This window comes from Euleptes europaea, chromosome 10 (assembly GCF_029931775.1).
Source record: "Euleptes europaea isolate rEulEur1 chromosome 10, rEulEur1.hap1, whole genome shotgun sequence".
Classification (NCBI taxonomy): domain Eukaryota; kingdom Metazoa; phylum Chordata; class Lepidosauria; order Squamata; family Sphaerodactylidae; genus Euleptes; species Euleptes europaea.
This window is the reverse complement of record NC_079321.1, coordinates 14,036,166-14,154,625: the sequence shown is the minus strand read 5'-3', so window position 1 is coordinate 14,154,625 and position 118,460 is coordinate 14,036,166. Positions and strand designations below refer to the sequence as shown.

The 118,460-nt window shown below is 46.2% G+C and overlaps 4 protein-coding genes across 5 annotated transcripts; 2 read left to right on the top strand and 2 right to left on the bottom strand.

Moving 5' to 3' along the window:
• Positions 1–4,094: 4,094 nt before the first annotated feature.
• LSS (lanosterol synthase) lies at positions 4,095–38,702 on the bottom strand. The gene is made up of 22 exons (XM_056856053.1): positions 38,686–38,702; positions 35,679–35,850; positions 33,124–33,262; positions 31,576–31,684; positions 29,518–29,639; positions 28,293–28,389; positions 26,879–27,014; positions 24,981–25,089; positions 24,317–24,435; positions 23,444–23,541; positions 22,190–22,217; positions 20,134–20,190; positions 19,698–19,769; positions 18,338–18,388; positions 17,552–17,701; positions 17,238–17,334; positions 15,658–15,763; positions 8,428–8,493; positions 7,739–7,819; positions 6,542–6,712; positions 5,588–5,666; positions 4,095–4,289 (listed from the first exon to the last, which is right to left on the bottom strand). The coding sequence occupies exons 1-22, from the start codon at positions 38,694–38,696 to the stop codon at positions 4,095–4,097; spliced, it is 2,265 nt and encodes a 754-aa protein (XP_056712031.1). The 5' UTR covers positions 38,697–38,702.
• Positions 38,703–46,043: 7,341 nt separating this feature from the next.
• On the bottom strand, positions 46,044–93,050 carry MCM3AP (minichromosome maintenance complex component 3 associated protein). The gene is made up of 28 exons (XM_056856861.1): positions 91,880–93,050; positions 91,282–91,505; positions 88,957–89,035; positions 87,028–87,175; positions 85,896–86,092; positions 85,443–85,576; positions 84,039–84,236; positions 82,680–82,948; positions 81,502–81,664; positions 80,627–80,787; positions 78,631–78,872; positions 76,874–77,043; positions 76,537–76,637; positions 75,381–75,512; positions 74,360–74,473; positions 72,689–72,841; positions 71,634–71,831; positions 70,727–70,795; positions 69,554–69,688; positions 67,750–67,903; positions 60,922–61,180; positions 59,671–59,768; positions 56,702–57,092; positions 55,320–55,577; positions 53,709–53,838; positions 52,780–52,983; positions 51,833–51,983; positions 46,044–46,187 (listed from the first exon to the last, which is right to left on the bottom strand). The coding sequence occupies exons 1-28, from the start codon at positions 93,048–93,050 to the stop codon at positions 46,044–46,046; spliced, it is 5,847 nt and encodes a 1,948-aa protein (XP_056712839.1).
• A 5,432-nt stretch (positions 93,051–98,482) lies between these two features.
• YBEY (ybeY metalloendoribonuclease) lies at positions 98,483–101,343 on the top strand. Of its 2 annotated transcripts, XM_056856691.1 has the most exons (4): positions 98,483–98,712; positions 99,895–100,026; positions 100,668–100,736; positions 101,212–101,343. In XM_056856691.1, the coding sequence occupies exons 1-4, from the start codon at positions 98,503–98,505 to the stop codon at positions 101,296–101,298; spliced, it is 498 nt and encodes a 165-aa protein (XP_056712669.1). In that variant the 5' UTR covers positions 98,483–98,502; the 3' UTR covers positions 101,299–101,343. The 2 variants fall into 2 exon arrangements, with proteins under 2 accessions (XP_056712669.1, XP_056712668.1); XM_056856690.1 differs by lacking the exon at positions 100,668–100,736.
• Positions 101,344–103,866: 2,523 nt separating this feature from the next.
• EBPL (EBP like) lies at positions 103,867–109,928 on the top strand. The gene is made up of 4 exons (XM_056856763.1): positions 103,867–104,049; positions 106,624–106,693; positions 108,802–108,940; positions 109,672–109,928. The coding sequence occupies exons 1-4, from the start codon at positions 103,867–103,869 to the stop codon at positions 109,907–109,909; spliced, it is 630 nt and encodes a 209-aa protein (XP_056712741.1). The 3' UTR covers positions 109,910–109,928.
• The last annotated feature ends 8,532 nt before the right edge of the window (positions 109,929–118,460 follow it).

Here is a 118,460-nt window from a genome sequence, read left to right as displayed (position 1 = left end):
CCTCTCCCCACAACAGACACCCTGCGACTAGCCCAAGGTCACCCAGCTGGCTTCCTGTGGAAGAGTGGGGAAACCAACCCAGTTCTCCAGATTAGAGTCCATCACTCATAACCATTCCTCCAAGCTGACTCTCAGTTGGTGCTGATCTTTAAAGCCCTGTATGGTTTAGGAGCAACATACCTGAAGGATGGCGTAATCCCTTAATAAACCTGCCCAAACACTACAGATCTTCAGAGGCCCTGATTTGGGTACCCCCACCTTCTGAGATTAGGTGGGTGGCAACTCCAAGAGAGGGCATTCTAGGTCATGGTACCAAAACGCTGGCAATTTCTCCCCAGGGAGATTCATCTCTCCTTCTGTTGCTCTCTTCCATCAGTGGATGAAGACTTGTGTGGTTTTGGTATTCCCACAGTGATCCCTCCTTCCTGGCCAATGCTTTTGGTGGCTTTAATCGTTTTAAAGTTGATTGTACTGTGTTTTAATTTGTTGATAGCCTTTGTGAGGGCAGAAAGGCAGGATATAAATTTCGTAAAATAAATTTAAATTTTTTTCCACGACAGAGATTACCATTTTGACGCTTCACTCCTTTTCCTACTCCAACCTTTAGACATGGGAAGATATGTCAGATTCAGAGTGCCTGAAGTTTTTCCAGTCACAGGGATTCCACCCTGAATGAATTCTCCACATTCATTATTTTGCTTCTAACCAAAGCCTGAGGTTCTCTCTGTCACTATGGGGCCTCCTTTTTGTGTACTATCCCCCTTTTCCAATCAGCGGGGTTTGATGCCTTCAGATGCAACATGATCATTGCTTTTGAGACCACCTTTGTTTTCATATCCATTCTAAGCCCTCTCAAGGGAACTCTCAAGCATCCCCCCTCCGCAAGCTTCATGGGAGGCTGAGGGCTCTAGTAAGGAAATCGATACCCACAGCAAGAGTCAAAGCTCTGGTTTCCTGCCCTGATACCTGTGATAAGAATTTAGGACAGGCATTTCTGTGCCCAAATTTTTCTCCCCCAATGCAGCATTTAACTCAGTCACTGCTCTGCCTTTCGAGTAAATCTATGGCAGACAGAACATACTGAGGCTTAAAGTGAGGATCTTAGAAGTAACAGTACAGGCAGTGATGAAATATGGAAATATAAATAAGACATAAATAAACAACAGGTACAAGTGATGGCAGGAGGGAAGGCAGCGTGGTACAGCCCGATCTCATCAGATCTCGGAAGCTAAGCAGGTCAGCCCTGGTTAGTATTTGGATGGGAAACCACCGAGGAATACCAGGGTTGCTGTGCAGAGGAAGGCACTGGCAAACCCACCCGTTAGTCTGTTGCCATGAAAACCCTAAAAGGGGTCGCCATAAGTCGGCTGCGACTTGACGGCACTTTACACACACACACACACACACGGGATGGCTGTCAAATCAGGGAACTTGACTCCACCCCCTTTACAAAGTCATGCCACACACCCCACGGGATGACTCATTCACAAAGATCAAAAGACTCAGCTGCATGTTCTTTGATCCAACGTATAGAAAGGCAAGCACTCCTCTCTCCGTGATGTCAGAAGAAGGGTTGATTTTTATACCTTGCTTTTCTCTACCTTTAAGGAGTCTCAAACCGACTTACAATCACCTTCCCTTCCCCTCCCCACAACAGACACCTTGTAAGGTAGGTGGGGCTGAGAGAGTTCGGAGGGAACTGTGACTGGCCCAAGGTCACCCAGCTGGCTTCATGTGGAGCAGTGAAGAACCTGGTTCACCAGATCAGAGTCCACCACTCTTAGCCACTACACCACATTGGCAGGCAAGAAGGGAGAACAACTCACCTTGCTCGGCACCAAAGCTATTGAAGGGATGGATCGTTCATTCTCCAGCAATGAACAAAATTCCTCAACTTGACTAGCTCATGCACAGACCCCACAGGTTAGACAGCAGGTGAGGTCACAAAGAAGCACATGTTCCTATAAAATGATGCATGGTATGGAGAAAGTGGACAGGGAGAAGCTTTTCTCCCTCTCCCATAATACTCGAACGCAGGATCATCTGCTGAAGCTGGAGGGTGACGGATTCAAAACTGATAAAAGGAAGTATTTCTTCACACAACAAATAGTAAAATTGTGGAACTCCCTGCCCCAGGATGTGGTGATGGCTGCCAACTTGGAAGGCTTGAAGAGGGGAGTGGACATTTTCATGGAGGAGAGGGCTATTCATGGCTACTAGTCAAAATGGATACTAGTCATGATGCATACCTAATTCTCTCCAGGATCAGAGGAGCACGCCCATTATATCAGGTGCTTTGGAACACAGGCACGACAATGCTGCTGCAGTCGTCTTGTTTGTGGGCTTCCTAGAGGCACCTGGTTGGCCACTGTGTGAACAGACCGCTGGACTTGATGGGCCTTGGTCTGATCCAGCATGGCTTTTCTTATGTTCTTATGTTCCTTCTCTCTTAAAAGCATAAATAATTTCAACCACGCAGCAGGCGTTAAGTGATTCTTCAGTTTTGCTTCTCTTAGAAGTCATCTATCCACAGAATCCAAGTATGGCGTAGTCACAAAATAAATAGAAGGCAGGATGTCAAAAACAGGTAACTGGTCCAGAAGATTGAAGATCACGGGCTACTCTCTTACAACCCTGAATCCTCTTCAGCCTTAGTAGGGAGCGAGTTTAAAAGGTTCATAAATTGGAAAGAAAGTGCATGCAAAGATAGGTTTTCTTCTATCCCATTTATAGGCCATCTAAGATTAGAGCTACACATATAATTCCGCAATGAAGCTACAAACACAAGATGTTGTTTAATTGCAGGATTTCTTTGACAACTGGGATGTGTACAAAAATGAATCTTTGCACCTACATTCGGAATTCCAGGAAGGAGAGAAAGCAGGCAGGGAAAATACACTTTCAGGATGCAGGCAGGGAAAATACACTTCTCCCATTTAAAAAAAAAATATTACCTGCAAGAAAATGACTCTGCTAGAGAGTATGTGCTCTGCAATTTAAAATATATATATTTACAAGGCATTCCTACTCTACGGGGGCATTCAAAATGTGATCCCCACCTGCAGTCTGCAGTGGTAGTCCATTCTTCCACCTCAGACTTCTGCAACTGATTGTTCACCCCCACCCGCCCCTGCCCTTGTGCTGCCACTTGGGGAGAGGGTGTGGTGTGCCGCATGAAGAGATATATGGCAGGATCAGGTGAGGAAAACGTATCTTTCCCCCCCAAAAAAGGAAAAAAGAAAATTCCGGTTGAGAGGTAAAGACCAAAAAAAAGGCCACCACCATGATAAAAATTCTTTGTTTATTCACCTCAATTACTTTAAAAATTAAACGCTGCTGCCGTCACCACATGTAGTAACCCCACACAAGGCAACAGCAGAGCCAAGCTCTCAGCAATGTGTAAGGGGCACAGAACCCAGCCAGACTCAGGGCTAAGGAACAACATGGTTTTGAGCCAGTGCGTTGGACTCAAGAAGCCCCCGCTTACCTCCACGTGCTGGCTTTAACTTATAAGCTGCCTCACAGGTTGCACAGCTGGTAACAGGCACACACTATTTCTGCTCTGTCTTACTGTGTGCGCGCGTATACACAAGTACACAGTAGGAAAAGCCCCAGCAAGAACCATTGGGAGAAGAAGAAGCAGCGTTGGTTTTCATATTCTGACTTTCTCTCCCACTTAAGGGAGACTCAAACCGGCTTACAATCACCTTCCCTTCCCCTCCCCACCACAGACAGACCTGTGAGGTAGGTGGGGCTGAGAGAGCTCTAACAGAGCTGTGACTTGCCCAAGGTCACCCAGCTGGCTTTGTGTGTAGGAGTGGGGAAACCAACCCAGTTCACCAGATTAGCCTCCACCGCTCGTGTGGAGGAGAGGGGAATCAAACCCGGTTCTCCAGATCAGAGTCCACCGCACCAAACCACTACCACTACACCACGCTGGACATGTCATTTGGAAAAGGCTTCCGGGTTCTCCATCAACTTGCTACTCTCGCTGATTCTTTGAGACCCGGGCACATCCTTTTAGTCATCCTCAATAGTCCTGTGGTTTAGAAATCTACAAAGAAAGTCCTGCTTAGGCAGGCAGGCAGCCGGGCTTAGGAAGAGTGGACAGGAAGTCTGTACCCATTTCCTGTTTCTTTGTTTTCCAACAGCTCGGTCAAACCCTTGCCAGAGAGCGGGCTTGCAGGATGCAGGCGAGAAAAGCGCCCGAGGGTCCAGATGGGGAAGACGTTTCGGTAGGAGGTGTAGCTGATAGCACAGGTCTTGTTGAATACTCCGGAAACATTCTCCTGGGGGCGGGGGTGAGACACACAAAATAACAGATAATCAGAAGCTACCCTCTCAGTTAACCGGTGTATGTCAGGCACAAAAGGGCAGGGAACGGTCACCCGTGCAGTGGCCCTGGTTGGGTTGGTACTGCGGCCAACACAAGTCTGGTAGGCCAGACTCTATAATACAAGGGGATCCTGGAAACCTGCAGGGAATTTCACCAGAAAGTGATGACATAGCATGTTTAATGCACAATACCACTTTGTGTCACGTACATAAACTGGTGCAAACTACTGACCAACTTAAATCAACAGACCTTGGGGTATCAGAAAGTATGAACATAAAGCTGGATCGCAGCAACCTCCAAAGTGTCCATGGGTGGAGACTACTTTGGAGTGGATTCTACAAATGTCAGAGGCATTTCTGCTTCCTCTGTTCATGGTCCATGTTTAAGGGCTAAGCCAGGAAGTTCCAAGAGCTCAGAGAGATTTTAAGCCTTTCCAATGTGCATAACTCTGAATCATTTCATGTTATCTCGCTAGCAGTCCTAGAAAGCTAAAAGTACCTAGCCAAGAAAAGTCTTTGAGACTGGCACTGGTGCCTACAAAAATGTATGATAACTCTAATAAGCAGTCACTGCCTATGTTGGAACCAGGAGCAAAACCAACCAAGTCTGACATGGGAAAGAATTTGCAAGTAGTAGAAGAAGAACTGACGCTAGAAGCTAAAATGACTAAACTGAGGCTATCGTATTTTGGTCACATCATGAGACGACAAGAGTCACAGGAAAAGACAATCATGCTAGGAAAAGTTGAGGGCAGCAGGAAAAGAGGAAGACCCAACAAGAGACGGATTGACTCAATAGAGGAAGCCACAGCCCTCAATTTGCAAGATCTGAACAAGGCTGTCAAAGACAGGACATTTTGGAGGACTTTCATTCATAGTCGCCATGAGTCGGAGGCCACTTGACGACTCTTAACACACACACACACACAGAAGAAGAGTTGGTTTTTATATGCCGACTTTCTCTACCACTTAAGGAAGAATCAAACCAGCTTACAATCACCTTCCCTTCCCCGCAACAGAGAGCTGTGACTAGCCTAAGGTCACCCAGCTGGCTTCATGTGTAGGAGTGGGGAAACCAGATTAGTGTCCACCGCTCATGTGGAGGAGTGGGGAAGCAAACCCGGTTCTCCAGATTAGAGTCTGTGGGCTGGGAGGGGAATTCTAAAGACTGAAGCAGATGACAACCGTGGGGCAGTCACCAGATGTGTGAGCAAGATTGACGATGCTGCCATTTTCAAAAGAGGCACTTTACCTGCGGCCAATCCCCACTGGGCAGCTGCTTGTCAATCAAAACTTTGATCCCCCTTTCCAGGATTCTGACATCTGGATACCTGAAAAGACAGACATGTAGTTTTGCACCACTAGATTGCTGAAATATGTTTACCCAGAGGAAAATCGATGGCAGGTCATTTCCAAATTTCGGAAAGTACATCTCTCTACCAAATGCTACAGTTTCCCAGTCAGAAAAACACTCAGTATATCTGAGAACTGTCAGTTGGCTCCTCTCTCCAGAGTAGACAAAATGGCTGAGAGAACTCCTGGATGGCTCTCACAAATGGGGAGCAACCAGGACGAAGATTCAGTGTTTCTGATAAAATGCAGCAAAGATGAAGAAAAAGATTTGGTTTATGTACCCCGTTTTTCTCTACCATAAGCAGTCTCAAAGCAACTTACAACCGCCTTCCCTTCCCCCTCCCCCACAGCAGGCACCTTGTGAGGTAGGTGGGGCTGAGAGAGTTCAGAGAGAACTGTGACTATCCCAAGGTCTCCCAAGAGGCTTCATGTGGAGGAGTGGGGAATCGAACCCGGTTCTCCAGATTAGAGTCTGCCGCTCTTAACCGCAACACCACACTGGCTCATAGGTGCCAGTGTACATGGCTAATGAGGACAGGCATAGCACCAGTACACACTGTTTAGCCCACATGGCGACAATCCAGTGGAGGACAACCTGCTGGAGGATGGCTCTCCAGGTTCCTTCCACAGTCCCATCCCTTTAACTGGAGGTTCAAACCTGATGTGAGTGGGAATGAGGGTCCAGGGGGAAAAGCAATTTCCTTTTCCTAGGAAGACTTCTCACCCTGACCTGGATGGCCCGGGCTAGCCCGATCTCATCAGCTCTCGGAAGCTAAGCAGGGTAGGCCCTGGTTAGTACTTGGATGGGAGGCCACCAAGGAATTCCAGATCACTATGCAGAGGTCGCTCTTACCTAACAGCCATGAGCCCCAGAAGAGCCCAGCAGGTGTTGTGGATCTGAGAGGTGGCACTCTGTACGTATCGACGCTGTTCGCAAGACTCAAAGTCCTCTCCCCAGCCACCATCCTCCATTTGTTTGGAGACCAGGAATTCACAAGCTCGCGACACTTCCTTGCAGGCCACTCTGAAAGAGAAATAGCAGGAGAAGGGAACTTTTAAGGGATGGCCATGAGGCGCTGCGGGAGTATGTTGGGGCTGGCAGGTGGACAAAGGAGGGGACTTTATCACGCTGGGGAGGAAATGCTGTGGGAGAGAAGAGGGAGAAGCACAGCTGAATTATCTCTCTGAAATGTGCCAAAGTTAGCTCACGGTTGGGACCGGTTGCTTCTCTACAAGATGCAGCCTGGAAGCAGAAGACTGGGCTGTGCTCTTCCGTAGGGCAGGCATGCAGAAAGTCCCAGGTTCAATTCCCAGCATCTCCAGTTAAAGGGTCTGGGCAAGTAGGTGATGTGAAACACCTCTGCCTGAGACCCTGGAGAGTCGCTGCCGGTCTGAGTAGACAATACTGACTTTGATGGACCAAGGGTCTAAATCAGTAGAAGGCAGCTTCAGGTGTTCATGTGTTCACACCTGCTTCCATGCCTCAGAACACCCCTCCCCAACAAGCATATGTGTGAATGCTTGTACAGACACACACATGTACTACCTGGGGTGAGCCTTCCCCACATGCTGATCATTCCTAGCTCTTCCTCCAACCCCACAGCAACTCCACTCTGTCGCTTGTATTGGGTCACAAATAGGGTTGCCAGCTCCAGGTTGGGAAATACCTGGAGATTTTGGAAATGGAGCCTGAGGAAAGCGGGGTTTGGGGAAGGGAGGGACTTAAGTGGGGTATAATGCCATAGAGTCCACCTTCCAAGGCTGCCATTTCCTCCAGGTGAACTGATCTCTGTCGCCTGGAGATCAGTTGTAATAGTGGGAGATCTCCAGCTACCACCTGGAAGTTGGCGACTCGAGTCACAAAGGTGATCCAGGAAGTGGGCTACCACCTCTGCTCTCAGGACTAGACTAGCGTCATGCTAGATTCCAGGGCAATCAGCTCCCAGACCCAGAACAGAGACTCCTCAATTGTTCAGAAACAGGATGATAAGAATGCACACTCTTCATTGCAAACAATCCCCCCTTAACTGGGAAAGGCTTCCCAACTCACCCGTCCTGATAGGTGTTCTGCATACAAGCAAAAGCTTCCAAAGCAAACCAGGTGCCGTAGGTGATGCAAACCCCCCAACACCTATTAAGGGAGAGAAAGGGAAGCCCGTGAAATGCACACATGGGTGGAAGAGGAAAGACGACACCAGCAGGCCCTTCGAAAGTTGTAGGCAACTTTCCCAGGCAGCCCTTTTCCTTGGAAAAGCTCAGTCCCCAAAACAACACAGGAGATACCAGAATAAGGTTTCCACTTTCTCTGCCATTCTCTTTCAAAAACTCAGAGGGTTTTCTACACAGCCCCAGTGTGCTCCATCCCACCTCAAACAAGCAGTTTCCCTCTAGACAAATGTGTGCCTCTAGAACAGAGAACTGGCAGAGGATTATTTAGAAGAAGAGTTGGTTTTTATACACAGATTTTTTCTACTTTTTAAGGAGAATTAAACCCAAAGCTTACAATCTCCTTCCCCTCCCACAACAGGCACTTTGTGAAGTAGGTGGGGCTGAGAGAGTTCTGAGAGAGCTGTGACTAGCCCAAGGTCACCCAGCTGTCTTCATGTGGAGGAGTGGGGGAAACCAACCCAGTTCTCCACAGTAGAGTCCGCCGCTCATGGCTAGTTTACCCATTCTCCCATCTCAAGAACCACCCCCACCCCCACCTCAAATGGCACACGACTGTCTGAAGACGCTCACCCTTCCCAGGAGCCGTCGGCCCTCTGCGTCCTCTGGCAGTACTGCAAACCCTTCTGGAGTGTGTCCCTGAGCAAAGAAAGAAGCCGTTGGAAACCCTTTTAGAAACATAGAATTGGAAGGGACCACCAGTCATCTAGTCCAACCCACTGCACAATGCAGGAAATTCACAACTACCTCCCCCACACACATCCAGTGACCCCTACTCCACACCCAGAAGAAGGCCAAGATGCCCTCCCTCTCATGAGCTGCCTAAGTTCATAGAATCAGCACTGCTGACAGATGGCCGTCTAGCCTCTGCTTAAAAACCTCCAGGGAAGGAGAGCGTACCACCTCCCGAGGATGTCTGTTCCACTGAGCAACCGCTCCAACTCTTAAAAAATTCTTCCTAATTTTGAATTTCGAACCTACCATATTGGGAAAGGACTTGTCCGTGTTCTTCCGATTCCATCAATTCACTAGCTCATGTGCTCTTGGAATGTTGTTTCTATGAGGATCTTCGATTGCAATCTCTCTCTCCTCTTTTAATAGATAAATCTAATGCCTCTGTGTCTGATACAATGCCTTTTTTACTAAGTGATAGGGATCCTAAGGCTACGCTGGCAGTGGCAAAATTTATCTCAGTCCTTATATCCCCCAAAGATTTAAAACCACGCTGCTCCAGATCAATGGATCGAAGAGCTTTCTAAGGGATAAAGGAAAGGAAACCCTTTTGACCAGCACGCATTGGCTGCTCCTCCTCCCACACCCCTGGCCTAAGGTAAAGCGTGCCGTTGAGTCACAGTCAACTCATAGGAATCCCACAAAGTTCCACCTCATGGGGTTTTCAAGGCAAGAGAAGAGGAGGTTTGCCATTGCCTTCCTCTGCAGTCTTTCTTGGTGGTCTCCCTTCTAAATACTCACCACTGCTTAGCTTCCATGATCTGACAAGAACAGGCTAGTGTGGAGCCAGTGTGGTGTAGTGGTTAAGAGCGGTGGTTTGGAGTGGTGGACTCTGATCTGGAGAGCCGGGTTTGATTCCTCCACACTAGCGGCGGAGGCTAATCTGGTGAACTGGATTTGTTTCCCCACTCCTACACACGAAGAAGCCAGCTGGGTGACCTTGGGCAAGTCATACTCTCTCAGCCTCACTCACCTCACAGGGTGTCTGTTGTGGGGAAAAGAAGGTGATTGCAAGCCAGTTTGAGTCTCCCTTAAGTGGCAGAGAAAGTCAGCATTCAAAAACTCTTCTTCTTCTAGTCGGGGTTATCAAGACTGCTACCCCTGGTCTACTAGCATACAATTAAAAACCCTGCTTTTCTTCACTGTTCCTGAGATAGTGAAACGTTTGCGTCCCAACCTAGACCCCATGCTGAAGGGATGAAGACACAACCAGAATTCCCCAGTTTACATTTTAGATTTTAGAAGAAGAAGAAGAGTTGGTTTTTATATGCCAACTTTCTCTGCCACTTAAGGGAGAATCCAACTGGCTTACAATCACCTTCCCCTCCCCACAACAGATACCCTGTGAGGTAGGTGAGGCTGAGAGAGCTGTGACTAGCTCAAGGCTTCGAGTGTAGGAGGGGGGGAAACCGGAGCCTTGTTTACTCACTGTGACGGTTCCTTCTGTTCTGGGATGAAGGGCATCTTGTCATTCACGGGTATTACCATCACGTGCCCAGGGAGGCAGGACTAAAAATTTTTCCAACTTCCTGTCCCCTGGGCGGGAAACTCAGTTTTCATACTCACCGAGCTAAAGGAGACAGGTAAATGCAAAAGACAACCATGCACCAAAAAACAAGGTGCTTATAGAAGAAACATGAACTCTCATTATATGAACAAACAAAAAACAACAGGAAAAAACAACATATTCCTTTAGAATCAGGTAAGATGGTGGACATAAGGAGGATCCTGTATTACGCTTCTCAAATTTAGATTCCACTTCATGGTATCCCTCAAACTGACATGCTAAGTCTTGGATGATTACTTCTTGGGCAGGCAAGATGCCCTTCATCCCAGAACAGAAGGAGCCGTCACGGTGAGTAAACAAGGCTCCGCTCTCGTTCTGGGAGAAGGGCATCTTGTCATTCGCGGAATATCCACGAGCTTTTCATCTGGATGGGGTCTAAGATCTATCCAAGACATGCTGCAGTACCCTTCTACCGAAGGCTGCGTCAGCAGAGGCCATGGAATCGATCTTATAATGTTTTATGAAGGTATTGGCTGTAGACCAGGTAGCTGCTCTACAAATTTCATCCAGTGAGGCTTGCCTATTAAAGGCTGCTGATGTTGCCGCACTGCGCACCGAATGTGCAGTAATGCCCAAAGGAGGTGGAATTTTGTTAGCCCTGTATGCTTCAGTAATGCCTTACTGCATAGCTGATGGCAGAGCTAGACATTTTTTGTCCCTTGGATGGACTAGTTAGGGAGATGAATAGTGCGTCTGAGCGCCTATTAGATTCCGTGCGACTGAGATACACCTTTAGAAGTCTCCTAAGATCTAAATGGTGCCACTCCTTCTCCTTTGGGTGCACTGGGTTGGGACAAAAGGAGGGTAGGTGGATCTCCTGAGAACGATGAAAAACAAGAGTTCACCTTTGGGATGAAGGAGGGATCCGGTCTGAGGACTACTTTGTCCCTGTGAAAGGTACAGAAGCCTTCGCGCACTGACAGTGCCCTCAACTTGGATACTCAACGGGCCAAGGTTACCGCCGTGAAGAAGATGGTTTTCATCCTCAAGGTCTGTAAAGGAATATCCCTGATGGGCTCGAAGGGAGGTCGTGTCAAGGCGGTGAGGACTATGTTAAGTCGCCATGTGGGAAAGCGGTGGACTACTGGTGGTTTAGTCTGCGTCACCCCTTTCAGAAATGTCATGATGTGGGGGTGTCTAGAGAGAGGTAGGCCTTCGTTAGAAGATAGAACGGTAGACATGGCTGCTACCTGCCTGCGCAAAGTGGAGGCTTTGAGACCCTGATCAATTCCATCCTGGAGGAACTCCAGGACCTTGGGAATGCCTGGGGAGAGAGGATCAATATGCTTGCGCTTACACCATAGGACAAAGGCTCTCCAGGAGGTGTTATAAATCCTCCTGGTAGAAGGCTTTCTGGCTTCCAACATTGTGTCTACCACCACTGAGCTGTACCCCTTTCTTAAGAGAGATGACCGCTCAATTTCCAGGCGGTTAAGCGAAGCCATTGAGGGTCCGGGTGGAACAAGGCCCCCTGACGAAGTAGGTCTGGAATGGCTGGGAGTTCCCAAGGTGGTTGAACTGACAGTCTCTTTAGGCTGGGAAACCAAGGTCTCCTTGGCCACATCGGAGCAATGAGAATGACATTTGCTCCTTCCTTTCTGATCTTTCTTATCACCCTTGGCAAAATTGGGATGGGAGGAAAGGAAAAGAGCATCTCCTTCAGCCACAGTGACAAGAGGGCATCCATGTCCTCCGCCTCCGGGTGAAAGTATCTCGTTAGAAATCGTGGAAGTAGGTGATTGTCCGCTGAGGCAAACAGATCCACCTTGGGTTGGACAAATCTTTCCACTATCTGGTTGAAAACCGACCTATTTAGAGACCATTCCCCTTTGTCTATGATCTGCCGACTCAACCAGTCGGCCTGTAAGTTGAGAATGCCCCTGACATGCTCTGCTGCCAGAGATAGTAAGTTCACCTCCGCCCATGACATTATGATCTCCGCCTCCTGGTGGAGTCTGGAGGACCTCGACCCCCCCTGCTTGTTGATATAAGCCTTGGCGGAGACGTTGTCCGTGCGAACCAGGATGTGCCTGTGTCGTAGTATGGACTGGAAATTTTGTAGAGCCAGCCGAATGGCCCTTAACTCCAGGACGTTTATATGTAACCTTCTTTCTCTTACTGACCATTGGCCCTGAGCTATGTGAGTCTGACATGTGGCCCCCCAACCTTCTAAACTCGAGTCCATGTAGACCTGGATTTGAATCTCTATGACAAGGTGTAATCCTTTGTTGAGGTTGCTGGATTTGCACCACCAAAGGAGTGATTGATGAAAATCCAGTGAAAGTGGGATGGATTTGTCCCTGCTTTGTGTGATGAGGTTTTGATGAGGCTGAAGGAGTCTCTGGAGAGACTTCGAGTGCCATCTGGCCCATGGTACTGAGCTGAGGCAAGCCACCATCTTTCCCAGCAGTTTGGCTAAGTACATGATCCTGCCGTGGCTGGATCTGATTGCCAAAATCCAAAGCATGGCACAATGCACAATCTTGTCCTGAGGTAGAAAGACAAGATTCTTGTGTGTCCAGAATCACCCCCAGATGTTCCAACCTCTGGGTTGGAACCAGGTGACTCTTCTGAAGGTTCACTAAGAAACCGTGTTTGGTAAGAGTTTGAACTACCCTGTCCGTGTGTGCTAGGGCCTCCTCCCTGGACTTGGAGCATATCAAAATGTCGTCCAGGTAGGGGAATATGGTAATCCCCTCCTGCAGAAGCAACGGCACCAGCGTCACCAGGATTTTGGTGAAGACGCGAGGGGCCGAAGCCAGGGAGAAGGGGAGAGCCCTGAATTGATAGTGTTTTCCTGTGTAACAAAACCTGAGATATCTGCGGTGTGCCTGATGGATCGGGACGTGCAGGTATGCCTCTTTCAAGTCCAAGGATGTAAGGAACTGGTCTACCTGTAGGGCTTCTATGATCGACCGGAGGGTTTCCATCCGGAACTTTCTGTATTTGACCATCTTGTTGAGGTGCTTCAGATCTAAGATAGCCCTCCAGTCCTCATTTTTCTTGGGGACTGTAAAGAAAATCGAATAAACCCGGCTGCCCATCTCGGGCGGAGGTACAGGCTCTATGGCTTGAATCTGGAGTAGGTGGAAAATGGCGTCCAGGTTTCTCTGGTGTTTTTCCCTGCGCAATGATCTTGGGGAATTTACAAATTTGTCTCTGGGGAGGCAGGTGAATTCTATGTGGTAGCCTGAAGATATCACTTGAGATATCCAGGCGTCTGTGTAGGCCCTTGCCCATTGAGTATGGAACTGTAGGAGCCTGCTCCCCACTACCTGTGACTTGGCGTCACTGCTTTGGGGTTTTGGAGAATTTGTCTCCCCTGTTACCTGAGAACTGCTGCTGCTGTTGTTGTCCCTGGGGGGGATAAAAAAAACGGTTGCCTCCCCTTCGAAAGGAACCCCTTGGATTGTTCCAGGTGCCCCTTCGCTGATCTGGTCTGAAAGGTGCCAAGGTATGAGCAGAGCTAAAATTGGGAAAGGACAAAAAGGACCTCCCTTCCTTTTTATAAGACTTTGGAAGGACTTTCTTCTTATCCTTGTTCTCTACAAGGATCTTTTCCAAAGAGGTTTCCTCCTATGAAAGGATAAGACATGGTAAGAGCCTTTGTTTTAAACTCATTCTGCCAGGGGCGGATCCAGAGTGCCCTTCTGATGGCTACAATGGAGGATGTGGGGTGAGCAGCAAAAGACATGGCATCAAGGGAGGCGTCTGCCATGAACGCAGTTGCCTTAAGTAGCCTGTTGAGTCCCTCTGCAACCTTACGGTTCTCTCCAGCATAAATTTGGATAATTTTCCTGAGCCACACAATGGAGGCTCTAGCCATGATGGACGTTGCTGCAGAGGCCTGGATGGCCAAAGTGGAGGCCTCATGAACTTTCTTAGATAGAATCTCCGCTTTTCTATCAAGCAGGTCTCTAATAGTCCCCATTCCATCCTCAGAGGGAAGATCTGGGGAATGTACTGCTGCCACTGGTGCATCAATCAGAGGAAGCTGAAAGAGAGACACGGCTTGGGGGGCCATAGTATAAAGCCTTTTAGTACTGGAGGGAAACTGCCTATTGGCCAGGGGCTTGTCAAACTCTGCTTGCACCTGGTTCTCAAAAAATTCTGGAAAGGGGATTTCCCAGACCTTAGGTTTTGTACTGGGGAAAAAATTCTTTTGTCCCCTTCTTCCTAGATTTTGATGTGGGTTCAGTCACAGAATCCGAATCCTCATTAAGGTCAAGGGCCACCAAGGCCTTGCTTAACAGACCTTGGAAGTCCTCAGTGGAAAACAAGCGGGGATGCTGTTCTTCGAGAAGGATAGGACTCTCTTCGTCAGAATTAAATTCGCCTTCCTCTCTGCTCTCTGAGTCAGAGACTACAGATCCCTCCTCCATAATCTGAAGGCTTTGAGAGGACGGAGGGGCTTTTAAGGCTGCCTCTGTGCGCCAATGGGTGGTAGTTTGGTCCTCCTGTCCCTGTTGGGGATGAGGAGGGGGGACAGTGGATGTACCCTGGCTTGTCCCTTGTACTAGAGGCACAATGGAGTCCCTAAATGCCGTTAACATTTGGGCTTGTTTATCTAAGACACAGTTAAAAAGATCAAACATTTCCCGCCGAGATAGAGGAAACTCCTCCTCGGTGCGCATAACATTACCCCCATGTAGAGTCTCGGGAACAATAGAGGAGCTTTCTTCCTGAGGAGTTAAAATGGCCGCGGCTACTGCGGTCGCCGTTTCGCACCGCTCGGTCCTTTTCGCGCCATTTTGAGGCGGCTCATGAGAGCACGCCTTCTTTGGCGCGGTCGGTCCTTCTGCGCACGTTGCTGCGGCGCCGCAACTGCGGACGTTAGCATTCCCCTTAGATCGTCGCCCTGTCGAGGCGACGAGGGCGGAATCATGATCCTCAGAGAGGAGGTCGGAATCCAAGTCCCTCCTGCCGTCCGCCATCTTGCCCAGCGGGGCGAAGTGGGACGGAGAGGAAAGTGAAAGGGCTAGTGAGGGAAAAGGGAGTTCGCAGCCGAAGCCGGCAAATGGCAAATAAAAAAATAGGAGAGGGAGACACACTAGGGATAAGACACAAACGCAAAGGTTCACAAAAAACACGAATAATTAGATCAACCCGACTGAGTTCAATAACGAAGCTGCCACCCTAACCAAGGCAGGACAGAAACTGGGTTTCCTGCCCAAGGGACAGGAAGTTGGAAAAAAAATTTTAGTCCTGCCTCCCTGGGCATGTGATGGTAATACCCGCGAATGACAAGATGCCCTTCTCCCAGAAAGAGAACAACCCGGTTCACCAGATTAGCCTCTGCTGCTCATGTGAGGAGTGGGGGAATCAAACCTGGTTCTCCAGATCAGAGTCCACTGCTCCAAACCACCGCTCTTAACCACTGCACCACGATGAATGAAATGTTTAGTTTCACATGCCACTTTCACACTCTAAAAATGAAGACCGCTCCCCGCCCACCAACGGCTTCCCCATGCTCTTATTTGGTCTTTCAGTAGTCTCTTTTTTACCTGATCTCATGTGTTCTGTGCTCAGGAAACCTCTTGTGGAAATGCTTCAGGGCCTGCATCACTGCCGAGGTGCATTCAACATATGTGTAGTCTATCATGATGTCACCTGCGAAAGACAAAAAAAACAAAAGAGAAGAGACGATCCATAAGCAGTAGTGCTGGAAAAGAAAGGCAAGCTGGAGAATGGCTGCTCTACATCAGGAGCCCACAACCTTTTTCAGGATGCACGCACCTTTGCAATTCCGATAAAGTGTGGTGGACACAGCCACAAAATGGCTGCTGCGTGAGGCAAGAGCCAGCCACAAAATGGCTGCTGCGTGAGGCAAGAGCCAGACACAAAATGGCTGCCGCGGCTTACCTTCAGTCACTCAGGGAAGATCCCTGTGCTGCCGTGGCAGCTACTGCCAAGCAACATTTTTAAAAAATCTGTACGGCCAATCCCATCTCCAATGGCCAAGCAGAACCTTGCAGAGCAAAAGCCCCACCTGGCCCTGCCCGCTTTCTAAAAACACCTGGTAGGCATCAAAAAAAGTGTCGGTGGGAACATTGGCACCCACCGGCAACACATTGGGGGGCCTGCTCCACATCAATTGCAGCATTCTCAGGGACCACTACATTCTCTGGATGGGGGATCTGCGGGGCCAGAATATGTGGATGCATAAGCTGTGCTGTCAAGAGCTGTCTTGGCCCTCATTGAAGGTGGCAACCTTCCCTCTTTGGTGTCTTGCAGTACACAGCATTCCTTACCAGGATGAAGAAGAGTTGGTTTTTATATGCCGACTTTCTCTACCACTTAAGGAAGAATCAAAGCGGCTTACAATCTCCTTCCCTTCCCCTCCCCACAACAGACACCCTGTGAGGGAGGTGGGACTGAGAAAATTCCGAGAGAGCTGTGACTAGCCCAAGGTCACCAAGTTGGCTTTGTGTGGAGGAGTGGGGAAACCAACCTGGTTCACCAGATTAGCCTCCGCCGCTCATGTGGAGGAGTGGGGAATCAAACCCAGTTCTCCATATGTCTTCCACTCCAAACCATTGCTCTTAACCACTACACCTTGTGAGATAGATGGGGCTAAGAGAGTTCTGAGAGAACTGTGACTAGGCCAAGGGCACCCAGCTGGCTTCATGTGGAGGAGTGGGGAAACCAACCCGGTTCTCCAAATTAGCCTCCGCCGCCCATGTGGAGGAGTGGGGAATCAAACCTGGTTCTCCAGATTAGAGTCCGCCATTCTTAACCACCGCTCTTAACCACTACACCACGCTGGATGCACCTGTATGCATTACAAAGCCCTCAAGTGATGCTGCATCCAAGCATGAAGCATCCCCAGTTCTTGCAATGGGCTGTCACATTTTAAGTGAAACTGTAATCACTCTTTCCGTAACTCTGACAAGGCCAGCAAGAGCCAGAGGGACAGGAAGAGCTGATCTGCCGATGGTTCATCAGCTGGTCATGCACGCTTGACAGAGACATGTGATCAAGCCCCTGGTCTCTGAAGACTCATTCCGGCTGCCCTGCAATCCAAACCCCAGGACAAAGCTTCAAGAGCCAGCGCAGATTCCAGAAACCGAGCCCCTGCTCTCACCGAAGACCTCAGAAGGGTTCAGCAGCTCCAACAGCCAGCCCCCACGCTTCGTTTCGTACGTAGAAAAGCCACCATCCGCGTTTCGCATGTTCAGCAACTGAAAGGGTAAGGAGAGACATAAAAATCTTACGCGGCAGAGGCTATTTCTACCCGCACACAACTCCCACCGACGTCGTTTGGATCGCACCCAGAAGTCTCGCTCCCCTGTTTATGACCACTAAGCAGCCCAAGAGGGACCAAGGAGAATTTGTCGCTGGAGAGCGGAATGTACTCTGCAGGTGAACAAGACACTCTCTCCGCTTCCTCAGGCTTACCACGTTGACAGCGTCAAAGAGGCGATCCGGTGGGATGTGCTCCTTGATGAATGGGCATTTTTCCTGCAGGAGCATTGCACTCTTCAGCCCTTCCGCTGTACAGTCCGCCACGATCCAGCCGCAGTCGCGAGTGCTGAAGGGAAATCCGCCCTGGAGGACAATCAAGATACCAGAGATTTGAGCGATGAAAGCAAAACAAGGCTGGGAATAAAAATTTCCTCCCAGCAAGATTCCAGTTTTTCTCCCTCTCTCATAATACTAGAACGCGGGGTCATCTGTTGAATCTGGAGGGTGAGAGATTCAAAACAGATAAAACGAAGTATTTCTTCACACAACGCATAGTTAAATTGTGGAACTCCCTGCCCCAGGATGTGGTGATGGCTGCCAACTTGGAAAGCTTTAAGAGGGGAGTGGACATTTTAATGGAGGAGAGGGGTATTCATGGCTACTAGTAGAAATGGCTACTAGTCATGATGCAGATGTATTCTCTCCAGGATTAGAGGAGCATGCCTATTCTATTAGGTGCTGTGGAACACAGGCAGGACAATGCTGCTGCAGCCGTCTTGTTTGTGGGCTTCCTAGAGGCACCTAGTTGGCCACTGAGTGAACAGACTGCTGGACTTGATGGACCTTGGTCCGATCCAGCATGGGCTTTCTTATGTTTAGCATTTAGACACAGAAAAGTGGACTGGGGAGGGGGGAAGAACCATTCCCTTTTGATGACCCATCCGTTCAGCCCTTCGAAAGCTTCCATTCATCTAGGGAATGCCTCTTTGCAGAGTATACCTTGTTCATTTGGCGGTAGTACTTCTCATAATCAGGTGGATTTTCTGGAATCTGGAAGAAATACAAAAACCACATTTGGCAAGGGCAGAAAGAAGCAATCCCACACCTCAAGAATAGGGTAGTAGAAACTACTCTTGGGAATGTTATTGTCCCCAAGTTCTTAGATCAGGGGTGTCAAACTGGGAGACCAGGGGCCCGATCCGGCTCCTTGAGAACTCTTATCCAGCCCGCGATCCAGCCGAGGCAGCCACCCCCTGCCTGCTCCAGATATAGACCCACCCCCTACTCCTGAGGTTTCAATGATCAAAGACTGTTAATTAAAAAAAAATACTGTAAGAGCATTATTGTTTTAAGCGTGTTTGTATTTTAAAGTTAAAAATAAAGTAAAAAAATAATATCAACAATTGGCTTTGCCTGTGTCTTCTATAAAGTTTTTACCTCCGGTACCTGGCATTAAATTTTATGGCACACACGGCCCAGACCCCACCAAGCGACATTTATGTCGTATCGGGCTCTTGTAACAAATGAGTTCAACACCCATCTTAGATACTCATGGAGAGAAAGAGCGTGAACAGCCCGCAATACCAGCTGCTCACGCGGGCAGGACTGTTTTTGCTATTTCAAGTTTTAGCCTGAAGATCAATACATTCTGGCGTGAACATGGAGTCTTTGTTCAGACTTGGATTGGATGTTGCAGGCAAGGGAGAAGAGACTGGGGGTACCGCTGCAGACTGGGGGCAGCAAACTCCTCCAATCAATTTACTCAAATGGGATGCACAGTGTCGCACCTGAGGAATTAATTTCTCGGCCTATGGACTCCCCTATGTGACTGACGCCAGGGATACCTCCCCGGGGATATGGAAGGGGAGGTCACGGATGGGTCTGCGTGCTCAGTTCACAGCAGCTACTACAGAGGGACATTCCAAAATGTAATGAGAGCCAGTGTGGTGTAGTGGTTAGGAGTGGTCCTCCTCCACAGGACTCTAATCTGGGGAACTGGGTTTGATTCCCCACTCCTCCACAGGAGCAGCGGACTCTCTTGTGGTGAGCCGGGTTGGTTTCCCCACTCCTACACATGAAGCCAGCTGGGTGACCTTGGGCTAGTCACAGCTCTCTACGAGCTCTCTCAACCTCACCTACCTCACAAGGTGTCTGTTGTGGGGAGGGGAAGGGAAGGTGATTGTAAGCCAGTTTGATTCTCCTTAAAAGGTAGAGAAAGTCGGCATATAAAAACCAACTCTTCTTCTTCTTCTAAATTTACCCACTTTTTTTTGGTAAATAGAAGGGTAAAGTGACATCAGAACCAGATTACAATAAATTAGTTCATGAGTATGTATATAATTGGTACCTTGGTCCTTACCTGAGAGATTCTGAGGAATGTGTGAGCATCTTGCAAACAGGTGGTGAATTCAGGCTTCTTTTGGGCACCAGCCTCGACCACAAAAAAAGATAAATTATTTTTAAACTCTTGACTTAATGAGAGATTTTTTGATAAGTCAACATATCATCACTTAGGATCCAGAACAATCTGTGGAAAACATACTAAGCTTAGTTGAAATTAGATTTCATTGTCCATGGGGGCTGTTCAACCCTTGGTCACCTCTTCTTTGACCTACTAACCTGCAGCATCCTCTTGCGCCTCCTGATCTTCAAACTTGCAAACCTAGAAGAGCTCCCTTAAAATTACCATAAAGCCCTTCAAGTGACTCTCCCATCAATGTAAAAAGAAACCACGCTTTTGCAAGCGTGCGACAAACTTATGGTATGGCACAGGGTGAAGAACTTGTGAAGAGTACCTCCAAGAAAGCCTGGACTGCAAATGCCGTATCCCAAAGCTGCGATCCATTGGTGCCCTAAAAGAGAAGGAAGGCACAGTTCAAACATACCGCTTTTTGGCTGCTGAATTCTGGCCTGCCTTTCTACCTGCAACTGATGTCAACAAGCCTCCCCACCCTCTGAGAGTCATTTAAGGGTCATCTTCTAAAAAATGCATTGTGGGAAGCAAATAGGTAGCCCTCTCCAGTGTTGGTTACAGTTGGGGGTAGGAGACGGCTGCTACACTTGCCCCTGGACCACGCACCTCTCTGCACCAAGGCAGCCACCGTCACGAGGACGATAGATGGCCCTAGCACCCACACCCACCCCCCGGCTTAGTCACCATCAGCCCAGCAGAATTACAAAGCCACATTAAACGTGATAAGCCACGTGACACGGACTGGAAGGGACACAGATTTCCAGGGCCCACTTGTCCTCCCCGACTGCTCCCCTGAGGGGGTGTGTGTGTGTGTGTGTGTGTGTGTGTAGAGAGAGAGAGCCTTTAGCTTTTCCCTGCTCCAGCCCAGAGGCATCCCGCTTTCTCATTTGCTGCCCGGTGAGGGGGAAAACAGCAGTCTGGAACAGAGAAATGAAGGATAGCGGAAAGGATGCAGCCCCTTTCCCCCCTGGGCCACTTCTCTTACTTGGATCGCCCCTACAGGAGGAGGAAGAATCATAGAGCTGGAAGGGACCACCAGGGTCATCTAGTCCAACCCCCTGCACAATGCAGGACATTCACAACTACCTCCCCCCCACACAACCCGAGTGACCCCTACACCATGCCCAGAATATAGCCAAGGTGCCCTCCCTCTCATGATCTGCCTAAGGTCATAGAATCAGCATTGCTGACAGATGGCCGTCTAGCCTCTGCTAAAAAACCTCCAGGAAAGGAGAGCTTGCCACCTCCCGAGGAAGCCTGTTCCACTGAGGCAGGGGTCTGCAAACTGAGGCAGGGGTCTGCAAACTGAGGCAGGGGACTGCAAACTGCGGCTCCCGAGCTGCATGCGGCTCTTTGGCCCGTTGAGTGCGGCTCTCCGAACTTGGTTCGGAGCCCCTGCTCTCGCGCCCGCTCGCGCTAGCAGCCGGGCTGCTGAGCCGGCACACCTGAGCGAGCGAGCGCGAGAGAGCAGGCGAGCGGGCGCGCTGTCTCTCCCCCCCCACCGTGGAGAATGGCCAGGTCCCCCTTTCCCTTGCCCTCAATGGTTGGGAGGCTAAAGCCTCCCCTCCCCTCTAGCCGCGCGATTGCTGGGCAGGCAGCTCGGCGGTTCCTGCCCCCCCCGCCTATCAGCTGTTGGGCGGGGCGGGCTTCCTTTGGTAGACCTGGCCTCCGGCTGAGTCCCATTGGGAGGCCAAGTCTACCCACTGGCTTTCTTGGCGGTAGACCTGGACTCCGAGGAGGGGGGAAAAGTCCCCCTTCAGAGGCCAGGTCTACCAATTGGCTTCTATGGGCCTCCAGAGGCCAGGTCTATTGCCAAGAAAGCCAATGGGTAGACCTGGCCTCCCAATGGGACTCAGCCGGAGGCCAGGTCTACCAATAGGCTTTTATGGCGGTAGACCAGGCCTCCAGACGAGGACTCCGGATGGGGAGGGGGAAATGGCAGGGACTTACAATTTAATTTTTATCAATAAATAAGATCACTATTAAATATGACATCAAGTTTTATTCAGTGTACCTATAGTTTAATTAAGACTTAAAACTTTAATTAAAGTTTATTAAGTTAATAAACAGTGTACCTACCTATATAGTTTAAGTTTAAGAAATTTGGCTCTCAAAAGAAATCTCAATCATTGTACTGTTGATATTTGGCTCTTTTGACTAATGAGTTTGCCGACCCCTGCACTGAGGAACCGCTCTAACTGTCAGAAAATTCTTCCTAATGTCTAGACGGAAACTCTTTCGATTTAATTTCAACCCGTTGGTTCTGGTCTAACCTTCTGGGGCAACAGAAGACGAATAAGAGGAAAAAGAAGAGGAAAAAGAAGAAGAGGTTAAAAAAAGAAGAGGAAGCTCTTTTCCTTTGGCCACCAGTGCTTTACCTGCATCTTCAAGCCATCCACTCCCAGCCTGTAGGGAGATAAAAAAGCGTGCAATGTTGCATCCGGGACAAACGCAGCCTGCCATTCAACTGCAACGAGCTTCGCAGAGATGTTACAGGAAGGAGGACCTGTGCTGCAACCGCGGGAGCCCTGGGTTCAAATGTGGGACGCTCGGGTTGAAATCCCAGCTCAGCTATAAAGCTCACTTCCCTCTCTCCCTGAGCTTGCGTCACTTGGTGGTTGTGATGCTAGACAGCCTCCCTCCTCCGCTTGGAGGAAAGGCAGGGTTTAAAGAGTCGCGAGACGCCACCTTGCAAGCTCTCCAGCTTCCTGGGATAGTCGGGGAGTGAGCTGCCTCCTACGGCGCTTCCAGACAACTGTGCAGCGGCCACAGCCGCCCAGCCCAGCAACTGCCAGTGTGATGTAGTGGTTAAGAGCAGTGGTTTGGAGCAGTGGACTCTGATCTGGAGAACCGGGTTTGATTCCCCGCTCCTCCACATGAGCGGCGGAGGCTAATCTGGGGAACTGGATTCGTTTCCCCACTCCTACACATGAAGCCAGCTGGGTGACTTTGGGCTAGTCACAGCTCTCTCAGCCCCACCTACCTCACAGGGTGTCTGTTGTGGGGAGGGGAAGGGAAGGTGATTGTGAGCCAGTATGATTCATCCTTAAGTGGTAGAGAAAGTCAACATATAAAAACCAACTCCTCTTCTTCTTCTTGAAGTCCTGACCTGGATAGGCCAGCCCAGCCCAATCTCATCAGATTTCAGAAGCTAAGCAGAGTCAGTACTTGGAAGGGAGACCACCAAGGAAGACTCTTCAGAGGAAGGCAATGGCAAACCACCTCTGCTTCTCTCGTGCCTTGGAATCCCCTTGCTGGAATCACTATAAGTCAGCTGCGACTTGATGGCACTCTACAAACACACACATGGTTTTTGAAGCCCTGACCTGGTTAGCCCAGGATAGCCCAATCTCATCAGATTCTGGAAGCTAAGCAGGGTCGGCCCTGGTCAGTATTTGGATGGGAGACCACCAAGGAATACAAGGATCACTACGCAGGGGCAAGCAATGGCAAACCACTTCTGAACATCTCTTGCCTTGGAAACTACAGGGTCACCATAAGTCGGCTGCGACTTGACGGCAAAAGAAATATTATTACTTATGTACAATGGTAGATTGTTGGAATATATACGGTATTTTCATATCCCCTGCCCAGAGTCCTTTTCAGTTTCCAACATTTTTATACAGACTTACCAGAGGTAGTCAGGGATTCTGGAGACGTGCTCCCGAAACGCAGGAGACTGGTCCCCTTCCACATACCAGCGAACTAGCATGTTAATGGTTTTTGATATCTGGAAGGCCAGAGAAAGGATGAAAGTTAGTTCCTTTCCTCTCCGTTGGCTAAAGAACCTCTTGTTTATAGCTCTTACAAACTGAACTCCAGCATCAGGAGAACAAAGCCCAAACACACCTTCTTAGAACTGTGAGATTATAGATTCGTAGATGAGCTCCCAGAAACAGTTTCCACTGGCCAGTTGGTGCTTCCATGGAATTAAGTCTCTCATTGTCCTCTCTGACACGTAAACCCAATTCTGCATATATTTATTACAAGGTAAGGACCATTGAGAGACACCATGGTGCAGTGGTTAAGGTGTTGGACTAGGACCTGGGAAACCCAGGTTCAAATCCCCACTTGCCCCATGGAAACTTGCTGGGTGACATTGGGCCAGTCACACACTTTCAGCCTGGCAAGTATTTGGATGAGAGACCTCCAAGGAATACCAGAGGCGTGACGCGGAGCAGGCAATGGCAAACCACCTCTGAACATCTCTTGCCTTGAAAACCCTATGGGGTCACCATAAGTCAGCTGTGATTTGATGGCCAAAAAAAAAAAAGGAATGTTGAATTCAGTGGGACTAATGTCTGGCATGAAGAGGGAGATGTCTCTGAGTGAGCCCACGTACTGCCTGCCTTCATCTCTGTCACAAAAATCCTAAACGTGTGAGGGAACAGCATCTCCACCAAGAGCAGCAGGAAGGAGAGCCAGGACAGAGCCTCGGGCACCTAGAGAGCAAGCCCAGCCCCGGATCACTTTAGTCCTAAGCCTAAACCGCGGACGAGACCTACCGGGCCGATGCTGATGCACTTGGTGAACCGGTCATCGGCTCTGATGTGGTCGTAGAGTTCTTCTACCGCTCGGTTTCTCAGAGTCTTGCTGTGGTAACTCTCATAGGTATTGCATATTGCTGGAATGGAGAAACAGAGAGAGAGAGGAAGGACTTGTTACTAGTGGAAGAGTCCAAAACCACCAAGGCCAGAATGGAAATGCAGCCACTTCGCTTGTTCTAAGGTTAAGTCTCCCCTCTCCCGTTCAGCCCCAGTGCTCTCCTGTCTGTGGAGGAAATAAGCCAAAACATACAATGTCTGCAAACAGAGGAGGGGAAATCATAGAATCTTAGAATTGGAAGGAGGAGAAGGAAGAGAAGGAGGAAGACAAGGAGGAGGAGAAATAAGAGGAGGAGGAGGAGTTGGTTTTTTTATACCCCGTTTTCTCTACCATAAAGAGTCTCAAAGTGGCTTACAATCGCCTTGCCTTCTCCCTCCCCACAACAGACACCCTGTGAGATAGGTGAGGCTGAAAGAGTTCTGAGAGAACTGTGACTAGCCCAAGGTCACCCAGCTGGCTTCATGTGGGGAAACCAACTCGGTTCTCCAGATCAGAGTCCACCACTCCAAACCACGGCTCTTAACCACTATACCACGCTGGCACTAGAGGCCATGCCCCACTCACCATAGACAATGCTAAGCAGCCAGCTGTGCGGGGTATAAACGTCACATGCGGCAATGTTATTTCTCTGTGCCGGCCAGTCAATACTGGAATAATCTTGTATGTACAGTTCCTACAAAGAAAAGTCACAGGACATTACGTCAGTAAGAGCAGAAATTTTACTAGCAACTGGATTTGGAAACATGTTCCCAACCGAGGCCTCCGTACATCACCAGGATAATGGTATTCTGTACTACAAGGAGAACAGGATTCTTCAAACTCAGTTGCCATTTGGGATTTGAGACCTCTCCTGAGGATTCCCTCCAACAACCTTCATTGAAATGTACAATCTCCCAGGGGAAACCCAGAAGGGAACAATATGGTCCTCTTCTCCATCAGACTCTTCCCCCATCCCTCCCCCCACCCCGCCCCACCGATCATGAGAAAATTATTTTTTTAGGGATGCCAAGGGCATGCACTTCAAAGACCTTGGTATTTAGGGAGCAAAAAAGAAGTACCCCATTAGACTCCCTATTGCTCACCCACAAAACCAACCGGGGGGGGGGGAGGACGGAAGTTAAACCCCTGCTCATAGATCCAGTTGGGATTCTACTTCAAAAGTAATTGGTGCAAAGGGTGGGGTAAACATTCACACTGAGCTAACAGGATTTTGTGATCACCCCTAAACAAAACATTATTCTAAATAAGTGGCATCATCCAGATGAAGTCTTAAATTACCTTTTGGATACAATCTCTCTCTGTACAGTGAGTTATCTGAACACGAAGATAATCTGTAAGTGGCTCTTCCATTGGGATTGCAATAAAACATGCTACAATTCAGTCAAACGAGTAGGACTGCCTTCTCCCATACTGTCTTGCCCTCAAGCCAAGCTCTTCCTCACAGGCCTGCTATCTGAGTCCCCGCCTGCAAAAGTGAGGTGGATGGCAACTAGAGATGGGGCTTTTTCAGTGGTGGCACCTTGCCTGCGGAAAGTCCTTCCCTTGAGGCCTACCCTACTGTCTTTTAAGGGCTCAGCCAAAAAACCCTTTTTTACCCATATTTTTAGCTAAGGGGTTTTACCTTTTTAAACTGTGTTGACAGTCTCTTTCTAATAGACCTGCCAGCCTCCAGGCAGGGCCTGGATTTCTCCCAGAATCACGACTGATCTTCAGAGAGCAGAGATCACTTTCCTGGGGGCTGGACTCTCTGATATCGCATCCCCACTAAGCTCCCTCCCCAAACTCCACCCTCCCCAGATACCCTCCCTAAATCTCCAGGAATTTCCCAAGCTGGAGCTGGCAACCCTAACTTCTAGCCTGAGAACTGTTTTGTGAGATTTATTTTAAGTGGCTCACTATTTTTATACGGGCTTTATGCTGTGTCTGGGCTTTTGTTAATTTTCCATGATTTTCATGCTGGTTTATGTTTTTATCGCGTTTTACCTCAAGCAGGTTCTCTGAGAGGCAGCACAGAAATTCTCTAAATGACGTAAAATTGCTAAAAATGGTAAATAAGAAAGATTCTCTGCAGTAAACAGCTGCACAGGCACTCGTCTAAGCCGCTTGTCAGTGGAGCAGAGAACAGCACACATAGTAACCACTTGTTTTAAATTAACCATATTTTTTAAAAACTTTATTTTGCTTGATATTCAATAAGTATATGGATTTTTGGCTTTGTTCTTTGCAAGAAGCAGAATGGCAACACAGCTGTAGACCAAGGAGTATTATTTGAAGGGAAGCACAGCGACGGTTTAATGGCGTGGACGGCCATGGTTCCATGTCCTGAAGTTTCGTCTGGGTATGCATACAAATAATTTCCTTTTGTGTGAGATTCCTAACTGGCCAGCCTTGAAATTACAGAAGACCAACAGCCTCACTGAGGGAAAGGGGAGAGAGGGAGGATGAGGTGAGGCTTCAAGTACCTGCCGGAGGCTCAGGATAAGTTCGTCCTCTTCTGCGGTAAGGCGTGTGGCGTAGCAGTAGGCCATGGGCAGGTAGACCTGACGGCAGTGGCACCAGAGCGAGGCAGGGTGGCACGGCATCCAGGAAGGAAACAGCCTACCGCAAAACAAAAAAGGTTGCCTCAGATTAATGCCAGGACGTAGCTGTTCTCCCCGGCACAAAGTAGTCACTAACAGGCATCTTGAAGCACCTCAAACACAAAGCAAATGTTATTTTTGCATAAACTTTCAAGAGTTAGACCAGGGGTGTCAAACATATGGCCCGTGGGCCAGATCCGGCCCCTTGAGAGCTCTTTATTATTATTTTTTTTTTAAATTGAGAGCTCTTATCTGGCCCGTGAGCCACCTGAGGCCTGGCCCGGCCCAACCAAGTGACATCTATACCATATCTGGCCCTCGTAACAAATGAGTTCGACATCCCAGAGTTAGACCACAGCAACAGTTTCCGCAATCCTTATTATGAAATTGACTGAGGTAAATACGTCCAGATTCCCCCAAGCCAGTATGAGGGGAAACTGTCCATACTAACCAAACGCTATTTGCTGAATGGGCACGGCCTGTGGCAGGCAATAAGCCATGCATTGAAGCGTTCCTATTTCTTTCAAGATTGCTCCTCCTAAGTCACTACACTTCAGCAAAGTGCCTCAGCGCTTTTAAATCCAGAACTCAAAGTCTGAAATTAGCAAATGCTAAACTTCCTCCTATTTTAGCCAAAACCTTAGCACAACCTTTGTATGTGTGCGTGGCTAGGCTTTTCCTGCATTGCATGTCCTTGAGGCAGAAGTTGCTGTTAGTGCCTGTTCTGATACATGGATTTTAGTGAGCTTCGATGGGACATGCCAGAACTCAAAAGTGAGGATGAACATCCTTCCCCCACACCACCCCATATCAGCCCACCTGCCCCATGGCATCTCTTGCCATTGGGTTCTGAAAGAAGATACCTCCGTACAAGTCATGGAGGAGGAGGAAGAAGGAGGAGAATCAGAAGAAGAACAAGGAGAATCAGAATCAGGAGAATCAGAAGGAGGAGGAGGAGAAGAGTTGGTTTTTATATGCCAACTTTCTCTACCACTTAAGGAAGAATCAAACCGGCTTACAATCACCTTCCCTTCCCCTCCCCACAACAGACACCTTGTGAGGTAGGTGGGGCTGAGAGAGCTCTAAGAGAGCTGTGACTAGCCCACGGTCACCCAGCTGGCTTCATGGGGAGGAGTGGGGAAACCAACAAAGTTCTCCAGATTAGAGTCCCGATGCTAATGTGGAGGAGTGGGGAATCAAACCCGGTTCTCCAGGTCAGAGTCTTCCACTCTAAACCACCACTCTTATCCACTGTACCACGCTGGCTCACAACTGATACAATTAAAATGATACCTACCACATCTCAGGGAGAAGCGTATGCATTCCTTCCCAGCTATAGACATTCAAGACAGCCAGCCAAAATTTACCCCAGGAAGGGATTCCCACAGCACCACCTGAAGAGCCCAACACACAAGAGGCCATGGAAATATAAACTCCGTGTAAGGGGAATGGAGATCAAAGGAGTAAAACAGAGTCTGCAAACATGGCACACACATTTATAACTTTTACGTCTTATGCCTAGAACAACTTCCCAATACTCAGGTAATGCCCAAAACATGCTATTACAACTGATCTTCAGGCAAGTTCCTCTGGAGAAAATGGCCACTTTGGCAATCGAACTCTATGGCATTGAAGTCCCTCCCCTCTCCAAAAACCTGACCTCCTCAAGCTCCATCCCCAAAATCTCCAGGTATTTCCCAAGGGACCTGGCAACCCTACTAGGCAGACACCCTGTGAGGTAGGTGGGGCTGAGGGAATTCAAAGAGAACTGTGACTAGCCCAGGATCACCCAGCTGGCTTCATATGGAGGAGTAGGGAAAAGACGTTCTTGGCCGAAATTCATAAATTGTCAGCAGCCTTGGTGACCCTTGTAAGGGCAGAAAGCCAAGATACAAATTTTGTGACTGAATGACTCACGGACAAATGTCTTTTTCTGGAAGAAGAAGAGTTGGTTTTTATATGCTGATTTTCTCTACCTTTTCAGGAGAATCAAACCGGTTTACAATCTCCTTTCCTTCCCCTCTCCACAACAGACACCCTGTGAGGTAGGTGGGGCTGAGAGAGCTCTACGAGAGCTGTGCCTAGCCCAAGGTCACCCAGCTGGCTGCATGTGGAGGAATGGGGAAACCAACCCGGTTCCCCAGATTAGAGTCCACCGCTCTTAACCAACACGCCGGCTCCAGGAAGGAAGCCTGGATGTTCATAGAGGCTTTCAGCTGGTCTGTTGCCCTCTCTCTGGCTTTTCATTGCAAATGTGGGAAGAAATATCTGCCGGGTTTTGAAATATGTGAAGACTGGTTCTGTTGTTGCTTCAACAGCCAAAAACAGAAAGAAGACCCCCCCCCAAAAAAAAACTATGTGTAGATGCAACCATGAGTGGGAGTCACCACACTCATCGCTTCAGAGAGCCACAAAGGCCTCTGTCCCTTCCCACACCCACAGCGGACGACTCTTTTCCAAACGACACCACAGCTTGATGGGAAGAGAGTCTCTTTCACTTCCGCACCTCACCACAATCTCACCTTTGCTGTGGAGGTTGTTCCGAGCCCGCACCGCATCTGGGTCATCACAACTGACCCCTAGAAGCCGCATGGCCACGTAGTTGAGAGCGGTACAAAACACCTTGGACGTGTCCTCAATATGCCTACCAGGAAGCAAATGAGAAGAGTGTTAGGAAGCCATCTGCTGCCACCATTGGACAAAGTCCATTTTCCCCCCACTGGCCTGGTTCTAATCAAGACCGATGTGTGTATTAAGTGCCATCAAGTTGCTTCTGACTCATGACGACCCTATGAATCAATGTCCTCCAAAATGTCCTCTTGTTAACAGCCTTGCTCATATCTTGCAAATTGAGGGCTGTGCCTTCCTTCATTGAGCCAATCCATCTCTTGTTGGGTCTTCCTCTTTTCCTGCTGCCCTCAACCTTTCCTAGCATGACTGACTTTTCCAGTGACTCTTGTCTTCTCACAATGTGACCAAAGCACGACAGCCTCAGTTGAGTCATTTTAGCTTCTAGGGGTCACTTCAGGGTTCATTTGATCTATAACCCACTGATTTTTTATTTATTTTTTGCCCTTCCATGGTATCCGTAACACCCTCCTCCAACACATTTCAAAGTAATCAAGACCTGTGGAAGATGTCAAAGCCAAACCAAGTCAGATGAAAGACTGTGATTTCTGTCTTGCTCAGCTACCTTTAGAAAGTGAACGGGAACTGAAGTTTGCAATGGAAATGACAGACTATGCTACATGTGTAACGAAGAAGGGTCAGGAATATGTCAGTTCTGAGGAGGCCTAGGTTTATTGCTTGCTTATGCAATCGGTTCTCCTGTGAGGGTAGTCCTTGGACCCAGTTAATTCCACTCATTAGAAAGATGAACGAAAAATCGGCTGAAAGATAGCAGAAAAGCACTAACTACGAGGAAAAGCAGGGTTTGCTTCTTGCTCGTCCCAGCATAACTGGTCAGATAACCACTAGGACAGCTGTTGCACCTAATGGGCAGTGTGTCTTTCCGAAGACAGAAACAGTGAAGGCCTGGAAGGTGGAGAACAAGCTCCATGGCCTTACCCTAGACAGGGCTGGTGGGTGAGGGGAGGTAGTGCCTCAGAGACAGGCAGTCATCTCTGAGCCTCAACTGTGTAAAGTTGTCGTCAATACCAGCCCAGGTAAGTCCCGCACTGCTTTCCCCCAATGCCTCAGCCAAAGGGGCTTCCCATCTCTTCCCCTCCCAGCTCAGTCATGCCCACTCAGGGAGATTTAAATCAAATGGATTCAAATCATGATTTAGAAGAAGAGTTGGTTTTTATATGCCCGTTTTCTCCACCTTTAAAGGAGAACCAAACCGGCTTACTATCTCCTTACCTCCTCCTCTCCTCAATAGACACTCTGTGAGGTAGGAGAGGCTGAGAGAGTTCAGAGAGATCTGTGACCAGCCCAAGGTCACCCAGCTGGCTTCATGTGGGGGAGTGGGGAAACCAACCCGGTTCACCAGATTAGCATCTGCCGCTCCTGTGGAGGAGTAGAGAATCAAACCCAGCTCTCCAGATTATAGTCCACCGCTCTTAACCACTACACCATGTTGGCTCATGATTTAAATCTCTATCAGTAAGACTAGATTTAAATCATGGTTTTCTACATTTAAATCATTCCCCCCCCTCAAAAAGTTAAAAAAAAAAAATGACCACGGGGAGTTCTGTACCCAGACCTGACTCGTTTTTTTAAATCACATCTCATTTCAGCTTTAGAAAGACAGATTCCATTCAATTCTAGCAGAGCTAGAAATTGCCCCTGGAGAAAATAGATCAAGAGCAATGACAGCAAGAACTGAGGTCAAGGAAATGGAAAATCTCCCATATCCCACATTTCATAGCCCAAGAAAACAGGAAATGTCTTCCTTCCCACTGGTTCCCACAAAGGCCTTTGGGAACAATTTTTCTTCAAACAACTCCAGAAGGCTTCAAAAGGATACCACTCGTCCCAGTCTCAATCGTATCCCCAAAATCCACTTCAAAATGTGATATTTACAAAAACCTTCCTTGGCTGCCCTGCTTCAGAAGCAATGGGATCCTCATTTTACTTACAGGCCCCAACCGCCATCCAGGAGCTGCACGGAACGCAAGTAGCGCACCATTTCTCTCCTGCTCTCTTCAGGTAGTGGGATCTTGGCAACATGGCATACAATCAGCAGCCCTATAGGACAAAAAGCATCATTTGCAGCCATCAGAAGAAGAGTTGGTTTTTCTATGCCGACTTTCTCTACCACTTAAGGGAGAATCAAACCGACTTACAATCACCTTCCCTTCCCCTCCCCACAACAGACACCCTGTGAGGTAGGTGAGGCTGAGAGAGCTCCAAGAGAGCTGTGACTTGTCCAAGGTCATCCAGCTGGCTTCATGTGGAGGAATGGGGAAACAAATCCAGTTCACCAGATTAGCCTCCGCTGCTCATGTGGAGGAGTGGGGAATCAAACCCAGTTCTCCAGATCAGAGTCCACTGCTCCAAACCACCACTCTTAACCACTACACCACATGTCTCTTACACAGCGCTATTTGTTCAGTCGGCAAAGAGAACACACCCAGGAACGCGCGGTCAAGGAAAGGCCAGAGAGCTTATGACAAGAACATAAATGCCGCAACCAGAAGTGACTGAAAGCATTGAAAGAGAGACTTGGAAGATCGCATAATCCAACAGCCTGCTTCACACCAGAGCATCTCCATCTGTCATGTATACGTTATTTTATCATATGTATGCATGTTAATCAAGGTATTCTTATGTATTGTCGAAGGCTTTCATGGTCAGAGTTCATTGGTTCTTGTAGGTTATCTGGACTGTGTAACCGTGGTCTTGGTATTTTCTTTCCTAGGAAAGAAAATACCAAGACCACGGTTACACAGCCTGGATAACCTACAAGAACCAATATTCTTATGTAGTTTCACAACCTCTGTAAAGTTCTACTGCTGTTCAGGCAAAAGTATGACAGTTTAGGACAGCGTTTCAACCAGACAGTTCAAAGGCAGACTATAAAATAAATAAAATCATATCCCTCCTAGACACAGCTGACCTGCTCACACTAATCCACGCTTCTGTACATTTGGAGTTAAGACTACCATAACATGTGCTATATGGGGCTGCCCTTGAAGGTTAACTTGGAAACTTCAACTGCTGCTTGCATGTTGGCTGACGCAGGCCGCCATAAGCACATTATTCTCATTTTAAAACAACTACGTTGGTTTCTTATTAGTTTCCAGGCTCAAGTCAAGGTGCTGGTTCTCACTACAAAACCATTCATAACCAAAAAACCCACATATACAAAGGCTCACCTCTCCCTAAACAAACCCACACACCAGCTTAGATCAACTTCTCCTGGGCGTGCCCTCTGCCTAGGAGGTGAGGACTTCCTTCATAAGAACAAGAATCTTTTCTGGCAGCGGTTCTGGCAATTGAAGTCTGCAGGGCTTCTTCCCCACCTGTTTCTAAGAAGCACTTTAAAGAGCATTTGGAGAAAGTAGAGTGTTGCTGGCACCGGCTTTGGGGGTAATTAAATTGTATTTTGTGGTTAGCTGCCTTGAACGTGAAGAGACAGGGCAGATACTTCTCATTCATTTAATTCCTTATTCATAGTTTCGTACCTGGCAGCAAGAAGAGAGGCCCGCCATAGTCTCCAGCCCAGTGGCCGTCCTCAGCTTGGAGACGAGAGTAAAATTTCATCCCGTTCATGGCCGCCTCCTGTGCGGTGCAGGCCTTAGGTAAGACTGGGAAGAGTTGACTCTGCCAAAGAAAAATGGAGGGAAAAGAATATATGGTCCCCACAGTTGCCACAGAATGGAAACAGGAAGAGATACCAGAAATAGAAGAAGAAGAGTTGGTTTTTATATGCTGACTTTCTCTCCCACTTAAGGGAGAGTCAAACCGGCTTACAATCACCTTCCCTTCTCCTCCCCACAACAGACACCCTGTGAGGTAGGTGGGGCTGAGAGAACTGTGACTAGCCCGAAGTCACCCAGCTGGCTTCATGTGGAGGAGTGTGGAAACAAACCCAGTTCACCAGATTAGCATCCACCGCTCCTGTGGAAGAGTGGAGAATCAAACCCAGTTCTCCAGATTATAGTTCACTGCTCCAAACCATCGCTCTTTAGCACTACATCTCGCTAGCAAAAGAAAAAGGCAGAGTGTGCAGTGAAAATGGAAAGAAAATGGAAACCATATTGTGATTATGCAAATATGTAAGGCTTTTGCAGAATTTTGAACTGTAGTTTATTTATTTATTTATTCGACCTACTACCCCACCCTCCCCGGTCAAGTTCGGGCTCAGAGCAGCTTACAAAGAATATCAATAAAGAGGTTATAAAGTTGATAAAGAGGTTAAGATTATGCCTTAGGTAAATCATATGTAGTACACTAAAGAGAGAACAAATAAGTTTAATATGCTTTGTTTTTCTTAAAATATAGGTATAACAAGTAAAGATAAGTTTAATAATTTTAAGGGGAAAGTGAGTAATAGACATATAGGGATGTTTATGAGGTAGTTGTGAGTTTCCTGCATTGTGCAGGGGATTAGACTACATGCCCCTGGTGGTCCCTATGATTCTATGATAGTTAGAAATGACATATTATAAAGTCTCCTAGAAGCTAGACAGAAGAATCATTTGGAAATTAAGATTATAGTGTTTAAGAGAAATATAAACAGAATATGGATCATCTGAATTGTTTAATTAGAATATAATTGCGGGACAGATGGTAGAAATAATAAAGCTCTGTTATACCCAGACAAGAGTAAGGCACATGAATGGTAGTGTAATGCTTAATGTGTTTAGTCGAGTGTAGGTGATTTTGTATGGTGTATGTATTTTTGTGTATTGTATGTATTGTGTACGTTTTGATGTTTGTATTGATGTTGTAAGTTTAAAATAAATAATAATAATATATGGCCGCCAAACAGCATGGCAACACTGTTCACATTCACCACGCAGAACAGCTCACAGGTTATGCTCCTTGACAATTTCCCGCTTCTAAACTTCAGACCTATATCACATGCAGTGACGCAGAACTCCAAGAAAGACAGCGATAGAAATGCAGATCTCGCTCTGCCCAGGGAGATGCCACTAAGGCAAGGAAGAGGCTTATAGAGCCACACAGGTGTGAAGCAGTTGAGAAGGAATATGATCAAAAGAAAAAAAGAGAGAAAGAGTAGGAGCAAGCGGGGCAGGTAGAACAAGGAGTCCAGTTGCCAAGGCGGCCATTTTCTCCAGGGGAGCTGGTCTCTATCAGCTGGAGATGAGTTGTAATAGCAGGAGATCTCCAGCTAATACCTGGAGGTTGGCAACCCTAAGATGTGCAGAGGTTCTGAGGCAGACAGGTTGACACGGCAAGTGTTCCTCTGTGAGAAAGTTTGAAAAACCACTGTGCTATAGCCTTCCATATGTCCCTCCGTGCCAACTATGATCTGTTGGCTATCCCACCCACTTACGGTGTCCCTTCTGGCATCGACCAGAGCCCAGGCCTTTCCTATCGTGGATCCGGTTCTGTGGAAGGGGCTCCCAGAAGAGGGGAAGCGGGATCTTCAGAAGGTGCTGCAAGGCCTGCCTGTTTGCCAGGGCTTTTGAGGGGGGTTGAATGGGGGAAGGGAGGAGAGATTTGGGGTTTGCTATTTTATTTTTGCTTTTAGCCGGGGATGTTTTAACTATTATTGCAGGCTGCCTTGCACCAAAAGGAAAAGTGGGATATAGATGTTTTACTAGATAAATAAAAATAGCCATGAAGGAAGAACAAAGCTACCACGTGCCGAGTTGTTTTCTGTTGCTCCAGAAGGTCGGACCAGAACCAACGGGTTGAAATTAAATCCGAAGTGTTTCCATCTAGACATTAGGAAGAATTTTCTAACAGTTAGAGCGGTTCCTCAGTGGAACAGGCTTCTTCGGGAGGTGGTAAGCACTCCTTTCCCGGAGGTTTTTAAGCAGAGGCTAGATGGCCATCTGTTAGCAATGCTGACTCTATAATGATGAGATGGAGGCTTCTTGTCCATCTTCTGGGCATGGAGTAGGGGTCACTGGGGGTGTGGGGGGGAGGTAGTTGTGAATTTCCTGCATTGTGCAGGGGGCTGGACTAGATGACCCTGGTGGTCCCTTTCAACTCTATGATTCTATGTCCTCTAGGCCTTGCTAAGCTATTGGTACCTGCCACCTACCGTGTCCAGCCCGAGAGAGTGGGCTTCCAGCTCAGTCTGCTCCCGGCTACCAATCTCGCCGTCCGCCAGGTAACGCCATCGCTGCCGACCTTCTTCGCTACTCAAGCGCCAGCAGGTGAGGTCCGTAGCAGGTTCTGTTTTATAGGGGCCGCCTCTTCTCCTCCGCAAAAATCTAGCAGGGAGACACAGAAAAAAACATTTCATTTCAGAGATGACCTCTTTGTGTATTTTGGACTACAAATCACCAAGCAGTGAGAGATTGACGCTTCAAAGATGCCCCAAGAGAAACAGTTTTAAATACAGCTGCACTGTTAATAATACAGAGGAAAATGATGTGCCCCACCCCCGTGCAAAGATGTAAAGTGCAGCTGTAGTAGTTGCATAGAGACCTGGGCCCAAATTCCCACCGCACCCTGAAGCTCACTGGGTGACCTCCCATTCACTATCACCCTAACCTACCTCACAGGGCTGTACTGAGCATAAAGTAAGGATAGAACGTCCAGGTTCACTGCCCTAAGCTCCTTGGAAGGAAAGTGGGGTAATAATGTAATAGATTAAACAGATATTTTCAGAAGTCTTTAAAAGAAGATACAGATAGGTGCTGCAGGTTATTTCACGTTTCTGTTTTTAGAGGGAAAAGGTCTAGAGACAGGAGAGAAAGAGTTATTGTTTATTTGTTGAGGTAGGTCTTTGTTTCCAGAGAGTTTACATCTTTGTTGCTCAGGTCTTGCAAACTGAGGGCCATGGCTTCCTTTATAGGTCAATCCAACTCTTGTTGGTCTTTCTCTTTCCTTGCTGCCTTCAACTTTTCCTAGCATTATTGTCTTTTCCAGTGACTCTTGTCTTCTCATAATGTGTGCAAAGTACAACAGCCTCAATTTAGTCATTTTAGCTTCTAGGGAGAATTCAGGCCTGATTTGATATAGAACCCACTGATGTGTCTTTTTGGCAATCCACAGTATCCATTAAAACTCTCCTCCAACACCACATTTCAAAGGAATTTACTTTCTTTCTGTCAGCTTTTTTCACTGTCCAACTTTCACATTCATACATAGTATGAATCTTGGTTGCCAGTAACACATCCTTACACTTCAGAATCTTTTCTAGCTCCTTCATGGCTGCCCTTCGCAGGCTCAATCTCCTTCTGATTTCTTGGCTGCAGTCTCCCTTTTGGTTGATGATGGAGCCAAGGAACAGAAGATCTTGAACAACTTCAATTTCTGCATCGTCAAACTGAAAGTGTAGTCATTACTTTCATCTTCTTGGTGTTCAGCTGAAAACCTGCTTTGGCACTTTCTGCTTCAACCCTCACCAGTAGTTGTTTCTTCACTATGTTCTGCCAGTGATGTGGTCTCATCTGCATATCTCAAATTGTTAATCCTCCTTCCATCAATTTTCACTCCTCCATCTAAACCTAATCCAGCTTTCCTAATGATCCAGTTCTCCTAAATGTAATCTCATCTTTCCGCATACAGATTGAACAGATAGGGAGATAACATAATCCTTTCTGACGCCTTTGCCATCCAAATCCTATTGCTTTGGTTATTAGATGACTCATGCAGTCCAAGTGTTATACTACATAATCTGCCCCAAGGCTCAGCAAGAAAGGCAGGTTTTAAATAAAGCACTTGACATTTCCAGTTAAGCTCCAACAGAGGTGTCTGAAAAGAATTCAGCTTCGCCGTACATCCTAGCAATACCAAGACTTCCAAAACCGTGGAAAGTAACCTTTAATGCATCATAAAATGACACACTAACTTCGCCTCATCAGACAGTTCTGAATTGTGGACAGGAAGCGTACAGGGAAGAGCGCTGGGTATACCCTGCATCGGACAAAGCCAGTGTTGGAATACAAGGTAAGATGCCACCCTAACCATAGTGACTGGGGCCATCGGAGGAATGTGTGTGTGTTTGGGTGTATGTGCATGTGGGGGTATTTCTTTAGGGATCCAGCCTTCCCTACAAACTCTTGGGGGTTTTGTTACTGGGACTTCACGTGGGAGCATTACATGGTGGGAGGAGTCAACATCCTTGGGGGGTTGTTACTGGGACTTCACGTGGGGGCTTTTTATGGGGGGAGGAGTCAACAGCCTTGGGGGGTTGTTACTGGGACTTTCACGGGGGGGCATTTTATGGGGGGGTCAATAGCCTTGCGGGGTCGTTACTGGGACTTCACCTGGGGGCATTTTATGGGGGGGGTCAACAGCCTTGGGGGGTTGTTACTGGGACTTCACCTGGGAGCATTTTATGGGGGGGTCAACAGCCTTGGGGGTTGTTACTGGGACTTCACCTGGGGGTGTTTTATGGGGGGAGGAGTCAACAGCCTTGCGGGGTCGTTACTGGGACATTCACCTGGGGGCATTTTATGGTGGGAGGAGTCAACATCCTTGGGGGGTTGTTACTGGGACTTCACGTGGGGGCTTTTTATGGGGGGAGGAGTCAACAGCCTTGGGGGGTTGTTACTGGGACTTCACCTGGGGGCATTTTATGGGGGGGGGGGTCAACAGCCTTGCGGGGTTGTTATTGGGACTTCACCTGGGGGCATTTTATGGGGGGGGGTCAACAGCCTTGCGGGGTTGTTACTGGGACATTCACGTGGGGGCATTTTATGGGGGGAGGAGTCAACAGCCTTGGGGGGTTGTTACTGGGACTTCACCTGGGGGCATTTTCAGAGGAGGAATCAACAGCCTTGGGGGTTGTTACTGGGACTTTCACCTGGGGGATTTGTAGGGCGGGGGATCAACAGCCTTTAGGGGTTACTGGGACGTTCATGCTGGGGCATTTATTGGTGGGGGGGGGGTCAACAGCCCGCCCTCTCTTCCAACTCCTGCAGCTCCCACCCTCTGAAGAAAGAAACAGGCTCAGCATGATCAGGGAAGGGATTCTCCCGGGCAAGAGCAGGTGAGAAGCTGGGCAACTTCCAGAAGCTGCGGAGAACTAGAAACGTGACGTCTGAAGAGCCGCCTTCGCCCCCCACCCCTCACCCAGCACCCCCTGCCCTACTCACGACTCGGCCATCCTGCCTCCCGACGGGACCCACAGGCGAAATTGCAACTCTGCATCTGCAGCCAAGAACGCCTCCACGCGCCAGGACGCCCGGACAGGGACAGCCCAGGCGGCGCCCTGGGCATGCCGGGTAGCGTAGTTTTCTAAGGTGGGGGGGGAAGGCGCTGGACCACACGAGGGAACTGCAACTCCCAGGACGCCGCGCGCAACACGCCAGCTGGACTGATTATAAGCCCATGCGGCCGCCGGCCAATCGGAGGAGTCTGTTGGCGGAGCAACCTCCCCATTGGTCCGCCGCTCGGGTGGGTCGGAGTTCCTCGTGTCCTGCAAAGAATCCGTGGCTTATTCCGCCAGGCTGCTAATTGCAAAGGAGTGAGATGCTGGATTAGATTTAGATCAGTGGTTCCCAACCTTTTTTTGACCAGGGACCACTAGGAGTTTTTTGTTCGGTGCAGGGACCCCAAGGTTCAAAATAAAAATTCTGAGAATTTGAAAATAAACTTTAATCATAACTGTTAGTTAAACATTAAACTTAGAATAATATTTGAATATATATTTTATAATAGAGAACTTTTAATTGAAAATATTAATTTATTATGGGTTTATAACTTCGTTTCGCGGACCTTAATTTAGTTCTCGCGGACCCCTGGGGGTCCACGGAGCCCTGGTTGGGAACCAGTGATTTAGATGAAGGTGGAGTGAAAATTGGAGGGAGGAATATTAGTAATTTGAGATATGCCGATGACTACATTGTTGGCAGAAAATAGTGGAGATTTGAAACGACTGCTGCTGAAAGTTAAAAGAGAAAGTGCCAAAGCAGGACTACAGCTGAACATCAAGAAAACAAAAGTAATGACTACAGGAGAATTACACAACTTTAAGGTTGACAAGGGGCAAAAACGCATGGTTGCTTTATCCTCCTTTAATCCCTGTTTCAGCCAGGATCGAATGCATGCGTTTTGCCTAATGTGAGTTTGATCCTTGACTTTCTATTCCTTGGCTCCACCATCAACCAAAAGGGAGACTGCAGCCAAGATATCAGAAGGAGGCTGAGACTGGGAAGGGCAGCCATGAAGGAGCTAGAAAATATTTTCAAGTGTAAGGATGTGTCACTGGCCACCAAGACTAGATTAATTCATGCCATCGTATTCCCTATTACTATGTATGGGTGTGAAAGCTGGACAGTGAAGAAAGCTGATAGGAAGAAAATAGATTCCTTTGAAATGTGGCGTTGGAGGAGAGTCTTACGGATTCCGTGGACTGCCAAAAAAACAAATCGGTGGGTGATAGATCAAATCAAGCCTGAACTGACCCTAGAAGCTAAAATGACTAAACTGAGGCTGTCGTATTTTGGTCACGTCATTAGACGACAAGAGTCACTGGAAAAGACCGTCATGCTAGGAAAAGTTGAGGGCAGCAGGAAAAGAGGAAGACCCAACAAGAGATGGATCGACTCAAAGGAAGCCACAGCCTTCAATTTGCAATATCTGAACAAGGCTGTCAAAGATAGGACATTTTGGAGGACTTTCATTCATAGGGTCGCCATGAGTCGGAAGTGACTTGACGGCACTTAACACACACACAAGATGTGTTACTCTGTCGTAGCAATAGGAAGCAGAGGTCCAGCGTCAGCTTAAAGACTGTGTTAAGTACCATCAAGTTGCTTCCCACTCATGGCGACCCTATGAATCAAAGTCCTCCAAAACGTCCTGTCTTTAACACCCTTGCTCAGGTCTTGCAAACTGAGGGCTGTGGCTTCCTTTATTGAGTCCATCCATCTCTTGTTGGGTCTTCCTCTTTTCCTGCTGCCCTCAACTTTCCCTAGCATGATTGCCTTCTCCCTCTCCCATAATACTAGAACACGGGGTCATCTGCTAAAGCTGGAGGGTGAGAGATTCAAAACAGATAAAAGGAAGTATTTTTTCACACAACGCATAGTTAAATCTCATGGAGGAGAGGGGTATTCATGGCTATTAGTTAGAGTGGATACTAGTCATGCTGCATACCTATTCTCTAGTATCAGAGGAGCATGCCTATTATTTTGGGTGCGGTGGAACACAGGCAGGATGGTGCTGCTGCAGCTGTCTTGTTTGTGGGCTTCCTAGAGGCACCTGGTTGGCCTCTGTGTGAACAGACTGCTGGACTTGATGGGCCTTGGTCTGATTTAGCAGGGCCTTTCTTATGTTCTTATGTTCCAGTGTCTCTTGTCTGCTCATGATGTGACCAAGATACGATAGCTTCAGTTTAGTCATTTTAGCTTCTAGGGTCAGTTCAGGCTTGATTTGATCTATAACCCATTGATTTGTTTTTTTGGCAGTCCACGGTATCAAAACTCTGCATGGGAGCTTATTGTTGAGTTTTGAGAATTCAGATGGGGGAAATGTGCATCTAGAGAGTGGCAAATCCAAGGCAAAACCTCCCATGCATAAGTGGCCACGGTCTCTTTCCTTCTTCCTGCCGCTCAGATGTACCCAGGGAGGGGCAGTTTCCTTAACCACGGGCTAGGAATGCCGCTTTGGGTCTCTTGAATGTTCTTATCCAGCACACTGAACAAAACTGGGTAGGGTTACCAACTCCGCGTTGGGAATTTCCTGGGGCAAGGCTTGGGAAGGGAGTCTGCTCTCCAAAGCTGCCATTTCCTCCAGGGGAACTGATACCTGTAGTCTGGAGGTCAGTTGTAATTCTGGGATAACTCGAGGCCCTACCTGGATTTCAAAACAACGGCAAACAGTTCTGCTGAAATACCCCCCATGACAACCAACTACTTGCAAGTTCCACCCTTCCTAGGTCCTGGATACACAATAGATCCCTGCACGGATATGTTTGTATGTGTTTCAGGACACTATTGCTTTAAAATTTTCTTGGGTAGACATTCCTGTTTTGGGACTAGGGTTGCCAGGTCCCTCCTTGCCACCGGCGGGAGGTCTTAGGGTCTGAGCCTGAGGAGGGTGGGGTTTGGGGAGAGGAGGGACTCCAATGCCATAGAGTCCAATGGCCAAAGCAGCCATTTTCTCCAAGTGAACTGATCTCTATTGGCTGGAGATCAGTTGCAACAGCAGATCTCCAGCTACTACCTGGAGGTTGGCAACCCTATTTGGGACATTCTCCCTGTAGCTGCCATTTTCCAAGACATGGTTATTTCAATATTTAAATTCAGGTAGGATGCTCATCTTGGTGTACATGTATATATATTTGTGGGGTCTGCTGTGGATCCAGGACTAAGAATCCATAGCAGCACCTTGAGGCGGGGTGTGAGCCTCACCAGGTTGAAGCAAAGGAATTCTACAGGACAATGTTTTATGAAATCACCAATAGTGGTTTAAGCAACAGCTTTTCCTCAGATATTTGCCAACACATAGACAACATTAAAATCCATTGCCAGTCACAATTTCAAGCTCTTACCCAACTGACAGCTCTTTCTTAAGGACTGCTCCATCGTGATCTGACAGTATCGCACAATCTTCAGAAGCATTCAAGTTGTGCAAAGTTCTGCAACGTATGTGGCATTACCCTTATCTATAGCACGTGCATATGGGAGGGGCTGTGGCTCAGTGGTAGAGCATCTGCTTGGCATGCAGAAGGTCCCTGGTTCAATCCCTGGCATCTCCAAAGGGACTAGGCAAGTAGGTGATGTGAAAGACCTCTGCCTGAGACCCTGGAGAGCCGCTGCCAGTCTGAGCAGACAATACTGACTTTGATGGACCATGGGTCTGATTCAGTATAAGGCAGCTTCATGTGTTCATGTGGGAACAAAGTCAAACTTTCAGCTCTTAAAGGTATGACAGAAGATTGATCAGGAGAGGCAAAATAGGTCCTACCAGAACTGACAAAGCTGATTAAAATAAGACTTACTGATACCCATTCAAACCTGTACATCAGAAAATTCATTCTTGTTCTTTCATAGAACAGACCCTCAAAGACCTTTTCTAAGATCAAGGAGGAACCAAGTGGCTTTTCCATATGGACTTAAACCAGCACCAGGTGAAGATCTTGTTTGGCATACCTCCAGTAACTGCTATATGTTTTCTTGCATTGTTTTAAATGCTGTTTTAATGTTCCAATGAGTTGATGCTTTGTTGTTTGCCACCCTAGGGACCCTAACTGGGTAGAAAGTGACATAGAAAAGTTTTAAATAAAGAAGTAGGGATTCAGATGTTAATACTAAGATTTAACCGAGAGCCAGCATGGTGTGGTGGTTGAGTGGTGGGTGGTTAAGAGCGGTGGAGAACTGGGTTGGTTTCCCCACTCCTCCACATGAAGCCAGCTGGGTGACCTTGGGCTAGTCCCAGCTCTCTTAAGAGCTCTCTCAGCCCCACCTACCTCACAGGGTGTTGTGGGGAGGGGAAGGGAAGGTGGTTGTAAGTTGGTTTGATTCTTCCTTAAGTGGTAGAGAAAGTCGGCGTATAAAAACCAACTCTTCTTCCTCCTTCCTTCTTCTAATGCAGCGGTCACCAACCTTTTATTTAAAGAGCGCTACCTTCTCAGGGGGAGGGAAAACAGCATAGTATAGCTCAATCTTGTCAGATCTCGAAAGCTAAGCAGGGTCAGCCATGGTTAGTACTTGGATGGGAGACCACCAAGGAATATCAGGGTTGCTATGCAGAGGCAGACAACAGCAAACCACCTCCGTTAGTCTCTTGCTTTGAAAACCCCATAAGGGGTCACCAAAAGTCGGCTGCGACTTGACGGCTCTTTACACGTACACCTTCTGAGTAATGAAAAATATCTCCGACTACTAGAAACACACTAAAAATTTTTCCAAAAAAAGCCTAGAGCAGTATTTCCAGGAAAGCACAGATTAACATGTTACTGAACTTTGCTAAGGAAAAACTAAATAACCCCACACTGAGGTAAAACCGGTGGAAACGCTCAAATAAAGCAGAGGAATAAATCATTTCCTTTCCTTTTATCCCTTAGAAGCTCCTTGATCCATTGATCTTGAGCAGCATAAATCTAATGTTTGAGGGATATAAGGACTGAAATAAATCTTGCCACTGACAATGTAGCCTTGGAATCCCTGTCATGTAATAAAAAAAGGCATTATGTCAGACACAGAGGCATTAGATTAATATGTTAAAAGGGGAGAGATATAACGTGATCAAAGTTCCTCATAAAAGCGTCATTCCAAGAGGGCATGAGCTAATGAATCAATAGAGCCAGAAGAGCAAGGACAGGTCCCTTCTGGATATGGTATATTCAAGATTCTGCCCTGCATAACCATAGAAGGGTTAGCATTCAGTCTAGCTAAACAGAAGGCTCTAGAAAGACGAGGAGTTGCCACAAAGTAAGTATAAGCGGGCAAACCGGGTGGTAGTGGTATTCCGAAAAACTGAGATGAACAAACGCAGCAAGCACGAACATAAATCATTTCCAACAGCAGCGATCTTGCGAAAAAGGTAAAAGCCGCACTCTACTGCACAAAGCCTTGATAACTGCACCGCGAGGGACAATTTTATATAGTCATGTAAAAAAATATTCTCATGTCGTTAGAAATTACTCAAATTGGTTATATTTACATGTTAAACTTGTCCACGTTCATCATTTAAAATACCATTTTATTTATTCTACATCACTGGCTTCATGGCCAATAAAAGCACGCCGTGCATTCAACATAGTGCACTACGGGGGAAAAAACACTGGAAAAAAATATCACGGCTACGGAATAGTTATATCTGGACCAGTATAAATAAGAACATAATTACACATAACTAAAAGCTATCTATGCCAATGATAAAAATGCAAATAGCACACACTGAAAGACAAATTATATTCATAAATTTCACTGCTAAAGAAACTCCCATAAAATGGCAACTGTTTCTGACTAGCTCGCATACTGAGTCAATATCTTCGGAGTATCTCACGGTTGTTGGCGATATAACAATTTAATGAATGTTTCTATTCGTTAATGAAAACGTACGAGACAGGAAATGTCCACCTGTAGGTGAATGACACACATACCCTGAAAACGCACAAGAGATTTTACCTATTTCAGGTTACTGCTGCAGAGATAACCATCTCAGAATTGTTATCATCGGTGCAAGTTATGACAGTGTTCCTGCTAACAAGACAAGTCACCTTGAGACCGGGCCTATTAAAAATTAAAATAGCCGTGCACTGTTCCACCATCTTTGATTAAAGTAATACATGACTAGTATAATCTCTGGGATCCTCCTTCTGCCAGTAGGAAAGCCAAAAATTGCATAACAAGTTTCGTCTTCCCTTCGACAAGCCTCCATTATTTTAAGAGTTAAGCAGATCTGGATGCTTGCTCACCTCCTCTGCCCTTGAGGACTGTTTTTTTTTTTTATGGTAACCCTTTGGAACCTAGAACCCCTTGAGATTTCTGGAGAAAATCTTCCCCGTTCCTGAGACACTTCTGCTGAGAACATTAGATCTGTAATATGGAGCACGAGGGACTTGGTTTCACCTCTCACTTGCCAGAACAAAAGTCACCATAATATCTTTAAGACAAACCCCACTAATCCCAATTTGGGCATGGAAACCGACATGCAGGGCCCTTCTGCATAGGAACCAGTGCCAATCCCTTGGGTAGACCAACAAATTGTGTCAGTTCTGCATACATGCTTGTGACTTGCCTCGCATACACACAGCAAATTCTCTGCTGATCTATAAAGCAGGACTCTCAAAGATTCCCTACATGGAAAAAAAAATTCATCTGTGTAAATAGCAGCCTGAGCCAGATCTTGGTTGCTAGGCAACAAAGCAAACAATCCAGGGGGCAGGTGATTCACTAGATTCACTGTAGAAAGGAGCTACAGAAGGAGATTTTACTTAGAAGTTCCACGGAGTTTGACTGCGCTTCCTTTCAAGTACGTGAGCCGAAGAAAAACGAGAGCAAATAATTCAAAGACCAATCTGGCTTGATCACCAAGAAAATTCCAACAGTGGACTCCACTTACGCAACAGTATTATATAACCTTCTGCGAGTCGACATACAGAGCAGAGAGATGTAGAGGTGTTATGTCTTCTCTGTCTCGAGTTTGCTCAAGGTGTTTCTGTATTAACTCATTAATGCACATTTACATTCTTAATCTGCTCAATTAAATCAACTGGATGCAATTCATACAACAAAGTAAATCCATATTTTTTAAAAAACCAGTATTATACAATCATATACAAGTGAGGACGACACACTCTGGCTGTTGTTCACAGCCCTGTTCCGAGTGCAAGATTTGCTCATGCTAAACCTAAGCTTGCAGGAAAGTGGCAATCTGTTCCAGGCTGGGTTTTCTTGCTGAGCAACGAGACACAACGGCCCCTCTTGGCATCACGCAGAGCTCGTTTGGGTTTGCCATCTACGGTGAGCTGTCATGCCCCACCCGGTTAGGCTGGGCCTGATCAGGTATTTGTCATGTCCAGCACAGTAGACAAGTGAAGCCCACAGGTCACTTCCTCTTCTTTGCTAGCTCTGAGCAGGCGTTTCAAATAATTCAATCTGTGTGCCAGGGAGGGGTCGGTGTCCTTCAGCATCCAGGTGTCGTCCTGAAACAGAGAAGCAGAAGGGATTGGTTAAAATTCAGAGTGAAAAATATAAATTGTGGAACTCTCTGCCCCAGGATGTGGTTATGGCTGCCAACTTGGAAGGCTTTAAGAGGGGAGTGGACATGTTCATGGAGGAGAGGGCTATTCATGGTTACTAGTAAAAAATCGATACTGGTCATGATGCATACCTATTCTCTCCAGGATCAGAGGAGCACACCTAATATATTAGGTGCTGTGGAACACAGGCAGGATGGTTGTGAGGGACCCGTTACTCACCGCACCTCTGCGGTGGTTATGGCCACTGGGGAACATTGGGAACGGCTTTACTTTACCATTGCCCCCATAGTCGCCCCCGTGGTTTTGGGGATGAACTGGCTGCAGGGGCACAACCCTTCCATTGACTGGGTCAAACGGACACTCACCTTCCCCGAAGACCCCTGCGGGTTGCACGATAAGGACCGAGTGCTCTGCACCCCGGCCGCCGCTTTGGTAGGGTCCCCAGTGCCCATCACCACCCCACCCCAACTACCCTCCGAGTATTCCCAGTTTGTGGATGTGTTTGACGTGAGGGAATGCGATGAACTGCCCCCACACCGAGAGACTGACTGTGCTATTGAGATTGTGGGAGACGGCAAGTTGTCCAAGGGGAAAGTTTATCCCATGAGTCCCAATGAGAAAGCCGTGTTGCGGGACTATTTGGACACCAACTTGGCAAGGGGTTTCATACACCCTTCAAAGGCTCCGTACTCCGCCCCAGCCTTTTTTGTCAAAAAGAAAACGGGAGATTTGAGACTATGTATTGACTTTCGTAGACTGAACGCTGTCACTCAGTCTAACGCTTACCCCCTCCCTCTCATTCCAGACCTTCTAGCACAATTGAAGGAAGGCCGGATCTTCACCAAATTGGATTTGGTGGAAGCCTACCACCGCATTCGCATTAAGGAGGGGGACGAGTCCAAGACGGCCTTTTCGAGCTGTTTTGGCATGTTTGAATATTTAGTAATGCCGTTCGGACTTTCAGGGGCTCCGAGTGTATTCATGCAATTAATTAATGAAGTTTTACATGATTTGTTGTTTCGGGGGGTGGTGGTATTTTTGGATGATATCCTCATTTATTCTGAGACCATGGAAGAGCATGTCCGACTGGTGCGCGAGGTCCTCCAGCGGCTGCGGGAACATAAATTGTTTGCCAAAGTGTCCAAATGCGAATTTCATCAGCCCTCTATCACCTTCTTGGGCTATGTAATTTCCCACCAGGGCTTGGAAATGGATCCCGAGAAGGTTAAGGCGGTAAGGGACTGGGAGGCCCCCACCACACGCCGACAACTACAACAGTTTCTGGGGTTTGCCAATTTTTACCGCAACTTCATCCCCAATTTCGTACAAGTGGCCCTCCCCCTCACCTCCCTTTTGCGCACCAAGGGAAAGGGGGCAAACGCCGCTCTGCCCTCGGCCCGTTTACAATGGTCGCCGCTCTGCCAGCAGGCGTTTGAAGAACTCAAACTGCTCTTTTCTTCCGAGCCGATCTTAGCCCACCCGGACTGCAACAAACCGTTCGTGGTCCAGGTGGATGCCTCGGATGTTGCCATGGGGGGGGCCCTCCTGCAGCGGGACGAGGATGGGGTTTTGAGACCGTGCGCCTACTTCTCCAAAACGTTTTCCCAAGCCGAAATCAACTGGGCTATTTGGGAGAAGGAGGCGGCGGCTGTTAAGAATGCCCTCACCATCTGGAGACATTTCTTAGAAGGGGCAGAATTTTCGTTTGAGGTGTGCACCGACCACAAGAATTTGGAGGCCCTCAAGGGAGCTAGAAAGCTCAACGCTAAACAAATCAGGTGGGCTCAGTTTTTCGCTAAGTTCCGTTTCACCCTCAAGCATGTCCCCGGGAAGGACAATGCCCTAGCGGACGCCTTATCCCGACTTTCCCAGTACCGCAATGACTTCGACCGTCCCGTGGACTCCCTGTTCACCCCCGAGCAGCGAGGGGAGGTCCCGGGGCTGGCCGTTACTACCCGGTCCAAAGCCCACCTGCCCGACGCTCCCCTGCTCAAAGGGATCCCGGAAGCCTTTCAACAACGGCTCCAGGACGCTTCTCTGTGGGAAGCCGAGCAGCAGTCTCTCCCCGCCGGCATGGAACAACGGGACTCTTGGTGGGTGCAGGGAGGGAAACTCTACGTCCCGGCGTCTCTCCGCAAAGAGGTCCTGGGACTGGTCCACGGAGCCAAATTAGCGGGTCATTTTGGGTTTGTCAAAACTTTGCATTTGGTGAGGCGTCAATTTTGGTGGCCCGGTATGAGAGCGGATGTGGAACTGTACGTTCGCAGCTGCCCTATCTGCGCCACTGCCAAGAGAAGGGTGGGCAAACCCCCGGGACTCCTAAAACCTTTAGAGACCCCCACCAGACCTTGGGAGGTGATCGCCATGGACTTTATCACCGATTTGCCTCCCAGCCGAGGAAAAACGGTTCTGTGGGTGATCACAGATCTTTTCTCCAAACAGGTTCACTTCGTCCCCTGTGCCGGACTACCCTCGGCCCAGGGATTGGCCAAATTGTTTGTCACTCATGTCCTCAGACTTCACTCGGTCCCCAGAAAGGTCCTCTCCGACAGGGGGGTCCAGTTTGTTGCCAAGTTCTGGCGAGCCTTCCTGAAGCTACTAGGGGTGGAGGAACAGGGTCTCTCCTCCGCTTACCACCCCCAAACCGATGGCCAAACCGAACGAGTGAATGCCGTGGTCGAGTGTTACCTCCGTTGTTATGTTAATTATCACCAGGATGATTGGGTTGACTTGTTGCCTTTCGCTGAGTATGCCTACAACAATGCCCCCCACTCTGGGTTTAGCCCTTTCCAGGTAGTGTACGGGACGGATTTCGGTCCGTTCGGTTCCACCCCCGTCACGCCTGAGCTTGAAGCGATCCAGGAGGTCCAGGAGTGGGTGCAGGTGGTCCGATCTACTTGGCCCTGGTTGCAAAAGAACCTGGAACGGGCCAAGCGCAAAGACAAGGAACAGGCCGATAAACACAGGTCCCCGGGATGGGAGCTCAAAGTGGGGGAACAGGTTTATCTCTCCACCAAGAACCTGCGCTCGCTCCGACCCTGCAAAAAGCTTAATGAGCGTTTCGTAGGACCTTTTCCCATATCCCGAGTAATCAATGAAGTCACAGTGGAGTTGGTGCTGCCCAAAACCCTCAAGGGCATCCACCCCGTATTTCACATCAGTTTACTCAAACCTTACGTAGCCGCTCCCCAGTTCCACTCCCCTCCCGAACCAGAAATTCCTACGGTGGTGGGCGGGGACACACACTTGGAAGTGTCCAAGGTCTTAGATTCCAAGTGGAAAAAGGGTAAATTGTACTATTTCGTTCGATGGAAACATCTGGGTCCTGCACATGATGAATGGGTGGCAGCCCCCCACATGGTGGCCCCCCGACTAGTTCATGAATTCCATTGTGCCTACCCTGATAAGCCTCGTCCTCCCGACCTAGCGGGAGGGGGGCCTTAAGGGGGGCAGAATGTGAGGGCCATGTGTCTTTGACTCCCTTTCTCCTTTCTGTATCCTTCATCCCTCTCCCCTTTGAACTCGTAAAAGCAGTTCACACCTCCCCGGGTCCTGGCGCCTCGTCTGTCTTTCCCAGGTGCCGTCTTCCCCTCCCCTGCTGCGCTTCCTGCATGTACTCCCTCGGGCCAGATTCGGCCTTGGGGATCCGATAGTCCTAACAGTCTCGCTGAAACCGTTTGATGTTTTGTATTGCACCAATCTATCTTGTAGCTTCCCATAACAGAAGTGTGAATCCCGGTGCCCTGTAGGAGATATATTCTGTAACCCTGATTGTTAGCTCACTTGTAACTTTAAACTCGTGTCTGCCTGGTACCATCTGAAGCTTTCAATAAATCCTTTGTTTCTGCATCCAAGTCTGAGCAAGTGATTTTGCGAAGTTAGCACAGTTTGGCTGGGACTCTCACAATGGTGCTGCTACAGTCGTCTTGTTTGTGGGCTTCCTAGAGGCACCTGGTTAGCCACTGTTGTGAACGGACTGCTGGACTTGATGGACCCTGGTCTGATCTAGCATGGCCTTTCTTATGTTTAAAAGTAGCCATGAAGGGGAAAAGTGGTGTGCACACCCTGTAACCCAGAGACACACACCCTTGTGTGTGGGCCAAAGCGATCACAGATTCACGAATATCACCATCCTAATAATGCTCCCAAACTCATCAGATCTTGAAAGCTGAGCAGGGTCGGCCCCAGTTAGTACCTGGACGAGAGCCCACTCAGGTAGCCTAGAGTTGCTACACAGAGGGAGTCAGTGGCAAACCATCTTTGAACGTCTCTTGCCTTGAAAACCCTATGGGGTCACCGAAAGTCAGCTGTGACTTGATGGCACTTTCCACCACTACCATTCGAAGCTACATGAATTCACTCAATCTGAGAGAATATTGATTCTATGACTGTCATCACAGAATAACTGTGCAAAAGCTCAAGCAAGCTAATAAAGTAGTTCATGCCCTGACCTGGATGGCCCAGGCTAGCTCGGCCTGGTCAGATCTCAGAAACTAAGCAGGGTCGGTCCTGGGTTGGACTTGGATGAGAGACCACCAAGGAAGTCTAGGGTTGCTTAGCAGAGGCAGGAAATGGCAAACCACCTCTCAGCGTCTCCTTCCTTGAAATCCCTACAAGGTCTCCATAAGTTGGCTATGACTTGACAGCAAAAAACAACAACAAACTACAGGATGCAATGTATAAAAATCACTCTGTTGATGTAACAATGTAATATGGCCTCATTTATAGGTGCCAGAAGTGCAGTGATAGAGAGGATTTTGGGGCCCCCTCTTGTTCTTGTCAGGCCTTGCTCCCTGCCGCAGGAGTAAAGGCTCTTGACATGAGTTAGGCCAGTTTCTGGCTACATGTCAAGTCCTGGTTCTCATGACTGTAGGCGCCTGTGTAGTTTCGCTCATCCTGTTTTCCACAGCTGTGCTGATGTTTAGTCTCCCTTCCTGGGAACCGCTTATCGAGGGGCTGTTTGGCCATGTTTACTTTCACAGCCTGTATTGCTTTTAAACATGTAACCTGCCTATGTTTCCTCATTACTAGCCTCACCTGCCTCTAGGCAGTCAGTCCTTTAATCTGTCTTTTTGCTCCTAATAAAGTATTACTGCTTCAGGAATACCTGCCTGGATGAGTTTGCTTATGGGATGCTAGGGACAGACGCCTGATCCTGACAGTTCTTGTCCAGAAGGGACATGCTTGCTCTGGACTGGCCAGCCACGGGATGACGTTACTTATGCCTTCCAAGAGGAAGATGATGATGGTGCAACACACTATTCCAAAAGCTCCCTGCTCGATGCACTAAACATGTAACCCATCTAGGTGGGGCTTTCGGGAAAACTGGTGACAGTTTCGACTTTTGTGGCAGTTTTATTTGCACCAATGTTCCCTCTGGATCTTGAACAACGAAGTTAACTATCTCCAGGAAACCTAAAATCATGCCAATTTAAGTTCATTCGCTGCTTACTATATATCGCACATAGTTTCCCACAGAAACGTAAGAATTTCGGTCAGTTAACAATGCCCCATAGAAATTACATTGCCACCATAATAATCTTTTGCATTTTATTTATATGACATAATTTTAGTGGGGTTTTTTTTACCTCTGGGCTTCTTGGCACAGGTGCTTTTGCCACTGCGGGGATGATCTGAGGCATAGACACTAGCGCCTCGGGAAGGTAAACTGGAAGAGACTGGGGGTCCCACAACAGCTCAGAGTCATTCACTAAGAATTGCTGCAGCTGTTCATCAAACCTGCACCCCAAAAAAGTGAAAGGCAAGAAAATGTACACTTATAATAATCATGATGCAACCATATGATGCTTGCTTTCTCTCGTTACAGTTATGGCATTAAAACTTGAAATGTACACTGTAAGATCGGTGGTTTGGAGTGGCGGACTCTGATCTGGAGAACCGGGTTTGATTTCCTACTCCTCCACACGAGCGGCGGAGGCTAATCTGATGAACTGGATTTGTTTCCCTACTCCTATACATGAAGCCAGCTCAGTGACCTTGGACTAATCAGGCTCTCTCAGCCCCATCTACCTCCCAGGGCGTCTGTTGTGGGGAGGGGAAGGGAAGGTGATTGTAAGCCGGTTTGATTCTCCTTTAAGTGGTAGAGAAAGTCAGCATATAAAAACCAACTCTTCTTCTTCATATGATGCTTGCTCTCTCTCGTTACATAGTTATGGCATTAAAACTTGAAATGTACACCTCTAGTGGGGAGGGGAGAGCAGTTTAAAGAGGCCAGCCTAGCCTGATCTCACAAGACTTTGGAAACTAAGCAGGATCAGCCCTGGTTAGTACTTGGATGGGAGACCACGAAGGGTTGCTATGCAGAGGCAGGCAATGGCCAACCATCTCTGCTCATCTCTTGCCTTGAAAACCCTACAGGGTTGCCATAAGTCAGTAGTGTCCTGAAGGCACACTTTACCTTTAGGTGGAAAAGAAGGAAAACTTGTAAAAGCGTGTTCTAAAAGAGTGCATGTGCTCCCAGGTAAACAGCTGCCTTTCCCACTAATACCCCGGTCACTTGACACCAGTCCTTTACCTCCTGCTCTCATTTTTTTCTAGCTGCAGCTTGGCAGACAGGCGCTTGGTGAGATGATCCAGATGGGAATCAGTCAGCATAAGATCTGCTCCAGGGGAAACGCGCAGTTCCTCATCACTTGCGTTTCTCAAGCCGGAGTCATGTTTCGCTGGAGCAAATGACAGAGAATACGGCTGCAGAAGAACCTGAGACTTTGTCGTGGACCTGGAGGGCAAGAAATAAGAAAAAGCCATTGTTGTCCCTTGCGCCAGAAAACTACTGTTTGCTACTGGGCAAATATGGAATTCCCTTTGTACCTAGCACCTGGAATATATATTGAATATATATAGCACTTTGAATGAGGGTGGGGCAGAGCTCTCCGAAGCTAGCAGAGTCCAAGGGAGGGAAGGGGAGTGAACAAGAGCTGTTGGAGCAACATTCAAGTGAATTGTAACAATACGGGATGCTTGTATTTGGATAACAATGGGTAGCAGTGTTAGTCTGTCTGTAGCAGTAGAAAAGAGCAAGAGTCCAGTAGCACCTTAAAGACTAACAAAATTTCTGGTAGGGTGTGAGCATTGGTGAGCCACAGCTCGCAGTATCTGAAGAAGTGAGCTGCGACTCACGAAAGCTAATACCTTACCAGAAATTTTGTTAGTCTTTAAGGTGCTACTGGACTCTTGCTTGTATTTGCATTCCTCTTGCACCTGCCCCACTCAACAGGAGCCATCCACTCAAATTCCACCTGAGATAAAAAAGCTGGAACACTTGGGCCACTAAACAGCCTCTTGTAACAGAGGAAAGCTGTGCCAGTGGTGGAAAAGACCCATAGGAAATAAACCAACATGTTATAGAGTTGGAAGGAGCCACATAGGCCATCTAGTCTAACCCCCTGCTCAATGCAGGATCATCCTAGAGCATCCCTGACAAAACAGCAAACAAAATCTCACCTTCCTTGAATTCGCTGGACCTCCTTCTGGGTTTTTAGCCGAGCTTCTTCCCATAAGGATGGACAGACGAACTTTCTCAAGTGCTCCTTTAAAAAATACACATACACCTGGCCGTCTTTGCTCACTGCTTCTGCAGATGCAAGATACCAAAAAGAAACAAGATCTAATTCAAAAGCAGCACGGGTTTTCACAGCTTCAAATGAAATAGAAAGTATGGGCCAATTTCATGGAATGTAATTACGGAAGGAGCCCCGTGGCGCAGAATGGTAAGCTGCAGTACTGCAGTCCAAAGTCTGCTCACGACCTGAGTTCGATCCCAACGGAAGTTGGTTTCAGATAGCCGGATCGAGGTTGACTCAGCCTTCCATCCTTCCGAGGTCGGTCAAATGAGTACCCAGCTTGCTGGGGGTAAAGGGAAGATGACTGGGGAAGGCACTGGCAAACCACCCCGTAAAACAAAGTCTGTCTAGAAAACGTCGGGATGTGACGTCACCCCATGGGTCAGGAATGACATGGTGCTCGCACAGGGGACCTTTACCTTTTTTAATTATGGACTATTTGGCTGAACTTTCCCTAGAAGCTAAAATGACTAAACTGAGGCTGTCGTATTTTGGTCACGTCATGAGATGACAAGAGTCACTGGAAAAGACAGTCATGCTAGGAAAAGTTGAGGGCAGCAGGAAAAGAGGAAGACCCAACAAGAGATGGATTAACTCAATAAAGGAAGCCACGGCCTTCAATTTACAGGATCTGAGCAGGGCTGTCAAAGATAGGACATTTTGGAGGACATTGATTCATAGGGTCGCCATGAGTCGGAAGCGACTTGATGGCACTTAACACACACACACACACACACACACACACATTTGGCTGAACAAGAAGAATATAAATACGTCTCTCTGGGCGAATGCAGTTTCCCCCCTTTCCCTCCATCCCAAGGTATAAGTTGCATTAGAGCGCTGGAGGAGTTTTTTGGCTCTGAAAAGGGATAGAACTGTTTTCTGTATTATTTTAATTGTGCTGTCTTCCACAAAAGTATCACTGCTAGTGTTAAAACTGTTTTAACACTACTGAACACAAAAGAACATAAGAGCCCTCCTGGATCAGACCAGTGGTCCATCCAGTCCAGCATCCTGTCTCCACACAGTGGCCAAACAGTTATTATGGAGGAGTAACAGGGCAAATCGTTAGAAATCAGGATAGATGAAATTTAGTAATGCAAAGTATCAATTTCTTCAGGAAACTGCAAAAGAATCAAAGGTAATGTGCTAATCATTGCCCTGTATCAAAGTACTGTGCTAATTAGGATGTGTGGATACTTACAGGACAATGTTTAGCACATTACCTTTGATTCTTTTGCAGGACAACGACTCAGCTCAAACCCAACCCCCTTCTGACTGTATATATTACTCTTCCCACACACTTTGACACTGAGAGACACTGTCCAGTGTTACTCCTCTGAAGATGCCTGCCACAACTGCTGGCGAAATGTCAGGAAAGAAAATATCAAGACCACGGTCACAGCCCGGATAACCTACAAGAACTGATGAACTCTGACCGTGAAAGCCTTCGACAATACTTAAGAAAACCGATCGCCACTGTATTTATTACCCGGTGCCACTGGCAAGCGAGGAGGTTTCCAGTCTCTCAATTTGTGGTTAATGCACAATGCCAAAATACTATCCCAAGGGATCTCCGCCACAGAAGGGCCCCCTTCTTCTGAGCTGGTGCGCATCCTGCCCCTCCACATGACGTAGGCTTTGCTTAGCAGGCTCTCCACCTGAGACTGGAGTACTGCTTGGGTGTGAGGAGAACTGGCCGTCTGGGACAAATAGTGGAGAATCATGGTGCAAACCGGATGCCAGGGAGCTGCAGGGAGGAAATACATATATTACACAATGCCCAGCTAGGAGAAGAGAAACCATGGATAGAGCGTTGCAGAGAGAGGGCCCTCTTGTTTTGCCATCAGCTGAGCCAAGAAGCCTCAAAACACCAGGGGACGTCACAAACTCAATTATTTGGGGAGGGGCCGTGGCTCAGTGGTAGAGTAACTGCTCGGCATGCAGAAGGTCCCAGGTTCAATCCCCGGCATCTCCAGTTAAAGGGACTAGGCAGGTAGGTGATGTTAAAGACCTCTCTACCTGCCAGTGTGAGTAGACAATACTGACTTTGATGGACCAAGGGTCTGATTCAGTATAAGGCAGCTTCATGTATTAATCAGGAAAGCACTTGATTAAGATCTTCTACTTTGCTTGCCCTGCCTCCAGGAGTAAGGAGGGTGGTGAACCCCAGAATTGGGGTTCTCACTTCGGTGGCCTCTCATCTCTGGAATTCTCCCCCTGCCCCATCAGTCTGCCTGGTACCAAACTTGTTAGGTTTGGGGTGCCAAGAACTTCCTTTCCTAGGCACTGAATTGCTTGTTGATTTTTTCTTCTCTCTCCTGCTATTTTATACCTTGATGTGTTATATCATGCTTTAATTCTCTGCTCAATTGGTCCAAGATGCTGTTTAAGCATAGACTCATAGAGCTGGAAGGGGCCATACAGGCCATCTAGTCCAACCCCCTGTTCAATGCAGGATCAGCCTAGAGCATCCCTGACAAGTGCTTGTCCAGCCTCTGCTTAAAGACGGCCAGTGAGGGGGAGCTCACCACCTCCCTAGGTAGCTGGTTCCACTGTCGGACAACTCTTACTGTAAAAAAATGTTTTCCTAATATCCAGCTGGTACCTTTCTGCCCGCAATTTAAACCCATTATTGTGAGCCCTGTCCTCTGCTGCCAACAGGAACAGCTCCTTGCCCTCCTCTAAGTGACAGCCCTTCACATACTTAAAGAGCGCAATCATGTCCCCCCTCAACCGCCTCTTCTCCAGACTAAACGTTCCCAACTCCCTCTGTGATTCTATGATTCTAGGAATATATTGCTGGAAACAAATGTGTGAGAAATGTTCCATTTTCTGAAATGGTATAATTGGCTTTTATTCAGAAATTCTTACCACCCAAAGGAGGGAGATCCATCTGTGGGATCTGGAAGGACAGGAGCGCCTTCTTCAGCCAAGCCAAGTGGCTGGGTGTGTTCCACTGCAGATGGGGGAGTGCTTTGCTGCCCCCGGGCTCTGCAAACTCAGTCACAGGCCAGGACAGGTCCCAGAGCTCATCCGAAGATGCAACGTCAGCCAGGAACTGTATCACACTGTTGTACAGCTCTATGATGGCACTGGGGTCTTGGGAGGGCAAGCCAGCCACACGCCTTTCCTTCTTGTCTTGGTAGAAGTGCTGGCTGAATTCTCTGTCAATGCCATCTTCAACATACTGGGTAAGCGTCTGGCAGCAGAACTGGAAGGAACTGGGGCACTGAGCAACCAGCCATTGCATTGCTTCGGCCAACTGGGAACAAACAGAAGCACCCATGGAACAAATTAATCCACTGATGAATACGACTCTCAAAAACATTCAGTCTCACGTTAAGATTCCAATCCTGTTAAAACAGCAACCCTTTCATCCTTGGTCTCAAACAGGGTTGTGCATATCGATAAACCCAAACCAAAACAAAACCCAAAATTAGCCGTTTCACCAATATTTGGGTTTTGGTTTTACTAAATACCAAAACCTGGGAATAAAGCCGAAGCCGGATAGCCAATCGCCGTATAGTATTCTGCTTTTTTGGGCTTCAGCTTTCCCCAGGCTTTTTCCTATGGGATTTTTTTTAATGAGCTCTGGGGGAGGCATTTTTGGAGGCAGAGTTCCCAAATTTTCAGGGTAGCTTCAAGGACGGGCCCCTTCTGGACCCCATAAAATCGAGGCCCCAACCCGATCTTCACCAAACTTCGGGGTTCATGCAAGGAGAGTCCCTTGAAGCTACCCTGAAAATTTGGGAACTCTAATACTGCCCCCAAGGAGCCCCGTGGAGCAGAGTGGTAAGCTGCAGTACTGCAGTCCAAGCTCTGCTCACGACCTGAGTTCGATCCCGACGGAAGTTGGTTTCAGGTAGCTGGCTCAAGGCTGACTCAGCCTTCCATCCTTCTGAGGTCGGTAAAATGAGTACCCAGCTTGCTGGGGGTAAAGGGAAAATGACTGGGGAAGGCAATGGCAAACCACCCCATAAAACAAAGTCTGCCTAGTAAACGTCAGGATGTGACGTCACCCCATGGGTCAGGAATGACCCGGTACTTGCACAGGGGACCTTTACCTTTAATACTGCCCCCACAGGAGCTTCGGGAAAAAATCCCCATATAGACTATAATGGACCCAATTTTTTTTCGGTAAACCCGGAAATAAAGCCAAAATACCCTTTACTAGTATGGGTACTTGGCTTATTCCAGGTTTACTGGGGGGGGGGGAAATCGGGCCCAATAAACCCGACCCGAAATTTACCTACTTTTTTTTTTTTTGCACAACCTTAGTCTCAAACTGAGGAACTTCCCAGCACAACAGTATTTCAAGCTAAAAATACATGTGTGTGTGTGTGTGGTGGTGTAGTGGTTAAGAGTGGTGGTTAAGAGTGGTGGCTTGGAGCGGTGGAGTCTGATCTGGAGAACCGGGTTTGATTCCCCATTCCTCCACATGAGCAGTGGAGGCTAATCTGGTGAACTGGATTTGTTTCCCCACTCCTACACACGAAGCCAGCTGGGTGACCTTGGGCTAGTCCCAGCTCTCTTAGAGCTCTCTCAGCCCCACCTACCTCACAGGGTGTCTGTTGTGGGGAGGGGAAGGGAAGGTGATTGTAAGCCAGTCTCCCTTAAGTGGTAGAGAAAGTCAGCATATAAAAGCCAACTCTTCTTATTCTGTGTGTGTGTGTAGGAAGGTTATCAACCTAGGGCTCCCATGATCTATTGACCTGAGGAGGATCAAAAGTTGTCCAGGATCATTTCTGATATTTGCCTCGAACAAAAAACACACTCTCTCATAACAGACATCAAGTAATTGACTACACTGGGGTCCCCAATGTGGTGTCCGTGGATGACACCTTTCCTGGTGCCTGCCGAATGCTTTTAGAAACTGGGGGAGGCTAGATAAAGGCTGTTGTCCATAGGCAGTTCTTATTAGAGCTATGTATAACCTCACTCCCTCACTTTTTGTGGTTAGCTCAGGCTCCTGCAGCAGCCCTTTTGTGGTTGGCTCCATCTCCTGCAAGATGCCATTTTGTGTCTGCCCCTACCACCCTGTGTCAGAATTACTAATGTGACTGTAGGCTGAAAAAGGATGGAAACCCCAAGACTAAATAATAAGCTCATATTCAGAAGAGATTACGCTTCATCCTCTGTGACCAACATCTACTGTAGGTACGGCCCCAATCCCCAAAAATCTCTGTAGACATATGAAAAGTCCAAGGCTTTTGGGCTGAAGAGGGTTACAATGGGAATTGTGATTATCAGGAAGTCCCCACAGAAGCCACTGTGGTAGTTCAAGGTAGGCCCTGGCTTAGGGCGCACAATTGAAGGCCCCTAAAAGTTGGAAGCAAAAAGCCAAATTTGCCCACAGGCTATTTGCTATAGGAATGGCACACCCACAGACTGCTTTGCCCCCTCACATTTCCCATGTTAGCCCTGCTTTTGCTTATAATCTGCAGGTCAGGCCTAGTTCTAGATGTTTCCATCATGCGTCGAGGGGACAACCTTAGCAGGACCTTCCATGAAACTGTGCCAAAGGTTCACTAATCGCCTCCCTGAAGAGGTTTTTTAATTATTATAAGCTATGTGAAGCTTGAGAGAGGGGGCATATAAACATTCTAAGTATAGGAACACTTTAATCTGCACTGCCTGATGACACACAAATAAAAAATAGATGAAGGGGGGGGAAAATCAAAAGGTCAATGTTAATCAACCCACCCACCCCCAAATTAGTGATTTGTGTTTTGTTCTTGGTTAATCCAGATGTTACATGAAATATACAGGGAACAACCCCCCCCCCCCCAATTCACTGTAACAATTCACTCTGGAGAAGGATTAATTAAAATTGTTCTTACCCTGCTGGTGCCTTGCAAGTCATTGACAGAATCCGGCATTCCGACGACGATGTAGTCTGAAATAAGGTTTGCGGAAATCAAGTCCGGCAACATCAACCCTTAAAAAAAAAAAAAAAAAAAGAGGGGGGGAGGAGAAACTTAATTTTGTTGCAATTAATACTACTGAGTTATTCCTGCTGACCGGCACAGAATGAAAAGTGGCAGCCAAGCCAGCCCACCAGACAATACTGACTTCTTTAAGACAGCAACCCTCTGCAAAAACAAACCTCTATTCCTGCGTTTTTCAACCTTTTTACCCTTGAGGAACCCTTGAAATAGTTTTCATGTCTCAGGGAACCCCTACATATGATTACATATGATTAGCCTATTCATCACTGTTTCTTATGGAACCCCTAGCAGTTTCTCGCAGAACCCCTAGCAGTTACTCGCAGAACACTAGGGTTTCAGGTAACCCTGGCTGAGAAACGCTGCTCTTTTCTGAGAAAATTCAGCCTCAGACTTGTCGCTGTTTGCTTAACCAGCCTTCCTCCCATGGCTTTCCCAAACTCTTATTTATAGAACATGATTTTACTTTGCTGCCACCCCTTCTGCCTCAGCTATGAATCTTAAAATGACAATTCTTCCAAAGTTTCAGAAAGCAGCCGTGCTGGTTTGCAGCAGAACAGAATGTCACTTTATCACTGATTGATGATACTCACATTCACACGGCATTGGAAATACAGGGTAAGACCTCTGTGTGAGCCAATTTAAAGAGTGAAAATTCCATGTTTTACAACAAGTGACAATGGGCCACACAATATTAAAGGTTATTACTTTACTGAATACCTTTATATGTATTTCTGGTTGTGTTTCTGAAATATGTGAATGTATATATGACCACTGAAGAAGGCCACATAGGCCAAAACGCATTTGGGTTGTTTATTGGCCATTTACATCGATTTTTTTATCATCAACTATGTTGGAAAATTAGCAACTATTTTTATATATTTTTTAATTGATCAGCCTGCATATTTAAGGCCTGATGTTTAATTTCATGGACACTGCATAATAAATAATATTAATATTTTGTTATAATTTTCAGCTCAAAATTTCGGTTCTTCTTCAGCTAGATTTGAGTCCAGTAACGCCTTACAGACCAACAAGATTTTCAGGGTTTGAGCTTTTGAGAGTCAAAAGCTCCCTTCGTCAGATACCCAAGGTGCTACTGGACTCGAATCTAACAGTTCTCCCACCGTACAGGCACAAAGGTACCTTCTTCTGCTTCTTTTTCAATGGCTTCATCTCTGTGGCTTGGAGCTAAAACCACCAGCGGCACCAACGGATGGAACGGCTTTGCCTGCAGGAGCCGTTTCAACTGAAGCAAGGCGGAAAGCCAATAGACGTCTTCCGTGGCAACATCCTCGCTCCTCACGTGAAGAGGCAGCAGGAGAATGAGCCCGCTGGTGCCGAGAAGCTCTTTCTGTGTCTCCACGTCATCCACCTCGGGGAGGCTGAGTATTCCGTGGGTCACCTGTGCAGAGAAGTCGAACGATTCACCTCCATATAGAACAACAGAGGTCAGGATAAGATTCCAACCCGGTGAGGCCAAAGGGCCATCAAGGCCAGCTGCCTGTTTTTAACAGTGACCTGCAAATGGGACCCCCACCACCCACACTCAAACAGCATTCAAAAGCATACTGTGCCTCCAAACTGGAAGGTCCTCAACACAGGACTTAGGACACAGCCAAGAGCAACTCCACCCCAAAAATTCTACAGGCTGCTATTGGTTCCAGCAAAAAACTAGTCCAAACTCATATGGATAAAAGCTGCCAGAAGTTATTTAACTCTATAGTTTTATTTGGAAAAATTTCTATGCTGCCTCTCCAGGAAATCTACTTGAGGGAGCCCACAAGTAAAATTTTTTAAAACAAACAAACATCTAAAGACAAAATGAGCTAAAATTAGTTAATGCTATTAAAACAGCATTAAAAACTAGCCAAAGTGTAAGTACAGCATGAAACATTTAATCGTTTTAAAAATAGTGTAATAGAGCTGGCTAGAGAAAACTGTAGAACAATTTGAAAGTTCAGCCATTAAGTTTAAAGCCTGGCTTAAAAGGAATGTTTACGCCTGGGCTCTAAAAGAGAGTACGGTGAGCACCGGGGCTAGCCTCCAGGGTAAGGACATTCCACAGGTGGGGTGCCACCACTGAAAAGAGCCTTGGCTACTTACCGTGAAGGCTTCTTCTGCTCAGAGGGACGAAGGGCATCTTCATTATGGGTGTTTCCTTTTCCTCTTATCTCGGGAGGCAGGAACCAAATATTTAAATTTTTCTGACCTCTGAGGGTAAACGCCCCCTTGTGATCAGTTAAAGACTTTCCGAGCCTTATATATTTAAGATAGACTGAAGAAACATGTTAGTTATAATTCTATACAAGAAATAAGTTCCTAATAAACATTAACGATGAACCTTTAGGATAACTATAAGTCATGAACCAACAAACAGCGTTTAACTTGAATTGAACGTCAACTGGAAGTTAGATGTAACCATGATTACCTGTAATTTTATTTTATTTGTTTTATTTATATTTTACTGACGTCTGGGCGGGCAAGATGCCCTTCGTCCCTCTGAGCAGAAGAAGCCTTCACGGTAAGTAGCCAAGGCTCTTTCTCGCTCAGAGGGAGAAGGGCATCTTCATTATGGGACATACAAGAGCTGTCCCCCGCCCTTGGGAGGGTTAGACGTCCTGAAGTATACTTTGCAGTACTCGTCTGCCTAAGGCGGCATCTGCTGACAAGTATAGATCTAATTTGTAGTGTCTCACAAATGTGGACACCGAGGACCAAGTTGCAGCCTTACATATCTCTTCCATAAAGCACGGCAGTCGAAGGCTGCTGAAGTAGCCGCACTTCTTCCCAAGTGGGCAGTAACGCCCGCAGGAGCAGGTAGGTTACTTATTCTATAAACCTGTGTTATGTATAAGGTGATGGTCCTACTAATGGATGCCTTGGACATATGCTTGCCCTTGTCAGGTGGTGAGATATGAACGAATAAGGAGTCAGAGTTCCTAATAATTTTAGTAAGATAAATGTAAACAGGTAGTGCCCTTGTTAGGTCTAGCTAGTGCCAGGCCTTCTCCTTAGGATTCTTGGGGTTAGTGCAGAAGATGAAAGCACTATGTCCTGCTCCCTGTGAAACTTGCAGCTACATTTTGTCCTATCTCAGTGATTGGTTCGAATGGTAGTTGTGTGAGTGCTGTCAAAGCTGTGTGCAGGCTCTAGTTGTGAACCTGTGTCTAACAGGAGGAGCTAAATAACTGACGCCCCTTAAAAAGGCTTTTATGTGATGGTGTTTGGTTAAGCGGTATCCAGATACCTTGGGTACTATGGTAGCTATAGATGCCAGTTGCCTTTGTAGAGTGCAGGTAGCTAGCCCTAAGCTCTGTCCCTCCTGATGGCTTCCTTGTTGTCAATATGGTAGTGACGGCCACCGGGCTATAACCTAGGGCTATAAGTCATCTCCTTTCAGTGCCCATGCGGTCAGTTTGTACCACCCTGGATTGGGATGGCATATTGGGTCTTGTAGAGGGAGATCTTGTCTGTCTGGAAGTCTCCAATGGTTCTGTATGGACATCTGAATTATAGATGGGAACCACGGTCGTCGCAGCCAATATGGAGCTATGAATCTGACTGATGCTTTTTGAAGTCGTACCTTTCTCAATACCCTTGGAGGGAGGGGGGGAACCCGTACAGTAGGTCGTGTGGCCCTGGTGACATTAAGAGGTCCATTTGTTCCACCCCCTGTTGACGGTACATGGAATAGTACCATGGCAGCTGGTGGATGATGCTGGATGCAAACAGATGAATCTGTGGCGTGCCGAATCTCTGAGTAATAAGTTGAAAGACCTCTGGATGTAGAGACCATTCTGCCTCGCTGATGTCCTGTCTGCTGAGCCAGTCTGCTTGTATGTTGACTGTGCCCTGAATATGTTCTGCTGATTTTGATGAGAGGTTGGACTCGGCCCAAGGAAAAATGTAGTCGCTTCTGAGGATCATCCTGATTTCTAGGGCACTGATGTGAAGATTCTGTTCTTGATGGTCCATGTTGCTTGAGCCATTGTCCCTTGAGCGTGGCTTCCCAACCTGATAGACACGCGTCCGTGAAGATTTGAATTGGTGTTGGACGGAGATACCAACTTCCTTTCGTCAAATTCTGAGACTGAAACCATCATACTAGTCTTGATCTGACTTCCTCGGTCAGGATGAGATTTCTGTCACTTCTTCCTTGGTATGTCTCTTTGGTATGGCCTTAAGAACCATTGAAGAGGTCTTGCTCGTAAGCGTGCCCCTTGAACTGTGGGAATGCATGCAGACATGTGACCCTTCAGTTTGGTCAGGGACATTAGAGAAGGCGACCGGGAATTAATCGCTTTCTTTGCTAGAGATGAAATGTTGTGGATTTTTGTCCACTGGAAGGTATAAGGAGTTTGTCAGTGTGTCTATGTCCATCCCCCATCTCTCTCAATCGTTGGGATGGAACTAAGTGGGTCTTTCTGAAGTTGATTATGACCCGTGTTCTGTTAACCTCTTCAGAACTCTCTCTGAATGATCTATGCTCTGCTAGTTTGAGCTTGCGCAAATCAGAATGTCGTCTGAGAAGGGTGATTCTCACGCCCTCCTTGCGCAGAGATGTGACTGGTGTGTCCAGAACTTTGGTGAATACTCGAGGAGGGGCGATGATAACCCGAATCGTAAGGCCCTGAATTGGAAGAGGTGTCCCTTGTACGGAACCGAAGGAAACAACAATGTGCCGGGTGTATTAGAATGTAAGAAAATGCTTTTCCCTGAGGACCTGTGTGACTGACTTTAGTGTCTCCATCCTGAAGCGCTTTAATGGGATAATCTGTTCAGAAACTTGAGGTCTAGGATGGCTTTCCATCCGCCGCCTTTGTTGGGAACAGTAAAGAATACTGAATAGACTCCCAATGTATGCTCTAATGGTGAGACTGGCTCCATCGCCTTGATGTCTAAGAGGCCTCTGAAGTTCTATGGATTTTTTTTTTTTTGGGGGGGGGGGAATGTTGGAGATATTACTAGTCGATGTGAAGGAGTGTAAGAAAAACTCTATCTGATAGCCTTGTGAGATAATGTTTGTGACCCAGAGGCCTGGTTGGGAGGTGACCACTGACGGTGTAATAGGCTGAGCCTGCCTTCCACTGACTGGTGGCTGGCGTCACTGTTTGGTTGGGCGGTCGGGTTTATCCCCTTTATTGCCCTGGAAGGTGGAGGATTTTGGAGATTTATTGAATCGTCCTCCTTTACTAAAGGAGCTGCGATTCTGGTTCCGGTGGTTTCTAGGTTGATCAGGTCTGTATCTTTGAAGTATATGGTATGCACGAAAGGACATAGGGGGAGTGATCCCTTGGATTCCTTGCGTAGAAACTTGTCTTTGGTCTCCACTGATATGGGGACCAAATTGTCTCCAAGCAAGGTCTTTCCCTGATACAGGAAGCCCATAATAACCAATTTTGATCTATATACTCCGCTTGCCAGGGGCGTACCCAGAGAGCCTTTCTGGCAGCTGAGGCTGTGGCTAGTGTTCTAGCTGCATATGACATGTTATCTAAGGAGGAATCAGCTAGAAAGAATACCACTCTCGAAAACATGGATGACATGGTATCTAAGGTAGAATCAGCTGGAAGGATACCACTCTCAAAAAAAAAAAACATGGATGCCCTTCTGGCATCTGATGCTGCGGCTAGTGTCCTAGCTGCATATGGCATGGTATCGAAGTTCGAATCAGTTAGAAAGAATACCACTCTAAAAAAAAAAAAAAAAAAAAAACATGGGTACTCCTGTAAAGGCGTTTCTTTCTTCCTGTGGAAAAAGTTGATATAACTTCCTAGTCCAAATTATTGCCGCTCTGTATACTAGGGCAGATGTGATAGAAGCGCTTGATAGTGAGTGCCAAGGCCTCTGAGCATTTATGCCTGCTAACTCTGCCTTCCTATCTGTAGGGTCCTTAATCATGGCAAGGCCATGTAACAAGGTTGAAGGAGTGAAGGCAGTGACAGGTGATTCTACTGAAGGCACTTTTAGAATTTTAGAAGCACCGATAAACCAAATATAAAGGCTTCCTAGAGGCTGTGGAGCATTGTATGGGTGCCATTGGTTTCTCCCGCTCTGCTTTCAACAGAGTTAGAAATAATCAAGCGCTGGCACAAACCTATCTGGAGTCTTTTCTCCCACTCTGAGTCCTCTGAGAGATCAAGAGTAGCTAGGTTTTTATGCCAATGCAGAAGGAAATCTTCTGCGTTAAATACTATAGACAGTCTGGGTACCAATTGGCAATTTTGGGACCGTGAATTAGCTTTCAGCGCTGCTTAGGCTGGCCAGCACGTACTCTCTTGGTACTACTTGGACTGGTGATTGGCCCGTCCTTGAATAATAATAGGCGAGCCGCCTGAGGACGGAGCATTGCGAGGCAAAAAGGCGAGCCGCCAGCCTCCTTCATTTTCCCCGTTTGTGCAGTGTGGGAGAAGTGGCTATAGCCGCTGTGTTCTCCTGGCTGCTTCCCGCTGCTTCCCGTCCTTGAATAACAATAGGCGAGCCGCCTAAGGACGGAGCATGGCGGGCGAGGCAAAAAGGCGAGCCGCCAACCTCCTTCATTTCCCCCGTTCATGCTGTGTGGGAGGAGCGGCTACCGCCGCTGTTTTCTCCCGGCCGCTTTCTGTTGCGATCTGGCAGTCGCGTCTTTCAGGCGCGGCAGAGCAGCGTGCGTTTTGCAGCAGGCATTTGGCGCGCTTGTTAGCGGTCGAGCCAAGCCGTTTGTACTTGCCTGCGCCGTTCTTGCCGCTTTTGCCTTTCCCTTTTGAGTTTTGGTCCTCAGGTCACCAGAGTGACTGTCCGAGGGTTCATCTAATTGTAGTGGTAAGGCCACTAGCAGGCTAGGGTCTAAATTGGCAGGTGCTATATAGCTGTCCTGATGCCAATCCGCCATTTTTTTTTTTTTTTTTTTTTTTTTTTTTGGCGGGAAAAGACCCTTCTGAGGAGAATAGGCAGAAAATTAAGACAGTAAATAGAATTGAGTAGTAGATTAGTTAGGTTAAGTTTAGGTTTGTTAAAATAAGAATATTTTTAGGTCTAATAAGTAAGGTTAAGGTTTCTCTATTATTTCTGTAGCAGAGAGCTGCTAGAAGGCTGCTCTCCCGTTCAAGGCAGGAAATAGAACTGATCACAAGGGGGCGTTTACCCTCAGAGGTCAGAAAAATTTAAATATTTGGTTCCTGCCTCCCGAGATAAGAGGAAAAGGAAACACCCATAATGAAGATGCCCTTCTCCCTCTGAGCGAGAAAAGCCCTGTCTCTGCTTGCTACCTGCCTCACCTCTTAAGGCAGAAGCACAGAGAGTAGGGCTTCTGAGGAAGGTCTTAACGGGAGGGCTGGACAGTAAAAGAGGACACAGTCCTTCGAGCCCCCCCCCCCCACAAAGTCTCAAGTCATGTAGGGCCTTACAGATAAAAACCAGCACTTTAATTGTGTAGAGAAAGAATCATAGAATCATGGAGTTGGAAGGGACCACAGGGTCATCTAGTCCAACCCCCTGCTCAATACAGGAAATTCACAACTACCTCCCCCCCACACACCCAGTGACCCCTACTCCATGCCCAGAAGACGGCCAAGATGCCCTCCCTCTCATGATCTGCCATAGAATCAGCATTGCTGACAGATGGTCATCTAGCCTCTGCTTAAAAACCTCCAGGGAAGGAGAGCTCACCACCTCCCGAGAAAGCTTGTTCCACTGAGGAACCACTTTAACTGTTAGAAAATTCTTCCTAACGTCTAGACAGAAACTCTTCCGATTTAATTTCAACACTTTTTAAAAAAAATTTAATTTCAAAGAAATGGGCAGCCAATGCAGATTTTCGCATTCCACCCGACAGTGGCCTGGCTGCCACGTTTTGAACCCGCTGACGCTTTCCAGACTGGCTTCAAAGGCTGCCCCACGCCCAGCGCACTGCAGCACACCTGACTTTGTAATAGCCAAAGTAACCGATTTCGCAACACCAAGGTAAAGCAATAAAAACAAAAGTTGACCAACCTTTACACACACACTAACACAAACAGCCTGATCTCCCTGCGCACAAAGAGAGGTATGGAGCGCAAGCGTCCGGAGTCCGTCGTCCGCCACTGATGCAGTAGCCTGGGCATTTTTATCGGTCGTGAATTTAGCTTTCAACCAACCTGCTAGAATTCTGTGAATGCACAAACACAAAAACACCTTCCAGCATAACATCGCAAATTTAACAGGTAAGCCGCAGCCTCAGTTCAATGTGTCAAACATTTTTAATCTAAGGGATTATCCCTGAAGAATAAAACAAAACAGGAGTCTGATGTTTTGGCTTGAAGGCAGACAAAATTGATTCCAGCACAGGCTTTTCTGGATCAGAGCGCACTCCTTCAGAAACGTCTGTCCCAGCGAGCAGTGACTTGAGAAAGCTTCAGCTGGAATAAATTTTATTTGTCTTTATTTGTCTGCTGGGTTCCTACTTTATTTTACTATCAGAGACTAACATGACTACCTGCCTGGAACCATTTTTTAAATTTTTTTATTTTATTTATGCCCTGCCCTTTCCCAGCCAAGCCAGGCTCAGGGCAGCTTCCAAAAATAATACATTACAATATAAAATATATAACACATACGTTAAAAAAAACATACAATTTAAAATCATAAATCCAAATTTCACTTGATGGATGGCATTCTAATTACATACCTACGATATATAATAAGGTCTCTTGGTGGTGAGTTGATTCATAATGGTGGTAGGCAGGTGACCGACAATTACCCAGGGATTCATAGGTCCTCCAAGGAGAAGACAAGAGGAAAAAGAACCAGGGGGAAAAGAAGAAAAGGAACAAAAAGAGAAGGGAAAAATAGGAAAAGGGAAAAAAGAGACAGAAAAAAGGAAGGAGTAGGGAAGAAAAAAGAGGGAGGGAAAGGGAGAATAAAGGGAGGCCAGCTGATCTACTTAACCGTTGCTATCTCAACTATATATATGCCTGGCGACACATCTCTGTCTTACAGACCTTGCAGAACTAAACTAAATCCCACCTAAATCCCGCATTATCATCCTTTCTGATATCCTGTCCAAGACAATGCTACATGATAAAGCTATGGGAGGATACATTGGGGTAGGCCCTAGCCGTGTTTATTATGTTGGAGAGGGAGGACTGAAACTAAAATGAGATTCGATCAAACGACATCGCTCAGCACAGAGTGTGCTCCGATAACAGCGGCTTGAAACATCTAATGTCTTTCCCAATGAAAGACATCTGCCCGCAAAGATAGCTATAAAGATTATTCGTCCTAGGGCCAAGTCCTCTTGCTGTGGGTTTGCATATGGGTCATGTTGCTACACAAGCGATCTACTATGTGCTGCACCCAGGAAGAGTAATTCTCCATAGAATTCACTTGGCTTTTAGACAGTTTCATACTCCCTTTCTGAGGTTTGCCTTCCTGTCTGCTTTCATCCTTCTTTTCCAGCCCTCTTCTCTCCTCAGTTTATTCAGCTTGTTGCTTTCTTGCGGCATGGGCAGCTCTGTCAGAGCAAAACCCTTCTGTGACCGCAGTTCTTATAAATATTAGTTAACTGGCTCTTAGCACAATATTTAGAAATAGAAGTAAACATTATACCTCTCTATTCAAGAAGCAGATGAAACAGAGCCCAGCAACTCGGGGGGCAAGGGAAAAGGAACAGTGTAGGCAGCGGGTTCAGAGGCAAGGAATTATAGGCAGCTTCAGCAGAGGAGGGAGAGGTAGTAAGCTGAACCCCAAGGAGAGTCTTGCAAGGCTCTAGCAGTGTAAAGCTACCAACAAAATTAAGGCATTTGAATATGATTCATACCTGCTGGGATCTTCCACCGGGAGTTCCTCACAGGCCGGCAGCACCAAAAGTACCTTCCAAAAGACTTTTTCTTGCTGCTCTGGAATATTTTCAGCCACCAAGGATGGCAGATCCAGCGGAGTCCAAACGGCATCACTTGGATTCAATCAAAATACAGTTAAGTGACATTGTTAAAATTAACCCCTCCTAAGTTAAGAAAAGTCACTGATGTAAATCCAAGTTTCCCATTTTGAAATCCCCGTAAACTTCTGCACAAGCACGCACACTGATATTTCTAGTGCAACTGAAGCATGCTGGTTTGCAGTTCAGAGACTTTAAAACAACCCTGGAAGCATATCCTCCTCCCTTCCTGTGCTGAATGGGAAAAGAAGAGTTGGTTTTTATGCCCCACTTTTCACTACCTGAAGGGCTCTGAAAGTGGCTAACAATCGCCTTCCCTTCCTCTCCCCACAACAGACACCTTGCGAGGTAGGTGGGGCTGAGAGAGTTCGGAGAGAGCTGTGACTAGCCCAAGATCACCCAGCTGGCTTTGTGGGGAGAAGTGGGGAATCAAACCTGGTTCTCCAGATTAAGAGTCTATTGCTCTTAACCACTACACCACGCTGGCTCTCTTGGGGCTGCTGGGGGTGGGGGAGGAGAGAAGGAACTGGTCTGTTTTTCTCCCAAACATACAAACATCCCTACTTTCAAAGCACTGTGTTAGGGCTCTGCAGCTTAAAGGATCTCAGGGCAGGGGTGGAAGAGTCCAATTAATTAGGACTCTATTTTCCCTCTGATTCAAATTAAGTCTGCCTACTGGGACTCTTTACATAAAAGCAGTCAGAGCCTTAAGGAGGTTATAGTATCCTGGCTGGGGGGAACCCAATTTTCTTTTCCTTTCCAAGACTGTATAGGTTTCAATCAGGCCACTCTCTCCCTTATCTTCTTCTATTTAGCCAATGCTCAACATTCCATGCCTCTCTTTAAAAAAAAAAAAAGCACAACTGACGCTTTAAAAAAAAATTAAATTAGATTTACAAGGAATGTTTTTCAGCATACCTCAAAAGTCTCCTGCACATGTAGACACACACACACATACCATTTATCCATAGGTGGTCCCTTTTCCTTGCCCCACTAACTGGCAGAGTTCTACCAAGTTTGTTTACTGCAAGGAATGCTGGGAAGCTGCCATACCCTAATAACTGCTGATAAAAATACTGCACTTTCATTTGGTGGATCGTCTTCTGTCGCAGCCGCGCTAGCCTAAAAGTAAACAGAGCAAACAAAGGGCATTTAGGAAACAGCAAGCATTGAGCACACAACACATTGTTAAAATGTGGAACTCCCTGCCCCAGGATGTGGTGATGGCTGCCAACCTGGAAGGCTTTAAGAGGTGAGTGGACATGTTTATGGAGGAGAGGGCTATTCATGGCTGCTAGTCAAAATGGATACTAGTCATGATGCAGACCTATTCTCTCCAGGATCAGAGGAGCATGCCTGTTATATTAAGTGCTATGAAACACAGGCAGGATAATGCTGCTGCAGTTGTCTTGTTTGTGGGCTTCCTAGAGGCACCGGCTTGAACACTGTGTGAACAGACTGCTGGACTTGATGGACCTTGGTCTGATCCAGCATGGCTTTTCTTATGTTCTTATGAGCACCCCACCACGTGCAGTTACCAACTGGTATCCTCTTATTCGTCAAACTTGCAAGGAAGGAAAGATGAGTCCCTAAGCCAAACACAAAGCCGTGGGCTACTTTGGCCTTTTAACCCGATTTCATACTTGCAGGGAAAGCTGTGTACACATGCATATGTACCGACCCCAATGCTAGTAAGCTAGGAAACCGTACACATGGGCTCTCCAAAGGACAACACCTGCTTTTGAAAAGGACTGTAACAGCGAGCCCCGTTACGTATTACAGAAACACGCTTTTGGGAGCAGAATCTTGCCCTCTGGACCCCTGTAACATGCATATGCATAGGAGGAGGAGGGGCAATCTCTCTCCCATGGCAAAGGGGACATGACAGGTTCATGGTGCCTTCAGATGTACATATCTTCAGATTCCCGCCGAGGCTCTACAGCATGAAGCAGGAACTTACCTACAACAGGAGGTGCCAAGCCTTCCCGCGTGCCCCAGGTCTACCATCCCTTTCGCCAGGTTCTCTCTGGAGATAGGGCACTCTGCGCTGGGCAACAGAGCCTTCAGTTGGTTTTTGGGGTCCACACAGCACGGAGCGGCCGGGAACGCTCTCATCTGACGCTTCAGCCTCTTTCGGGCTGCAACGGCTTCCCTCCATCTTTATAAGAAAGGGGTGGGGGAGAAGACAAACATTTCAAGTTATTGCTCAGTTTCATTATTTTCCAAAGTTCTATTACTAAACCATTTCTTTACAACTGCAGCAACAGCTTTGGCATTCTCAGAACATTATTATTTCCATTTAGGGGGTCGGAGCCTACAAAGTGCCGGTAGAAAGCACTGGCGGAAATGAACCTTTCCCCACTGTCCCCTTCCTTCACAAAGCTGGCTCTGGGGGTGGAGTGGGGTCTCAAGGACAAAAGGCCATGGAAGACTGAGGCGAGGAGAAGGAGCTTGCCCTTTCTCCCCCTGTTGTGACCAGATGACTAGGATCTACCTTGCTTTCTCGTTCCAGTGAAAGATGAAGATGGTGGTGATTTCACTTCTTGACTAAAGCTCTGGGCTTCTTTAGCAATTTGCTCAAAAGAAGAAGAGTTGGTTTTTATACCCTGCTTTTTCTTTAAGGAGTCTCAAAGAGGCTTACAATCGCCTTCCCTTATCCTCCCCACAACAGACAGCTTGTGAGGTAGGTGGGGCTGAGAGAGTTCTGAGAGGACTGCGACAGGCACAAGGTCACCCAGCAGGCTTCATGTGGAGGAGTATGAAATCAAACCAAATCCCCCAGATTAGAGTCCGCCACTCATGTGGAAGAGTGGGGAACCAATCCCGGTTCTCCAGATCAGAGTCCCCCGCTCTTAACCACTACACCACGCTGGCTCTCAAAATGAGAGGGCTCCTGGTAAGTTACTCTGAGCTGCTCCGAGGAAGAGAAGGCTATTAATGGGCCGCGCATGCAACACACACTTTTGCAAGGGCAAATCTCAGGCCGTTCTGCTGGAATGGCTTCATTCAACATACCGCTGTAAGTATTTGCAGAAGCACTGGAGTTCCTGCAGGGTTTCCTTGGCACAGTGGAAAATCTCATCTTCCAGAAACACACCCACTATTTCAGAACACACTTCCTTTGAGCAACGAGCAACCCGCTCTCTTTGGTCTTTCTCCACAGCACACCTGGGACAGAATTTAAAAAAAAAATCCTTAGAAAACGGACACAGCTAACTGAAGAGTATTCGAGACAGAGTGAACACTAAAAATATTTACGAAGAAAAATGAGAACGGAACATTTCGAGATTTCTATGACATAGTTAAGTGTTCCTGGTCTTCTTTGCGAGTCCAAGAACTACTTTCTACTTCTTCAAAAGGGGAAAGATGCAAAGTCTGTAAAGGCTAAACATTTCTAGGAACATGAAATCTTTAACCTGATCAACACTACAAGCCCTGATTAAACAGGAACCCTGGCTGTCTTCACAAAGAAAAGCACCAGGGTTTTTTCCCCAACAACGAAAATACTGGTGAGATACCAAAAAAATGGCTAGCAAGAGAGACATCATTATATGACCAGCCAGATTTTCTACAATGGTTCAGTGCCCAGATTGGATATTTTCTCATGTGCATTAGTTATTATGGGTGGTTGGCTAAAAGATCTAATTCAGTTTGCATGGCTTTATTTGAAGAGAAAATGCTGTGTTGTTGGACACTAATCCAGACTATTAATTAAGGGGTGTGGAACTATTAATTAAGGGGTGTGGAAATTTCTCTTGAGTAACGTCTATAAAGACATGAATGAGTTTGCACAATTTACTTCCTTGACCACCCATACCTTCCTGGTTCAGAAGTCTGGCTTCAGAGAACAGTAACTACGGAATGGGTATGATGCCCACCTTCTTTCAAGGAGATCCTGGTGTGGGGATCCAAAGAGCAACTGGATTGGTTTTGTAGTATTGTGATTGGAATGGAAATTATTTATAGCACAATATTTTAATTAAGCTTGTTTGTTTCATAACTGACCAAAAAGAACAAGACTGTTTTTAGACTCATAGAAACATACAGTTGGAAGGGACCACCAGGGTCATCTAGTCCAACCCCCTGCACAATGCAGGAAATTAACAACTACCTCCCCCCATATCCCCAGTGACCCCAGCCCTCCCCCTACCATGCAGGATCCCACAATCAAAGCACTCCCGACAGATTGCCATCTAGCCTCTGCTTAAAGACCTCCAAAGATGGGGACTCCACCACCCTCCGAGGCAGCACATTCCACCGTCGAACAGCCCTCACCGTCAGAAAAGTTCTTCCTAATGTTTAGGTGGAATTGCTTTTCTATTAGTTTAAATCCATTACTCCGTGTCCTAGTCTCGGGAGCAACAGAGAACAAGCTAGTTCCCTCAGCAACATGACATCCCTTCAAATATTTGAACCTGGCTATCATGTCTCCCCTCAACCTTCTCTTCTCCAAACTAAACAAACCCAACTCCCTAAGTCTCTCCTCATAGGGCATGGATTCCAGACCTTTGACCATTCTGGTCGCCCTCCTCTGGACCCGCTCTACTTTGCATCAGTAATACAAAATATGCACACCGTATAGCACACACACCTTGAACTACAAGGAAAGGTAGGATATAAATGTTCTAATAAATACATAAAATAAATATACATGTACTTGGTAATTGCTAATTTTTTCCCACTTACTTTAACTCCTTAGCTGAAATCTCTCCCACAATTTCCCTTACTACTTCTTCTGTGAATTCTGCACCCAAAGACTGGCTCAACATGGTTATGGTCTGCTCTCTTTCTCGCTTCCGTCTAAGATGTAGAGGGAAAAAACACACTGTGTGCAGACAGATGCAACAAGTAAAACAGTTCTTATAATTCCAGTCCTGAGTAAACCAACAATTTAACACCAAAAACTAAAACTATATAAGGGTAACGTATCAGAACGGAAACATTTCTTGGGACATTGGTCATATCAACTACATTTCATTTATATTTCATTCATTATATTTCATATTGTTCTAGTTTAACTATGTTGAAAATACAAAAATGAAGAGGAACTGGCTCAAGCAAACAGTTAAAATAGAGAACGTCAAAAATATGGGAGGAAAAGGTCATTTTTAAAAATGGGCTTCTACATGGAAAGGCAGACTTAAGAATACAAAAGCCCCACTGGATGAAACCCATGGTCCAACCAGTCCAACAGCCTGTTTTCACACCATGGCCAACCAGTTGCCCTGGAGGTAGGGTGCCAACCTCCAGGTGGTGGCTGGAGAGCTCCTGGTATTACAATTGATCTCCAGGTGACAGATCAGTTCCCCTGCAGAAAATGGCCACTTTGGAAGGGGGACTTTATGGCATTATACCCCATCTACATGTTTGTCAACTTTCCCAAAAGGCTAGTGAGGCAGGACTTCCATTTTGCAGAACCTATGCAGATTTTCCCTCAGCAAGCTTTGTTCCTCGATGTGCTTAATAATTCCCTCTTCAATAACAGTTTCTACTAATTAACTCAGAACAAATATTAGGCTAATGGGCCTATAATTCTCTGGACCCCTTTTTATAAGTCGTGTGACATCTGCCACTTCCCAGTACAGAGGGGTTGTATTCCTTCCACAGTTCAGTCAGCTAGCCGTAACAAACGCCAGTCCTTTAAATGTTTGAGTTGAGTTCAAACGATCTTGCGTCTCTTGTACAAATGCTGAAGAAGAAAGTTTACCTCTCTTCTTCAGCCCGCCGTTTTTCCTCTTCAAATCTCTCTCTTTCTGCGTTTAAAGTATTAGAAGAAATTTGCCTCAGCGTTTCCAGCGTCACTTCTGTCATGACTTCCTCCGCGGTAGCATCAGAGATCCTGTATGGAGAAAGGAAATCGCCATGAAGTCTTACTTGAATGCCTACAGCGCACAATCCCTAGTGGTGTTGACCCTTCTCCCATCCTCCATCCCAGAGGTTCTTTATGAGTCACTCCTTTACTCAAGTTACTTATGCTTTGGATTCATCAAGAGCTGGTCTACTGACCAGACAAATACTGATCAAGTATTTGAGTTATTCCAGAAGTCAGGCAAGGTTTCCATAAATGTGAATGATTCTCTGACCAAGCCTACTGTTTGGCTTTTACTTGGCACTGAAGTAGATGTACAGTTCCATCTTTTTTACAAATGCGATTAAAACAGTGGGGTGTATGTATGTATTTATTGATATGGTCTGTTTGACCAGCCAAAAACAGTGGGGTGGATCCTACCCCCATCTTCACAGCTCCAGTGACGTTTGAAGCCTTCCTCCAGCCTAAGGATCCATCCCTCCAACTTAATTAAGTTGGAGGAAAGGTGGAACCATCCTAGTACAGGGACTAAGTGAGGTGAAAGGCCTGTACCAAACACCCTGGAGAGCTGCTGCCTATCAGAGAAGACATTCCTGACCTTGACGGACCAATGGTCTGACTTGGTATAAGGAAGCTTTTGTTTGCCCCGAGAGACTAATGCAATATATTTGATATCCCTTAATCATCTTACGATACCAACCAGCTTTTTCTTGTTACTGAAAATGGCTCTTGGAGACAAACCCCAGAGGATTACTTTACTACTGCAAGCCAAAGAAAGGGCATTCACAAGTGTATGAGCAATGCTGAAGTTTAACCACAAAAGCAAGAGAGTAGAACACACACCCTAAAGTTAACAGGAGTGAGAACATGAGCGAAAGGGGGGGGGAAGTTGCCCAGACAGTTTTCCATGACCACTGAAATTGGCATACGGCTGAATTTCGACTACTTCTGCAAAGGTAAACAAGCCAATAGATCATGATGTGCCTCAGATGCTGTCACTCTGGGTGCAGCAATTGTAACTTTACCATATCGCGGAATGCAGTCGCAACTTTACCGTATTGCAGAATGCACATAAGTTGCTCCCGCACTGCCGATTTCCCTGCATTCTGCCTCCAGCACATCACGCACAAGCTCTTCGACTACTTCCGCAATGTCCTGGGAACAAAAAGAAAGCGTGGAGAATGACCAGCCGGCGCTTAAGCTTTTCACTCCCTTTGCCCTGGCGCTTAGAAACACAATATTAATACAGTCCTTCAAGTCGTATCAAATAAGTCGGCTCAGGCAGAATGCCACCTTGGGAACCCTGACTGGGTGGGAAAATGGCATAACGATGTTTTGAATTCATTAGTGCAGAAGGGAACAACAGCAGACATTTTCCTGAAGTTCCTCACCGTATCACAATAAGCAGGCTGAGGTTTTGGAGGCGGCGGCAGCAACGGCTGCGGAAGAGGCTGAAAGGTGGACACTGCAACAGAAGGCATGGGGGCTGGCTGGAGGGGTAAAACCGACAGCGGAGGATGAAACTGACGTGCTTCTGTATCACCCCTTTCTGCTCTTGCTTCTGTAGGTAAGAGAGAAAACACATTCAGCTGCTTGGAAAGATAAAGAATATTGCGCCAACTTACACCCACTTTCCTCTCCAAGCCTGGGCAGAGCTGAGAGCCTTTGCAATTCAATAAGCTCAGGGGGGAATGCCCAGGCGTTGTGACTGCGAAGCCCCGGGACCAAGTCCTTGCTTTCCAGTGGTCTTCAGAAAAAGAATCTCAGTTACCCAGGCAGAAAAACACTGAGGCTATGGAGAGCTGTTAGGGCCACAGAGAAAATAACATTGAGCTAAAAGAACCAATGGCCTGACTGCATGAGATAGCTTCCATCAAGACCCAGAATGCTGCGATTCACACTGAACAACCGGCTTTAGATTTTCAGGCTTAATATATCAGGTATACAAAGAATCCACTTTTAATGCTTAGTTATGGCATTTATCATTCTATCAATTCATTTCTATGGCTTTTAATGGTTTACTAAATGCAAATTGTTTTGAGCACTGTAAAACAGGAAAGACCTATTATCAATAATAGAGAGACAAGGCAGCACAGGATGTATTTTAATCTCTGCAGCTGTTGTTGCCACAGATTTGATGCATTATTGGTTTGATAAGAAGGATTAACTATCAGACTGTGCCTCCATCAGAAACAGTTAAAAAGTAAAATATGCCCTCAATTTTGGTATATTTTGGGTTGGATCAAGACCACCACAAAGAAGACTCAATTCTTTTAGCAGCTTCCAGAATCTGATAATGTATGTGAAGCATACAAGATAATGTGCATGAAGCATTTGGAACAATGCTTCAAACTCTCTACAAATTGCTACCTATTTCTCTTACGACTAACGCTTTAATAAACAAATAAAGCCACTCTGTAAAGGTTTCTCAGGGAAATAAGCTTTTTGTTCATTAACAATTCAGTCCTAAGCAGAGTTACATCCTTTTAAGTTCACCGAAAACAATGATCTTAAAAGGGGGCAAATCTGCTTAGGATGACACTGTAACAACATAAGGAAAGCCCTGCTGGATCAGACCTGTGGTCCATCAAGTCCAGCACCCTTTTTCACACAATGGCCAACCAGTTACCCTGAACGGATGCACTAGGCATTTCATGACTACTTTTCATGTTAGCAAGGGTTGTTATATATGCACGTGTTCTGAGGGATGTGGGTATCCCCTCCATGGATTTTTGCACCAGGCCTGGAAGCCAGTGTGGTGTAGTGGTTAAGAACGGTGGACTCTGATCTGGAGAACCACATGAGCGGCGGAGGCTAATCTGGTGAACTAAATTTGTTTCCCCACTCCTACCAGCTGGATGACCTTGGATAAGTCACAGCTCTGTTAGAGCTCTCTCAGCCCCACCTACCTCACAGCCGATTTGAGTCTCCCTTAAGCGGTAGAGAAAGTCGGCATATAAAAACCAACTCTTCCTCTTCTTCCTCATCCCACCTCTGGACTTTGGGAGTGAACATTCCATCCCTTAACTGGAAATGTAACTGTTTGTATCTGTTTCTGTTTGTGCTGTGATTTTATGAGTCCATTTGTTGTCTGCTACGACTTTGAGTCAACTCAATAAAAGTATTTCATTTGAACGTTCCATCTAACCTGAGACATCAGCGTTGGCTTTCTGACCGCCGCTGGCTGAGTCCACTGCAGCACTCCCCCCGGTGTATTTATTTTGCCCATTGAAGCTGCACACAGGTACATGACAAGCTGCGGCTGGCAGAGGTCCCCCGCAGACAATTTCCCCAACCAGCCCAGCGAGCTTCTGGCTGATGAACGGCGACTTCTTCGGCTTGGGCAAGCTTTCTGGTTCCAAAAAGGCTGAACGGTTCAGCTCCACAAAACTGTAAAGGCAAAACAAAAAGCATGTACCGATGAACCAATAGTTTTAACAAAAGACTTCCACGTGTTTATGAAGACATACCTATTGTATTATGTACGAGAAGTATTTTTAAGAGCCCCTAGTCTCTCTCTCCCTCCCACTTCACCTTTTCAGCTTGTGGGTGAAAGTTAACATAAAGTGAACGTATTGCTTTTAAATGTTTTGTATGGTAGATTATGACGGCCTTTGGCCACAAACAATAAACTTTATCAACTATCAACTTATTGCCAGTGGCAGACTGGGTCTAAAAACATTGGTTGCCAGGAGACAAAGGGGGGCCCACCCACAACCATAAGGCTATCATTTAATTTTTATAAGAAATAGATAAAATTTTCAAAAAATGCATAAGTGGAAAAAAGGTACAATTAAAATTTTAGTTGTGTACAGTAATAGCATTGGAACTTCTATTATATTTTCAAGCTACTAAAAGGTCATTAACATTTTTAATATATTGTCTAATGTTTAAGGGGGCCCACTTGCCATCGCGCAAGCTGACACCCTGGCCAGTCCACCACTGCTTACTGCAATATAAGAGGCTTCTGATAATGTACTGTACTGAAAATATTAAGGCAAATTGAATATAGAACTAAGGCAGGGAACTCATGGAATTCTAGGAATGGATTTATAGGCTGCTTGTCTCACTGAGTTCAGAGGAGATATTTATTTATAGTCTTCCCAACTCACTAAGATCCAGGTTGTATAAATGCGTGCTTATCCTATATTGTACTATCTTTACTGTATCATGTTCTTGCAAAATTAATTTTTTTTTAAATCGAAAAGCAACAATCCTCTGGCTATGTAAAGCCCAAGTTATTTCAAGCTTTTTAAGACTAAAAACTGAGGATGTACAAATAGGTCTGGAATGCTTTAACTCAAGCCACACTGTGACTCGGCCCCAGAGACAGGCTTAGATGACCACTGTTCTTTGCGCCTAGTGCAACTTCTGAGCACACATCAAGGCATCCCTATATATTAGACTACTCCCGAACCCACTAGCAGAACCAGGAGCGCTTCAAGCTATGGCCCGTGCCAAGCAGCTCCTAAGCCCTACCACCACCACCATGGCTCAGCTCCACTTAGCTTGCACGTGTTCACCCATACCAACCTCTCACGATTAACAGAATCTGAGACCACAAAGCCCTGAGACCACAACCACTGACCATTTCGATCACTTCAAGGGAGCTGCCTCAAACCACATTTTTTCATGTTAAGATATCATGGTTTAAGAACATAAGAAAAGCCATGCTGGATCAGACCAAGTCTGTTCACACAGTGGCCAACCAGGTGCCTCTAGGAAGCCCACAAGCAAAACAACTGCAGCAACATCGTCCTGCCTGTGTTCAACAGCACCTAATGTAACAGGCATGCTCCTCTGATCATGGAGATAATATGTATGCATCATGACTAGCGTCCATTTTGAAAAGTAGCCGTGGATGACCCTCTTCTTCATGAACATGTCCACTCCCCTCTTCAAGCCTTCCAAGCTGGCAGCCATCACCACATCCTGGGGCAGGGAGTTCCACAATTTAACTATGCTCAAAGAGGTAGTTTCAACTTGGGGAGCGAGATAAACAACTGAAGGGGATCTACCAGTCTGAACGAAGATGTCACTTTTCCATTAATCTCATTCCTCATTCTGAAAAATTTTTACATTCTTGTTACAATCCTCTCGAACACACTACCACTTTGAGCAAGGGCACAAGAACCAGCACTTACCCATCAGACACGCTCAAGCCATAGTAACTGATGAAATCACTCGTGATTTCGGAGTCCCTGAACAATAACATGCGGACGATGTTGTGCAGCGGAAAGATGGTTGACCTCTGAGTGTTCACGGTGTAAGCGATATTGAGAGCCTTCAGAGCATCTTTACGAATCTGGAAAAAATGTGTTTTAAAAGCTCCTGCCAATCTTTTTTGTTAGACGTGCGTGATACATTGTTTCGGACAATCTTTTGGCTTCTCAGAGGAATGACAGTGAAACATCCATCATTTCACTTCTGACTTTCACATATTACTACATTATTCAACTCAATCCCCAAATTCCAGCAGATGTTCAGTAAGTAAAAAGGTAAAGGTCCCCTGTGCAAGCACCGGGTCATTCCTGACCCATTGGGTGACGTCACATCCTGACGTTTCCTAGGCAGACTTTGTTTGATGGGTTGGTTTGCCAGTGCCTTCCCCAGTCGTCTTTCCTTTACCCCCAGCAAGCTGGGTACTCATTTTACCGACCTCGGAAGGATGGAAGACTGAGTCAACTTTGAGCCGACTACCTGAACCCAACTTCTGTCAGGATCGAACTCAGGTCGTGAGCAGAGCTTTTGACTGCAGTACTGCAGCTTACCACTCTGCACCACAGGGCTCTTAGATGATCAGTAATACTTCTTAAATCTCCAGGAACGCTGAACTACAGGACACTTTCAAACCCTCGGTGAACCTCATCTTTCCACCTTTGCCATGCTTATTCCCTCCAGTAATTGGGACTGTTGTTACTTTTTTTTCAAGTTGCGAGGTTAATTTAAAAGTATCCAAGGGACATAAGAACTCTAGATTACAGACCCGCCCATCACCTAAATATATACCATTTCTTACCTGACTGAAATAGCAATGGAGTAAGCACGCGTTCAAGTAAGAAGCTGCTTGTACAAGTTTGAAAAACCTCACAAAATTATTACTGTTTAAAGCAGTAAAGGCTTGAACCGCAAATCTGACTTCGCTGGAGTTCCGCACTTCTGGACGAAACTGTTGGACTTCTCTGTTGAAAAAAAGGACAAGCGTTTTCTTGAGTGCTAATAGTGGATGCTACCCATGGGGCACGTTCGTACAAATAACAGATAGCAGGGAATGCCTAAGAAACATGACACAATGTCTTATACCATCATGCAGTTGAAATTTAAAAACTGCTCAGCGTAGCTGAAGTATTCATCTATTTCAACAATTTACATATTAGAGTAAGACCAATTAATGCCCTAAAGCAGAGGTTCCCGAACCTTTTGAGTCATGAAGCACTAATTTTCACCTAGCACCCCTAGATACTAAACCGAATGACAGTAGTATTTTTCTTTCCAATCTCTTCATGGAGCACTAGGAGATGTTTCGCGGAGCACCAAGTGCTCCATGGAGCACAGTTTGGGAACCTCTGCTCTAAAGGTTTACGTCTTTAATTTATACAAAGGACATTCTGTTTCTTTTACTTGGGAAAGGGCATGTCTTTGCTCAACACATCAGATCCCTGGTTGTTTCAAGAAGAGTGAATATTCACAGTTTATTCACAGTTTATTCACAGAACTCTTAACACTAAGGGGAAAGGGATAAAAATACAGCTAAACCGTTGACTTTAATTTATGGTAAGTCCATGATTTATCACCAACTCGGCTTTGATAGGAAGTGCCGTCAAGTCGCAGCTGACCTATGGCAACACAGTAGGGTCTTCAAGGCAAGGGATGAACAAAGGCAGTTTGCCATCGCCTGCCTCTGCGAAGTAACCCTGGACTTCCTCGGTGGTCTCCCAACCAAGTACTAACCAGGGCTGACCCTGCTTAGCTTCCGAGATCTGATGAGATCAAGCAAGCCTAGGCCATCCAGGTCAGGGCACTAATTTACTTTACCTACCTAGGCAGGGAATTAGATGACTTGAGCTTTTGCACAGTTATTCTATGATAAGTCATAGAGTCAATATTCTCTGATTGAGTGAATCCATGTAGCTTCAAACAATAAAATACTGCCAGTGAAAGAGGCCAAGTTAATACTGTAACCATATCAAGATTTACCTCAGAATATCTCCTTTGTTGAGGTTCAGGAGGACGTTGTATCCCCTGAACTCTGCTTCATTCTTACAGTAAACCTCCTTGTTGGCAAGGTCCTGATACATCTCCTTCAGGCTCTGGAGGCACTTGGTCATGTTCTCATTGTTGATTTTAGCATCAAAAGAGGACATTGGCTCTTCACACAGGTGGTGGGAACAGTGGATATGGAAACGAGTGCATTTCTCGATTAAGGAAACCGTCAGAGGATTGCAGAGATGCTGCTGGGTTATATCCTGGCCAAGACAAATGTAAAGCTTAAGAATACCGAAAAGCAGTGTTTGACTCTGCCGGCATGTTCTTCACTGCACCCATTAAAGCTTTCCACAATTCTGCAATTCTTGAGGCCACGGCATTTTTATCTTAAGCATTGCTACTAGTAAAAACAAGAAGAGCTGGTTTTTATACTCCACTTTTCTCTACCGAAAGGAGTCTCAAACTGGCTTACAATCTCCTTCCCTCCCACCCCCCTCCACAACAGACACCTTGTGAGGTAGGTGGGGCTGAGAGAGTTCCGAGAGAGCTGTGACTGGCCCAAGGTCACTCAGCAGGCTTCATGTGGAGGAGTGGGGGATCAAACCCAGTTCTCCAGATTAGAGCCCACCCCTCTTAACCACTACACCATGCTGGCCCCACTATACCGCACTAGTCCACTCAAAACAACAGCACACCCTAAAAAGCTCCCCATCCCAAGAACATACGACGGAGGGGAAGGTCCCTACAGTCCACCTCAAATAACAGCTCTCTAAGAGGAAGAAGCTGCGCAAAGGACATCCATGCATAGATGGGGGAGATGAAGGAGGTATCAGCATTCGAAGCAAATAAATGACACAAGTAGAATAAAAGGGCATGATAGTTCAAGGGTACAAAATAATCATGAAACACAATACAGGAATGAAGTAGTAGGAGAAGCTGTGTAGGAGACTAGGAATATACATGAGGAATTTTGGGAAATTTGCAAGGTTGGGGATGCAAGCAAGAACAGGGGCAGAGCTAGGAGTCATTATCGGAGAGGTGGGTAGAGAAAGTAGGAGCAGCGGTCCTTGATAACACAGCTGCATTGTTGTGGCTAATTTTTATACCTGATCAAACGCTTTAAATACACATCGCTTTTTTTTTTTTTTTTGCAGAATTGAATCTTGAATATATTCAAGATTACATATAATCAAGATTATGTATTTAATCCTGAATATTCACCCCCGCCCTTGAAATATGAAACAGCAACCATTCCACACTCCAGTGCTAGATTGCTAGATGTAACCAGACAGCTGCCATTTTCTAGCATTCCGCCCGTCCAATGCAAGGGCCCCCAGCCAAAATAGTTACCTTCCTTATCCCACGAGTCCTATTCCACACGAAATCGTACCACTCCCGGAAGTTCCCTTCTCCTTTGTCCATGATCTGAGTGACTAAGTAGTTCATGGTCATACTCAATACTTCCAAAGGCCTCAGCTCGTGTGGCAAAGGCTCTTCCTGGTCTGCTGACGACCTGCTGTACTCCTTTATCGCGGCTGCATGGTCCACCTCAAAGATGAAAAAGAAAAAATTCCTCAGTACAAAATACATTCAGCTCCTCTGATACTAGAGAGAATAGGTATGCATCATGACTAGTATCCATTTTGACTAGTAGCCATGGATAGCCCTATCCTCCATGAGCATGTCCCCTCCTTAAAGACTTCCAAGTTGGCAGCCATCATCACATCCTGGGGAAGGGAGTTCCACAGTTTATGTGTATCAAGTTTATATTGGCAGAGAACTGAAGGCTGAGCTGTCAACCTTAAACTGCACAAGGAGCCTGAGGCACAGCAAGACTCTGAAGACCTCACCGATTCCTCCACATACGAAAGACGTTTTTGGAAACGCTTCTCTGCTGCTTCTCAAGGAAGGAGCCGCTACACCCTGCACATGGGGGTTGTTCGTTTTCCAATAACAACAAAAGTAAGAACAGGAGGAACAGCTTCCCAAGAAGCTCACAAATATGTTGGGGCCAAGATGCTAAAGGAGAGGACTCTGAGGGGCATTTATTGGAAGCCGTTCCAGACAGCACGTCTAATTCCACAAGGCACATTTTCAGTGCTTCTAACGCTAGCAGATCCAGAGATATAAGCTGCGCTGGCCTTTTGCATTCCACACAGGGATGGGGACCCATATGAGCAATGGCTTCCACTTAGCTGTCTCCGTGAAGGAAGTCTACACCTGGTTAGAGTGAGGGGCTGTGGCTCAGTGGTAGAGCATCTGCTTGGCATGTAGAAGGTCCCGGGTTCAATCTCTGGCATCTCCAGTTAAAGGGACCAGGCAGGTAGGTGATGTGAAAGACCCCTGCCTGAGACCCTGGAGAGCCGCTGCCAGTCTGAGTAGACAATACTGACTTTGATGGACTGAGGGTCTGATTCTGTATAAGACAGCTTCATGTATTCATGTGATTTACGACGAAGGGGCTACAGACACGATTGGAAGCCCAAGAAAACCATTATCAAGACATTCCTCCAAAACACAGCTTGTTGGGTAACCCACACAGATTTTTCATCCAAACGCGCAATGAATATTATGAAAAATAAATGTATAAAAACAAAGCACACAATGTTTATTTCTTTTTTAAAAGATATAATCTTGTTTTTTATATTCTGGAACTTTCCCCCACCGGTTTCCGACCACCACCAAATCATGTTAATTGAACATCACAGGCGCATCTCAACAAAGTGCAGCACAAGGAAACAAGCCCCTCAGTACCTTGTCTGTTCCTGGAATCACCTCAAAGATGCTGAGCTGGTTCCTCGTCTCCCTCATGTATCGTTCTTTCTCCGGGCACATGTCTGGGCACGTGCCGATAAAGGTCTGGCCGAGATCGGTTCGTTTTAGTCGAGCTAAAAAAAGAGATCAGCGTTTAGACAGCTGGGGGAGTTTACAACATGACTTGGGAAAAATAACACTACTCATAAAACAGCTGGAGCATAACACGAATTTTATAGGATGTGCATGGGAGAATCAGCTGGTACGACTGAAGCAAATTTTAACACTTTCCAACTGCCACTAAGGCTCCTTTTGCATGCGTACCGAACCATGCAGGTAACATTTTTCTAGGGTGATATTCCAGACAGCGACAGGGAAAGTGTGTCATAATCATGTGGGTGGGACCGACTGCAGGGCCTCTCCCGCTCCTCCGAATGCGTTACCAGTTCTTACCTTGCCGCATGAGTTTATCTCTCTGGTCCAGGAGGCGGTATTTGTCCTCAGAAGACTCCGCTACCATGCCGATAAGATTACTAAGACACGGTGCGGATGCTTCCAAGTTCTCTAAGCCGTGGCTTTCAGGCCCAGAATCAAAGGTGTCTGCTTCAAACTGCAGAGACTTTTTAAGACCAGACTTCTTAGCTGGAGAGCTATCAAAGAAGAAGAGTTGTTTTCATTTATTTCAATTCATATCCCGCCCTCCCCCACCATCGCATATCTTTTTCTCTCTGGAGCTTAACAGCCTTAGAAGGGCTTTCTCGTTAGCAACATGCCCTCCCTTCAGCAGTGTTGGAGGGAAGATACAAAAGGATACCTATCTCAGAGAGAGTATGCCCATGTGGTTATGGGTGTGTGTGGAAACTTTGGAGCACGTTCCTATTCGCTGTCCCATTTTATAAGGAGATTTGTGCTAAATTTATTCTGCCCTGGCTTAATAAGCTTCCAGACTGCTTGGATGCGCAGTGGGCTAAAAAGCTGCTCACAGATGAAAATCCTAGGGTCTCTGCTGACACTGCTAAATTTTGTGCCGCCGCTATTAAAATCCAGCAAAATCTGTTTGGTAAAATTGCTACAAAATAACTCTATGACAGTCTAAAAACAGATTTTTCATAGCAAGTGTTTCAAGGAGCAATTTTTGTAGCGTTGTAGGATTACTTTTGTTTTACTGTATTTTTATTTGTTTGGGCTGTTGGAAATTGTTTTTTTGTATATGCTTCTATATATGTTGGCTGTTAGCAGTATTTTTAAAAAATAAAGTATCCCATTCTCCCACCACAAAGCAGGGCTCAGAGTGGCTAACAACCATTAATAAAATACCTTTCGGTTTACAATTAAAAACCACAATAAATACAATAAGAACTATTTAAAAACACTGTAAATAAATACAGTAAATACAATAAGCTACAATTTCAGCCTAAGATTTGACATTCATCCCTTGTGACGCTGCTTCATTGGTACCCAGCTAGCCTGATGCTCCTGAGCTGGACCCTCCCCTCAAAGGTGCAGCCAATCAGGATGTATTCTGCTGTATAAACCTCACACACAAAAATATTTCTCTTACCAAGACAATGATGCAAACACCTACCTTTTGCTCAACAGGTTCCCACCAGCTGTGGATCGGATTAAGGACTTGCTCTGTGAGGAATGCAGATAACTCGGAGGGTCGGTTTTTTGCCTCCCTTCGCTCACATCTTCCACCTGCTCCTTGGATGCGTACTCTCTCTTATTAGGACCTTTGCATACAGAGATAGCAGACGCTTACTATAGCTTCTCTTCCTCCCATTAGGCTTGTTTACTGAATTCAGAGAAAATTTAACCGTGCCAAATGGATCCAAAACTTAAATGATTGCAATGTAACATTCCCACATGCTGAAGTTGAGTATAGTGTATACTTCTCATTTCTTCGTGGCTAAAAACTGTTCTCTTACAACAAAAAAGGTTACCATATATGGAACGAGAAACGCCTGCTGTTCAAGCTGGATTCAGAACAGGAAGAGGCACTAGAGATCATATTGCAAATTTACATTGGTTACTGGAGCACACGAGAGAATTTCAGAAGGAAATCAGCTTGTGTTTAATAGATTACAGCAAAGCTTTTGACTGTGTGGATCACGAAAAGCTATGACTGGTTTTAAAGGGAATGGGTGTGCCACAACATCTGATTGTTCTGATGTGTAACCTGTACTCTGGACAAGAGGCCACAGTTAGGACAGAATATGGAGAAACAGAATGGTTTCCAGTTGACAAAGGTGTTAGACAAGGATGCATTTTATCTCCCTATCTCTTCAATCTGTATGCAGAACATATCATTAGGAAAGCTGGGTTAGATTTAGTTGAAGGTGGAATGAAAATTGGGGGGAGGAACATTCCTTCCCTGGAGGTTTTTAAGAAGAGGTTAGATGGCCATCTGTCAGCAATGCTGATTCTGTGACCTTAGGCAGATGATAAGAGGGAGGGCATCTTGGGCATCTTCTGGTCACTAGGGGTGTGGAGTGGGGAGGTAGTTGTGAATTTCCTGCATTGTGCAGGGGGTTGGACTTGATGGCTCTGGTGGTCCCTTCCAACTCTATGATTCTATGAACATTAACAATTTGAGATATGCCGATGATACTATATTACTGGCAGAAAATAGGGAAGACTTGAAGCGACTACTGCTGAAAGTTAAAAGAGAAAGTACCAAAGCAGGACTACAGCTGAACATCAGGAAGACAAAAGTAATGACTACAGGAGAATTACTCAACTTTAAGGTTGACAATGAGGAAACCGATAGGTGGAAAGTAGATTCCTTTGAAATGTGGTGTTGGAGAGTGTTACGGATACCGTGGACCGCCCCCCCCCAAAAACACAAATGGGTTATAGATCAAATCCAGCCTGAGCTGACCCTAGATGCTAAAATGACTAAATTGAAGCAGTCGTAATGGTCACATTATGAGAAGACAAGAGTCACTGGAAAAGATGATCATGCTAGGGAAAGTTGAAGGCAGCAGGAAAAGAGGAAGACCCAACAAGAGATGGATTGACTCTATAAAGGAAGCCACGGCCCTCAATTTGCAAGACCTGAGCAAGGCTGTTAAAGATAGGAGGTTTATGTGTATCAAGTTTATATTGGCACTGATTCATAGGGTCACCATGTGTCGGAAGCAACTTAACGGCACTTAACACACACACGCACAAGAACTGCTCTGAGAAAATAAAGAGGCTGCAATTACCAAGAATATTTGGGGGGAGTGCAAAGCCTTAAGAAGAGGAGTCTCCAAAACTTTTCTTCCATGCGAGTGCCAGTCACTACTATGGGGTAAAAATAAAGTACAACACATGGGGACAGAATTGTAATGGGAACAAACTCTACCCCTGCATGACCTGATCCCCCCCTAAGAAGGAGGCACCGTCTGTTTAGGCCTGCAGGGGACTCTGCAGATATATGGAACTTTTATCTGACTGACAGCGCACACACACACACACACACACACACTAGCAGGCAGTATTTTATAGCAGTCTCATTGCAGGAACGTACCTGATTTCTTCCTGTGCCAAAATGTCACTATTTCTTTGTGTAGCCCTTTGGCTTTCTTTCTAGCCAAAGCAGCAGATGCCTGAAAAGCAGACACAGCACGTTCAGATAAGAACGGTATACAGAAAGGAAACAAAAGAAAATGTGATAATTCACACACAATAGAGAGAAAAAAATTAAATACGCTGAAAACTGAACTCCCCTACTTTGCACTGAACAAAAGTATTGATAACTGGGTTAAGCAATAGTGTCAACAGTCAATTGGGTCAATAGTGGCTTACTGCAGTAAGGATTTAACATTGGCATCCCCTTCTTGGCCCCAAATAGTCAACCGGGATACACGGCAAGGTTGAACACGACCCTTGTTTGAGTTGGGAGAATGACGACTTTCTACATCAGTACACAGACCTAAGTCGAGGGGGGGGGGGAAATCACGCTAACGGTCCTTGGCAAAGAATTACTGCATGCATCAGTGTACCTCCACCCAAGCATATTGGGTAAGTTAATGCCCAGTAGCCAGGAGACCAGCTGGCGACAGTCTGTGAGAAAGGTGGACTGTAAACAACATAGAACAGAGAGCCAGCTCAGGGTAATGGTTAGAGTCAGATTGGGATCTGGGACAGCCAGGTTTGATTCCCCGCTCTGCCATGGAAAATTAAACATAACATAAGAAATTTGAAAAATAAATAAATAAGAACATAAGAAAGGCCATGCTGGATCAGATCAAGGTCCATCAAAACCAGCAGTCTGACAACACAGTGGCCAACCAGGTGCCTCTAGGAAGCCCACACAAGATGATTGCAGCAGCATTGTCGTGCCTGTGCTCCACAGCACCTAATATAACAGGCACGCTCCTCTGATCATGGAGAGAATAGGTATGCATCATGACTAGTACCCATTTTGACTAGTAGCCATGAATACCCCTTTCCCCCATGAACATGTCCACTCCCCTCTTCAAGCCTTCCAAGTTGGCAGCCACCACCACATCCTGGGGCAGGGAGTTCCACAATTTAACTATGTGTTGTGTGAAGAAATATTTCCTTTTATCTGTTTTGAATCTCTCACCCTCCAGATTCAGCAGATGACCCCATGTCCTAGTATTATGAGAGAGGGAGAAAAGCTTCTCCCTGTCCACTCTCTCTCCCTGTTCATCTAGCTTGCTGGGTGACCTTGGGCCAGTAACACCCTCTCAGCCTAGCCTACCTCATAGGGTTATTATCAGGACAAAATGGAGAAGAGGAGAAAGATAAAAGCTGCTTTGGGTCCCTACTGGGAAGAGAGGTGGTGTTATAAATGAAGTAAATAAATAAAATTTTAAAATATAAAAATAAATACTACTTATTCCTAAAAACGCTTCAGTCAGTCATTTCCAGAGTTAGGGACACTGATGTCCCATGATTTCCCTTAGCTTGAGTGTGACTAAAAGACACTTGTGTTTTACATATTACAGGGGATATGCCAGTATCTCAGGAGCACTAACATATGCCCAGCTCTTTGGGGAATGCTAAAATTAATACATTAAGCAGAGTCCTTTGCTTTAATTTCTTCACTTATACTTAAACAACACAAGTAGGAAGTATATTATTGAGCTCAGCTGTAAATATTTCATAATAGGACAATTATTCCAATCAAAATAGTTTCCAAGCATGTTTGAACAATTAAACTAGGCTGAATGCACCTGACAAAATATTTTCCCTGCCATTTCAGTTGTGCTACTTTTGGCTATTGAAAAGCTTTTGAGGTGTTTATACAGCATGCCCAGTTAATATGGTGTGCTGTTCTGTTTACTAGTTAAGTACACACAGGAGTAGCAATTGATTTGGGACACCCGAAAGTGTTTCAGAAACCCGCATCTGTTGTTTCCATGTGATAATGCTGAGATCTATAGATTGTTTAACCCCAGATAACAATACCTTTGTTCAGTGCAAAGCTGGGGAATTCAGTTTTCAGCTTATTTTGTGTGTTTTTCTCTCTCTACTTCTGAATTACCAAAAAAGGCAAAAAACAAGCTATACAGGCAGGAGTTCTCACACCGAATGTATCTGTAATTAGTCTGAATAAAAAACAAGGTATTTACCCTCTTAAATATCCCAAATAGTGCAATTTTAAGCATTATGTTCAATAAGGCATTATATTTTTTATGTTCAATAAGGCATACTTTACATTTTTCAAGTACCAAAGTAAATTTATGCTGGACCATAAAAGAAGGATTGCATATATTTCTATTTCCCCCCAAATAGTCTATTTTCCTGTGGAAGTTTTTTCTCTCTCTCTCATCCATTAAACATTTCCAAAAATTAAAAGCCATTGATCTTCCATTAAACTTACATGATCAAAACAATAAACAACTGCCAGCTTTTTGTTTCTGTTGGTAAAGATACGGTGGATTTTTGCAGACTTCTTGAAGTGATTCTCGAGGACATTTCTGTCATTTAGATAATCAGGAATATTTTTGCACTGGAAGGCTTTGAACTCGCCCGTGGGCAAGCCGCCCAGGCTCTCTGTGCTCCCACTGCTCCGATTTCGACGTGAGGTATTCGAGACGGAAGAATCTGAAAGGAAAAGCAAGAGCACCTTTTCAAAATATCTTATAACTAGCTATGAAGAAAAAAATAAATGTAAGGATTTGAATACCCATTTTTCATCTATCCGCAATCTGACAAATGATGCAAATAGTAGCAAAATCATCATAAGAACTATGTTTGGATCTTCAATTTTTGAGCACCATCTGTCTTGATTTTAAATTGTTTTTAACGAGAATTGCTTATTTTAATTCATATTGTATGGATTTAACGTTTTATGTATTTGTGATGTATTTTGTATTTGTGATGTGTTGTTGTTGTTACCTGCCCTTGGCCAGGATAGAGGGTGGGATAAAAATCTAATCAATCAATTTAACTGATTCAAGCTAGGTTTTGTTACTTACTTTCCTTCAGTTTTGCCTTATTTTCTTCCTCTTTCTGTAACAGGGACGGCCTTGCCAGTGCCAAACCAGACTGGATTCCCCCCGCTACGCTCGTCTGTTCCAGCTCTCCTGATTCTAGGGAGACTCTCTCCATTTTGGATTCTTTCTTAGGGCGCCCACTGTCTTTATTACTTTTCAGAACATCTTGCAATGTTATACCGAAGAGGCCCCCTGCGCGAGCCCGAGTCAGCCTGACCGGACGCTTGCTGGAAGAATAATCGCTCCGTGACTGAACCTCTGGCTCATCTGCGGTATCATAATCACGTCTCCTTGGGGAATGATCTTGCTCTTCCTTTCTCTTTGTTCCCTTATCGGCGGGCTCACTCGGAGCTACAAATTCTTCATGTTCTGGTCTGCTTGACCCACCAGATGGGTAAGAAAAAGCAGCAAAGCTGCTACTAGGATTTGCGAAAGGATTTACAGGTCCTTTTTTGTCATCCTCTACAGTCCTGCTTGGTACAGCAGCAGTGAAGGAAGATGCTAAAATAGCACTATTGCTTGCTGGTTTTGAAAAGCTGAAGTGAGTAGTAGCACTCGAGCCGCTGGTTTCCTGAGAAATGCCAAAGGGGGCAAGTCTTCCAGGCCCGCTCCCACCTGGAAAGGAAAACGTGAACGGACTTGGGATGGTTTGTGGTTTCTCTGGTTCTGAACCAACGCCAAAGATAGGCTTGAACATTGCATTCTCAGGGGTTTTGAAGCTAAAATCTGTACCTGCAAAGACATTGCCTGAAGCTTCTCCAGGTGTATTTCCAAACTTAGAAGGAGTCTGAGAAGTCCCGAGATTCATAGGTGGTTTAAAACTGAATCCTTGCTTGCCGGCAACAGAAGAGCTGGTTGATGGGGGAGCAGCCACGAACGATGTAGTGTGCCCAAAAGGATAAGACTGTGAAAATCCCAGAGGATGAACAAATCCCGAAGTTTGACCTGAAGAACCACGTAGTTCTGAAGTTCTTGTGAAGTCAGATGGGGGCGGGAAGCCAGGATTCTTTGCCACTCCTCCACTGTTCGGCCCAAACAGTGAGAGCTGGCCAAACTGGAGTGGTGGATGAACCTGAATCATTCCAGAAGAACTCCTAGGTGGTGTCTGGAAAACTCCAGGTGGCTGTCCACCGAAAGGAGCATTAGGGTTCATCTTCACAACGAGGTGTCTACTCAACAGTGATCACACCGAGCACTTTCCAGCTTCCCGCCACTACTCCAGCGATCTGCAATCCAATTATAAATGTTACTTTAACTGAGAAACCGTTTCAGGAAAATGGAGCATTTCTCTCACTTTTCCCCCCCAGCAATATATTTATAGAATCATAGCGTTGGAAGGGCCATCTAGTCCAACCCCCTGCTTAATGCAGGATCAGCCTAGCATCCCTGACAAGTGCTTGACCAGCCTCTGCTTAAAGACTGCCAGTGAGGGGGAGCTCACCACCTCCCTAGGTAGGTGATCCCACTGTTGAACAACTCTTACTGTAAAAATTTTTTTCCTAATATCCGGCTGGTACCTTTCCGCCCGCAATTTAAACTCACGATTGCGAGTTCTGTCCTCTGCTGCCAACAGGAACTGCTCCCTGCCCTCCTCTAAGTGACAGCCGTTCAAATACTTAAAAGAGAGCCATCATGTCCCCTCTCAGCCACCTCTTCTCCAGACTGAACATTCCCAACTTCCTCAGCCTTTCCTCATAGGGCTTGGTCTCCAGGCCCTTGATCATCCTCATTGCTCTCCTCTGCACCCGCTCATTATTTTTCATAACAAGTCCAGAAACAAACACAAATACATTTCATCCCTATATCATTTATACCACTAACAACAGATCGTGCTCACAAACTATACAGACAACTACTCCCCTGTATGAGCTAGCGTGCTTTCAGATAATTGTCATCTAAGGAATGAGGCAAGACCAGCCAGAGTCTGAGAAACCAACGAAGCCTCCATTACCAGTGGTTCTTGTAGGTTATCCGGGCTGTGTTTTTCTTTTCTCTACCAGGTTTTTCTTTTCTCTATTCAGACAAAGGCCTAGTTTTCATTGGGGTGGTCAACCTGTGCCTGGACTGGGGCCGTGGCTCAGTGGTAGAGCATCTGCTTGGCATGCAGAAGGTCCTAGGTTCAATCCCCAGCATCTCCAGTTAAAGGGACTAAGCAAGTAGGTGATGTGAAAGACCTCTGCCTGAGACCCTGGAGAGTCACTGCCAGTCTGAGTAGGTAATACGGACCTTGATGGACCAAGGGTCTGATTCAGTATAAGGCAGCTTCATGTGTGTTCATGCGTTCATACTGAAGGCCTGCAACAAGAAACATATTGGGATAGGGTTCTGGTTGAGCCTAGCCTTCTCTCTCACATGCTAGCTTTCAGCATGCAAGAAGGGCTTTTGAATATGGAAGAAAGCACATCCAAGAAAGGAGCCCCCGGCTAGACCTGAACCAGCACAAGCCAGATACACAACCACCACCTGTGTGAGAAGTGGCTGGGCCTGCGTATCCCTCAGATACCATCACAGATGCCGAAGGACATGAAGTTAGTCTGGCTGCATAGCCAACGCTTCCTTTCGAGGGCCATGGAAGCCACCTGTTGATAGGGTCACCCACCTCCAGGTGGGAACTGGAGATCCCCAGAAAGACAATGGATCTCCAGGCTGTAGAGATCAGTTCTCCTGGAGGAAAGGGCAGCTTGGGGGGGGGGGCTCCATGGTATACCATAGGTTCCAGGCAAAATTCCTCCCCAAACTCGGCCCCTCCCGGACTCTGTCCCAAATCTCCAGGAATCTCTCCTCAAGATGGATTTGGCTACCCTGACGTCCTACTTTGCCGTCCAGATACATAGGAAAGGTACACTCCTTCATGCATTGATTGAACAGTGCACGGAAAGATTGAAGGCTTGAAAAAGTCTACACGAAATGGAATTATACCGGATCTCCATTGCTCTACTTCCTGTTTCCGTGGTTTACTAATGCACTTTATGAAATTGAAATTATTAATACGGACTGAATAAGGACTGAGCATTTTGGCTTATATTTTGTATTGTAAAGCCTTATGTTGAGAGCTGGGGTCTTACTTAGACCTATTGAGATATACATTTCTTTGCTCCAGAATTGTGGTTATTGAATGTTTCCAATATATATCTGTAATAGCATGAGTTGCTATTGTTTGGTTTCTTCATTTTAGAAACAATTGTCTTGTGCTATATTTTGAATTCCATACCCTGACAAGGAGGCAGTCTCCAGGCTTAGCATCGCAGAACGATATGAGTTAGAGTTGCCAACCTCCCGGGGGCAGCTGGCGATCTCCCGCTATTACAACTGATCTCCCGCTGACAGAGGAGGAAATGACCTGGAGGAAATGGCCGCTTTGGCCGTTGGACTCTATGGCATTGAAGCCCCTCCCCATACCCCGCCCTCCTCAGGCAACGCCCCCAAAATCTCCAGGTATTTCCCCACCCGGAGCTGGCAACCCTAACAAGAGTACCTCTGGGGCTGCGCAGAATGCTTTCCCCCCCACCCCACGCAGGCCAGCCTCGAGCCTTCTCGGAACAAATTGAAAGCAGACCTCCGTCCGGCGGAGGGACTACTCGGACAGCACGGGGCTCTCGCTTCAAACGACAAAAGGCCTCCCAAAAAGCCACACGACAGCCGCCGCCATCTCCGCGGCGAGTACGGAGCAACAGCGGGGGACCCGTCGACGCTCAAGGCGCATGCGCAGAAAAGAACGCCGCTCGCGACCTCCTCCCGGCCGCTCCAAGCAATAATAACAGCTCCTGGAACCATAGAAGCGAGGGAAATGACGTTTAAAGCGCATGCGCAGAAAAGAACGCCGCTCGCGACCTCCTCCCAGCTGCTCCAAGCGATAATAACAGCTCCTGGAACCATAGAGACGAGGGAAATGACGCTCAAAGCGCATGCGCAGAAAAGAACGCCGCTCGCGACCTCCTCCGGGCCGCTCCAAGCAATAAACAACAGCTCCCGGAACCATAGAGACGAGGGAAATGAGCAGAGGAGCGGCTCGACCTGAGCTTCCGTCGCAACACGAAAACCGCCAGCAGCCCGGCTGTCCCTTGGCAGCAGCCGTTTCTATGGTGGCGGCCGCCGAAGAAAGCTTCCTGCTTCGGCTTCCGGGTCTGTTTGGCTTTGAAATTGCTGCTGTGACGCTCGTGAGAGTCGCTCTTCCCCGTCCCGCGTTTTGGAAGGGACGTGTCGGCTGGGAGACGCGCCCGCTTCCCCCCACGTGTCTGTCCTTTGATTCCTAGCAGCCCCAGGTACTCTAATCCCTGCTGCAGTACAAGATGCTTTTATCACAGTGCATTCCTAAAGAGAGAATTCACAGTGGGTAGCCGTGTTAGTCTGTCTGCAGTAGTAGAAAAGAGCAAGAGTCCAGTAGCACCTGAAAGACTAACAAAAATATTTTCTGGCAGGGTAGGAGCTTTCGTGAGCCACAGCTCACTTCTTCAGATACCGAAGAAGTTGCCATTTCCTCCAGGTGGACTGATCTCTATCGGCTGGAGATCAGTTGTAATAGCAGGAGATCTGCAGCTAGTACCTGGAGGTTGGCAACCCTATGAGAGGGGGAGCAATAAATAATTCTTCAGATACTGAAGAAGTGAGCTGTGGCTCACGAAAGCTGCCAGAAAATATTTTTGTTAGTCTTTAAGGTGCTACTGGACTCTTGCCCTTTTCTATTCCTAAAGAGAGTTACACCAGTCCAAGCCCATCAGAATGAATGGGCTTAGACTGGAGTAACTCTCTTTAGGAATGCACTGTCAGTCTGTCATATCCGTTCAGGTATTGGCTGAAGTCACAACAACATGAATGCTTGAGAGGGCCTCCTCCCTTCCTGTTGATCTGCATTTCTTTTTACGGTTTAGTCTGTGTTTTATTGCTAATGGTGGAGCATGTACCATTTTAACAAGGTATCCTCTTCTGCCATGTTTCTGAATAGTCAAAGGAGATAAAAAAAAAATAATAAGGCCAAGGCCGATGGTGCAAAATAAAGAAGAAACATATCTTATTACTCCGATAAAATTCCCTACACGTTTTGCCCAAGAGGCTTCTTCAGGGGAATCTGTTAATCTTACAGTGGTTTTTCAAATAAGAGTATAAGATCAGTAGCATAGAGAATTTTAACGGAGTAATAAAATATATATTTTTACCTTCTTTTGCACCATTGGCCTTGGCCGTGTCAAACCCAGGGCAAGTTCCTAGGAGAAATTTTCCTAGTTAAACAGTCTTGCTTCGTGATGATTGGTATTTTGTGCAATAAGTAAAATAAGTTTAGCTCTAGCATGCATTTAAATTAAGTAGATTTCTCCAAATCTTGTATTTCTGCCTGCATAGCAGGGCCTCCAAGAGAATGAAAATTTATTTGGAGGGTCAGGATTGGGGGTTGGAAGAGGCTGTGTCCTGCTTGGCTTGATTAATGTGTTGTGTACACATATGTATGTCCATACAAAGCCATAAGACTGTACTCTTGAAGCATATCCAGACTCTTCTCCTGACCTGCCTGATGCCACTGGGCTGCACTGGCACCCCGATCTGCCAGGCTCTGCCCTACTGAGTGTCAGGGACTGAGCCTCAAAACACCTGGTGGCCACCTTATTGCCATGTGGAGGCATCTCTGTGAAACTGGAGCATGGCCCTCTGATGGGTTGCTTTGAACTAGGATCCCCAGATCTTAAGATTCGTTTTAGAAGCTGTGGGGTCTATTTTCCTAGAGATCCTAGCTTAATCTCAGGTTGGGGATGGGCAGAGCATTTTCTGTTTGGTTTGATGTGAGCATTTAGTAGCTTGCCTTGAACAATTCTGGAGCAAAGTTGTATAAATACACCACTTAACTAGACAAGGGGTCCCCAGCTGTTTTGAACCTTCAGGGAGCTTCGGAATTCTGACACAGGATGGTGGATACAACGAAACGGCTGTTGCCAGAATGCTGGACAAAAGCCCCACCTGCTTTCTAAAAACACTTGGTTAATGCCAGGAAGGTGTTAGTAGGCACCATGTTGGGGACCCCAAAGTAAACCAACTTTGTCCCCATGTATCTTAGATTCCACCCTGAAAGCACCAAATACTACTCTGCTCCGCCCACTGACTCACTAGCTCCTGTCTTTTGCCCCTACCATGTGCTGCTAGATTCCATCATTTTTCTTCCAAACGCTGTCCCTTGACCTGTCAAATACTAATCTTCGGTCCAAACCTCAGGAAACTTGGCAGCCCTGTCCAAATGGGAATGAAATCTGCGCAACCTCTTTACTCTTATTCAAAATTAGTTTTGCTAAAATCTGAAGTGCCCTGACCTGGATGGCCCAGGCTAGCCTGATCTCAGAAGCTAAGCAGGGTCAGCCCGGGTTAGTATTTGGATGGGAGACCACCAAGGAAGTCCAGGGTTGCTATACAGAGGAAGGCACTGGCAAACCACCTCTGTTAGTCTCTTGCCTTGTAAACCCCATAAGGGGTCGCCATAAGTCGGCTGCGACTTGACGGCACTTTACACACACACAAAATCTGAAGTGGTGTGAATCTCTGCTGTTTCAGCTGCTGATCGATTCCTGGTATCGAATGGTAGGCCGTTTGGAAAAAACACTGTGTTGACTTCGCTTTTTAATGAGATGAGCCTTGTCATACGTAATCTGCAGAGAGCCATCCCTGTCAGGAGAGCTCTGCTTCGCAAGAGAGTAGACCAGATCCGTCGCATTTTGGGTGTGCAGCAGTTTGATCTTGCCGTTATCTGTATCGGTAACCAACACATTCAACGTCTCAACAGGACTTACAGATCCAAGAATCTCCCCACAGATGTGTTATCTTTCCCTTTTCATGAGGTAAGTATATTTTCCCTTTTTCATTTTCCGTCTCAGTGGTACTTATGATAGTTTTCTTAATGGATGTAGGAATATTGTTTTGTTGATATATTATTATTTTTTTATCCCACTCTTCCTGTCAGAGCAACGTGAGAATAAAATGGAGACAGGAATAACTATGTACAAACAACCCAGTCAGGTAGTTTAGGCTGAGAGAGTGAGTGAAAATCAGGGCCAAAATCAGACGGAGTGACCAACAGTCTAATCAATATACTATGGTTGTTTATGCTTAGGAGTTTTACCTGAGGTTCGTTGCTCACTGGACCCACACTTTCCTGTTGGGAATCTATGCACCAGCAGCTCCAAGCTCAAATCAAGCCCTACCCCTTTAAATGCTGCTTTGTAATTGGCTTACTTTGTAGAGCTTACTGTGAGAGAAAATCCCCCCCCAAAAACCCCAATTGCTGCATAAAAAAGCATTTTAAGAAAATGGAGCAGTCTGAAAGGGGTGGGGGAGAAAGCCTTAGTTTTCAAAAGCCTTTCTTCTGCTCAGAAAGAGCTACCAGGAAGCAGGAAGTATTTCAATCCCCACCTCTGGACATTCTGCTTTGTAATTGGCTGTGAGAGAAACCAAGCTTGCATGCCCCGCATTTTGCCTTACGCATTGGGATTTCACCCAGGCTTTGCTCAGGGAAGTCAGGAGATATATACAGGTACATCCTTTGTGTTACCAGGTCAAATTATTTTATTGTTTTGACTTTTCTCGTCACGGTGTTTGGGCCTGAATTGGCCAGGATTGTGTCCAAATTTTTTTGCCTTGGGGCTGAATAAAGTGGACAAGCCAGCAAATAATGACACTGATCTTCTGTTTCTAAATTTCCACATATACAGAGGCACTGAGCAACTGGTGTTTGGCTGTTACGACCTTCAAGCATTGCAGTTTGCACTGTTTGAAAGCGGATGGATGTAAGGGCTGAGCGTAGGTTTAAAAAAGGAAATCTCGGAAAAATAATGTGCCCTGAATGTTACTGTTTTCTGTGTATTGTGTTAATCTCTTCTGTGAGTCATCCAGAACAGCACAGCAGGGTCAAAAACTTTTAATAAACTACTTTAAAAAAACATTTTGCGAATACACAGTGTATATATCCACATTTTCTAAAGTATTAATTTGGGGATTATGGTTGGGGCTTGTTTATATCACAGAATCTGAAACCTGGGGAGCTGCCGAAGGCTTGTTGTCAAGATGAATTGAATTTGGGAGACATTTTTCTAGGAGTAGAATATATCTATCAGCAGTGTGAAGAGAATAAGGAAGATTACAACAGTGTTCTCACGGTAAGTGTATATTTATTTTCTCAGAGCACCCTTGAGAGCGCTGCTCCAGGTGTGTGTGCCATCAGAAGTTAGTCAGGCAGCAACCAGAGACCGGGTTCCCTTAGTGGCGGCACTCTTCCTGTCCAATGCCCTCTTCCAGGGATGTCTACTTGGCACTAATATTGTTGGCATTTAGGCCTCAAATGCACCACCTGGGTAGCCCAGGATAGCCCGACCTCGTAAGCTAAGCATGGTCATCCCTGGTTAGTACTTGGATGAGAGACCTCTGGGGACGTCTAGGGTTGCTATGCAGAGGCCTATGACCATCTCTTGCCTATATGGCATATAATGCCATACAGTTCACCCTCCAAAGCAGCCGTTTTCTCCAGGGGAACTGCTCTTGGTCAGCTGGAGATCAACTGTAATAGTGGGAGATCTCCAGGTGCCACCTGGAGGTTGGCAACCCTAAGTAGAATGCAAGCCCCACTAAATTCTATAGGATTTCCACACAAATATAGCTAGGGTTGCAGAGCCTCTACGAACCTCATCTCTGCAGCCATTTTCAATACAGCCGTTGAGAAGTAAAGTCTCTTAACACTGTGTGTGTGATACACTAATCTGTTTGAAATAATGTATCCTGAAATACTTTCCCCCTTACCTAGGTGACCGTGGCTCATGGCTTGTGCCACTTACTTGGATACCAACACAGCACCGAAGCAGACTGGCGGCAGGCAAGTCCCTTCCCTGCTTTGGGAAGGATTTTTTTAATTGTCGAAAGAATTGTGTAAGTAAATAGAGTTTGTTGTTCAGTTTTCCACTCTTTAGATGGTGACTAGTTTAAGAATTTACAATCAGACATTATCATGTTGCTTGGCAGGAAATACATGCCATCACTGCCTCTTGCCAGCGTGGTGTAGTGGTTAAGAGCGGTGGTTTGGAGCTGTGGACTTTAATCTGGAGAACCGGGTTTGATTCCCCACTCCTCCACATGAGCGGCAGACGCCAATCTGGTGAACCCAGTTGATTTCCCCACTCCTACACATAAGGCCAGCTGGGTGACCTTGGCTAGTCACAGCTCTCTCAGCCCCACCTACCTCACAGGGTGTCTGTTGTGGGGAAGGGAAGGTGATTGTAAACTGGTTTGATTCTTCCTTAAGTGGTAGAGAAAGTCGGCATATAAAAACTAACCTTCTTCTCTCTTTTCAGATGTATGAAAGAGAAACACAAATTCTCCAGGAGATAAACAGGCTGTCTGGCACAAATTTGCAACCTCTGACCAAAAATCACTTCTAGAAATGTTATAATACTTGTTATTTATAAATTAAAAATGTAGTGGCTTAAAAAAAATCACTTCTTATTCTGCTTAGATATTAATAGATTTTCAGTCCTAAATGTCCTATTGCGGTGGTTTGCAAACGTTTCACTTCTAAACGTGCACTGCTTCTCAGGACCTGCTTACAAAATAACTTGTACCTTTCCTCTCCTCAGCATAAAACACAATAAAACACAATCAGTTAACACTGAACATATTTATTTTCCAGAGCCAGTGTAGCTTAGTGTACAGAATGTCAGACTAGGATTTGAGAGACCCTCGTTGAAATCCCCACCTGGCTGTGGAAACTTGCTAGATGACCCTAGGCTAGTCACACACACTTAGCCTAAACTGTTGTGAATGTGGGGGTGTTAGTCATGGGGAGGGGGGGAATAGGCCACTGACACCCCAGTTCTAAGACCCTGATGCTTTGCTGATGGAGGGCAAGGCTGCTCCCACTAGTCTATATCCTGTGCCCCCCTCAACGGAAAGGAAATGTGACAGAAACCCCCTTCAACAAGATGAAGACAGCATAACCACTGCACCAAAGACAGTAGCATAGCCAGAGTGGTGTAGTGGTTAAGAGTGGTGGTTTGGAGCGGTGGACTCTGATCTGGAGAACCGGGTTTGATTCCTCACTCCTCCACCTGAGCGGCAGAGGCTAATCTTGTGAGCTGGATTTGTTTCCCCATTCCTGCACATGAAGCCAGCTGGGTTAGTCACACTCTCTCAGCCCCACCTACCTCACAGGGTGACTGTTGTGGGGAAGGGAAGGTGATTGTAAGCCTGTTTGATTCTTCCTTAAGTGGTAGAGAAAGTCGGCATATAAAAGCCAACTCTTTTTCTTAAACCTCATCCTAAACTCTTTGGAAAGGTGGCTTAGGACCACAATGCAAAATGAGGAAATGAACACCATGGAAATGAAACTGCCCAGTTTAAGCACTGGACTCCCTGTACAACAGCCAAATCAATAGAAGCAGGAGGTGTGGAAGTTTTTCTGGGAGACTCAGTTATTTCATTGGGGAGTGGGGGTGGGGTGTGTATGTGAATGTTTATAGAGCATCCTCCCTCCCTCCCGGTCCACCGATGTGAGAAGCACCACTTGTTCCTGCCATCTACCACAGAGAGACAGAAAAAGACACCACCACAATCACATCGGCGAAGCATTGCAGAGAACCCTGCCCCTGCCACTCTCAGAAGTGTGAAGGAGGTCGATTGGCAGTGCCAATCTCCCTCGTTGGAGGGGGGGGGGAGAGAATTGTAAGGCCCGTCCTCTCCTCAGTACAGACACCCCAATTTGATCTCCAGTCTCCTCTTAAAGGTCAAGGTAAAGGTCCCCTGTGCAAGCACCGGGTCATTCCTGACCCATGGGGTGATGTCACATCCTGACTTCCGGAGAAGCGTCTTGACAGTTTTAAACATATTTGTTACTAATAAAATGTAAAGATGTTAAAAAAAAGACTAATTTCTATAACTCACTAACTAACTTAGTAAAAAGCTCTGCTCACGACCTGAGTTCGATCCCAATGGAAGTTGGTTTCAGGTAGCCTGCTCAAGGTTGACTCAGCCTTCCATCCTTCCAAGGTCGGTAAAATGAGTACCCAGCTTGCTGGGGGTAAAGGGAAGATGACTGGGGAAGGCACTGGCAAACCACCCCGCAAAACAAAGTCTGCCTTGGAAACGTCGGGATGTGACGTCACCCCATGGGTCAGGAATGACCCGGTGCTTGCACAGGGGACCTTTACCTTTTAACTTAGTAAAATCCATTTTTGCCCGTTTACCCCAATACGTGGCGGCCTTTATCCACACATTTTTAAATTCTTCCATATCCTTTCCATGTAGCAATTCTGTTAATTCGGCCATCCTCATCTAAGTCCATAATTCCTCTCTCCGGTCCTTGATTTGAGGTTTGTTCCAATTTTTTTGCTGTTAGTCCTTGCAGCAGCAAAACTATATTGACGAAGGACTCTTATCATCATTCTTCAAATTTCCTTGTGCGATTCCCAGTAAGGAAAAGGCCGGCTTTTCTTTTTACTCTAGCATGAATCAAATCGACGGTGCCGATTTCCCAAGCACCTGGAGGTTGGCAGCCCTATAGAGCACTGGTTCCCAACCAGGGGTCCGTGGACCCCCAGGGGTCCGCGAGAACTAAATTAAGGTCCGCGAAACAAAGTTATAAACCCATAATTAATATTTTCAACTAAAAGTTCTCTATTATAAAAATATATATTCAAATATTATTCTAAGCTTAATGTCTAACTAACAGTTATGATTAAAGTTTATTTTCAAATTCTTGGAATTTTTATTTTGAGCCTTGGGGTCCCTGCACCGAACAAAAAAGTCCTAGTGGTCCCTGGTCAAAAAAAGGTTGGGAACCGCTGCTATAGAGGCACCTGGTTGGCTGCGTGAACGGAGCGCGGGACCTCGGTCTCCTCCTCCGCAGCCTCCTGCGTTAGGCAGCGGCGGCGCTAACGAGCCCGGAGAGGCCGCCCCTGTTTGCAAGACGCCGGCGGCGGCTGCTGCTGCAGCTGCTGCAGGAGAGGAGGGCGATGGCGAGCCCCGCGGGTCCCCCCTCGCCTTGGCCGCTGAGCCGGGCGTCGGCGGCTTCCCTGGCGGTGTGCGCGGCGCAGCTGGGCCTGTGCGGGCTCCTGGGCCGGCGCTACGGGAAGTCTCGGCTGGAGTGCCTGGTGCTGAGCTGGCTGTGCTACGACGCGCTGGTGCATTGCACGCTGGTGAGGCTGGCTGGGGAGAGACGGGCCGCCGAGACCCGTAGGGGTGGAGAGGCTGGCTGGGGAGTCGGGTCGCCAACCCCCAGGTGCATGCAGGCAGACAGGCACGTGTGTGTGCGAAGTGCCGTCAAGTCGCTTCCGACTCACGGCCGGCCCTAGGAATCAACGTCCTCCAAAAGGTCCTGTCTTTGACAGCCTTGCTCAGGTCTTGCAAATTGAGGGCTGGGGCTTCCTTTATAGCACTGGTTCCCAACCAGGGGTTCGTGGACCCCCAGGGGTCCGCGAGAACTAAATTAAGGTCCGCGAAACAAAGTTATAAACCCATAATAAATTAATATTTTCAATTAAAAGTTCTCTATTATAAAATATATATATATTCAAATATTATTCTAAGTTTAATGTTTAACTAACAGTTATGATTAAAGTTTATTTTCAAATTCTCTGAATTTTTATTTTGAACCTTGGGGTCCCTGCACCGAACAAAAAAGTCCTAGTGGTCCCTGGTCAAAAAAAGGTTGGGAACCACTGCTTTATAGAGTCAATCCATCTCTTGTTGGGTCTTCCTCTTTTCCTGCTGCCCTCCACTTTCCCTAGCATGACTGTCTTTTCCAGTGACTCTTGTCGTCTCATGTTGTGACCAAAATACGACAGCCTCAGTTTCGTCATTTTAGCTTCTAGGGTCAGTTCGGGCTTGATTTGATCTAGAACCCACTGGTTTGTTTTTTTGGCTGTCCCCGGTATCCATAACACTCTCCTCCAACACCACATTTCAAAGGGATCTACTTTCTTTCTATCAGCTTTCTTCAATGTCCAGCTTTCACACCCGTACATAGTAACAGGGAATACTATGGCATGAGTTAACCTGATCTTGGTGGCCTTACACATCCTTACACTTCAGAATCTTTTCTAGCTCCTTCATGGCTGCCCTTCCCAGTCTCAACCTCCTTCTGATTTCTTGGCTGCAGTCTCCCTTTTGGTTGATGATGGAGCCCAGGGATAGAAAGGCTTCAACAATTTCAATTTCCTCATTGTCAACCTTAAAAAGTTGTGTAATTCTTCTGTAGTTTGCCAGCCCACTAATGTAGGGTTGCCAACTTCCAGGTGGTTACAAAAGACAAACGTCGTGCTAAGAACGTAGGAAGTTAGCAAAAGTGTAGCACTGTGGCTAAATAAAGGTAAGTTACCTTTATTTAGCCACAGTACTACACTTTTGCTACGCTTTTGCTAACTTTCTATATATATGTATGGAAACATTGTGATACTTACCTTTATTTAGCCACAGTGCTAACCTCCAGGTGGTGGCTGGAGATCTCCCGCTATTACAACTGATCTCCAGGCAATAGAAATCAGTTCCCCTGGAGAAAACGGACGCTTTGGCAATTGGACTGTATGGCATTGAAGTCCCTCCCTTCTCCAAACCCCACCCTCCTCAGGCTCAACCCCTGGGGGGAGGTGGACAAGGTGGATGATTATTCCTTGGCTTTGTCACCTCTCATTTCCCTCCACCTGAGCCTCACTTCTGGTTGTCCCCTCAAGGGAGCTCATTCATTAGTAACTTTTAATGGTGTTCGTTTGCTTCATTCATTGGAGGCGTCTGCTTTTCTTCACCAACCCGGATCTAAAACCTTAAACATCTTATCAATAATGTACTACCTAACATGGACTCTGGGACCAGGTCCTGTAATAAACTAAGACGCCAACTGTGCCTCCAGATATACTCTTAACAACACAATCACCAAACCTAATGATGCCAGCTATCTCAAATCATCTGCCAATGTTACATACGCCATCAAGTGTCAACAATGACCTCCTCTCTACCTCTGACAGATTGCCCACCTCTGTGCTGATCTCTTATCTCTAATCAAACTGATTATGCTTTGCATTGTACCTCTGCATCCTGACTCCAACTGGCCCTTGTGTGTAACACCCCTCCCTCCTTCTGAGCTGGATATAAGGGGTGATGGTTCTTTCTTCTCATTTGTATCTGACAAAGTGAGCTTTGATTCACAAAAGCATTTATCCTGGAAATTTTTGTTGGCCTTTAAGGTGCTACAGGGCTTGAATGTTGTTCTCTATCTAAGTTTCAGTTACAATTCTCCACTCAGCCAAAACTAGTTAACAAAAAGTATCTTCCCCTTTTTTTCTAACATGCTTGTGAGAGATGGGAGTCCAGAAAGCAAGACACTCCCCTCCCTCCATCCCCCATGTTAGGCTTGCCCAGCAGAGACTGCCTTGGGGAACAACAAATTCTGGGATCACCAAAGGCAATTTAGCCTGCCACTCCAGTGGTATCCTTGAGTCACCCCTTTATTTGAGTCATTCGTAGGAGGAAAGCCAAATTATTGCATTGGGCAGCACAGCAGCAATTTGGGAGACAAAATACATACAGCCCTCCTGATACTGGGGGGTAAACCTCCATCTACAGGGACATCACAGGGTTGCAATGCCTCTATACAACAAGGCAGCCTCCCTGAGGGGATCCTGATATAATCTGGTCCTACCCATGCCACCCATTTGACTGTCTTAACATTTCATTGCTAAGTCATACTTTGTCGGTTGTTTCCTCTTTGCCCACAGGAAGGCCCCTTTGTTTACTTGTCCCTGGTGGGAAGTGTTGCAGAATCAGACAGCATAATTGCGTCATTGTGTAAGTACTCTATTAAACTGAAACAGAGGAGAAATGCAAGTGCTCTAGAATTCATAAGATTAGAGGTAGTTGCAGGTGAGTTTGTACACTGTTGCTTGTATCGACATCTTGCTTCAAAACCGAGCAGTGTTAGGTAATGTCGATATAAATTCTGGTTCTATGTGACTTTGAAACGCTTTTGCAAAATCTACAGACTTGTTTAAGGTGTCTGTGAAGCTCAAACATAGGGTTGCCAACTCCTGCTTTGGAAATCACTGGCGGATCTGGGGGTGGAGCCTGGAGAGGACAGGGTTGCAGAGGGGAGCAAGGTATAATGGCATAGAGTCTACCCTCCAAAGCAGCCATTTTCTCCAGGGGAACTATTCTCTGTCATCTACAGATCAATTGTAATGCCAGGAGATATCCAGCTTCCACCTGGAGGTTGGCAACCCTACTCAAACATCATTTTAAATAATTTCTTAGTTAAATGTCGTGACTTGAAAACAAGGGAGCATTTAAAAAATATGTTGCTAATTGTGTAGCTGAGGAAATTTTAGTTAGCCCGAATGGGAAAAGGTGCCCCTGGTAAATAATTTTCATAATATCTTCTTTATATTAAAAAACAAAACAGAAAAAGAAGAATCTTAGGTAAATACAAAATCCCAAGCCTCACTTGATATTTCAGTGCCAAGATCCTAACACCATTACTGGAATTTTTATCCTTATATTACATTCTGTAATAGTCAACAAAGAATGTAATGTAGAGACAAAATGTTTTCCATGTATCGTTAATTTTTCAAAATCTGTAAGCTTGCTGCAACTAACTTATGGTAACCCCAGCCATAGGCTTTGAAGGCAAGTGAGAAGCAGAGACGGTTTGCCATTGCCTTCCTTTGCTGAGTCTTCCTTGGTGGTCTCCCATCCAAGTGCTGACCCTGCTTAGCTTCTGAGATCTGACAAGATCAGGCTGTACCACATCCTGTAAGTTTCCTTGTGTGTGTGTAAAGTGCCGTCAAGTCGCAGCCAACTTATGGCGACCCCTTATGGGGTTTTCATGGCAAGAGACTAACGGAGGTGGTTTGCCAGTGCCTTCCTCTGCATAGCAACCCTGGTATTCCTTGGTGGTCTCCCATCCAAATACTAGCCAGGGATGACCCTGCTTAGCTTCCGAGATCTGACGAGATCGGGCTGTACCATGCTGCCTTCCTTCCTGTAAGTTTCCTTAGTGACCCTTTATTATAAGTGCTGCTTCTATAAGACCTCAAGCAGATTTCATCCATATGTGGTAATAACGTAACAGAGCTTGTCAATTTTGGAAAAATATTAAAGGTGGAATTGGTGTTGAGATGCCCTTTAGGCCTGAGATGTTCCTATTAAATTATGCTTTAATGATTACAAAAAAAATTACAGTTATTATTCTGAACTTAAATACTGAAGCAATAATGGGTTTTGCTAGACTTTGGAATTCAGATAACTGCCCAATGATTCAACAGTGGCTTGAGAAAATGATGGATTTATAATGGTAGCCTTTTGTATGCTGGGTAGAGACTAAGGTTTTCTTATTTTTACATTCATAATCAATGTAAGATGTGATTATTTAGATGTATTTATAGGAAGGCATAGATGGGCTGGAGTTCTAGATCAGAAAAAGACCTAATGCTCTTTGTTACCTCCATAGGCTGGAATCTTTCTGTAGTGTAACACAAGTTGGCTTTCAGCATTTATTTTATCATGGCCTGCAAGCACACTTGAGAGTTCGTTGTAGTTATTAACATTTCATAGCCAACAGCAGCTGACTTTGCCCAATATTCAAACCCCAGATGAAAGCGAATCAAACACAGTCAGAAAAAACTTGCTGAAATTCATTAACCACATCTTACAATTCAAAAAAGGGCTGGATCCCATTTCCCCCTTATACATTTTGTCAAGGTTCTAATAATCCTGACAACCTGGGGTACACTGACATGTTGACACCTTCCCCCCACCCCCCCGGTCTCCGGGGGCATTTTGAAGAAGGGCATTTTGGGCACTGCCTATCAGATCTTTCCTGTCCCTGCCAGGGCCAAGTTGTAAATTTATGCTGCTTCGTTCATTACATAAGACAAACTAATGTCTGTAATCTTCTGTAGGGAAGGAATATGGCAAAGCAGATGCGAGGTGGCTACACTCTAATCCCACTGTTGTCTCACTGGAGATACTGACTGTTTTTTTGGATAGCCTTTTGGCATTGATCCTCATTTATGCTATTCTCAAACAGAAGCATTACAGGTGAGCGTTTTTTAAAAACTGCAACAGTCTTGACATAAAACATTTCCATGACCTAAGACACTCCGAAGTTGGCCAGCAGAGCAGAATGAGAAAAAAAAAGATGTTTTGGCATACTGATTCTGACCGTTCCTTTTCTGTAGTAGATGTCCCAGTATCTACATTTTTCTATAGGGTTGCCAGCTCTGGGTTCATAAATACTTAGAGATTTGAGGGTGGAGCCTTGGGGAGTGGAGTTTAGAGAGGGGAGGGACCTTGTTAGGGTATAATGCCGTGCAATCCACCTTCCAAAGGAGCCATTTTCTCCAAGAGAAGTGGAATAAACATTATTAATAAATAAGCAAATTATGTCATCTGGAGATCATTTGTAATTCTGGGACTCTCCAGACCCCAACTGGAAGCTGGCAACCTTAATTTTGATCATGAGTTCGACATCAGCACCTCCCAATAATGGGGGCTTTCGGAAACGGCTGCCACAACCCCGCCCCCCAAATTAAAACAAAAGTATCAAAGCCCTCTTGATCTCTGTACCATGTGGAAGAGTAAATGCGTTCGGTGTCACGTATTGTGGTTGCTTATATTTTATCCTTCAGGTACCCTCACTCTCCTTCAGCTTTTAACTTTTAAAAAATGGTTTTCGATACTGTAAGATATATCTGAAGTAATAGTGCTTTCAGCTAATGAAATGTACATTGTATTTCCATTTCTAATTTCCTTTTCTCCTCCCCTCGCAGACACTTCATTCAGATAACATTGTGTGTTTGTGAATTATATGGTGGATGGATGACCTTTTGTCCAGAGTGGCTAATTGGAAGCCCCAACCTCAACACTAGTAACTGGCTTTATCTTTGGGTGTATCTGGTATTTTTCAATGGTATATGGGTCGTTATTCCTGGACTTCTGCTGGTGCAGTCCTGGGTAGAGTTGACGAAGATGCATCATGAGAAATCAGGCAGGAAAAAACATCAGTGATCAAGGCATTGGGACAACAATAAGGCAGCATGGATTTCCTGCACAATACGTAATCAGGTTGTCGCCTTTTAAATATGGCAAAATAATGTTAAACCAATTGATAGGGAACAATAAAGTCACATCTTCTACTTTTAAAATACGTGGATGAACTACCACAAGCAGTCCTTTAATAATCCACAGTGGTCTAGTCCCAGAACCCGTTCTCTCTTCATTTTTCTTTCTCCAAAACCTACACAGGCCTTCTCCTTAGCATCTATCACTTGTTCAGTCTCCTGCCACGTAAACACTTCTGCTGTTCCCATCATCTGCCTTTTCTTAATTCATGCCATGTTAGATCCTTCCAAGTGGCTGCTTCTCAGGACAGCTTTACACGTTAAGGTATAACCCCTGAAATACTATTACATCTGTCCGTAAACATTACACACGTGCCTTCGGACAAGTCTGATATTGTTCTCGCTATCAAAGATCCGGGCCTGGCCTTGGTTCCTTGTTTCATTTACATATAGAGCAGCGATCCCCAACATGGTATCTGTGGCTGCTGTAATGCCCACCAGTGTGTTTCCTGATGCCCAATTGTTTCTTTCACAAACTTCTCTTTCCAAAAATTAAAGGGATGATCCTGACTCTGGAGCGGTAAATGCTTTAAAAGACCCCAGGAGGCATCCCAATGGGCCACAAGAGAGCACCCATTCAGAAATGGCTGCCACACTTGATTTAAAACCTCGCAATGATTTGTGATTGTCTCCCCACGGCAGCCATTTTGGGACTGATCCCACTTCCTGTGGCACTTTGTGGTGGTGCTTCCTACCCTTTCTCTAAACTCCAGAAGGGCCCACAGGCTCAGTGAGCTTGAGGGACCCCTGGCAAAGAAGAGCCCTGTCTACAACATCTAAAGCAAGAAATCACAGCAGGAAGCTTTCCACTGAAAGATGTCCTTATCCAGACTGTATGCTGGATGAAACCCTGGAAGGGTGAAAAGCAATATGGTTGACTGAACCTAACTATTGGCGGCTAGTGTATGGCTTTTATCCATCCCAGTTACAGACCAAGGCCACCAAGATCTCTCGTGGTGGTTTTCCAGGGAGGTTGGCAGCACGCTCCAGCTGCTTACTCCTTTAAGCCCAAGTCCCTGCACAGTGTCAAAGCATCAATTGTGGCAGCATAGAGACCACAGAATCCAGGAATCACTGAAGAATGTGGGGGGAAAGCTACCAAGGCCAATCAGAAGATCCAGGGAAGTTTCTTTCTTTCTTGTTCCTATTACTTTTGGCCTGTAGCTAGATTTTAGCAAAACAAAGACACAAACAAGCAAAAAGAAATTCTGTATGTTTAATGTGGGTGAGCAGGAAGTCACATGGAGTTTTTCCCACTTAGCAGCTCAGTAGAAATTTGGAGAGGTCTTTCTGCTCTGACTGAGTCCCACCATCAGATTCTGTGATGTTGTCCAAGGGGTAAGATTCAGCCTCTCCTCCCGTTGTTTACTAAAGGCACCCTGTATGGGAATAGGAGCAGACTGTCTTACTCTTCTCACATCAACCTACCATTGTTCTATCAAGGTCAGTCTTGTCTCCTCTGACTGGCAGTGGCTCTCCAAGGGTATCAGGTACCAGTCTTTCTCATCACCTGCTACCTGATTCTTTTAACTGAAGATGCGGGGATCAAACTTGGGACCTTCTGCCTGCAAAGCAGATGTTTGGCCACTTAGCCATAAAACCTCCTGAAGAAAATAATTATTTAACCACGAGTCTCACCTATATATACAAAAGGCTACTAGGGGAACAGAATAACATAACAGTTGTAAAGTACTTGATGTCTTTTAAATGAAGGACATGCAAGCCATAGTTTTGTTGAGGCACGATCGACATTTCAAGTTGCCTTAGCCCTGCTTTGCTTTAAACATATTACAATATTACATAATTCAACTGTTGTAATATTTGGAGTCTGGAGAGTAGCCCCGAAAGTTATGTTCATTGATTTGCATTGAAATTTTTCTCTTTTTAATGCTGTTTTTGACAGGAAATAAGGGATAAACACAAAAATACTTTTTAAAACATGTTAAACACATTTTTAAAGTGATAATACCTGTTTTAACAAATTAATTTGTATATAATTATAGCTTTAAAAAAACTCTTTGTGGAAAGGGGTATTGTATATGATTCTTTTAATAAAGTTTTGTTCTGTATATTAAATATTTTTGTGATCATTTATATTGTACCCATCTCTCTCAGTTAACAAGATCACAGATGTCAGTTAAATACAGCCATTTAATATGTAAAGTGAAAAATATTTATTTATTTACTTCAATGGGGACCCAAAGCAGTTTTCACATACCTTTATTGGCCTAATTTCCCAAAGCAGTTTACATCATTCTCCTCTCCATTTTATCCTCACAACCCAGGTTAAGCTGAGAGTGTGTGATTGGTCCAAGATCACCCAGCAAGCTTCAGTAGTAGAGTGGGGTTTCGAACCTGGCTCTCCCAGATCTTAGTCCAGCACTCTAACCACTATACCACATTGGTGAAATTCAAGCTTTGGAGTTCTGCTGGAATTTGTTTTCCTAGAGATCAACTACTTCGTCATCGCATGATATCCTTACATGGCAGTCCCAGTACTTTTCTTCCACCGAAATCTGTCTCTAACCTGCTTTCTTGTTTCTGCATCAAATCTCCAATCGGATGAGCAATGAGGCAACAGACAAGAGTGGGAATTGTGTTATGAAGGCAGCTGGCATACCTCACATTTACCATTAGATGGCATTATTGTCAAGCCCAAGTGCAGTAATTTGTTTATACAGCACTTTTCTTCCCAATGAAGATCCAAAGTAATTTGCCCCATGTTGTTCTTTTTATCCTCACAAAAATCATGTGAGGCAGGTTAGGCTGGAAGTGTGTGACTTGCCCAAGGGTACCCGGCAAGCTTCCATGGCAAAATAGGGATTCAAACCTTGGTCTCCCAGATCCTATTCTGACACCTTCACCACTACACCACACCAGCTGTAAAGTTGTGATGGGCTGGATGGGGAGGGAATAAACTGATCACTCGCATAATAGGAAAGATACAGGCAGGAGAGAAGGCTAACATGAAAAGATCCATCCAGCCCAATACATCCTATTCCCCCTCCCTTCCAAACAAACCAGATAAAAACTACTCCCACACCCAAAAAAGTTCCAAGCAAAATCTTCCTTGAGCCCTTGTAAGATAAGGAAACGGTCATGGCTAAGTGGTAAAGCATCTGCTCTGCATGCAGAAGGACTCAGGTTCAATCTCTGATATCTCCAGTTAAAAAGGTCACCTAGGAGGAGATGCATAAGACTTTCACCTTAGACCCTCGAGAGCCATTGTCAGTATAGACATGTCTGAATTTGATAGGCTAATGGTCTGACTCAGTATAGGGAAGCTTCATATGTTCAAGGGAGCAAAAAAAAGAGTGACCAACCACTGGTGGTGTGCATATCAATATGTATACCATGTAAGATCAACCCTGAAGACCCTGTTCTGCACGCTTTCACCTCCTAGGTAGTTGGCTGCCTAGGTAGAGCTGGTCTTTTTCAGTGGTGGTGTCTGATAGGTGGAACACTTTCCTCACCGAGATGTTTTTCTCATAAAAACATAAGAGCTGTGCTGGATCAGACCAGCTAGATTCGAGTCCAATAGCACAATGGCGCTTTGACTCTCAAAAGCCTATACCCCCAAAACCTTGTTGTGGTTCTCTATAGTGGAACTGAAACTCGAATCTATTGCAGATCAACCGGGCTGCCCTCTCAAACTATCTTCAAGATCAGTCCATCTAGCCCAGAATCCTGTCTCACACAGAGGCCAACAAACAGGGCATCCAGGCCGAGGCCTTCCCCTGATGTTGCCTCCTGGCTCTGGTATTCAGAGGTTTACTGTCTCTGGATGTTTCCTTTAGTCACCATGGCTAGTAGCCATGATCAACCTATTCTCCATGCATTTGTCTAATCCTCTAATCTGCTATTCTTTACGTGCCAGCTGAATACTTTCTTTGCCCAGGCTTGTCAGTTTTTGCATAGCCTATTAGAAACTGTTTGGCCATGCAAGTGTAGTATGGTAATTAGATTACGCTATCACATCCATTCAATCGCTGTTTGACAGCTGATAAGTTATTTTTAGTGTTGGATGCATTGTGAGCAAGATGGCAAACACCCCAGACACTTTGAAAATCAAGCTTGGCTGTGGGGTCTGATGGAAGTTTGGATCTGTTGTGACTTTTTTTATTCTTTGTATCTTTCAATCCCCAGGAGGTAGTCTTGGGGGAGGTCCAAGAATGGTCTTTGGAGTGCTTCAACAAATTGTCTCAGATTCCCAGTCAGCTCTTTCCCTCATTCTTACAATCTTTGTTCATCACTGTATCCTGGAACTTGATTTTTAGCAGTCTCTAATGCAGTGGTTCTATCTTTAGCAGCATAAATCAATTTTTCTGTCTCTCCCATTAATGGGAGAGACATTAATGTGTCTCTCCCAAGGCCTGAATTGAACTGCTGAGGATGTAACCTTGCGACCTGCCAGGATTTGCAGACCTTAAATCCAATCTTCATCTGTTTGACAGTCTGCTGAGGCCAGAATTACTTCAGCTTTTCTTCGTTTCAGGTGTGTGCAACCTCACCTGGGAGTTTTAGGGCATCCCTTTAAAGTTATGTGTAGATACCCTGACTCAGACATCTCTGCAGGCTTACCAATGCAGCAAGCTTTAGCTCAGGCTGGGCAAAAGCATTGCACAAATACTGCTATTGCATCATCCTCTTGGCATGGCCAAGGAGCAACAGCACAACTCTCACACTGCCTCTTGCCAAACTGACAATGTGGCACCAGCAGCTTAGCTGGTGCATAGTGCTGTGACCCAATTATCAATTGAGTCCAATGATGACAATTGAGAGGAGCTTGGATAAAACACCGGGTGCGAAAGCCTCCAGACCAAATGCGGACGGGAGACCGGCACCCCCCCCCCAAAAAAAGAGGCAAGCAGTTAGCTTTAGACTTTAGGCAACTACGTGTCAAATAAAGATACTTTACAAACATGTCCATTCATTGGTTCTCGTAGTTTATCCGGGCTGTGTGACCGTGGTCTTGGTATTTTCTTTTCTGACGTTTCGCCTGCAGCTGTGGCAGGCATCTTCAGAGGAGTAACACTGAAGGACAGTGTCTCTCAGTGTCAAGTGTGTAGGAAGAGTAATATATAGTCAGAAAGGGGTTGGGTTTGAGCTGAATCATTGTCCTGCAAAAAGTAACAAAGGTAATGTGCTAACCATTGTTCTGTAAGTATCAAGATAATGTGCTAATGAGGGTGTGGGATGTTAATATGGAACCATTGTATCCTGAAGTGATCTGTTAATGTGTGAAATCCAAAGCTAATCCGCATGGCTATTGTGGACTGTAGTCTTTGTTAGTCTGGAGGTTTTCAAGGTTTTCAGGATGCAATGGTTCCATATTAACATACCACACCCTCATTAGCACATTATCTTGATACTTACAGGACAATGATTAGCACATTACCTTTGTTACTTTTTGCAGGACAATGATTCAGCTCAAACCCAACCCCTTTCTGACTATATATTACTCTTCCTACACCCTTGACACTGAGAGACACTGTCCTTCAGGGTTACTCCTCTGAAGATGCCTGCCACAGCTGCTGGCGAAACGTCAGGAAAGAAAATACCAAGACCCCGGTTACACAGCCCGGATAACCGCCTTCTACAATATGTCCATTCATTGTGTTAGCATTAGCGATACATATTTCAGCAGTGGGCAATTCCCACGCGCAAGCGAGCCTATAGAGTGGCAAATCCGAGGCAAAAAAACCCCTCCCGTGCACGAATGGGGACAAGCCTCCCTTTTCCCTCATCGCCGACAACGCGGAAAAGGCGGGAAGCCGCGCGGCAAACGGCGCCGCGCGCCGCCCAACGGCCGTTCCACCTCACCGCGCGCTCTTGAGCGCCCCCTCCCGGCCTATTCCTGTAGGCGCCGAGACATGCCCTGCTCCTCCTCCGCCTCGGAATGACCCCTTCCAGCGATTGGATAAAACGGGCCAATCCGGAGGAAGGGAGGCGGGTTGCGTGCGACGTGAGGTGCCGGGAAGGGAGACGGAGAAAGAGGGTCGTTCGGCTGCGCGTGCGCTCTCAGGCGGCGTGGGCCTGTGCGGCTGGTGGGCTGCGGAGGGGAGCCGGTTTCGCCTCGGAGCGGGCAGGGGAGGCCGGGACGGGAGGCCGGCGGCCGGCCGTGCTCTGTCTGGGGTAGCCGTAGTAAGACGAGAGGTCGAAGCCCCAGCGTGGAGCATCGTGGGTCGCCCCTTGCTCTTGGGTGGCCCCTCCCCACGGAAGGCTTTGTTATCCTGACTCGTCTCCTCTCGTGCAATCCCCACGCACCCTTGCTCCAATACACGGGAGTGACGCTGCAACTTGGATCGCTTCGGGCTGCCACTGAGACAGCAAGGTAGACTTCCCCTGACTATGGAAGATCCACTGATTTTGCAATTTGCAATGCTCCCTTTTCTTTTCTGTAAATGTATTGAAATGTATTAGGACAGCAAGGGTATAGCTCACTGGTTCCCAACCGGGGGTCCACGGACTCCAGGGGTCCGCGAGAACTAAATTAAGGTCCGTGAAACAAAGTTATAAACCCATAATAAATTAATATTTTCAATTAAAAGTTCTCTATTATAAAAATATATATTCAAATATTATTCTAAGTTTAATGTTTAACTAACAGTTATGATTAAAGTTTATTTTCAAATTCTCAGAGTTTTTATTTTGAACCTTGGGGTCCCTGCCGAACAAAAAAGTCCTAGTGGTCCCTGGTCAAAAAAAGGTTGGGAACCACTAGTCATTGGGGCAGGAGTCATGGAGGGTTACACTGAACCATCACAAGAACTGGGTGAAACTGTTAACTTTACTGCCGCCTCTATGTCTGCAGTGCTATCAGCTTTACCCTGGATGTTGATGGGTTGTCATATCTTGAATTTGGATAACTATCTCTCCCTTGGTACAATCGGGACTCAGAGATTTCTGCCCATTAGGGCCTCTGGGCCGCAGCTGCCAGAATAAACGGTTTTCTTGAAATAACGGTTCGGGTCTCTATTTCCCCCACGAACCTCTGGTTTACCATATCACCACCCTCCAGGTGAGGAAAGGGAGCACACGGTAAGCGACAACCAAAAGTGATGGCTGTGAACAGTCACCGGGTACTGGAGAGCATGGACCAACTGGCCTTACCAATTAAACAAGCTTTTTGCTAGGAGCTGTAACAGTGGCCCAACGGATCTCCCTGTAATAATTGGCATCCAGACTGCTAGGGAAGCTGGGGGAAGGAATGTCTACCTAGATACAGGCTTGCTCTCTGTGTGCTTTAAGCAAGTGGGTTAAGAGTCATGGAGTGTCAGAGTGAACTATAAACAATGATAGGAGAAACTGGATGAAACTGCAACTGTACTGAGTCGCCTTTCTGTCTGTAATACAATCAGATATGTACAGAATGTTGATGTACCGTCATAAATTGAATTTGGATAAATATCCTTTCCTCAGTACAATCGGGACTCAGAGATTTCTGCCCATTAGGGCCTCTGGGTCCCAGCTGCCAGAATAAACTGTTTTCTTGAAATAACGGTTCGGGTCTCTATTTCCCCCACGAACCCCTGTTTACCGCTACAGAGCCATGAAGGAGCTAGAAAAGATTCTGAAGTGTAAGGATGTGTCACTGGCCACAAAGATTAAGTTAATTCATGCCATCGTATTCCCCATTACTATGTATGGGTGTGAAAGCTGGACTTTGAAGAAAGCGTATAGGAAGAATGTAGATTCCTTTGAAATGTGGTGTTGGAGGAGAGTGTTACGGATACCGTGGACTCCCAAAAAAACAAATCAGTGGGTTCTACATCAAATCAAGCCTGAACTGACCCTAGAAGCTAAAATGACTAAACTGAGGCTATCGTACTTTGGTCATGTTATAAGACGACAAGAGTCACTGGAAAAGACAATCATGCTAGGAAGAGTTGAGGGCAGCAGGAAAAGAGGAAGACCCAACAAGAGATGGATTGACTCAATAAAGGAAGCCACGGCTCTCAATTTGCAGGATCTGAGCAAGACTGTCAAAGATAGGACATTGATTCATAGGGTCGCCATGAGTCGGAAGTGACTTGGCGGCACTTAACACACACATTGCTAGGAGTATATCATGCATAATCAAGTTTATACCAAGTTTCCAAATAACAATAGCATTTTGTGTCAAATTTCAAAATAGTTATAGCAAGGTGCCATATTAATCTTAACAAAACAGAGATTCCCTTGCATGTTGACTTTAAGTCATTTGTTTTATTAAGATTCATATGACACTTTGCTATAGCTGTTTTGAAATTTAACACAAAACACTATTGTTATTTGGAAACTTGGTATGAACTTGATTATGCATGATATACTCCTAGCAATAAGCTTGTTTAAGTCATTTGTTTTGTTAAGATTTATATGGTACTTTGTTACAGTTATTTTGAAATTTGACACAAAATGGTATTGTTACTTGGAAACTTGGTATAAACTTGATTATA

What these genes read in the sequence shown, in the direction of transcription:
- EBPL (XM_056856763.1), top strand. Translation starts at nt 103,867, where the DNA reads ATGGCGAGCCCCGCGGGTCCCCCCTCGCCTTGGCCGCTGAGCCGGGCG. An exon ending in CGCTGGTGCATTGCACGCTG is followed by an intron (nt 104,050 to 106,623) that starts GTGAGGCTGGCT and finishes CTTTGCCCACAG; the next exon opens with GAAGGCCCCTTTGTTTACTT. An exon ending in CTCAAACAGAAGCATTACAG is followed by an intron (nt 108,941 to 109,671) that starts GTGAGCGTTTTT and finishes CTCCCCTCGCAG; the next exon opens with ACACTTCATTCAGATAACAT.
- YBEY (XM_056856691.1), top strand. Translation starts at nt 98,503, where the DNA reads ATGAGCCTTGTCATACGTAATCTGCAGAGAGCCATCCCTGTCAGGAGA. An exon ending in ATTACAACAGTGTTCTCACG is followed by an intron (nt 100,027 to 100,667) that starts GTAAGTGTATAT and finishes CCCCTTACCTAG; the next exon opens with GTGACCGTGGCTCATGGCTT. An exon ending in CCGAAGCAGACTGGCGGCAG is followed by an intron (nt 100,737 to 101,211) that starts GCAAGTCCCTTC and finishes CTCTCTTTTCAG; the next exon opens with ATGTATGAAAGAGAAACACA.
- MCM3AP (XM_056856861.1), bottom strand. Translation starts at nt 93,050, where the DNA reads ATGAACCCTAATGCTCCTTTCGGTGGACAGCCACCTGGAGTTTTCCAG. An exon ending in GGCTTGAGCGTGTCTGATGG is followed by an intron (nt 78,873 to 80,626) that starts GTAAGTGCTGGT and finishes TTGCCTTTACAG; the next exon opens with TTTTGTGGAGCTGAACCGTT. An exon ending in AGCCTGCTTATTGTGATACG is followed by an intron (nt 76,638 to 76,873) that starts GTGAGGAACTTC and finishes TTTTGTTCCCAG; the next exon opens with GACATTGCGGAAGTAGTCGA.
- LSS (XM_056856053.1), bottom strand. An exon ending in TTATCCTGAGCCTCCGGCAG is followed by an intron (nt 25,090 to 26,878) that starts GTACTTGAAGCC and finishes TTTTCTTTGTAG; the next exon opens with GAACTGTACATACAAGATTA. An exon ending in CACAGAACACATGAGATCAG is followed by an intron (nt 8,494 to 15,657) that starts GTAAAAAAGAGA and finishes TTCTTTGCTCAG; the next exon opens with GGACACACTCCAGAAGGGTT.